The sequence below is a fragment of the Rhinatrema bivittatum genome, chromosome 7, assembly GCF_901001135.1.
Source record: "Rhinatrema bivittatum chromosome 7, aRhiBiv1.1, whole genome shotgun sequence".
NCBI classification, from domain to species: Eukaryota; Metazoa; Chordata; class Amphibia; order Gymnophiona; family Rhinatrematidae; genus Rhinatrema; species Rhinatrema bivittatum.
The window spans coordinates 259,423,327-259,567,505 of record NC_042621.1 but is presented as its reverse complement, the minus strand read 5'-3'; the positions used below and the strand labels follow the sequence as shown (position 1 = coordinate 259,567,505).

The following is a 144,179-nucleotide window of genomic DNA, read 5'->3' as shown; positions in this document are numbered from 1 at the left end:
TTCATTTGTAACTACTTGTGGGGAGTTCTCTATTTTATAAACTACCCTCCCCCATCTATGTGCCTAGTCTGGTTATTGCTGTGATAGACCTTCTTCCATTGACCATGCACCAGGACTTCCTCTGAATTCTGCAGTCATGGGCTCTGAATCCAGCTGCTAGTTGATAATATCCTTGAGCAATGACCATGATTCCCTCACTTATCACTTGAACGCTGTGAATGCTGCCTCTGCAGCATCTCCAGTCCAAGTCAACCCAGTGAGTCGATGACCCTATTTAAAGATGGAACTGGGGACCTTCCACATGGCACAGCACTGCCACTGAGCAAGCAGGCCAGATCAAAGTAGCAAAGTTTTATGTTTGCTTCAAGCTACAGCTGCATGAAAAAGAACAGGAACTGAAAAAGAACAGTCTGTCTGTGTTAGTATTCATAATCAACTCTTTCTACCTGGTATGAAGCAGCAATCTACACTTCAATGAAGTGTAGTGAGGAGGAAGCATCTTGCTTCTTACAGTAGAAGTCAAATGAGTCGTGAAAGCATAGCAACTTGAGAAATAATGTGCACCAAATTCATTGCAAATGACAACAACCGAGTTGTTTCTTTATGTAGTGAATCAGAAGCAGATGCATAAAGATTCACCAGCCTGCACTCCATGGGTAATAAGACAGATGAGAAGGACTGAATGTGTTGAATGCTGCAATGTGGAAAAAGTACAATTCCTTTTGGTGTAAGTTCCACAGACCTCAACCAAACTCAAAATCTGACAATATTTTTTGGATTGATTTTTATTGGTGGGAATGTAAAAAAAAAAAAAAAAAGGTTTTTCCAATGTCATTAATGTTTGCCACAGAGTATTGTGTGATGTGCTTTGCTTGTCCCAACTGAGCTATCAGTGTAAGAATCCTAAGCAAATGAAGGCCCTTTCCTGACCTCATGAATATCGTTGTCACCTTATGCACAAGTGCTCTGCTCCAAACTCTTCCTGTCACCAAGCGTCATTAAAATGTTAATTATTAATTATCACTAAAAGCAGTTTTGCTGCATTGCCATTCTTGATCGTCCTATCTCGCTTTTTCCCCTTTCTTTCTGTAACCAGATCTCCTCTCTTGCATCACATGCCTCCTAGTCCTCTTCATTTGATTTGCCTCTCTACCTAATGCAAGGACTAAACTCAGAGAGAGAAAGAGAGAGAGAGGATGAGAGATAAGTGTCTTTGAGCTCTACTGACAGCACAGTAGGCCTCCCTAATATGCCATAGACACAGGCTGTGTCTTCTGAAGTTATGAGAGGGCTTGAAAAATGACTCCTTGAGTGCTGAAGATCATACACCTCAAGTAGATCTAATGGAACACAAAAGCAGTGTAGACGTCAAACTTTAATTGGTCCCAGAGCACCTTCCAGAGTACATGGCTTCGTTGATTTTAAATGTTAGCCATTTATATAAATACTGCTTGTGTGCAAAAAAGGGGACTGACTAGGAAAAAGAGCTAATAAACTGAAAAACAACTTAAAAACTGAAGTAGAGGGACAGACAGTTGACCTCCTTTTAGCTATTTATTTTATTTATTTATTTAAATTCTTTTAATATACCGATGCTCAAGACCAGGTCTTATCGTACCGGTTTACAATGAACTAGGGGGGAAAAACCAGTTAACAATGGAAGCAAGAAATTACATTATAACAGGGAATGTGGAACTTGGTTGTTAGAGAAAAGGATAGGTTAAACAATTTCTAACTGGAGAACAAAGCAAATAATCAGAAACGTAAGTGCTTACATGGTAAGCATTATATACAAAATTAGAATCCACTTGTGGATGCAGGAGGTTTAGTCAAAATGAAGTTGGCTAGAACAATTCTGACTTTCATGGCCCTTGGGAACTAGGATATAAGAAATGCCAAGCCGGATCAGAGCAGTGGTCCATCAAGCCCAGTGTCTTGTCTCCAACACTGGCCAGTCTCAAATAGGAAAATCTGTTTCCTGTTGCTTTCCACAACAATTTAAAGCTGGAGAAACCAAAATCCATCTGGCTAGTAATTGTTTATGGATCTGTCCTCCAGAAACTTCTCCAAACCTTTTTTGAACTCAGTTAAACTAACAACCAACTTTTCTGACAGCAAGTTCCAAGGATTAATTATGTGCTGACTGAAAAAAAATGCTTTCTTAAATAAATTAGTTTTTAATTTGCTTCCTTTTTGTTTCAGGCAGTGTCCCCTGGTCCTAGTAATATTTGATAGTGTAAAAAACTGTTCCTTATTAACTTGTTCTGTACTGCTCAAACTGGGAGATGCATCAAGCCGCAGTAGGGATCTAACATGCATTTAACAGTGTAGTTTGCGCGATATATGCTGTTCATTGCACGATATGGTACTATTGCGATGATATTGTGCGAAAAATGCAATATCTTGCATAACCCTGCCCAAATTTCCTCTCCTATTACAAAGAGCTGCTTTAAATGCCATTTGCATGCATGAATTTTGCAAATCCATGCAAAGCAGCTCATGAATAGGCAATCTATTATTAACGAATTAACCCGGGTCCCAAGACTCACACGTTAGACATAAAGGGCAATGCAAATTCTTTTTAAAAAGCCAGTAAAAATTGAAGAAAGGTGTGTGAGGGTCAAAGTTGATGTTCTCCTCGACCCAGGACTGCTGAGGCGGTCCCAACATGCCAAATAGATGTTAGCAATTCACATGGAAAAATGCCAAATAGAAGTTAGCAATTCACATGATACTGGCCCCCAACTCTGTCAAAATTCAATAAAGGTATCCCCTACCCCTTTCATTACTAAAATGTCCTCAAGGGTCCCCCCTTCCTCCCCTCCCAATGATAACAAAAATAATCATTGGAGTATAGGGTCCCCTAAACCTCCCCCTCTGCTCGATCCCCCAAATTTTAGAAAACCTCATTGGGGTCTAGTGGATTACCCAACCACTGAATTCCCTTCCCATACCCCCTAACCTCCCAAATGAAAAAAAACCATCCAGTGTTGGGGCCCAGTGTGTACCCTAGCCCTGGGACAGTTGGTAATAATTTTCAAAATGGTACCTAACTCTCCTTACCCCAGTCACATGGAAGTCTCTGGACCAAGGATGCTGGGCTTCTATTTCATGGAGGTCACAGGGCTAGCATCCTTGGTGCAGAGACTTCCACAGTGATTTGGTAGTTTCTTGAACAAGGAATGCTAGGTCTCGTTTCATGGATATCGCTGGCCCAGCATCCTTGGTCTAGAGCAGGGGTTCCCAACCTTTTTAGGAATGTGGACTCCTTTTCAACCTCTAAAATATTCGCAGATGCCCACATTTCCTTTTTATTTTTAATTTACCTGCAGTTATGTGCCATATATAGAAAAGTGATTAATGTAATCTATATAAATAAAAATGTAAATGTTTGTTTGTTCAAATCTTAAATCTCCGAAAGTTCTTCACCGATTGCTTTGAAATTTTGACACAACGTTGCATTCGATTTCGCGCATGTTTTTATATACCTATATTATATAGCTGTCACACCTGTGACAGGTAAAAACATGATTTTTTGCAAAAACAGCGCCATCTGTTGGACATAAAAGCAACATACGCTATCTCTGACCAACGGACCGCAAATGCGCAGTAGAGAGCTGCTCTACAGCGCATGTGAGGACCATAGAGCTCTGCACTACGTGCCGGGTATCACAGAGAGGAGGAGGAAAGGGCAGACGAGTCGCCGCTCCGGGATACGGTTCAGCCCATTCCTCCACCGCTGGGGAAGGGGGGAGGGAGTATGGACTCCCGGACAGTTACACACAGGAGGAGGAAAGGGTAAAAGAGTCGCCGAGCCAGTCCGTCCACCGCCGGGGAAGGGGGGGAGGGAGTTGTGATGGCCGGAGCAGAGCTAATGCGCATTGTGAAATTAAACCAGACTGAGCCACGGCAACGCGTGGCTGGGTACAGCTAGTAGAGAAATAATTATATGCACACCAGGCTCATTCATAATATATAAAACATATTAAATGATGCTTACTGATATAAAAAGAATACGTATGATTGCAAAGCATAGCCGTAACTGTGCAAGAATGTACTTATATTCCATAACTTATGTAGTGTAACTACAGGAAGCCACACAGCTGGATCTGGAGGAACTGGGGGGAATGGACTGGGGGAGGGAAAGAGAGAAAGACTGGCAAAATGGGAGAGAAAGACCATCAGGTAGAGATAGACTGCTAGAGGGAGAGAGAGATAGATTGATTGATGGAGATGGTCTGGTGGAGGGAAAGCAAGAGATTGACCAGGATGGACTGGTGGAGAGAGAGATAAACTGGCAAGAAAGAGATTGGTAGAGGGGATGAGAGTGAGGGACTGGTAGGGATGGACTGGTGGAAGGAAAGATATTGGTAAAGTGAGAGGCAGATTCATAGAAATTTACTGAGAGTGAAAGGCAAACTTGGTGGAAATGGACGGTGGAGGGATAGAGAAACAAACTGGTGGGGATGGACTGGTGGAGGAGTTAGAAGGAGGTGGTGGAAGGACAAAGAGAGAGGGACTGATGGATGGGAAGAGAGAGAAAGATTGGAGGGGATGGACTGAGAGGAAGAGAGACTGATGGGGATGGACTGGTGAAGGGAAGAGAAAGAGAGAATGGTGGGGATGGACGGTGGAGGAGAAGAGAGAGAGAGAGAGACTTCTAGGACAGATTGGTGAAGGGTGAGAGGCGGTTTGAGAGGAGAGGATCATCTTGCTGGTGGCTGAAGAGGATCAGTAAATATTGCTTTGGGAAACTTTAGAACTTAAAACGTTTAGGGAAGAGGTAATGTGTCCGTTGGTTCCCGACGCCCTCCTCCTGCACTCCTTACCTTATTGGCGCCTCCCTCTTCACCCTTGGGAGGACTAGCTGCTGCGACCCGCCGAGTTCCTGCAAACCTAAGGGCACACGCGCAGCGTGGCCCCAACGGAAGTACCAGCAATGGCGCAAACTTTGGGGGTGTCCCCCGAAGATGATGTCACCTGCAACTGAGATAAAAGGATTCGGCAATTGCTAACATGGCGAGTTAGCAAAGGTTTACCTACGGATGGTTTTGCGACCTAAGCTACTCTGCATCCAACTTACCAGAGGTATGCGCTCCTCGGGGGCCTTGCTCTCTCTCTTATTTTACAGGTTACTGACGGAACCGGTACTCGCTCCTCGAGGGCCCTTATTCCTGGACTGCCTGCTGTTACTTCTGCTTCACTACTTGCTACATCTGTGAGTCTTCACCATCTCCCCCTCAGAGCCTTCCCTGGAACCAGGTACTCGCTCCTCGAGGGCCTATACCTCCCAGCTCTTGGGCTTCCTGAGACCTTTGCATGAGTGTTACCATCGGGTTCGGTACTTGTACTCTGCATGCCTGCCTACTCACTATATCTTCAGGTTCTCTACAGCTCCGCTTCCAGGGATCGCTGTTCCAGTATCTGAGGGACGACGGTCCTGCCGGGCACATCAACTCACTACTGCCACCTCTGGTGGTTCAACTTCCAGTCTAATAAAGAACTATTTGTGTTTGTCTCATACTCCAGCCTAGCCGATGGTTCCTCTCAGGATCTCCTCCTGGGGGCGCTGTCATCTGCCATCGGCCCAGGGATTCACCAATTCTACTAAGTGTTTATTCCTTACACTATGAGCGGTATCATTCAGACTGCCACTCTGTGGGAGCCAACCCACTACAGACCATTAGCTCTGCCTACGAAGTATTATATATTGCTAGCTCCTCCCCTTGGAGGAGCAGCATTGAACAGATTGCTAACTCCAGTGAATCCAGCTTAAAAGTATGGGAAGCCATTAACTCCAGTGAAACCGGCTTAAAATTTCAGATGTCATTACCCCTTGGGATCCGGCACAACTCTGCACCTCGCAGGCCATACCGGGCCTGGTCCAGTCCAAGGCTCTCGTGCTAAACTTTCAAAAGGGAAACTTTGATAAAATGAGAAAAATTGTTAGAAAAAAACTGAAAGGAGCAGCTACAAAAGTAAAAAATGTCCAAGAGGTGTGGTCATTGTTAAAAAATACCATTCTAGAAGCACAGTCCAGATGTATTCCACACATCAAGAAAGGTGGAAAGAAGGCAAAACAATTACCGGCATGGTTAAAAGGGGAGGTGAAAGAAGCTATTTTAGCCAAAAGATCTTCATTCAAAAATTGGAAGAAGGATCCAACAGAAGAAAATAGGATAAAGCATAAACATTGGCAAGTTAAATGTAAGACATTGATAAGACAGGCTAAGAGAGAATTTGAAAAGAAGTTGGCTGTAGAGGCAAAAACTCACAGTAAAAGCTTTTTAAAATATATCCGAAGCAGAAAGCCTGTGAGGGAGTCAGTTGAACCGTTAGATGATCGAGGGGTTAAAGGGGCACTTAGAGAAGATAAGGCCATCGCGGAAAGATTAAATGATTTCTTTGCTTCGGTGTTTACTGAAGAGGATGTTGGGGAGGTACCCGTAATGGAGAAGGTTTTCATGGGTAATGATTCAGATGGACTGAATCAAATCACGGTGAACCTAGAAGATGTGGTAGGCCTGATTGACAAACTGAAGAGTAGTAAATCACCTGGACCGGATGGTATACACCCCAGAGTTCTGAAGGAACTAAAAAATGAAATTTCAGACCTATTAGTAAAAATTTGTAACTTATCATTAAAATCATCCATTGTACCTGAAGCCTGGAGGATAGCAAATGTAACCCCAATATTTAAAAAGGGCTCCAGGGGCGATCCGGGAAACTACAGACCGGTTAGCCTGACTTCAGTGCCAGGAAAAATAGTGGAAAGTGTTCTAAACATCAAAATCACAGAACATATAGAAAGACATGGTTTAATGGAACAAAGTCAGCATGGCTTTACCCAGGGCAAGTCTTGCCTCACAAATCTGCTTCACTTTTTTGAAGGAGTTAATAAACATGTGGATAAAGGTGAACCGGTAGATATAGTATACTTGGATTTTCAGAAGGCGTTTGACAAAGTTCCTCATGAGAGGCTTCTAGGAAAAGTAAAAAGTCATGGGATAGGTGGCGATGTCCTTTCGTGGATTGCAAACTGGCTAAAAGACAGGAAACAGAGAGTAGGATTAAATGGGCAATTTTCTCAGTGGAAGGGAGTGGACAGTAGAGTGCCTCAGGGATCTGTATTGGGACCCTTACTGTTCAATATATTTATAAATGATCTGGAAAGAAATACGATGAGTGAGATAATCAAATTTGCAGATGACACAAAATTGTTCAGAGTAGTTAAATCACAAGCAGATTGTGATAAATTGCAGGAAGACCTTGTGAGACTGGAAAATTGGGCATCCAAATGGCAGATGAAATTTAATGTGGATAAGTGCAAGGTGATGCATATAGGGAAAAATAACCCATGCTATAATTACACAATGTTGGGTTCCATATTAGGTGCTACAACCCAAGAAAGAGATCTAGGTGTCATAGTGGACAACACATTGAAATCGTCGGTGCAGTGTGCTGCGGCAGTCAAAAAAGAAAACAGAATGTTGGGAATTATTAGAAAAGGAATGATGATTAAAACGGAAAATGTCATAATGCCTCTGTATCGCTCCATGGTGAGACCGCACCTTGAATACTGTGTACAATTCTGGTCGCCGCATCTCAAAAAAGATATAATTGCGATGGAGAAGGTACAGAGAAGGGCTACCAAAATGATAAAGGGAATGGAACAACTCCCCTATGAGGAAAGACTAAAGAGGTTAGGACTTTTCAGCTTGGAGAAGAGACGACTGAGGGGGGATATGATAGAGGTGTTTAAAATCATGAGAGGTCTAGAACGGGTAGATGTGAATCAGTTATTTACTCTTTCGGATAGTAGAAAGACTAGGGGGCACTCCATGAAGTTAGCATGGGGCACATTTAAAACTAATCGGAGAAAGTTCTTTTTTACTCAACGCACAATTAAACTCTGGAATTTGTTGCCAGAGAATGTAGTTCGTGCAGTTAGTATAGCTGTGTTTAAAAAAGGATTAGATAAGTTCTTGGAGGAGAAGTCCATTACCTGCTATTAAGTTCACTTAGAGAATAGCCACTGCCATTAGCAATGGTTACATGGAATAGACTTAGTTTTTGGGTACTTGCCAGGTTCTTGTGGCCTGGATTGGCCACTGTTGGAAACAGGATGCTGGGCTTGATGGACCCTTGGTCTGACCCAGTATGGCATTTTCTTATGTTCTTATGTTCTTATCTCAGAGCCGCAAGAAACCTTGGGGAGACTTACTGCAGCATTTCATGGATCCGGCACAACTCTCTGCCTTGCAGGCTATACCGGGCCTGGCTCAATGCCTTTCAGAATAGCAAGAAACGTTGGAGAAACTTACTGCAGCTTTTCACCAACTTCATACACAGAAAGCACAAAGCACAGCTTCTATACAAGAAGGCCAGTTACCAGAGGTAACTTTCAAGTCAGCTGTTCCACTAGCGGCGCCTGTTCGATTCTCCGGAGAACTCCAGAAGTCTCAAGGCTTCTTGAACCAGTGCAGCCTGCATTTCACTCTACAACCTGCATTGTTTCCCACAGGCCCCTCTAAGACCAGCTACATTCTGTCTTACTTGGATGGGAAAGCTTTCTCATGGGCTTCTACCTTGTGGGAACGCAAGGACCCTATCTTGCAGGACATAGAAGGATTTACGGACTTGTTTAAATCCGTTTTTGATGACCCTGCTCATACATCTGTTGCCAGGTTTGCTTTAGTGGACTTGAAGCAAGACAACAGATCCCTGGCTGAATTTGCCATAGAATTTAAGACTCTTGCAGCGGAACTTCGCTGGGACCCCAGATGTTTGAAGACACTCTTTTGCAGAGGCCTGGACACCTGCGTGAAGGACGAGCTGGCTGCCCGTCAGACACCTGACTCGCTGGAAGAATTAATAGCGTTAGCCACTTGGATTGACTGTCGGCTCCAATTCAAGGTGAAGGAACTCTCTCCTAGGGTGTTAACCGGGTGGAAACAGGCCAGTACCCCTGCACCTTGGATTGGTCCAGCAATTCCTGCTGTTGATATTGAGGAACTGATGCAACTTGGTCATGATCATTTGACCTCAAAGGAGAAAAGATTTCAGAAGAAACGCAGCCCAGCCATGATGTCTCTATCTGCCTCATTTGTCCGGGTAACGGACGGGACTCAAGCTCGGCGGGAAAACTGTTCTTGGGCCTTACCGCATCCTCTTCTCCGCTCTCTCTCCCAGTCTCCCTGACCTATGGACCAGTCACGGTTCAAACTCCTGCCCTTGTGGACTCAGGGGCAGGAGGTAACTTCATTACTAGACGTTTAGTGGAATACTTGAGGATTCCTCTCATCAAATTAAAAGATCCACTACTGTTGTCTTCCATTCATGGAGAGCCTGTTGCGGTTCTGGCCGCGAACACCGCGGCCAGGCCCTTACCTCTGGGTTCCTGGACCTGCTCCCGCTTCCAGAGGCCTGGTTTGCGGCCTGGTTGGCGGCGTCCCCGCTGGGGCTGCGCCGCTGTGAGCCCTCCCATGGATGCCCGGCTCCTAGGCGCGCGAGCGCCACTTGGACGCTTTTCTAGGCCGTTTCCCACCAGTGGTGACTCCGCCCAACTTCTGACATCAGACGGCGTGGCCTTGATAAGCTGGCCGTGGCTATCCAGTCTTTGCCTTGCAACGGGTTAGCCTCCTGGTTACCTGTTGCGCTGTGCCCCGGAGTGACTCGCTTTGCTTCGTTGCTCCGTTCGTGCTTGGTTCCTGCCTGCCTACCTGCTACAGTACCTGCTTGTTTCCTGCCTGCCTGCTACAGTACCTGCTACTGTTCTTGCCTGGTTCCAGTACCCGAGTCCTACTACAGTTCCTGCCTGGTTCCAGTACCCGAATCCTGCTACAGTTCCTGCCTGGTTCCAGTACCCGCGTCTTGCTACAGTTCTTGGGTTCCAGAACCCGAACCCAGTTACAGTATTGCTACTGTCCTAGTCTGGTTCTAGTTACCTGTCCTGATCCACAACCCGCCTAAGTCCCAGCTGTCGGGCCCCTACGGGCTCCTCCCGGGGGGGGCTTCGGCTTCCAAGGGTAAAGCCACCTAAGTCCCAGCGGTTGGGCTTCTATGGGTTCCTCCTGGGGGAGTAGCAGCTTCCAGGGTGAAGAGCATCTACGTCCTGCCTGAACATCTGCCTCCCGACCTGCTATTCACTAGAGACATTGACCATCTTTCCCAGTCTCCAGCAGGTCGGCCCAAGGGTCCACTAAACAGAGACTCCCATAACAGATTGCAAGGCCATGGACTCAGCGGATGCACCTGCTCCCTCAGATCTGCCCGGGATAGCCCGGCGGATGCTACAGCACCAGAGCTGCATAGATACTTTGGCAGCCACGGTGGAATGGCTATCCTCGCGCCTGGAGTCCTTGCCTTCCGCTGGCGGGGCCCCTGAGGGTCACAGCTCCTCTAAGACTCAGCTACCGGCACCCTCTCATTACGCTGGTGATTTAAGGACCTGCCGCGGCTTCTTGAACCAATGTTTTGTATGATTCTCCTTGTTGCCTCAGCAGTTCCCCTCGGATGCAGTGAAAGTGGCATATATCCTGTCCCTGCTTGATGGGAAAGCCTTAATTTGGGCTTCTCCCTTCTGGGAAAACAATGATTCTTTGCTAACGAACTTACAACTGTTCATCACGAACTTTCGCTAGGCCTTTGATGAGCCTGCCCAAGTAGCCACGGCTACGTCTGACCTGCTGCAGCTTCGTCAGGGGGGCTCGCTCCTTGGCAGATTATGCAATGGAGTTTCAGACTTTAGCTCAAGAAGTAGGTTGGCAAGATGGTAGGCTTTAGGCCATCTTCCTGGAAGGCCTTTCCGGACGCATAAAGGATGAAATTGCTGCTCGAGATCTGCCGGAGGACCTCAACGCCTTGATCGAGATGGCTGCCCACGTTGACCGCCGCCTACAACAACGGGCCAAGGAGCAACGCTCCTCTCACCATAGTCCAGCTCGTGGGTCGAGACCTGTACCCTCGCCCAAGAGTTCTCATCCTGATGCTCCCACCTGCGAACCTATGCAGCTGGGACGGGCCACACTCTCTGCTGAAGAAAGGCAACATCGGCTTCGCTGAAGTTGTGCTTGTATTGTGGCCAGAAGGGCCACTTTTTGGCACGCTGCCAGAAGCGTGCGGAAAACGCCAAAGCCTAGGAGATTGGGAGGAGCTTCTCTTAAGCTGTGTTACTGCTCCTCAATGTACTGTCCCTGTTACCTTGGAATATCCCAGAGGCTCCTTTGAGACGATGACGTTCCTGGATTCTGGAGCCAGAGGTAATTTTATCCTGCAGGACTTAGTCTCCCAGATGTATAGTCCAAATTACTTAGGCTCTTAAATGGTGTCAGACGCTGTGGAGAAAAATAAGAATAAAGACATCATAGAAAAGCGTTGATTATCATTGCAAAATGTTGAGGTGAGAATTTTCTTTTCTTTTCATAAATATTTTAAGAGCCTAAGTAAGTTGGACTATACATTTGTTAAAGTACAAAAAGAAAAAAGTAAAAAATTAGTCACATTTTTACATAGGAGCTGAGCTGAATACATATACGCTCACGTTGAACATGTGAGAATATATGAAGTTGGCTGTTTCCCCTGAAGAAGGAGTATTCTCCAAAACGCTGCAGTGTCGGAAGTTTAAGACAGCATTAAGAAGGGGAAGGAGTACAATAAATAAATCATACATTCATCATCGGAACAAGCATACAGCTTTCAAACCAACGCGGAGTCAAGTTCATCAGGACTCACATACAGCTACAGCTGCAACCATCAGATAAGAGCACTTTCACCAAAAGAACTCATTTGCATAAAATGTAGTTTTGCATAAACAAAAAAATCACCTAGTTTTCAAGTGACTGACGATTATAATTTCCAGCACATAGAAGCTCACGCTCATGGAACAGCAGATAAGATATACTGGACCCAGCGCTGTACGATGGTCGCTTGAACACAGGCTTTCAATAGTCCACTTCAAATATTGCAAGTAAGAAATATTTTTGTAATTTTTACATTAGTCTCCAGCATCCCCAGCAGCGTTGTCCTCAGGTGGAATATCCACTGCCTGTGTGCCCTTCTGGGAACGGCTTGAGCCAGGTCAACCTGCTCCTCTTGGGCACTCCTCTCTTCTTCAGCAAGCTACTGCCTTCTCTCAGCCAGTAGCCTCTCTCTTCTGCCATGCTGTAAGGTTTCTGCAAAATGTACCGGAGCATCAGAAAAAAAGTGCACGTAATCCACGATTACACCAGAGCTGCACAGAGACCCAACCTCACAAATGCCAGCAAGGGAGTAAAATGGCCACCAGTCATGTGCTTTAACGTTTACTCCTGTCCTGACCCAGGCGCTAAAAAACCTGTGCAGACAGCCGCTAACTGTTTCCATGCTAGCACAGCTCTGTACATTGCCCATAAATAGCTAAAAGCCTCCTTTACATGTAATTTGCATGGGTCCGCACTAAACCAGCTGCAGGTTTTTGCGTGGGTTCTTGTAGTAGTTTTTCTGGTGTTAAACACTTTACTAGAGAGAGGACCGGGCTACTACCTTTTGAGGTGGTCTTACACTGGTCCCCGGCTTATTGACGCCCTAACACAAATAATTTTCCACACATTAGAAGTTTTTTTGCCATTTTCACACTTATATGGTTACTGTTCCTTTTGTTGTTATTGATATCAGTTTGAGAACAGTAATCTGCAAGATTAATTTTCTCCTTGTTGTAAACACTTTACAACATTCAGGAATAAGATTAGCGTGGGAAAAATTGTTCAAAAATAAGTGCAAAACCTGACGGATGGTTTAACGTGGCTTATTACATCAGCCCCATGATCTCTGTTGGAAGTCTATTCCAGGTGTCCACCATTCTTCCAATGAAAAAGTGTTTTGTACATTCCATTTGGATTTTCCTTGCTTCAGCTTTATATATATTATAAGTTAGAGTACTTTTATAGTCTGCTTTCCTGAACAAAGTTTGGCACAAACTAGTTTACAGCACAAATTAATACAATAGACATGGTATATTCTGATATATTTCTTGCATTATGTATTTAATATATTATTTAAAGTACATACAAGCAATTAAAAACATAATATATTATTAATCTAATGGCAAAATTCAACTCACCCTACTCTCACTAGGGAAGCCAAACTGCTAAACAAGAAGTAATAAACATCCTACCCATGTAACTTAATAATAATTAAGACCTCGTCCCTAAAACTTAACGAAATCTCCCCAATCTCATGGTTGCTTCAGAAGGAGCTCCCTTACAGATGACTCCCCTTAAGTTTGCCCCTTCGGGAGCAACTGCCTGAGTGGAACCCACCCGCTCTGTGCTCTGCCTCTTCAAGATGGTCTGCAGTGATTTCAGTGGGACGTTCGGGGCCTCAGTGCCATCAGCACCCCAGCAGCAAGAGAGCAAAGAAACAGGAACCTCAAGGGGAGGCAGGTGGAAGAAACATCCCCCAGACAGCTCTGGCAGGTCTCAATGAGGCACAATCTGATATGAACTGTTCGTTCTATGGAAAATGCTTCCTTTTGGCACTTTAATGAAAATAGCTAGATATTTGAATGTTTTCTATTGTATCTCCTATTTCTCTTCTTCTAGGGAGCACCTCTTTCAGTCCCTCTGTGTAATAATACAATTAGAAAATTAAAGCACTTATCGCTTCTGGTAATTTATGGCAGAATATGGTCATTCATAACCATTCAAGTATTATTTGTAAAAAAACAGAATCATGTTTTGACCATATGATTATATATAAGGCAAGTAGAAGGCTGATTGAGCCAGTAGTGCCTAGCTGTGATGGTCATAAGGGATTATCATGATATACAGTGACTGGAGGTACTATCAATACATTTGATATTGTTGGTGCAGATGTCTTCATGCATGGCCACTGCAGCTTCTGCCCCGCCGGTGCTCCTGAGGAATGGAAAGTTATGTTAGACATTGGGAGCAGGACTACCACGGCAGCACAGGACCCCCCCAAAGATCCAGTTGCCACCGTTCCCCCGGTTGGCCCTATTAAGGGATGGTGGTAGGACAAAATTTAAACTAACTTATAACATGTTTTTACAATCATAGGGGGTAGCGAGGGTTTCTACAAAAATAGCGCTCATATGAACTGCTCTGCAATTCTTTTCCTGTTTGTTTACCTATCCTGTCCTTTACAAAAAGAGTATATCCTGGTATAGTCACCTGATTTTCACTGAAACATGATTTAGTTCTTGTAGACACAACAATGTCCCCTTCCACCATTTTGGTTTCCAGGAAAATGCATTTGTAGGAAAGACTACACATGACTACGAGGTAGCTCTCTCTCTCTTATTTCCTATCTGTTCCTTCCTAGAAATTGCATCAGTTCTCCAGTTATCACTTGACCAATTCCCTTTCTCTTCCTCATTCTCAGCCTTCAGGTTTCCATTCAGTATTTTAAATATCTTCCGGTATATTACTGTTTCAGCTTATCCAACTGCTAGTAGAGCTCTCACTACATGTCACTACATTAAAAAAAAAAATGGTTCCAGATGCTAAGTTGATTGTTAAGCTTGTTGCATGTACTGCTCCGTTTAATATCTTTTTGTAAAGCCTGTTGCTGAATTATTGTTTGCTGTAAACCGAGGTGATGTCCTGTACGTGCCACGGTATATAAAAATCTCTAAATAAATAAATACATAAATAAATAAAATCTAATTCCCATAACTTCATTATGGTTTTTACATGTCAAGAAAAAACTGAAGACTTGGCTCTTCACAAGAGCTTTTACTTAAAAGTCTTTATTACCTAATACTATAGTATAGTTCTTATGTTTGGATGTTATGCCTTCTCGAGGTTCTCTTTAATCCTTATTATTTATTCCATGTTCAATGTAATCATTCATTTTTGTTTGCTATAATTTCCAGTTGTTGGTTCTCTGTAAACCGAAGCGATATGTTCTAGTACATGATCTTCGGTATATAAAAGCCTTTAAATAAATAAATAAATAAATGTCCTGCTTTCCTACAGGCTTTTGTCATCATACCCTGATAAGTCTAATTTAAAGGCCTCCTCTCACACCTGGATCTTATCTTTCCTTCTCCCTCACTCTCCACAGGTGTATCCCATCCAGTCTAAAAACTCACCTTTTTGAGACTGCTTTCAACTCCTATTAACTTCTTTAGCAGACGCATTCCTAGTTGCTTAAAAGATTTAGGACAAAGGCACATGGGTCTGGGATTCATCATGTCTTCCCTAGAGATTTTGATAATCAAATTAAAAGATCACAATCAGCCTCCCCCACCCTGAGAATAATTCTGTAAAAACACAGGACACTAGTGTTACTGAGATCCTGCTGGTATTATGGGGACACCAACCACATAGGAAGAACCAAGGAATTGCACTGTACAGTTGATTCTTACACAATCAGTGATGTGCTACCAGTTCCTTATCAAGGGGCTCTCACCAGCAGTCACGGCCACGTTGGCTGATTTGTTGATATCCCCAAGGTGGGGGAATGCAGGGGTCAGGAACAGGCAGGTCAGGCTTGAGGCCTTCTGCCTGACTAGACACGTTTTCTTCAGGATGGGCCCTCTGGTGCTGGTAGCTGGCAAGTCTTTTGGTGGGTGATGCACAGGATCAGTATTGGAGTTTTAAGGCCTGGTATAATATTTTCAGTGTTGCCTTTTCTTAGGTAAGATGGTTACTGTTTGAGTGCTAAAAGTTGGTGCTGCTCTGGTTTGCTGTTTATGTAATTTCTGTTCAGAAAGAGAACTTATCTTTTCCTTGTCACATGTGTGACACACTGCTCATTATTATAATGAGCAGTGTGTCACACATGTGTCACAATGGGAAAAAGGTTGAGAACCACTGATATAATGAACCCTGAAGGGAGGGTCACACATATAACACACAATAACGTAACACTGATAATTACATTCCAGTCATGGGATTCTATGCGGATTGTGAAACCTTTTGCTTGATCAGCATACAAATTATCTAAAATTATTGTACATGAGCTTGTGAAATCACAGAGGTCCCTTCTTCAGATGTCACATCAGAGACATTATTCTCATCTGAAGAAAGGACCTCGGAGGTCTTGACTGCTCATGCATATCCTTTTTGGATAATACTTACATTGATTCAATATATGTCATCACAACATACAGAGAATCCAATTTGCTCTAGGAGTCATACAGCTACTAGATCGCTATGTTACATATTCCAGTCACTAAACTGAAAATACTTTGTTACTGGGGCTTTTGAAAACCGACACTCCTACTGAGCGCACATTGCAACAAGTGCCCAATGCAATAAACTCCTTTGAGCACCAGAAACGCACAGTTCACCCTCAGCATGCCCTTTTTTATGCTTCTCTGATTTCACTCTCATTTAAATACTGAGGAATATGGATGAGCGCGCGTTAGGAGAGCTTGAGTCTTATTGCATCGGCCTGTCAGCGCCTCTCTAACATCTTGGCATAGTTGGTGAAAGCCAATAGGAAGTGGAGGTGATGAGCGGTATACACTAGTGGTGACAAACTATGAGTAGAGCTGGTATAGCGCTAGAAAATCACGGATCCTTGTGGTAAGTAAATCAAAAAATGAAGACTTAAACCCCCTTTCGTGGGGTTTCTCTAGTTAGAAAGGGACAGACGCAAGTCCCAGTAGCTCCCGCCCCTGCCAGGTCTGGTTACAAAGGCACTGGCCAGCTCTGCAATTGGCACCTTGTTCTTATATGGCCGAAGGCTTTACAGCTGTAAAACAAAATAGAAACATAGAACCATGATGGCAAACCATATGGCTTAGCTCATTGTCCCATCGAAACCAACTGCTCAGCTCTACAATCTCTACAAATCCTTCAACAACAACATAGCACCAGTCACAAAGCCAGCCAGTGCCATTATATGACCAGACATGGGAGGAGCAGGAAGAGCTGGAACTCCTTCCTGCCCATTTTTATCCAGGAGACACCGCTCCCCCCCCCCCTCCCCACACAGAAGGCATTGAGGAGGGGATTATTTTGGTTTTTCTGGTTTGTTTTTTTCCAATGTAATGTGTATTTTGGTTCAGCAAGCAAACCGAACAAAAATAAACAAACATTAAACAAAACAAAACCTGAAACGAGAAAAGCAAAATGAAAAAAAAAATGTCCTGTGTACATACCCCTAAAACATGGAATGCTCTATCTTCCTTCTCTGCTTCCTCTCTCATGATCACAAACTAACTCTTCATCCTGGACATTATGATCTCCATGTATAATCTGTCAACAAAACCTTCATCTTCCCTCATGTTCCTCAGTCTGGCTACCTTCTCCTACAGCTCTCTTACCTGCTCCTTGACAGATGTTACCATCTTGCACCTCTCAAAGTGAATATTGTCCATAGGCTGACCCCGATTGGCTGGAATGTATGTGACTCATTCCAGATCAGAACGGGGAGGAAGCAGCCTCCGTTGGATGACCAGCTTCATCATGGATCCCAGATGTGCAGGCAGGATAGGGCTAAAGTTTTAAGAGCAGAAAGACATGAACCCGGAGGGAGATTCCTGAATTTATAGTATACCGTTTTGCTCACAAAAAAAGAACATAGGTTTGAAGAAACCATCCAGGTGAGCAAAATGTTTCTCAAGGTACGAACATTCACATGCCCATTCTTTTGTTCACCCCTACCTGCCTCACAGAAGAGCACAACAAATCTGAGTGTTTATTTCCAAAAGGAATTCCATAAATGTTTTTCATTTATTTATTCTCTATGTCTATGGTGTTTAAATCTAGCAAATGAGAAAAATTAAAAATAATGGCACAAAAGAGGGCAAAGAATGGAGGGCAACTTCTTGAAAGGGATAACATACCAGTGCAGCTTGCTCTATTTCACCTCCTACCCAATATATGTGGAACTCATTAGGGTATTAAGTCTGACTCATACAAATACAAACTATACCCTAAAAAAAATAATCAAACAATTTACAGAGGGGATTGACAAAAAGCTCCGTTAATTGTACCGCTAGAAAGCGACCAAATGCCTAATAAAGTCACATTAAAGGATTTCCACTAGAAGAATATAATTTCTGGACAAGGATAAACACATTGTCCACTGAAGCCCTTCAAATACTTCCACTCTGGAGAACTTCCATTTTCACAACTGATTTCAATGTGCAGTGTAGTTCAATGGAGAAAGAAATGTGCAATAATAAATTTAAGAGTTTCGCTATTTCAGTGGTTTTCTTGTACTACATTTTATTAGTGTTTTCAGCTGATGGCACCTGGAATGTATAAGTTCAGTGGAAGTTCAGCAGTGCAGCACTTTACTTACTTTCAGGCCGATGCAATACCGCGCGCTCAGGCTAGCGCGCAGGTTAACCCGTGGTTGGATGCGCATCCATAACCCCTTATGCAATAAGGGGATCGGTGCGTCCAAACTAGGGCATAGCTAATTGCACTCCTCACATGTAAATGCCATGTTGATGAGGCTACTAGCAGTTACCTCCCCCTCCCCATGTAAAAAACAACCGTGCACCCGACACACACATTTTAACCCTCAAAAATTAACGCCAGCCCCGGAGCTCGCAATAAGACTTGAGGAGCCCCAAAAGTTCCTCTGACTTAATATCGTAGAAATAAATGTCTTGACAGCGGTGAGGTTAGGAAAACGGATGCTCGATTTACGAGCGTTCATTTTCCTAACCCATGGCTGTGCACGAGTTAGGAAAACGCATGCTCATAAAATTGAATGCCGTTTTCCTCACCCATGCAGAGCCACTTCTCCTGGGTGCCTGATGCCGAGGAGGCACTAGGCACGCACAGTTTCCCCTAGTGCCTCTTTTTTAACACAGCTCATTAGCCTACTGCATCACGCACCTGGTAGAGGAAAATGGGCACTCCATTATGAGCGCCTGTTTTTTCCGTGTGGATATTGCATCGGCCTGTTTATGCTCTCCATTGTGTGTAAGATGTACAGCAAATGCTTTCCAAAGAATACTGAAACATTATAGGGAGATGTATTTTGCCATGAATGAGGTTTTTTCCCCCCCGTGCCTTCCAACCACACAGGTCTGCATGCTTGTCTTTTGTACGCTTACCAAATTGTGCACTAAAATCCCCAGAGACTAGAAAACAGAGTTTGCAAACTCTGGTCCTTGAATGCAAAAACAGAGTTCATGCTATCCTTAAAACAATGTCCATCAGATGGATTATTTGCACATTCATTTACTTATTTGCATTACCGTGCACTAGGCTGCCAAGCAGAGCATTTATGATGACGACACCTCAGGGCCGGATCCTGCCATCCCCTTTTTCCAAGTTTCGGAAGCTGGGATGAATCAAAAGTATATTTTCAGCCTTTAATTCATTAGGCCCCTGCTGTCTCCTGTCCCAAAGAAGGCGCCTTCATGATGCATGACGGGATGTAAAGCAGTGATGATGCCAAGCAATGGCCCTCAGGTCACTTTGCTTGTGCAGCTGCCACCTGAGCCCAGTGGGAAGATAAGGAACCGCTGCACTGCCAAGCTTTCGGCAAGATCAGCCCCGCAGCGTGGGGCAGGTAGCCCAGCCCACTCCCTCTCCCTCTCATGTCTCCTCCTTGGTTTTACTGCCTTACAGCTTGTGGTCCAAAAGTTTGTTGCATCCCTTTAAAAGATTAGGATGCAGGGCTGGTAAAGATTGGCAATTTGAGGCATTGATTCTTTAGGATGAGAACTTATTTCTTTCTTTGCTCTATTATCTTCTCTTGGGTCCTTAATCCTAAATTTACTTTCTTTTAACTCCTTCTATGCTTTATTTCTTTTGTTTTCCACTATATGAAAATGAAAGCCATGCACCTTTTATTATGATAATGCCCACTGTTTTTATAATTCTGCTTCCCTGAGCCCCCTCTTCAGCTCTGTATAGAAAGCTGGCAAAAATAGTGCAGTTTTGGGTGACAATCTAAACCCTTGCTCATAATCAGGCCGATAAGGTTTTCGACGCGCTAGCTTTACCCCTTATTCAGTAAGGGGTAATAGTGCGTCGAAAACACGTGTCCAACCTCCCCCCCACCCCGAAACTAATAGCGCCCGCAACATGCAAATGCATGTTGATGGGCCTATTAGTTATTCCCGTGCGCAATTCACTAAGTAAAATGTGCAGCCAAGCCGCACATTTTACTTTTAGAAATTAGCGCCTACCCAAAGGTAGGCGTTAATTTCTGCCGGCACCGGGAAAGTGCACAGAAAAGCATTAAAACTGCTTTTCTGTGCACCCTCCAACTTAATATCATGGCGATATTAAGTCAGAGGTCCCAAAAGTTAAAAAAATTAAAAAAAATTTTTTTTTGAAAAATCGGCCGGTGGCTTATGGGTTGAAAACCTGGACGCTCAATTTTGCCGGTGTCTGGTTTCCAAACCCGTGGCTGTCAGAGGGTTTGAGAACCTACGCCAACAAAATTGAACGTTGGTTGTCAAACTCGCTGACAGCCGCCGCTCCTGTCCAAAAAGAGGCGCTAGGGACGCGCTAGTATCCCTAGCGCCTCTTTTTACCGCGGGCCCTCATTTGAATAATTTTATATACTGAATCGTGCGCACAGGAGAGTGGCCTGTGCGTGTGCCAGCTCTCCCGCGAATTTTACTGTATCAGCCTGAATGGGAGAACATTTGAAACTGTATACATTAGTACAAAGTCCAAGGGTACAGACTTGGGGGCTGATGCAGGAGAGGGCACCGTATTTCTCAAAATCCACTTTGGAAGTAGATTGGGCTTTAAGCACACACATTTTTCTTGCTTTAAGTCGGAATCAGACTTTGCAAAATCTTTTGGTTTTGAATGTATTAAACTTACACATGAATGTCTACACTTCAAAATATATGCAAAATCAAAGTTAATGAGCTGCTGTAAGACGGACTATGTAGTATACTGTATAGTATGTCCTTGTAAACTCCTTTATGTAGGAATGACACAGTGGAGTTTTCGAGTCCGAATGACAGAACACAAATCTCCCTTGAAAACACGGAAGGTAGAAGCCCCTCTAGTTGAACACTTTTTGCAATTTGATCGTCAGATTAAAGATTGTAAGTGGACAATTTTGGAGAAGGTGTTGCCTCATTGGCGTGGTGGAGGTAGAGCTACCCGTCTCTTTCAACAGGAGCAAAAATGGATTTTTAAGCTTCCTACTGTGGTCCCTCGTGGACTCAACTAAGAAATTGAATGGATGGCGTTTCGCTGAAAGGGTTTGTTTTTTCAAATGTTCTTTAAGCGATTTGATTCATGAGTTCTTTGGACTTAGTTTTCTTTCAGGTACGCCTGTGAATGCCTCTTTAACATCCTTGCGAATGGAGTTGTCACGTTTACGTCAATACGTCAGTTCTCTGTCAGGCAATCTCTGGCAGCTCTTTAAATTTTCTCTGATGGAGCATTGAAGCTACGTTATTACGTAACGTCATCATGCAACAAATTAAAAAACTGGCTCTTTAACTCTGTGAAAACGCCGAGATTGTGACTGGTAAAAATGCCTTTTTGAAGAAATAAGCAGCCGTGTCAACTCATGTAAGTTGCTTTCCCATTACATTTTTTTGTTCTACATTTATTGAGACATTGAAACATGCGTTTATTGTTTTACAGAAAAATAATTACGGGACTGAAAAGAAAAGAGAAATCTGTGGATTCTGAAACATACTGACTCCAACCCCTGAAGCAGCAGCTTTGCAAAACATGCTACCGTGTTGGGCATGAATTCATTTTTTTGATTAAGGGAAGTTGTGCACTTTTAAAAATTTTTTTGTGTGAATTGCTTTAAAAAAATCCTTCAAAAAATTGGACCAATGATTAAAACCGTACCCCTTTGAGCTATTGATGGAGCACATTGAATGCTCTAAAAGATATCAACAGTTAGGGTTTATAGCATGGTCCCATAGAAAAATATTCACTTATGTGTTATTTTTGATGAATGCGTGTTTATTGTAGTATTAATTGCATCAATAGCATGGGATCTTCTTAGTGTTTGGATTATTGCCAGGTTCTTGTGGCCTGGATTGGCCTCTGTTGGAAACAGGATGCTGGGCTTGATGGACCCTTGGTCTGACCCAGCATGGCAATTTCTTATGTTCCTAACTCTACCATCAGAGATCCACTATGTTTGTCCCATGCTTTTTTAAATTTGTATACAATCCTTGTCTCCACCACTGCCATTCCATGCATCTGCCACCCTTTCTGTAAAGAGATACAATCTTAGATTACTCCTCAGTCTACCCCCTTGTACCCTTATTCCATCACCCTTTGTTCCAGAATCTCCTTTCTATTGAAAGAGACCTACATCCTGTGCATTGATACATCTAAGGTATATCTCTATCATATATTCCCTATCTTACCTTTCCTCTAGGGCAGTGGTTCTCAACCTTTCTAATGCCGTGACCCCGCAATACAGTTCCTCATGTTGCGGTGACCCCTCGCCCCGCCCTCGCCCCGTGAGGGTGGGGTGAGGGCGGGGCTTTGGTCATATGGGGGTGGGGTTATGGATGGGGTTGGATTTTAGTGCACACTTATCATTTAATTATGACATTTATAATGTAAATGTAACTCAACTCACCATAGGTTCTCACATGCATGGCACACTGACCCATGATCGTCACGGGGCTAGATGTAAAAGTACAGTTTGTACCCAAAAAGCACGAAGGAAGGCGATCTATAATAGCCGTCAGGATGAAAGAAAAGAAATAGATGCCTGTAGTCTTAAAACAATCCTTTATTGCAGTGGAGACACAAAGGTAGCCCGACTCTGGCCGAGTTTTGCCGTTTCAAAACGGCTGCCTCAGGGGCTTACAATAATCTTCTTGAATTCATTAGTTATATATCGACTAAGAATATAATGTGATCATATAAAGAGCTGTATGATCTCTTATGTTGCGTCTTGAAGCATTCGCGATAGCAGAACTCCACTTTGCCTTTGCTAGTGGAGTTCTGCTATCGCGAATGCTTCAAGACGCAACATAAGAGATCATACAGCTCTTTATATGATCACATTATATTCTTAGTCGATATATAACTAATGAATTCAAGAAGATTATTGTAAGCCCCTGAGGCAGCCGTTTTGAAACGGCGAAACTCGGCCAGAGTCGGGCTACCCTTGTGTCTCCACTGCAATAAAGGATTGTTTTAAGACTACAGGCATCTATTTCTTTTCTTTCATCCCAAAGTACAGTTTGTATCCACAGGAACCCCCCTGACCCACAATAATGGATGTAAAGCAGAATTATGACATTCCCCATACAACTCACCCTACAAAAAAGATATTCTGGTTCTAGTGACATCTCAGTAACAGCAACTCAAACTCCTTCTATTTCCAGGCTCAATAGCCCTACTTATGAAAAGACAGCAGTTTACCACCAATGCATGTCCTCTGAGAAAACACAACAAATAAGACCGATACAAACGCTTACATGCTAGCAAAATATCTCATCTCGGTAACAGACACAGAACCGACCTAACATACTCCCAGGATCTGTAGTAATGCACATAAACTAATCCGCACACAGTTACACCTGTATTATGGAATACACTCAAACAGGAGCAACCCTATCTATGAAAAGGCAACACTACAAATATTAAATCAGGTCCTAAAAACCAATACACCTCTTATTAGGAAAACAGAACTAGCAAGCAGCTATAGATCCCCACACAGAAATAATTGTAAAACTATACTAATAAGCAGAATAAATGTTTCAAAACAGCTATGAACATCCAACAATTAAAAACGCATAAAAACTATTAAACATTCTCCAAACACCAATAAAATATTTCAAAAAAGCAGACATCACACAATTAAAATGGCAGTCAAGAAAAATAAACTTAAAAAGCCACCTTTACTTACCCCCTCCAGCAGCTCTCCTACTCCCCTTCCCTGCAGGCCGTGGCACTCACCAGAAGCAGCAGTAGAAGCTAAGCTCTATACTTATGGTCCTCTTCCTTAGTGCCCATGTCTCTCACACACACACACCATACCAGTCATGCCCCCATGACCAGTTTCTGTCTCTCACACACCAATCATCTCCCAAACAGTCTTTGGCACACACACACCAGTCACCTTCCTGAACAGTTTCTCTCATGCCATACACACACACACACACACACACACACAGGCTTCCCACTCCCGTGTTCTACTTACATATACGGGCTTCTCACTCTCATAATCACTTTCTCACACACACACACACCAGTCACCTTCCTGAACAGTTTCTCTCATGCCATACACACACACACACACACACACACACACACAGGCTTCCCACTCCCGTGTTCTACTTACATATATGGGCTTCTCACTCTCATTATCACTTTCTCTGTCTCTCTCTCTCTCTCACACACACACACTCACTCACTCACCAGTCTCTCACTCCCATGCTTGTTCTCTCCACATGCACAGGCTTCTCATTCCCATAATCACTTTCTCTCTGTTACACACACACCAGTCTCTCTCATTTCCATGCTCACTCTCCTCGTGCACAGGCTTCTCATTCCCTGAATCACATTCTCTCACATTCACACACACACACACACACCAGTCTTTTTCTCTCACACACACCATCACCTTACCAAGCAGTCTCTCTCTCTCATGCATGCACACTCACCCTGGTTTCTCACTCCCATGCTTTCTTTCACCCCCACAACACCAGGCTTCTTACGCCCATGCTTTCTCACATACCCAGACTTCTCCCTTCCATGCTTTTTCTCTCTCTCACACACACACACATCAGTCACCTCCCTGACTAATGTCTCACACTCTCACACACACATCAGTCATCTCCCTGAGCAATCACTTTCATTGTCTCTCACATACACACACACACATCAGCTCTCTGACCAGTCAATCACACACAGGCTGGCTGGCTGCTTCTCTCTCTTTCTCTCACTCACTTCCTCTTCTCCCCCGAGCACAAATGGGAGCTGCAGCAGCCTCGCTGGCCAAGAAAGAAGAATCCCATCGGCCGCGGGAGGCTCGTGCTGCTCTCTCCTTTCTCCATTACCGGCTGCTTCAACTGCTCGGGGGCCGATGCTGCAGCCGCCGCTGCTACTTTTTCACGCGCACCACGATTCACTTCCTGTTCCGGGTCACGGGAGGGGGGGGGGGCAGGCGCAGGAAGAAGAAAAGGCCCAGCCGCGGGTGCAGAGCTTCTTCTAGCGCCACTGCCGTTCCCGCTGGGCTTGAACGTGCTGACAGCCCGGCGGCAACGGCAGCGGGAGAGACTGGGAGCGCGCGACCCCTGCGTTTTGGGCGTTCGACCCCCGCCGGGGTCGCGACCCATAGGTTGAGAACCGCTGCTCTAGGGTATACTTTTAGATCTTTAAGTCTGTCCCCATATGCTTTACAATGAAGATCACTGACCATTTTGACAGACTACATTCATGATCTTTTGAAGCTGTGGTCCCTAGAACTGTACACAGTATTCCAAATGAGGTCTCACCAGGAACATACAGGGGAAATATCACCTCCTTTTTTTTCTGCCGATCATGCCTCTCCACATGCACTCAATCATCTTTCAGGTTTTTGCCATTGCCTTATCCATCTGTTTAGCCTTCTTGAGATCATCAGATACAATCACCCCCAGATCCCTCTCTTTTTTCATGCATAGAAGAATTTTATCCCCTATACTGTACTGCTTCCTTGGGGGTGAATTTTAAAAGCGTTGCTCAAGTTTAAAGGCCCATATATGCGAGTATATGGGCTGCGGGTGAGCAGCATGTATTTTAAAAGCCACAGATTATGCATGTATATGTGCGTGTGCAAGGAAAAAAAAGCAAAGAGGTGGAATTGGGGCATGTCATGGGTATTCAGGTTGGGGCCAAAACTGATGCACGTAAATCCGAATTTTAAATCCAGCGGCCACAGCACACAGCAGGCTGTAAGCTGCGCATTTTTACTTCTGCTTTTGATGAGGCGTAAGTCTGCATAAATCTCTATTTAGGCCTAAAACAACTGGGGAAGAGGTCTGGTTCAACTAGGGGAGGGAGGGCAGGATGAACTTGAGACTGACTGAGCAAATTTGTGGACTAATTGGTAAAAATGGGAATGTCCTTCACGCAAGCATATTTTAAAATCCACTTACAGACAAAGTCCCAAGGAAGATATGCGAAATACGTTTGCTTGAGTAACCGCTTAAAGTTAGGGACATACACGTACTCAGTAGGCGTATTTTATATCATACGCATGCAACTGCGAGGACAATTTAAAATTCAAGTGGGTGTGCGCTTGCGCGTCCAGATGTATGTGTGTGGGTACCTGCACTCTCATTTAAAGTTACCATCTTGGGTTTTTGCAGCCCAAATACATAACTCTCTACTTTTTTGGCATTAAATTTAGCTGCCAGACTCTAGACCAATCCTCAAGATTCACTAGAACACGTCTGATGTTTTCCACACCATCCTGGCTGATTTTGGTATCGTCTACAAAAAGACAAACCTTTCTTGATAATACTTTTGCAATATCACTTACGAAAACGTTAGGCTTAGACCAGTGGTCCTCAATCCAGTCCTCGGGACACACCCAGCCAGTTGGGTTTTCAAGATATCCACGCTGAATGCGCATGAGATAGATTTGTGTACAATGGAGACAGTGCATGCAAATCTATCTCATGCATATTCATTGTGGATGCCCTGAAAACCCGACTGTCTAGGTGTGTCCCAAGGACTAGGTTGAGAACTCAGCCAGCCTTTCATATGCACACTATTTTCTTATCCAGCCCAGAACAAGCCTCAGGAAATAGGTATGGATACAGAAAACAATGTTGTGTTTTTTTTCGGGGGGGGGGGGGGGGGGTGTTTCAATTTATGTTTATTTCAGCCCATTATTTTTCAAATGGAGTAAAACTCAAAGGAAAAATGTAAAAACCTGGAAAACAGAAAAGGAAATAACAAAAGGAAACAGAGCTTGGGTTCTCCCATTCCCCTCCCCCTCTCAGTATAGCTTACCCCATCTATGGAGTTCTATTTGTTCCAATGGGGCAGGGGGTGATCCCCACTCGCTTCTGCCCCACTGGGTCCTGATTTAAAAATGGCCAGCACCATTTTGGTTTAGTCATATGCTGTGCGGCCCTACAGCACACGGTCACCGTACAAACTGAGGCTGACCTCAGGGCCCCGAGATTCGTGCCAGCAGGACACCCTGCAGGCCCATACATCAAAATGGTGCCGACCTCAGGATCCACAGGCCTATTTTGAAAACAGGACTCAGCAGGGAAGGAGCGACTCAGGATTGCAATGCCCCATTTGGACTACCAGAGATGGGGTAACTAACCTACGTTTGGGGTGGGGGACCAGAGAAATTCCATAGTATACTTCTGCATGCTGAGTGGGGAGAGAGTGGCAGCAGCAGCAGCATGAAAAGCCCTAAAAACTTCTCTGGGCTTTTCTTGTCATCTCATTTCATTCTCTAATAAAATGAAACAAGGTTTGAAAATGGCTGCATGATCCTACCCAGAAACCCTCCTCTCAATCTGACTAAAAGTGCAAGCAGCATAGAAACCCTGCAAGTGCTTTTAGCCAGACTCAGTAAGGGTAAGTTTCAGGCAGCCGAGTTTACGCAGGTAATTGACTTTAAAAACTGTCCTCCCTACAGGCAGATCATAGAATAAGATATGATAAAACCAGGGAGAAGAGTGCAGAGTTCCTGAACCTATTACAGGCTGTGTTATTTTTCCTTGATTTTAGCAAGATTCATTTTCTGTCATTTTAAATCACTAAACCCTCATGAGCCCCGCCGCCTCCCAGGACTCCCTCCTGCATACGCAATAAGCTAGAAGAATGTATTGGGGGAAATCTCCCAGTTCATGAGGTTGCATAACAAGCCGTGCAAGGCTTGTTTCAGACGTTTTAGCTTGGCGGAAATCTCCCCGTGCAAAGGAGATTTAAGGGTTGGAAAATGCCCTTTGTAGGATGGAGGCCCGGCGCGACCGGGCATGCGTACCGTGCATGCCATTTGCATTGGAGAGGCGGCAGCAGGAAAGGCTGCGGGCCACCGGCAGCCAAAGAAGGAGAGAGGTGCAAGCCGCCAGTGCTCAAGCCACCAGCAGCCTTTGGAGAGGCCCATGTCTGTTTGCGCGTGCACACAGAGCTTTCACTCTCCCTCCCCCAATCAGGAAGGCCCTCGAGAGAAAGACAGCGGGGAGGGGGAGGGAGCAGGAGAAGAACGCTCTGCACAATGGCTTGCCTAGGGCGACTGAGCCTTTTGCATCGGCCCTGGAAGTGAGGGGGGAGAGGGCAGCACCGAAATTGCTTGCATGGGGCAGCACAATCGCTAGCACCGGCCCTGCTAGGACGTGACTATTTCGGGTACAGAAACCCTATCCATGCAGGGGACGTTTGTTGGGTCAAAGGATTTGAATCAAATTGTGGTAAGAAGAGTGAGCCAAAGGCAGTTACAAAACTGAAGATAGGAAGCTTACAGATGAGACTGCATGGAAGCGTAGAGGTGAAAGGGAATGAAAAGTCACGCTTGCTTTTTCCTCTCTTAGCTGTTCCCATAACCCAGCAGAGTCTCCTCTGCTGAAATATTTATCAGCTCAGAGAGGATCCAGCTGATTAATCAGTTTAAATCAGTGTATATCAAAGTGTTACAGTTACTTCACAACTAAATGATTGCCATCAGATACTGTCTAAATTATCTCTCCGGCCCCAGTTACCAAAGAAAGAAGCAATGTCATTCCTACTCATCATTAATCCCTTACTTAAGCTAAATTTACTCTCTCTCTCTTTTTCAAGAAAAGGTTAGAGTCAGTGGTGCTTCAAAAGGTTTAAAACCCAGGGATAGTAAGCTAATTCTTTGTTAGGCCAGGAAAGGTCACGCTAATGGTCTCCCTCAGGTCAAGGTCAAAAGGCTGTGTGTGGATGAGAACCAAAATAGCCATCCTGAATCCACTGATTCCTTGCAGTATGTATTTCCCACTGAGACATGCTATCATCCTTTTTATCTCATAGATCATACCACTCCTATAATTTTTACCTAAGAAGCTCTCTGAAACAATGGTGACTTCTCCTAAGTAGGGAAGATAAAACAGAAAGCTTGGAGGAACCAGGTGCATATCAGAGCTCATTACAAATATGTCACGCAGCATTCTTGGCTAGGAATGTATCTTCGTCCCCCTTTGTTTCATAGAAAAGATTTTGCTGTTGATTATAATGCAGGTAACATCACGAGTCAATGCTAGCGAAAGAACAATATACGAGGCAGTGTTGCTTCTGCCATGTAAGAAAGCAGGGAATAGTGCAGCTTCAACAAGTAAAGGTGTTAGAGGCAAGATGCTTCCTACAGATAGAGATGTAGAGATTTTAATTATGCAAATCAAATTAATAAAGTCATATATATTGGGGTGAACTTTTCCCCACACAGGGAAAAGTGCAAGGAACAAATAGGCCGATACAGTACAGTGTGCTCCGACGGAGCGCACTGTTAACCTGCCCTTGGACGCGCGTTTTCCCTTACCCCTTATTCAGTAAGGGACGGAAAACGCGCGTCCAACCCGCGGCACCTAATAGTGCCCTCAACATGCAAATGCATGTTGATGGCCCTTTTAGGTATGCCCCCGCGATACAGAAAGTAAAGGGGTAGATTTTAAAAATTTGTGCGATCATGTACTTTTGTTCGCGCACCAGGCGCGAACAAAAGTATGCTGGATTTTATAAGATGCGCGCGTATCTTATAAAATCCGGGGTTGGCGCGCGCAAGGGGGTGCACATTTGTGCAACCTGCGCGCGCCGAGCCTAGCGCGCGCTGCCTGTTCCCTCCGAGGCCGCTCCGATTTCGGAGCGGCCTCGGAGGGAACTTTCCTTTGCCCTCCCTTCCCCTACCTAACCCACCCCCCCTTACCTTTGTTGGCAGATTTACGCTTGCTAAAAGCAGACAAATCTGCGCGCGCCAGCGGGCTGCTGGCACGCCATCACCCGACCCAGGGGCTGGTCCAGAGGCCTCGACCACACCCCCGGGCTGGCGCCACGTCCCCGGGCCTGCCCCCGAAACGCCGCGTCACGCCCCCGAAATGCCGCGTTGTTTCGGGAATGCCCCCGACACGCCCCTTTTACGAAGCCCCGGGACGCGCATCCCAGGGCTCTGCGCGCGTCGGCAGCCTATGCAAAATAGGCGCGTCGGCGTGCATAAATCCGGCCGGATTTACGCGCGCAGGGCATTTAAAATCCGCCCCAAAATGTGCAGCCAAGCCGCACATTTTACTTTAAGAAATTAGCGCCTACCCAAAGGTAGGCGCTAGTTTCTGCTGGTACCGGGAAAGTGCACAGAAAAGCAGTAAAAACTGCTTTTCTGTGCACCCTCCAACTTAATATCATGGCGATATTAAGTCGGAGGTCCCGAAGAGTAAAAAAAGTCAAAAAAGAAAAAAAAAATTTTAAATGGGCCGGCGGCTGTCGGGCCGAAAACCGGACGATCAATTTTGCTGGCGTCCGGTTTCCGAGCCCGTGGCTGTCAGCGGTCTCGAGAACCGACGCCGGTAAAATTGAGTGTGGGCTGTCAAACTCACTGACAGCCGCCGCTCCGGGTCAAAAGGAGGCGCTAGGGACGCACTAGTGTCCCTAGCGCCTCCTTTTGCCCGTTTCTACCGCACCACCTAATTTAAATACAGAATCGCGTGCACAGGCGAGTGGCCTGTGCGCGCGCTGGGAGAGCAGGCGTTCATCCGCTCTCCTGCGGACTTTACTGAATCGGCCCGAAGGTTTCCTCTGCAGGTAAAGGAGCAAGAAAAATGAGGCTTCTGAAAGCAACCAGATCCCCTTGAGAAAATGAAAGGAAATACAATGTCTTGAAGGAAACATCCAGCTAGACTTTACTTAAAGCCAAGTATGATACCAAGGAACACTTCTGAGGTCCGTAGAAATGCTGAATCGATTCTTTACCTTTGAACATGTCTAATCTAAACTCACTGAAAAAGTTCCGTCTTCCTCGGGACAATCCATATAAGCTGACTAGCTTTCAGTGGGATTTTTCTGGTGGTCATGCATTCTGAAAGTTCTTCCTCTAATGCCTTTCCAACAGCTATTGCAAATATTAATATCTTTAATATCTCTCTATTCCCAGGAGCCCCTCAGATTCTGCACTTGGATAGTTTAGTATCTCAGTAAGCAAGAAGAAACAGTTCTACAGTGAAACCGAAATAAAAAACATCAATAAGAAAGTAAAACTGGTAAACAAGCCGTCCCTTCTGAGGGCGCACCATTACTCACTATACCCCTGAGATACAGCACATGCCACATGTACATATTCACCTAAGCAGCAGGAGGCAATGCTTGGCTTGCAAGGAGACAGTTTATTATTTTTAAAGATGTTGATCCTTTTAGTGCCTGGAGTAAGGAAATATATATTTTTTTTAACTGGTAAAACTGTGTTAGAATGAACAATAGGAGCCCAGAAACTGCAAACGCCAGAGGGCCAATATGTCCTGCCCCTTTCTCTGATGCAATGCCCCCTTGTTTTTTCTTGATCATGGCCCTTCTTACAGCTGATAGTGGTTGCCGTTGCAGCTTTCCTCTCCCGCCCCTTGCCAATCAGTCAGTGGCCTTGATGGTGAAGAATACTCTGTATCCCAGAGGAAAGGGTTAATCTGATTATCAGAAGAAAGGTGCCTCACTCTATTAAGTGTTGGGAAACTGGAATTAAACAGCTCTGTAGATTTTGTGCTGAGACTATGGACGCTATATCACATTAGCAGAATATCTGATTGTAAGTTCTCAGCATTTTTCTGTGATAAGTAGATAGATAACACAGTATACCATTAATATTTATAAACAGGTATCAAATACATTAACCGGTGTAACACAGAATTGAAACATGTGACTTAAGTCCTCAGTTGCAGTTACAAAAATCTCCATATCTTTTTCTTGTCTTTCCTATCGTAGAGAGCATAAAGGATCTCTACTAAGAGGATTAATCCATTTTACCAGGGGGCAGAAGTAGCTTATTGTGGGTTTTAGCCCACGTGGCAGCCTGAGATGGTGAATTTTCAGAGTACATAAACCCCTTCTACCATCTTAGGGTGAGGACTTTGTAGTTATCCCTTGTGCTCCTCTTTTGTTCAGATTTCTAAGGATGAGGTCTGGGCATGAAAAAGGAGAAAGGATGCCTTTGCCTAATTTTAATATGCCTTTTTGCGAAACCTCTGTTTTCCAGAGAGAGAAGTTCTCTAGTTTTGGTTTTCCTTTTACTTAAGGTTTTATTTTTCTAACCTATCTGAGTACCCTAGGGCTCACGGGCTCAGAGTATGCCATTTAGGAGGAGAGGTGTATCTCAGCCAGGCAGCATGGTTGGGATATCATTAGTCCTGGTGGAAGAATGAATCTGGGTTCGTTCTTGGGGAGAAGGAGGTGGTGAAGAGGATTTGTGGCACGCATTCGGTGTTAACAATGTCTATATCATCAAGATGTTGAAGAGAATATGGAGGTACCCTCCTGGTTCTGACAAGCAGGCCAATACAGAACGGTGTGCTTGGCCGAGCGCACCGTTAGCCCCCGTTTGGCCGTGCATTTTTGACGCGCTATTATTACCCCTTATACAGTAAGGAAAACGCACGGCCAACTCCCCCCCCCCCCCCCGAAACTAATAGCGCTCATCACATGCAAATGCATGTTGATGAGCCTATTAGGTAGTCACCTGCAATACAGAAAGAAAAATGTGTGGCTAAGGAGTTAATTTCAGACGGCACCGGGCAAGTGTACAGAAAAGCTGAAAAACTGCTTTTCTTGTACACCCTCCGACTTAATATCATAGCGATATTAAGTCGGAGGCCCCAAAAATTAAAAAATTAAAAAATCTTCTTAAAAAAAAAAAATTTGCCCGCGGGTTGGAAAACGGACGCTCAACTTTGCCGGCACCCGTTTTCTGAACCAGTGGCTGTCAGCAGGTTCGACAACCGACACTGGTAAAATTAAGCATCAGCTGTCAGACCCACTGACAGCCGCCGCTTCCACCAATAAGGAGGCGCTAGGGACGTGCTAGTGTCCCTAGCGCCTCCTTATTAGCGCGGGCCCTAATTTAAATACCGAGTCGCATGTCCAGGAGAGGTGCCTGGGCACGCGTTGGGAGAGCGGGCGCTCGCCTTGGAGTGCTGGCTCTCCCGCGGAGTTTACTGTATTGGCCTGAAGGAAAGTAAGGAGAATATGACTAAGGTATTTTTATGTGAGCCAGAGCCCTCAACCCTGAACGCCATAACAGCCGGCTTCATTCGCACGGCACAGATGCTGCTATCCTCGCCCTGGCCCTGCTCTTCTTAGGATGTGTGCACGCAGGCCATCCAGACTTAAAGGGCCCTATGAGGGAAGCTATAAGAAGCTCCCTCAAAGCACCTTAAAGGACTGGCCACAGATATCCGGTCCTCCTTAAAGACCAACACCGCAAGGGATTCTGGTCCAGGGAAGTTCCCTTTAGCCTGGATTAAGGTGGCAGAGCCAATGGAGTTTAGAGGGGCCCAGGAAGCAGAAAGAAAGCTACCGTATTCAAGGACCTCCTATGTTTAAAGGACTGTGCAATACCTGAGCGGTATTGTTTATTGTGACTCCTGAAGTGAAGGTGCATTACCGTATTTGTTTTTGAGTTCGTTTCACTGTAAATAAAGTGCGATTAAGAAACAGCCAGAGTCTGCCTCCTGTTTCTTCTGGCTGTTATCAAGTCGCCTACTGCTCGAGCTACCACAGGCCCGCGGTAGGAAACAGGCTGCAGCGCTCTTGGATGACATCATAGGCTTCAGCCCTTAAAAGGGGCTTTCGGACATCCAGCCCTCACCTCAGCAATGGGTCGCCTGCATTCCCTGCACTGCATATTGCCAATGTTCCTGTTCCTTCTTTCTTGTTCCTTCCTTGCCTCATCTTCCAGCCCAGCCTCATCCTGTCTTCCAGCCCAGCCCCGTTTTGTCACCCAGCCTCGTCCAGCCTGTCTTCCATGTTCCTGTCCTCAGTGTCTCCTCGGCTTGCTGCTACATTCTTAACCTCTTGCCTGGACCTGCCCACGTCAGCTTGCTGCCTGAATGTGATCACTAGCCTGGACCCAACTACTCTTGCTCACTGCCTGCCCTGACCTTGGCTCTCCTCTGACTTCCGTAAGCCTGCTGTCTACCTTGTCTCTGAACTCTAGGCCACCACTGCTGCCGTAGGGACCCTCCTAAGTTCTGCCGGCCACCAGAACCCAAGGGCCCTCCTCCTGTGGAGGAGGCAGCTGGTAAAGGTGAAGCTCCAGACTGTCCCGCTAGAGGGGTGCGTTCACCAGCTGTTGGCATTGGCCTCAGGGACTCGCCCTCGTGGCTGCGTCAACTACGCCGCAGCACTAAGGGCTCATACACCCTGTATCCATTACAGGTATGAACAATGGGACTTTACTTCAGTACACTTAAATTGGGAAAAGATTATACTAGCCACCAAATTCTGGAAGGAAGCTCCAAAACTGCCCCATTAAATGGAATGATCAGGAATAAGAAACATCCATTGGCATCAGTCACAGAATAAATTAAATTGGAAGATTAAAGTCATAGATTTATTAGAACTAAAGCAGTAAAATGGACTGTAAATAACATAACAATATTTTATCAAATTTCCATCTTTAATTAAATTGGAAACTATCAAATGCTGTATGCAAGAGTCTTTAGTGTTGAATTGACTACTGAACAATGTTCATGGTCTTGAAGTAATCTCACCCCCAACAGGAAATCATGGACTTTCAGTGAGACTTAACATCATGAAGAGAAAATTACACACTTAATTTCTTTTTCATGTGGACTGTGATGTAACACTAACCCATGGGTTACACACTTTTGGCACCTAAACAGGGACCCTGTGGCATTGTGAAGAGAATGTATTTCAAGATGTTTATGACCAGTTTCACTGTGTTTGGAAATGAAATTGCAATGATTTGTGAACTGTGTCACTTTTTAAAGCTGGTCACCGTTTCCGCCACAGGGATGCCACTGAAGTTACAACGTGCAAAATTGACCGAGAAGACACTCTTATTGTGCTTGGCATGTTGTCATCATGAAGCATCAGCACTTGCAGTCCAATGCATGTTGAAAATATGGGGTGTTGCATCATCACATTTTCCATGTTGGTGACATGGATCATGTAGTACGGAAAGCATGACGAGCAGAGTACAGTGCACACTGAGGGAGGAAGAAGGCTGAGTCATGCCATGTTGCTATGTGCTGACTAGAAAAAGACTTTTTATCACTGAAACTGGACTCTCCTGCAGATCACTTCACTAATGCAATCCCTGTGGTGACCGCTGACTGAGACTGATTGCAGTTGTGCTGCTCCGGGATGGGAGGTACCAAAGGTTGTTGGGTCCTAAAGCTAGCATTACAAACTTCCTACTGTGGACTGCCTAAGGTATGGCAAACCAACCCGATAACCTGTCTATGTATTGTGTTAAAGACTTAGTGTGGCTTGGCGTAGATGACACTTCCTCTTATATAAGCTATGAGTGCTGGAAATGCCACATGCGCCAATGATGGTTCCTATTATGTTACATTGCAAAGCATGCCAAAGCAAATTATTTGTCAAGAAAATGCCAGAGGAATTATTGCCACTTAGTCCTTTTACCTCATTGTTGGGACATGCTGCGTCATCCATTGATGTAACTCCTGCCTGTGAGTATTTCCCTGCAAAAGTCTTTGATAATAATCGAGCAAGGAGAGCCTTCACAGTAAATACAAGGGTGAACCATCCAGCCCAAAGGATATAGAAGGAGTTGCAGTTGTTGCAGACAAGAAATGGCATAATGTTGTTTAGTGCCAATAGTAGAATCCTACATAAGTGTTTCCAAGCACCCATGAACCAATAATTTCCCTCATAAGGGAACCAAGAGACCGATATCGAGACTGGTTCCAGTGTTTCTTATTAATGAACCATTCACCCAGAAACCAAGTACGGTATATTTGGGCCTAGACCTGATCCTCAGGGAGAAGTGAGATAATCATCCGCCCCACCGATGGGCTTAGGTACCACCTTATTACCAGAACCTGGTAGCATGCACCAATCACCAACACCACCGTTTTTGTCATGATCCTTTAGAAAGAGCTCTGGTTTATTGTGCAAAGTATATGAGTGAGAGATGGAGAAACTGATCTTGTCCAGAGCTTTCAGTAATGGATTGAAGCACTACAAAAAATGGGACCAGGTTTCTGTATCCTTGGAGTCTATTATGAACCTTAGCAACTGAGTCCTTGATAGAATCCCCTGTTAGTGGCACCTGCTCTTGAAAATTTCCAGGACTATCTAATCCTTATGAAAGAACCAGATTATGAACCATCATCATCTGGGTTCAGTGAGGAGAGCCCTAGTATGTCAAGAAGCTCCATAGGTGGATTTTCCCCTTATAGAAGGAGGGGAAAGACCAGCCCAGGTATGAGAATCTCCAGTAAGCAGTTGAGTGAGATGGCTTCTCTGCCTGAAATGTATCTGTCTACCATTTCTCTGCCAGAATCATGGAAAAAAGGCCATTGTGTTAGCCCAAACCTTTAGCAAAGGTTGTATATCCAAAGCAGACCATATCATCATCAAGAAGGTCTGCCAAATGTTCAAGGCACAGTATCCCTATGTGCCATTAAATATTAGGGACTTCACTGACATGAGGGATGAATAGCTACGTAATCGTATACAGGAGCAGTTAATTAAAAATCTTGCATATGCAGCGCACAGCAGAAGCCATCCTATGTTCCATTCTATGTCCAAAATTGTGGACTACAGGTTTAAAGAAATGAAGGTGGACAGGAATATCCACAAACATTATGTAATGTATGTGTTGTCCAGTGCAGGTCGGCGATATGTACATGAGAAGAAGATCTTGCCAGATGGTACTACTGTGAGATAACTGCACTCTGAACATTTTGTGGCTTACTAGAACCATTTATCCTACCTTTCTAAAGAACTGGACTGTTATTAGAAATTGTGTCAAGAACTGTTACAGCCTTGTTTCAGAATTTTGACTGGACTGTTTTCTCTTTGTATGTGTTCTGCACTTTATGTCTGTTACGGTACCGGGCCGTGCCCCAGTCCCTCCACTCACCTCGGGGCCGGCCCGGCCCGCTGTTGCTCTGTCCCAGCCGGCAGACTCAACAAGGCCTCTCCCGTGGCTCTCCCTCTTCGAGGGAGACGCCGCCGATCCATCGCGGCTGGCCCTGCCCCCTAGGCGCGCACGCGTGCAGGGGCTGCAGATTTAAATGGGCCAGCGCAGGAAGACATAGGACAGCCTCCCAGATGACGTCAGACGCTGCAGAGGTATATAAACCCTGAAGCCAAGCTTCTCCTTGAGAGCTACTAGTTGCTATCTTCGTCTTCTGGCTTTTGACCCCGGCTTCTGACCTCGGCTTGGACTACTGGCTTCTGATTCCGGCTTCTGACTACTGGTTTCTGACCTCGGCACGTCCACAGCTTCCGATTTCTGGCTTCACTCCACTGGTTCCTGACTCCGGCTCTTCTCCAGGAGGTCCTCCTAAGTCCAAGCAGCTCGGGTCCTCACGAGCTCCTATCGGGGGACCTTGGGCTTCCAGTGGTGAAGATTCCTTCGTTCTCCTGCTCTGTGCCGCCTCCCGGCTTCGACACCCACAGTGGTCCTCCACATGGTGAGTCTTCATCTGTCTCAGCCGGCTCAAGGGTCCACGAATCTAACAATGTCCCAAAATGAGGAGGCCTATTCCAGAGTACCCTATTCCAAGTTTTGGTCCATGAGAAAGTAGGAACATCTTGCAATTTCATGTGGACTGTGCATTTTAACATGGATGTAAATTTTGCTAACCTTATGACCAGTTGCTGTGAAGCTTTGGTCATGCACTATATCAGTGATTTATGGCAGTTATTACCATTTTGATAGACATTTTCTATACACCTGGTCTATAGAGTTTTGAGATACTATTGGTCTATTTTAAGGAATTTTGATTATTAAGTGAACTTTAAATTCTGTTATGCTTTCTTTGATGGATATGTCATGGTTTGACATATGATAATGTTTGAAAAAAGTATTAAAAACCTTGTGATAAAAATTAATAAAATGTTTGAAAAATGATTTCTGACCTAACCACTGTTTAATGATTATTTCTTCTATTAACTCATTTGTCTATTTCAGGTATAGGAACCTATCTGGATGGTGACTGTGGAATTATAAACTTATTTTTTCTTCTACTAACTAATTTCATATTTGTAGGAGACTAAGGAACTTAGAGATTGAAGGTTGTAGTTCAGTTTTAAAGCTATAAATCTAGAAGTTTGGTCTCTGCTGGAAACAGGATGCTGGGCTTGATGGACCCTTGGTCTGACCCAGCATGGCAATTTCTTATGTTCTTAAGTGGCGTAATGTTGTTTAGTGCCAATAGTAGAATCCTACATAAGAACTGGATGTCTAAGCTTAAAGACACATTGTTTTAAATAAAAAAATAAAATATATACTATTTATATTCCACCAATCCACAGATCTTGGTGGATAACAACAAAACATGAATAGACAGAAATCCAGTAACACAGCCTACTCATCATAATGACAATAAAAATTACTTAAACACAGAACCAAATCTCATACATGGCATACAAAACTAAAATCACTCACACTGACACAAAAAATAAAAAATAAAATAAGAATAAAAGACAGAGAGAGACTTCCGGTGATGCAGTGAACCAAGCAGATGTGCTGTGCTGAGGCCTCGAGTGCTACCCCCTTTCTCTGTCTGTAACTCAGATTTTTTTTTTTTCACACTGCCACTGGGAACTATCGCTCTATAATGAAGCAGGAGCTACATTACTACATTCTGTGGCTTCTTATGTCCACGAGAATACAAAGAAGGAAAAACGGAAATGTAAGCCGGAGGTTCTGGAGCAAGACATGGCGGTGGTTGCACCTTCCGACCAGGCTGGATGGGACGCGATGGCTATTATTCATGAGGACTCTGCAGGAGTTATCACGGCCGTGGAAGGCAAGTTGGATAAATTGAACGCCCCCATTATAGCCATGGATGATAAACTGTCTGACTTTGCCAAATGCTTCACTGACACTGAAGTGGGCATGCATGATACCGCTGTTAAGGTGCAAACACTGGATTGGCAAGTTGAGGGCCTCGAGTGGGTGATTCAGGCGGCGCAAGTGAACATTGATAACTTAGAAAACCATTGTCGCCATAACAATTTGAAGCTTTTGGGCATTTCAAAAAATATACCCGAATCCTAGCTGATGGGCTTAATGCATACCTGGCTCTTGAAAGACCTCAAGCTAGCTGAAAATTCCCCTGTGATCCGCTTTGAGCGGGCCCACAGAATCGGCACTTATGGCGATTTATCTGTTAAACCTCGCCCTATAATGATTAGTGTGCTTGACTATGCCAATAAGCAAAAAATCTTAGCTTCTTTTCGTGTGATAAAGGAAGTGAAGCATGAGGGCAGTCAAGTTCTGATCTTTAATGACTATTCTGCCAGGGTGGTGGTGAAACCGTGAAATGGCACCATTTTGTGGCTATCTGATCAAGAAGAAGATTTGATTTGCTTTATCTTTCCTCCTACACTGCATTTTTTGTGGGAAGGCCAGCCTCAGAAATTTGAATCAGCTGAAGCTGCCAAGCGATTTTTAGATGCCAAGGACCCTGTGTGGTTGGACATGTAGCAGGGGTGGCATATTATGGAGGACTTTGCGGTGACACAAGATCTGACTTCTTTTTTGTCGACCCTTTTGCTGCAATACTGTTTGGACGATGGCCACGGAACCTTTTTCTGAAAGCCCTTGTTGCTCTCTAATTATGGATGCAGAGATGTCTTTGTTTCCTTTTTGGGGATGTTTATGACCTTTTCATGCTTGTCTCTGCAAAGCTTGCTGTTCCTGCGATCTTTGGAGTGAGCTTGGCCTGCAGACTTCAGCAGACCCTCTGACTGACTTATTGTCTATTGATTAAAGAGCGTTGCATTTTAATGCGCTGTTTTCTAAATGTCTCTAATAGCTTAGTACTATTGTCCTTTGTTTCTTTGATGAAGGGATGTTGATCAGTACTATGGATGTTTGTTTGTTATGTATGACTGGTTGGTATGTGATTGTTTATGGGGGTGGCACCTGAATGCATCGGTATGTGTGGTGAATGTTTGGCATAGTTGACTGAAGTGTAGGTGTGAGCCTCATGAAAGAGGATGATATTAATTGTTTTACAGTTGAGTCCTGTTTGGGGACTGGGGGTGTGGATTCCAAGAGTACTGGGGGGTTGGTGGGGGGGAGGTGTCTGGGGTGTTTCAGCTAGGGGTGTGCATTCGTTTTGAACTTAAATGGAAAACGCAACTTATTTTTTTTTTTTAACTTAAAAAAGTGATGAGGCGTAAACGATCGGATTTCCAACTTATTCAACATAGCTATGTTGAATACGTTGGAAATCGCGATTGTTGATCTAAATACAAATTTAAACCCCTCACCCTCCTTAATCCCTCCCCCCAAGACTTACCAAAACTCCCCAAGCTGGCCAAAAGTTCCGTGAGGGTCTGGGAGCGGACGCGTGGGGAATCACGTGACGTCCGCGTCACTCCGACGTGACGCCGACGTCACGTGGTCCATCGCGGTTCCGCTCCCGGAACCCTCGTTGGGCCCAAAAGGCACTTTTGGCCAGCTTGGGGGGGCCTCCTGACCCCCCCAAGCTGGCCAAAAGTGCCTTTTGGGCCCAACGAGGGTTCCGGGAGCGGACCCGCGGGGAATCACGTGACGCCGCGTCACTCCGACGTGGCGCCGACGTCATGTGATTCCCCTCGGGTCCGCTCTCGGAACCCTCGTTGGGCCCAAAAGGAACTTTTGGCCAGCTTGGGGGGGGCCTCCTGACCCCCCCAAGCTGGCCAAAAGTGCCTTTTGGGCCCAACGAGGGTCCGGGAGCGGACCCGAGGGGAATCACGTGACGCCGCGTCACTCCGACGTGACGCCGACCTCACGTGCTCCTTGCAAAGGAGTTCAGAAATGGCGTCCTGACCCCGCTGGACCACCAGGGAGTTTTGGTAAGTCTGGGGGGGGGGGGGGGGGAATTAAGGCGGGTGAGGGGTTTCAATTTTTATTTGCACATATGGACATAGACTCAACTTATGGAATTCTCCATATGTCCATATTGACCGCAAATGACCCCCCCTTTCGACTTATGGACTTATGAACTTAAACTTTTGGTCTGCACATCCCTAGTTTCAGCTGACTGGGGAATGCAAATTCTACTGGAGGAAAGGAGGGAGTGTTTAAGCTGGGGAACACTTCTCCTCCAAATATTTTGAGTTTTCTGGAGAAGGTGGCATTGATGTTTATCTTCTGGCTAATATCATAATATCTTGGAATATTGCAGGTATTGGGTCTCCTATTAAATGGAAAAAAATTCCTTCCCATATTGCGCCAAATGCACATCTCTATAGCTTTAATGCAGGAAACTCATCTGTCCCCTGAGGAACACAGTAAATTAAAGAGAGAATGGGTTGGTGCTGTTATGACTTGTAAGAGTGTGAACCCAGGGCCGAGGTGAGAGGTGTCTCCGCCCACAGGGAGGAGCCCTATGAGCCTCACCGCTGGTAGGCGCGGTCTCAGTGGTGTCAGATACAGCTGTGGAATAGAGTCTTTATTAAGAGAAGAGAAGATAAGGGGAATGGAACAGCTTCCCTACGAGGAAAGACTAAAGAGGTTAGGACTTTTCAGCTTGGAGAAGAGACGACTGAGGGGGGATATGAAAGAGGTGTTTAAAATCATGAGAGGTCTAGAACGGGTAGATGTGAATCGGTTATTTACTCTTTCGGATAGTAGAAAGACTAGGGGGCACTCCATGAAGTTAGCATGGGGCACATTTAAAACTAATCGGAGAAAGTTCTTTTTTACTCAACGCACAATTAAACTCTGGAATTTGTTACCAGGCGATGTGGTCAGTGCAGTTAGTATAGCTGTGTTTAAAAAAGGATTGGATAAGTTCTTGGAGGAGAAGTCCATTACCTGCTATTAAGTTCACTTAGGGGCGGATTTTAAGAGCCCTGCTCGCCGGTGAGCCTATTTTACATAGGCCTACCGGCGCGCGCAGAGCCCCGGGACTCGCGTAAGTCCTGGGGTTTTCTGAGGGGGGCGTGTTGGGGGCGTGCCGGGGGCGGGCTCGAACCGCGCGGCGTTTTTGGGGCGTGTCGGGAGCGTTCTGGGGGCGGGCTCGGGGGTGTGGCTATGTCCCGGGGCGGTCCGGGGGCGTGACCGCGCCCTCCGGACCCGCCCCCAGGTCGCGTCTCGGCGTGCTAGCGGCCCGCTGGTGCACGGGGATTTACGTCTCCCTCCGGGAGGCGTAAATCCCCCGACAAAGGTAAGGAGGGGGTTTAGACAGGGCCGGGCGGGTGGGTTAGGTAGGGGAAGGGAGGGGAAGGTGAGGGGAGGGCAAAAGAAAGTTCCCTCCGAGGCCACTCCGATTTCGGAGCGGCCTCGGAGGGAACGGGGGTAGGCTGCGCGGCTCGGCGCGCGCCGGCTATACGGAATTGATAGCCTTGTGTGCGCCGATCCAGGATTTTAGCGGCTACGCGCGTATCTACTAAAATCCCGCGTACTTTTGCTTGCGCCTGATGCGCCAGCAAAAGTACGCCAAATCGCGCGGTTTGAAAATCTACCCCTTAGAGAATAGCCACTGCCATTAGCAACAGTAACATGGAATAGACTTAGTTTTTGGGTACTTGCCAGGTTCTTATGACCTGGATTGGCCACTGTTGGAAACAGGATGCTGGGCTTGATGGACCCTTGGACTGACCCAGTATGGCATTTTCTTATGTTCTTATGTTCTTAGAGAAAGGCACAGCCCGCGGAGCAAGAGGTGCAGTAAAAGTCTAGCTCTGAGCAGAGGGGTAATCCCAAGGGTGATACCTCAGATGTGAACTTCCGGTAGTGGCCCACAGAGCGAGGTACGACAGGAAGTCTCGCAGTAGTATAGAAATACCTCAGACGTGCAGATCCGGTAGTGGCCCGCAGAGCAGGGTACTGCAGGAAGTCTCACAGTAGTGTAGAAATACCTCAGACGTGCAGATCCGGTAGTGGCCCGTGGAGCAGGGTACGCCGGAGAGGTGTCTCAGTGGTGGTAATGTGATGGTAGTCCGAGGTGCAGGAACCCTGATGAGGGTCCTGTAGCGGTGGTGCAGAAATGACCTGCAGCGCAGGGTATACCAGAGTGATTCTTCCTGGGATGATGCAGTACTGGCCCGAGGCATGGAGTACACCGAAGAGGATCCCACAATGAGGCCTGGTATAGTTGAAGTCCGAAGTAGTAAGGTACTCACAGGAGGTAGTTCCAGGAGAGGTCCCGAGGAGCAGGACAGATAGAAGTCCAAGGCAGAAAGGCCCTCTGAGGGGGGTGAAAGAGGAGGAGGACATAACTTGCAGCACAGCCTTTCCGGGGGTAGGAGCGATTCCCGCCCCGACGGGGCTCAGCTGTTTTACATTTCCTGTTTTGGAGGGACTGGAAGGAGACCTTAAAACCAGCCCTATTGCAGTCTTTCACTCGGGGTGAAAGAGGAGGAGGACATACCTTGTAGCACAGCCTTTCCGGGGGTAGGAGCAATTCCCACCCCGACAGGCTCAGCTGGTCTACATTTCCTGTTTTGGCGGGATCGGAAGGAGACCTTAAAACCGGCCCTATTGCTGTCTTTCACTCGGGGTGAAAGAGGAGGAGGACATACCTTGCAGCACATCCTTTCCGGGGGTAGGAGCGATTCCCGCCCCAAAGGGGCTCAGCTGTTCTACATTTCCTGTTTTGGAGGGACCGGAAGGAGACCTTAAAACCAGCCCTATTGTGGCGCGCAGTCGCCGCCGGCGCAGCACCGAAGCCGCGCGCTCCAAAGGGGCGCACAGCTTTGCCTGGCTTCGCCTGGATTCGTATGGAATTGTGTGGATATTCCTGAAGAGAACTTTTGCCGCTTTTACTTACAGTGAATTGGGACCTTGATGGGACTGCTAATATTTACAGAGCCTCAGGTAGGCATTAATTTTCCTGTTTTTCTCCTCTGAAATCCCCATCAGAGAAGATTATTATTAATATTGTTTGCAACGCCGCTACAATTTGCCTCCTCAATATTTGAGCTCATTGAATATATTTACCTCATAAAAAATGCCTCATACCAAGAGGAAGGCAAAGTTAAAACCTTCCTCAGGTATTACAGTTACCGAGATGAGCCAGAGGAGTGTAATTGAGTGGTTGGAATCCCCCCAGATTACCCCTGTAGAGGAGACCACTGTGGAAGTGCAAGGGGAGTGGATTGCACCCCACCTGGTCGAAGAGATCTAATTGAGTCCAGGGGCGCCGGTAACACCTTCTCCACCTGGTATAACTGGGGTTCCCCCAGGAAAAGGAGATGTGACCATTACAAATGATGGTGCTACCATTCTGAAACAAATGCAAGTTCTGCACCCTGCAGCCAAAATGTTAAAGATGAACAGGAGGGAGGAGAAGACAGATAACTGGAAAAGACCAGCTGCTGAATTTTGAAGAAATTGAGCTGAGAAGACAGAAAGCTCAGCTAGCGGACTTTAATACAAGTCTAGATGTTTAATACAAGTCTAGATGTTTTTTGCTATTAAGATTTTTTCAACTGTACCTTAATTTTTGAGCTCTTTCATCTTTTGTATTTATACTGTATTCACACTTCATTTACTCTATCCCTTTTATATTTATTTTCTATATAATATTTATTACTATATTACTATGTTTAATTGGTTATCTATTCTATTTGTTCCATCACTATTGTTCTATTGTTACCTGTTTTATTGTTCAATTGTTCTATGTAAAGCCCCCTACTCTTTTGGGCATTTAAAAGTTGTATGTAAACCGGATTGATTTGTAGTTCCTACAAGAACTTCGGTCTATAAAAATTAAAAATAAATAAATAAATAAATAAATAGATGAACCAGGTGTATCTCAAGAAGCCTCAAATGCTCTGGATCAGAGAATAGAAAAAGTTTTAATATCTAATGAGCTTAATAAGGAAATTTCCTTTGAAATATCTGGATCTGAAGATTCTGCTAGCTCATCTTTCTTTCCTAAAGAAGAAAGCACACCTAAAGTAGAAAACCCGAGACTGGTTATGCAAAAAGATACTGCTATAAGTGCTAAATCTAAAGTTTTAACATCTGTGATAATAGAGCCACCAAATATTACACTTGAAACTTTGTGGAATTATATTGCCAAGTTAGATACTTCAATTACGAATTTGACAATGGCAGTGATGGAAGCAAATAATTCTTTGAAAAGTAATTCAGAAAAAATAGAAAACCAGCAGAAGGAAATTTGTAATATAGAAAAACGTATTATAAAGATTGAAAAAATTCAAAATAATCAGGTTAAAGTTGAGGAGGAGTTCCATAAAAAATTTGAAAATTTGGAAAACTCTCTGCGGGCTTTGAATTTAAGAGTAATTAACTTTCCAACTATTAAGCAGATTAATCCTGTTGATCTATTTTAATCATATATTGCACAGATTTTAAAGGTTCCTGAACAAGGTATGCCTGTAATTGAAAGAGCATTTTATATAGGGAAAAAGAAGGAACAAGAACAAGATCCAAATCAGCTTGAGGCTAAAGATGGTAAAGAACAAAATGTCCCTCAAGAAAATGTAATCAATATATCAGATTTACTTCAAAGATCCCAAGAGGAAATTGAGGTAAAATATAGGAGTACTTTGCTGGTAAAGTTTGCTTTCATCACTGATAAAGAAAATGTATTAAGATTTTTCTTCCGTTACAGATTTAAAACATTTTTCGGGCAGAGAATTTGGGTATATTCTGACTTAGTCAGGAATACCCAGCTCTGTAAGAGAAAATTCTTAGCCCTTAAGAAAGTAGTTATGGAAAAGGGAGGTTATTTTTTATTAAAATATCTTTGTAATTGTTCTGTTAAGCTTGAAGGGAAGGATTATTTATTCTCAGACCCCGTACATCTTGAGAGTCTTCTTCAGAATATTGTAACTCCGGCTAATAAGTAGGTACTAAGGGGATTTTATTGCATGTATACCTAAAGAAAATATGATCAATGTTTACCCGCTCAAAATAATCTTCTCTTATTTTCTGTTAGATTGTATCTGAGCATGAGTAATATAATGGTTTTGTTTTCTTTATAAGTAATACTTTTGAACTTATGAGTTAATTACTATTTATCATGCTTAGCAATTGCTGTTCGGTAAGTTTATGTTTGCCCTTTAATAAAAATTCAATAAATAAAAAAAAAAAAAGAAGAAAGGCCCTCCGAGGAGCGGATAGCCAGAGACGAGGAAGGGCCCCCGAGGAGCAGGTACCCAGAGTGTCTCACACCAAGTGTAAAGTCTGGAACCGGAAGTCCAAGGATGGAGCGGAATTCAGCAACGAGGAAACTCCTTGCTAACTCGTCAAACCGAAGGGCCAGCCAGCTTAAGTACAACAGATGGATGATGTCATCCAGAGGGGGACGCCCTTAGGCTCCCGCCATGACGAGTACAAAGGTGGCCCGTGCGCGACTAAGTAATTCATGAAACAAGATGGTGGTAGGCAGCACCCACGCCATCCTGGGAACACCAGGCTGGTCAGCAGTGGTTGGCGGAGACTTCCATTCATCCAAGAGATGACAAGGCAGCAAAGAAAGAGGTGAGCATTAGTGGTCGCAGCTGTCTGCAACCGACGGGCGTAACAGGTGCTTGTTTTACTGCATCCGCTCCTTTTTCTAGAAAAGCATGCATTGCCATTCTCATTCTTAAAACCTTGACCTTTATGACACAAAAGTTATTGGTGGATGAGGATGGCAGATATGTAATTTGGGTGGGCCAGATTTTGGGAGAAACCTTAGGATTATGTTCAGTTTCTGCACTAAATGTCTATAACCATACATTTTTTTCTACGCTGACAGGCCTTTTGATGGAAGTTGGAGACATCCCTCTGATTGTGGATGGTGACATCAACTGTGTTGCAGACCCTATGGTAGATACTAGGGATGTGAATCGTTTTTGAACGATTAAAATTATCGTCAGATAATTTTAAAATCGTCCTAAATCGTTAGCGTGCACAATACAATACAAATGCCCCCGATTTATCTTCATAAATCGTTAAATAGGGCACGGGAATTATTTGGGGGAGGGCAGGAAAACTGGCAAACCAAAACAACCCCTAAACCCACCCCGACCCTTTAAAACCAATTCCTTACCCTCCCCCACCCTCCCGAACCCCCCCAAAATGTTAAATTACCTGGTGGTCCAGTGGGGGGGGGGGGGGGTCCGGCGTGATTTCCCGCTCTCGGGCCATCGGCGCCATTTTGGCTGCGACTAATTAAAATGGCGTCGATGGCCTGATAAAAAAAAAAAACCCACCCGACCCTTTAAATCGACACCCCCCCCTCCCGACCCCTCCCCCAAAACCTTTTAAAATTACCTGGTGGTCCAGGGGGGCCTCGGGGAGCGATTTCCCGTTCCCAGGCATCAGCTGCGCTAAAAAAAAAATGGCGCCGATGCCCCTTTACCCTTACCATGTAACAGGGTATCCGTGCCATTAGCCGGCCCCTGTCACATGGTAGGAGCACTGGATGGCCGGCGCCATCTTTAAAGATGGCGCCGGCCATCTTTACTCATCAGCCCCTATTATAGAGTATAGTATAATAGGGGCTGATGAATAAAGATGGCGCCGGCCATCAGCCCCTATTATACTATACTCTATAATAGTGGTTGATGAGTAAAGATGGCCGGCGCCATCTTTAAAGTAGTAGCAAGCAGATAGTCACTAAGCCTATCTTGATCAGCTTTGATATTGAAAAGGTATTTTACCACTTATGTTAATCATTTCTTTTTACAGTATTGGCCAAATATGGTTTCCCTGATGAGTTTTTAGATATGCTGCACATTTTGTTTAAAGCTCCGATGGCTGCAGTTATGGCCAATGCAGTGTTGTCAGACTATTTTTCTCTGGAACGGGATACTAGGCAAGGGTGACCCCTCTCTCTTTTTGTCTATTTTGTGCATTGAAACTTTAGCCCATCGTTTGTACAGGATCCCTCCATTAAAGGTATTATATGTGGCGAGCAGGAGGTGAAACTGGCGTTGTTTGTTAATGATCTATTAGTGGCATTGAAGGACCCCCTAAATTCATTATCATGGCTGATGTTTTTGTTGCACAATTTCACTGGAGTTTTGAGTCTGAAAATCAATATGGATAAATCCTTAGTGTTAGACTTGTCCGGTGACTTACATCATACTTGGCAAGGGGAATTTCCTTTGGGTTGGGCAGCGGACGAGATTATGTACATGGGGCTGGGGATCCCTAGGGATCTCTCTAGAATTTATCAACTAAATATTAATCCTTGATGGACAATACAAGGTGTTTGTTAGATAGTTGGCGCTTCTCCCATTGTCCTAGTATGGCAGAATTCAATTGGTTAAAATGACCATTTTACCAAAGTGGCTGTATGTATTGCAAACGTTGCCGATTTGGCTCCTGAAAAAGGATGTCATGTTGTGGAATAATCTAATTTCTCTATTTATTTGGAATAGGAAGTAGCCGCGCATGAAACTGGTGAGTTTACAGCTTGGACTTTGGGATGGTGGCCTCAAACTGCCGAACTTGTGAGTTTATAATGCGGCTTGCCTTCTCTGGGTGGACTGGGACTGGCTTGGGGAGCAGAACACCGTCAAAAATACTTTGTTAGAAAGGGTGTTAGTGAAACCTTTAGGGGTGTCCTATCTTTTACATGGAGGAGAGGGGTATTGCCCCATGGGTTAAGGCTTGATCCGCTGTTTTCATCTGTTCTCCAAATATGGAAATGGGTGAGGGCTTAATGTGGGCTCTCCTCTACAGTGTTGATTTTTTTGCTATTTCAGGGGAATGGCAACTTTCTGCCAGGAATGGATCATATTTTCTGAAAATGGGAGGCAGCTGTTATTAAAAATATTGGCTAATTGTTAATGGCGTCTTGACAGGGGGTTAATAACTTTTCAATCTTTAAAAGACACATTTGGCTTGGAGAATAAAGATTTTTTTTTTTGGTATATTTCTTTATTGGGATAATGAAAGATATAGCGTACATACTGAAGAAACATGTACATTAGAACTACAACCATTGAGTTACCAAAGCATAGTAATGACACAATCAAGCCATGGAGTCGTAACATAGCTTATCATAGCTGAACAAAACATGACAGTACATAACACAACATATCATAATCGGTCAAGGTATGTCATAGAATACTTCCACTTGTATCTCAGCTACTGTGAAAGTAAAACCATTTGGTTAATATGTTTTCTGGTACAAATCCAGTGAGAGGTACATATCCCATTATTACTTTTGATGATAACTATAAACAACATCAACAATCAATCCCTTCTGCCCATCCTCCCCTCTCCCACCCCCTCCCCACCCCTAACTAGCCCTTTTCCTGGTGCATGTACTGTTCTTAGATTCTAACTTGGTATCGTGTCATATTGTTTATATGTCCAATCCCTTTGTCTTAAGTGTGCCAACTTATGAGGGACGAGAAAACGCTTATCTCTTATATTACTACTTTTTGGGTTCTGAGGTAGGCATATCATCATAACCTAGGGCAGTGATGGCCAACCTTTTGAGCTCAGTGTGTCAAAATTCATTAAAAAAAAACGAGCATAACTCGGGTGGTGTGTCACTTCTAGAAAAATTCATAATTTTGTGATATTTGTAGCTCTAATCAATAACAAAAAGTTATAATTTTAATATGTACTGTATTTATTAATAAAGCAAAAAAAATAATTCTTTATCTTACCTGCTTAGTGACTTTTTTGTTGCTGAATTTCATTGGCTAAATCTTCAATTGAAGGTTGGTATTTCGTACACTTCAAGTCCAAGAAAGCGTTACAAACTTCATCTGTCAGTCAGTTTCTTTTATTGGCTCCCATTCATTTTCACACCACTCCCACCCCATCCCCCAGGCATGCACACATTCATTCTCACACACACAGACCCCCAGGCAGGCACCCATGCATTCACACACATACACCCCCAGGCAGAGTCCCATTCATACACATGCACACATTAAAGGCAGACCCCCCTCTCTTTTGCCAGCAATCTCGGAACCTCTCTCATTCCTCTGCTGCCACTGTCACTGCTGCCACATGGCTATTGGGGAGGTGCCGATTGCTGCTACTGACACTGAAGCCCATTCTGCTGACTCCTCTGTGCAGGCCCCGTGGGCTTCCACTTTCTCCATGCTGATCTCGTACATTGTGAGATCCGTAGAGAAAGTGCTATTCTTGCACATTCCCAAAGATTACATGTGCCGATCACTAAAAAGCAATTTTTTTTTTTTTTTTTGCCTTTGCTGTCTGATCTTAGTTTTCTAATTGGTTGGTCACAGGCTTTTTTTTTTCCACCTTCCCTTTCTTATTTTTTTGCCAATTCCTTTTATATTGTCTTTTTTTCTGTTTCTTTTCTCTCCATCTTCTTCCCTCAAACACACAGTCAGGTTCTTATTCTCACATGCATTTCTCTTTCTCACACACACACAGGCTCTCACTGGCACATGCTCTCTCTCATACAATCATTCATACACACAGGCTCTCACTGGCACATGCTCTCTCTCATACAATCATTCATACACCCAGGCTCTCACTGGCACATGCTCTCTCTCATACAATCATTCATACACACAGGCTCTCACTGGCACATGCTCTCTCTCATACAATCATTCATACACACAGGCTCTCACTGGCACATGCTCTCTCTCTCTCTCACAAGCACACAGAGGCTCTCACATGCTGTCTCTGCAAACATTCAGGTCTTCACTCCCACACACAGTCTCTCAGCTCATCTCAAACACGCACACATGCACACTCTACAGACCCTCAGCCTCTCTCTCACCTCTGGGCCTCCTCTTTGCGGGTCGCCGCAGGATGGGCTCTGCAGCGGCCCTGATCTTCTCAGGCCGCGGCGGCCCTGCTACCGGGCCTCTTCCTCTTCTCGGGCCGCTGCGACTTGGAATTCACGGTGGCCCGTAAATGCAAATGCTGCTCCTCTTCTGCAGCGCTGATGCTTCACATCCTTCCTGCCCACGCGGCTCCGGCAATGTTTACTTCCGGGGACGCACAGGCAGGAAGGAGGAGGAGCATCAGCGCGTTTAAACGCGATCTTTGTCTTGAGCCTCATCGCTGTGCCGCATGAGCCTCCCTGCGCCAGGGGGCATTGGTGGAGGGGTCCGGAGGGTAGGGGGATACTAAAAAAACAAATTTTAAAGGGTCGGCGCAGCTGAAAAAGAAAAGGCTCGGCGCAGCCAATAAAAAAAAAAAATCACGATAGTCCTTGAAATGCTGCACATGTCAGCAAAAACGTCTCGGCGTGTCACCTCTGACACGCGTGTCATAGATTAGCCATCACTGGTCTAGAGCATGGACGGAAGCAGGAACAAGGTACTCCGAAGACCAGGAACAGGATTCAAGACTCAGGATTCAAGACGTCGGAACTTATTCAGGAACGGACTTTGGCATTAAAAGCAAGGGCCCTCCGGAGGCTTGCGCTGCAGACATGAAGACTAGCCTTGTGCCACGAAGCGCCCTACACAGCCCCCCATGGGTTGGTCATGGACCACAACGGTGGCACGCCAGGAAAGGTGGACAAGCAGGAAACCTGGAAGTAGGACAAAAAGCCAGAGACAGGAACATCAGGATCAGGACTGGAACATCAGGAACATGGAACACTGGAACAACAGGACCGTCAGGAACATGTATCATCAGGACATGAAACAGGTGACAAAGGAGCTCCGATGAGGAACAAGACCAGGAACATCAGACGAAGGAGACCAGGAACATCAGACAAAGAGCCATCTAAACACAAGACGACCACAGCGGACCTTGACCAGAGTAAGCAGCATCAACTACCACAGAAATGTGATGCAAAGGCCCCGAGGAGAACAACCTGAGCTCTTTTATAGGGCTGGACAAGGTACAGAATAATGAAGTCATCTGTTGGGGCCACGGGGCTTTTCACGCCGCTTGCCCTTTAAAAGAAATACAGAGGCGTGCGCCCACACCTATGCAGGGCCTAGGAGGTAGAGGACGTCAGCATTGGTGACGTCCCTGCCGCATGAAGGAGGCAGTCGGTGGCGGCACTAGGGCCGCGAAGATGGACAGTGGAGTCAGGGCATCCGGGCCGCATAGAGCGGCCAACAGCAGTGGCTTCCTAGCCGCATGAAGAGGCGGAGTTTATGGCAGCAGCACGCCCTCCACGAAGCGGCATGCCGGCGCGAAGAAGCTGAAGAGCACGACAGTGACCTCTCCTGCCGTGTACAGAGGCATCGGGCCACACGGGAGCGGCAGTGGCAGTCCGGGACGGCCTAGGCCGCAAGAAGAAGATGTCCTGCAGCATCGGGCCGGAGATGGTCAGGCGCCTGTTGGCGCGAGGTGAGAGGCTGCTCATGGGATGGGCTCCGCGAGCAGCATCGTAACACCAATCTTCGAGAAACGCAATTTAAGGTGGTCCACAGAATTTATTTTTCCCCGTCCCAATCATTTAAGGCAGCCTGTTTGAAATGTGGAGTGGTAGAGGGTACAGTTTGTCATTGCTTTTGGTCTTGTGCGAACATTAAAAGCTTTTGGGTTATGGAAAAATTGTCTGTGTTACTAAGAAAAATTGTAGGAGACAAAAAGTCTTCCTTCAGGTTTGGAAGCTATATCCGGATTCTCTGTCTTGCAGGATTCTCAATACTCTTTTGGTATTGTTAATACTCTTTTGGTAACTTAAAGTGTTAGCCGATTTTGGGAATGTTGGAGGGAGGTTGGGGACAGGGTTTGTTTTTTTTCTAAGAAGTCACGGGGGTAGAACTGCTCTTCTACATTGTGATTTGTGCGGGCTTATTTGTTTTGAATACTGTATTTGTCTTCTGAAAGCAATAAGCACATTTAAAAAATAAATAAATACCTGCCAGACATTGGGAGGCACTGATGCCTATCCTACATATCACTGGGAAAAAAATGTAAGGAGGAAATGCCATTGATAAAAAATATGCTTTAAGGATTTTCCTTAAGCAGAGCAGATCCTGCTCTGTCCTAATTTAACTATTTATTTATTCATTTCAAAAAAATAACACAAGAATACACTTGTGACAGAAAAATCATTGAGACTCAGAATACACAAAAAGAAAGAAAGGAATATATAGGCATTCTCAACTATTATACAAAATCCAAAGTTATATTAAATTAAAGGCAAAATCAGGGGGACAAAAGATCAAAGGAGCGGTCAAAAGGAAAATAAGACAAAGGAAACATGCACAGACTAAATAGGCATAAAAAAAAAAAAAAGCTGATCAAAAAGATAGAATTTAGATGAGTAAAAATATATTTGCAAGGATAACAAAGAATGAAATTGGCTCCAAGGGATATAACCTCTTGACGCATCCTAAGAAATTTTTTTCCTTCTTTCCTGCATAACAAACCTAATTTCTGAAAATATCCATACACACTGACCAAAAAAATAATGATCTTCTTTGGCAAAAGAACATTTTCAAAACAAGATCATGTTCTTTGATAAAACAAAGGAAACTACCAACGTCCCATGATTAGAAATCAAAGGATCAGCCGAAAATTCTAAGAACTCTGTTAAATTCAAACTTGGCTGGTGAGTAGAGACATTCGAGTCCACTTTTGTGCTCTTCAGAAAATAAAGCTTAGTGATAGTAGGCATGAAGTCAGATGGAATCTCAAGGACTTCAGAAACATAGGTCTTGAAAGTGTCCAAAGGAGAGAACAGGTCACTCAATGGGAAATTCAAAACTCTAAGGTTTACATAGCAAAGGGAATTCTCAATGTTTTCTAGCTTCCTAGAATGTATCAATTCAGATTGAATTAAATTTGCCCGAACATTTTGGCAAGCAGAAATTTGATTGCCCGTATCAGCTATCTTTTCTCCTGGTTGGGCAAGAAACATTTCAATATCTTGAAATCGATTATAAATATCAGAAGTGACACCAACCAAGGAGGAAATAGATTTCTCTAAAGTCATCAAAGCTGACCAAACTGAGTCTACAGTCACCACAGCAGGCTTATCTGGCATAGGAAAAACAATAGGATTCCTCAAACCTTGTCTGATAGGAGGCGATGGAAGTCCTCCAAATTCCTCCGCTGCCCGCAGCGGTGTCAAGGCCTGAATCCGCAAGATTGCTGCCGTCTCCGCAGCAAGCCTAGATTTTCTAAGCACTGCCGGATGTACTGCAGGTCTAGCCAACGCGTCCTCAGATGAAGGACTTATACATGCGAGAAAAGCCTCCCCAGAGGTCACCAATCTGTACTGCTTTTCTGTACACCCTCTGACTTAATATCATGGTGATATTAAGTTGGAGGTCCCAAAAGTAAAAAATAATTAAAATTTTAAAATCGGCTCGCGGGTTGAAATCCGGACGCTCAATTTTGCCGGCGTCCGGTCTCCGAACCCGTGGCTGTCAGCGAGTCTGAGAACCGACACCAGCAAAATTGAGTGTTGGCTGTCAAACCCGCTGACAGCCGCCGCTCCTGTCAAAAAGGAGGCGCTAGGGACGCGCTAGTGTCCCTAGCGCCTCCTTTTACCGCAGGCCCTAATTAGCATAATTTTATTTACTGTATCGTGCGCACAGGAGAGCGGGCACTTGCTCTCCCGTGTTTCTTTCTGTATCGGCCTGCAAGTTAAGAGAAGGCAGTAGCTGGGACCCTTCTCCAGGGGTTTCAGGGGAAAAGAGGAGAGAGTTGACAGAGATACTCCAATAGTGTCTCAGGGAGTTTGTGGAAAATGATTGGAATTTGGATCTAAGAGTAAAAGCATGTGAGAAAAAAGAAACTATGAAGGGATCAGTTGGGATCAGAAAAGAGAAACCTGTACCCAGGAATTGGATCAAGGAAGAGCGCTCGATGTCATCTAATTGGATTTCAGCAAGGCTTTTGATATGGTCCCGCACAGGAGACTGGTGAATAAAATAAGATGCTTAGGAGTGAGTGCCGAGGTGGTGACCTGGATTGCAAACTGGTTGACGGACAGAAAACAATGTGTGATGGTAAATGGAACTTACTCTGAAGAGAGAGCGGTGTACCGCAGGGATCGGTGTTGGGACCGGTCCTGTTCAATATCTTTGTGAGCGACATTGCGGACGGGATAGAAGGTAAGGTTTGTCTTTTTGTGGATGACACTAATATCTGCAACAGAGTGGACACGCCGGAAGGAGTGGAGAGAATGAGACGGGATTTAAGGAAGCTGGAAGAATGGTCGAAGATATGGCAGCTGAGATTCAATGCCAAGAAGTGTAGAGTCATGCACATGGGGTGTGGAAATCCGAAAGAACGGTATTCGATGGGGGGAGTAGGGCTGATATGTACGGAGCAGGAGAGAGACCTTGGGGTGATAGTCTCTAATGATCTGAAGTCGGCAAAACAATGTGACAAGGCGATAGCTAAAGTCAGAAGAATGCTGGGCTGCATAGAGAGAGGAATATCGAGTAAGAAAAGGGAAGTGATAATCCCCTTGTACAGGTCCTTGGTGAGGCCTCACATGGAGTACTGTGTTCAGTTCTGGAGACCGTATCTCCGAAGGGACAGAGACAGGATGGAGGTGGTCCAGAGAAGGGCGACCAAAAAGGTGGAAGGTCTTCATAGAATGACTTATGAGGAGAGACTGAAGAATCTAAATATGTACACCCTGGAGGAAAGGAGGAGCAGGGGTGATATGATTCAAACTTTCAGATACTTGAAAGGTTTTAATGATCCAAAGACAATGACAAACCTTTGGATCAGCAGAACCAGGGGTCACGATTTAAAACTCCAGGGAGGAAGACTCAGAACCAATGTCAGGAAGTATTTCTTCACGGAGAGGGTGGTGGATGCCTGGAATGCCCTTCCGGAGGAAGTGGTGAAGACCAAAACTGTGAAGGATTTCAAAGGGGCGTGGGATAAACACTGTGGATCCATAAAGTCTAGAGGATGTGAATGAAGAGAAGAGGCAAGGGGTGGCTTGCTTGCGGGAATGACGGCTACTACCTGGAGATTAATATCCTTATTCAATAAACATACACACTTAATGCAACTCCAATAGTGCTCTATGCTTCAACGGCAAGAGGAAATGTGGAAAAAAGGATTTGCATCCACAAAAAAGCAGGGGAGTAGCTTGCTTGTTACGGTGGTTACTACCCCAAATCAAATAAGCCTGATACTTCACTTTCAAAGCACATCCAGCATAGCTCTCTCCTTCAACGGCAGGGAAAATGAAGAAAAGATGATTTATATTCAGCATCAACCAACAAGGAATGAATTACATAGTCTCGGTAAACAAATAAGCATGGGAGTAGCTGGCTTGTTACGGCGGTTACTACCCCAAATCAAATAAGCCTGATACTTCACTTTCAATGCACGTCCAGCATAGCTCTCTCCTTCAACGGCAGGGTAAATGAAGAAAAGATGATTTATATTCAGCATCAACCAACAAGGAATGAATTACATAGTCTGGGTAAACAAATAAGCATGGGAGTAGCTGGCTTGTTACGGCGGTTACTACCCCAAATCAAATAAGCCTGATACTTCACTTTCAATGCACGTCCAGCATGGCTCTCTGCTTCAACGGCAGAGAAGAACGAAGAAAAGATGATTTATATCAGAATCAACCAACAGGGAGTGAGTTGCATGGTCTGGGTAGGCAGATGAGCATGGGTGTAGCTTGCTTGTTACGGTGGCTACTACCCCGAATCAATTAAGCATGATACTTGACTTGGAATAAGTATCCAGCGCAGCTCACTGCTTCAGCAACAGAGGGAATTAAGTAAAGAGGATTTTTATTCAGACAACCAACAATGGCTGAATTGCACATGCAGGGTAAACAAACGGGAGTAGCTTGCTTATTGCGGCGGTTGCTGCCCCAAACCAATTGGCTGGATGCTTCGCTTGGATGCAGCTCCAGCACTGCTGTCTGCATCGATGGTGGGGGTGGAAGGGAATTGGAACCAAAAAGTTACCAATAAGGGCCCTGACCTCAGCGGTCAGAGTAACAGATTATGAAAACAAATGGGTGTGGGGGATTGCTGGGCAGACTGGATGGGCCGTTTGGTCTTCTTCTGCCGTCACTTCTATGTTTCTATGTTTCTATGTAAGTTGAATCTTAGAAACAGGGTTGAAAGCTTCCTGTTGCCTCTTTCAACAAGGGGAAGTTAGTAGCTTGAAGCCATCTGAGAGATAAAGTGAGTACCTTGAGATCTGTTGTGTTTAAAACGAGAATATGGACAGTGTGGACTAGTACAGGCTGAAGGGTGGTGTATAAAGACTGTAAAAGAAGTCGAGAGAGAAGGCTGAGAGAAAAGTCTTACTGGATTTGCTGTGAAGTTGAAAGTTATACGCCTCTACATTAACTGAAGATACCTGGAGCACAAGTTTTGATGTGGACAGTGGCTTTTTGGAAATGCATGCGTGTCAGTGTGTGTGTGTGTGTGTCCTGCACCTAGTCTGGCCTTGCAGTTTAGCTGCCCCAGGCCCACGACCCAACACAGATTCATTTCCTCACTTTGGGAGAGTTACCACAGGCTCCCAAAGGCTGAGAAGGTGACCCCCAAAGGCTGAGAAGGTGACCCCCAATGGACATACACGAGAGTGTTTTGAGAAGCATGTGTGCGACCACAGGAATGGGGGAGAAGAGGGAAGGGTGGCCTTAGGCAGGGGATCTTTGCTTAATTTATGTTTGGAGGGGGAGGGGAGAGGGAATGTTTTTGGGATGTAGGCCGGCTGCAACATTCTCTACATATTTTGGAGGGCATGGGGAGAGAGGGACAGGGCTGGCATTGGTTTAACAGGGGTGAGGGGGTAGGGATTGCTTCTCAAGAGGCATTTGGAAGCTTTCATTTTTTCCCTGCAAGCACTGCTTAACCGACGATATTATTTGCACACATTCCTGGATAACTTAGAAACCTAATCGCTGCTATTCAAACATGGTTGCTTAGGTTTCAGAGTTATCCAGGTAGGTTTCCTCGGATAAATTTATTCAGGATGTTAATCCTGCTGAATATCCCTGATAATGTTTCTGGCTAAATTTAGCCAGATAAGTAATCCATTTCAGGTTTGTTTTTTTTTGTTTTTTTTTTATTTTGCCCTCAAAATCCAGCAATATAGAAATGAACATCAAACAGTGTTGAATAAAAAGGTTTTTAAAGAACATCTAAAAGGACACAAGATCTGTTGATAAGAGAATAGTGTACATTAACTTATCCCACTAATTTGCACGCACAAAAGGAAATAAGCAATTTAGGGCCATAGCTGAGGTAAAGGCTTTGGGTGGTAGAATCATCAGATAATTGCCCTCCTATGACCACATCAAGTGAGATGGCATCTATGGCTCAACCGCTCAGCCAAACAGATAGGGTCTATATCAAGCTGGGCATTAAAAACCAAGGTTATAGTTTAAAATTTAATATGCTGAGTAATCAGTAACCAGTGAAGAGCAGTTAGATTGGGCAACACGTTTCCTGAATTGGGCCTGGATGAATGATCTGGCTGCAGCGATTTAAATTATCTGCAAACGTCCCATACTTTTTTTGCTGGTAAAGACAAGCGTGGATGTTATAGTAATCAATGCATGACAACACACTAGTGTACATGTTACGAGCGCGCGCAGGCGCGGTCGTCTCGGGCGGGTGGTGAGCCCTTGGGCCACGGCAGGACCCCAGGAGGAGCCCAGGGCCACACCGTGGGAGGTGAGCTGAGCAGACATGGTGAGCCAGGCAGGCAGGAACAGAAACAGGGAGTCCGGCCCTCAGCCGGACCTGCATGCCCATGGTAGCCAACACGGGGAAGTTGACTAGTGAACAGTCCTCCGACTGTTCCCGGCCCTTTCGGACCCGCCACAGGGAACGGCAATGGGCAGCAGGCCGGACAGAGGCAAGGGCAGACAGAGTCCTTAAACTGAAGACATCAGACGGGGCAGAAGCAGGCTGAAGCAAGACGGAGACATCAGGGCAAGGGCTGAAGCGAGACACAGGAAAGGTCCAGGCGAGCAGGAACTCCGATGCTGGGATACTCACATCCAAAGCCCCCTCAGCTGGCAGAAGCTCAAGAGCCCGTGGGACAAATCCCTCCTGTTGGCCACTCCAGGGCCCAACAGGACAGAAGGCTCAGGAACCAGGTCAAGGTAGAGACAGGAAGACATCCAGGCAAGGGCTGAAGCAGACACTGGAGACAAGGCTGGACGGGAACATTGCACTGTCCATCAGGGCGCCCTACTCAGCCCACCCGTGGGACTGAGTCACGGACCACCCTGTCCCAGACGCGCCCTACACAGCCCTGGGAGGCTGGTCGCGGACCACGCTGAGAAGGAGGGCGCGGGGAAGACCCAGGCAAACAGGACTCCAATGCTGGGAAACTCACATCCGAAGCCCTTACGGCTGGCAGGCACAGGAACAAACATCTAGGCAGGGTCAGAGACAGGCATCAAGGCAGAGACACTGGACATCAGGAACATCAAGCAGAGACAGGACAAGGCGCCATCAAACATGGAGGACCTGGATCAGCTAGGTTACAGGCAACTGTAATGCTCAGATCCAAGGCAAAGACACAGTAAACAGAAAGTCCTTAAATACTGGAGGTAGAAGGCAACACCCTGGGAGGAGCTTGCCAGGACCGCCCACCGCTGGTCCTATAACTAGGGTAGAGAGCTGCGGGCCAGCCCCTAGGGAAGGGCGTCGCCCAACAGGAAGTCCAAACACTGAGGCTGCAAGCCACCGGCATGCCTCAGGAGCAGCTAGGCCTCTCAGGCCCTGGAGCAAGTCCTGGATGATGCGCAGGTGAGGCCCTGGCTTCAGAGCGGCCTCTGGAGGAAGGTAAGAGACCTCCTGCAGCGCAGCAGCAGGGGGGATCGCAACAGTACAAGACTCGCACAAAAAAAAAATGGCCAAATAACGTGGGCTTGATCCCTCCAAGGATCCATGGAGTCGTCTACCAGAGCCGTAGGCATTATCAGACTTGCATAAGCAGGAATACTGCGATGATTGCTTGCTGATGTCAGATGTGAGTCTAACACCCTCTTTTCCTCTAATTTTTAAAATGTTTTCTTTTGATTCAGTCCAAAGTCTCCCCTCCTTCTAAATGTATGCTATATGTCCAGTATGTGAGGAGAGTGAGGCCTCTTGAGGTTGGCGAGTGAGTGAGTGAGGGTTTAGTCAGTAGCTGCCTGGCTGATGAGCTCTGAGCCTCTCAGTCATGGAATAGAAAGTATTCCATAAAGCACTGATTACATTATCGAACACCTGTTTGTATATAAAGTAATGTCAGAGGAATCCAGACGTACATGTGATTGTTGTAGCTGCATTTCTCATGGTTGTTGTTAAACTGCCTGCTCTGTCTGACAAAAGAATCATTCCAACTCTAGGGTGACCAGAATAACAGTGAGTAGCCATGAACAGATGGGACCATACGAGGTTTTTTTTGTCTACCTCAGATGCTGAGTTTAAATTGTGTGTGCCTTTATTGAATAAACACATGAATCACTGGAAAAACTACCAGCATGGGACTTCAATATATGTGAGAGAAGCATCAATGTGCTGAGTTGCTGCTTCCCCAGGGTTCAACAAAATAATTTTGAATGCCTGGGCTTGAACCAGCTAATAATATCAAGTGAGTCCCAACAGGCTATATGGTGGCCAAGCTTTCAAGATCCTGACATAAGGCCAACATATAGTAAGGCAGAGCCCAATGTATGAATACTTATGTGGTCATGCTCCTTAGGATGGAATTGTACCAGGCAGGTGTAATAGTCTATGACAGGGGTGGCCAACTCCGGTGTACAGGAGCCACAAACAGATCTGGTTTTCAGGATATCTGCAAGGAATATGTATGAGATAGATTTGCATGCACTGCCTACATTATATGCAAATCTATCTCATGCATACATGGTCAATGTGTTCTTCTGTGTTTTGTTGTAAAGGAAGAGTAAGTCTTGTAAAATATGCTATGACCTTCTGTTTGTGTTTATGTAAGAGATAATGGTCAATCCTTCTTGACCTGGCTGTTAACTCCATTCCTGAATCCATCTGCTGACTCAGGAGAACACTACAATTGTGTCCATTGGTCTACAAGAGCTGTTATTCAGTGTACAATCAACCCTCTGAAAATCTATTTTCACTGTCTGGAGGACAATAACAATAGTGATTTTTTTGTCCCTGTGTACTGCCACCGGATGCACATATTTCTGTGCTGTGCACAATGCTTGTATAACATGTGTCTGTCATCATCAGCCTCAGCCAGAGGCAAGAGCTCTCAAGGCTGAGGTGTGGGATCTGTAAGAGGAGATGGAATCTTTGGGCAATGTGGCAGCATCTGAAGGAAAACAGATTTTGAGTCCTAGAAGGTAGGTGAGAAGAAGTGTCAACTAGATTTGGTGTTGATAGCAAGCAGGGGTGGGTTGGTGTGTGTGTGTGTGTACCCACATTGTAGCTGTGCATCCTGTAATGTGCCTGTCCTCTATTATTGTTTGGTTCAGGTCATGGAGCACTGAAGAAGTTATTACTGCTATGGTGCTTATAGCATATACGGGAGATCTTGTGCAGTAAAGATTAAACTATAGCTATAGTTTAAAGAGTTGTATTTGGATTTTCAGAAAGTGTTCCACAAAGGTCCCACATGAGAGGCTTCTAAGAAAACTAAAAAGTCATGGGATAGGAGGCGATGTCCTTATGTGGATTGCAAGCTGGTTAAAAGATAGTAAACAAAGAGTATAGTTTTAAATGGACAATTTTCTCAGTGGAAAGGAAAAAAAGTGGAGAGCCTCAGGGAATATATTTATAAATGATCTGGTTGATATTTGGAGATTTTTGGCGATACAAAGTTTGGATTTTTGTTTGTGGACAGGGTATATGATTATTACTAGTGTGATAGCTCTGTAAATTGTAGCGCATGTCAACAAATTTATATGATACCTGTCAAGGAAAATATAATTTTGCTTATAGTTTTTCATAGGTTCATCAGACCAGTTTTGTCAAATATGTTGGATACCCACTTTACTTTTTTCATGCAGCCATAAATGCCCATACATACAGATATAGGAAGAAGGTAGCACATATGTACAAATGCAGTATTTATTTCCACAGCAAAATCTTTTTTCTTTCATCCCTATCTTTATTTATTAAAATTTATATCCCACCTCCCAGTCAAGAGGACTGCCCAAATCATTGTATATAGCACACCTCCAAGGCACAATATAACATCAGAAGTACACACATTTAAAGTATAGTGGGAAGGAATTAAAAAAACCCCAAAAAAACCACCCAATAGAAAAAAAAAGAAAGCCCTCAGATAAACTAAGCACAACATTCAGTCTACAGCTGGCTTTTCAACTTCAAAACTAGAAAGGAAAGTAGTTTAACTGAAATACACTTCCCATCTCTCCATTTCTTCTTTAATAGAGCTTGAGGTGAGGTTCAAGAATGCACACCCCTGAACCTCACTGTAAGATGGAATGACCCAGGGAATTTCTAAATTTGGAATGGAGGTTCCCCAGTAAATAAAGAACAACTTTTGGTTGAATTTTGTGACTGCTGTCTTTCTGCTAAATGACGGTATTAAGACCAGGCTGGTTTCCCATTAATAGTTACAGGAAGTTTTGCTTAGTTAAGAATTAAAATTTGGAGTGATACTATGCTGTGGAAGATTGTTGGGTGTAAACTTGGTGTGAACTTTTAGATGTACAAATTTACAAAGCAGAATAACAACAATATTACAACCCCTGTGCAAGCTTTTAAGTCAGTTGGAGCCGAACCGGCTTCATTTACAAAAACTTGAAGTGTAGTTTAAGAACATAAGAATATGCCATACTGGGTCAGACCAAGGGTCCATCAAGCCCAGCATCCTGTTTCCAACAGTGGCCAATCCAGGCCATAAGAACCTGGCAAGTACCCCAAAAACTAAGTCTATTCCATGCTACTGATGCTAGTAATAGCAGTGGCATATTTATGTATTTATTCGTTTGTTTTTATATACCGGTGTTCGATTTACACATCACATCGGTTTACATGTAGCTTGGTGGTGCAAGAGGAAAGGTATTTCCTTTTGCCGGGTACAAAATACAGTAAAGATAAGAAATATAAGGTCGTAGTGGTAACATGAGTAACAAGCAGTGCTAGTATTGGCATAGTCCAATGACTCAGGTTTATTAAGCATACCAAAAACAGAACAAAGAAAGCCCAGGCCAATCATTGATATTTAGTTTCATAAGTAGTGCTATGTGCACAGAAATATTTTCTGTAAATATAATGTTGGATTAAGCAGGATTTTTAAATGTTTCAGGTTCACTTTATATATTTATTCCATTTATATTCCTCTTTCTGTCTCTATTACAGTGTAATTCATAGAATTAGTTTACAAAGAACATAAGATATGCCATACTGAGTCAGACCAAGAGTCCATCAAGCCAAGTGTTCTGTTTCCAACAGTGGCCAATCTAAGTCGCAAGTACCAAAGGATGGCGTTAATTTCTGCCGGCACCGGGAAAGTGTACAGAAAAGCAGAAAAAACTGCTTTTCTGTACATCCTCCGACTTAATATCATAGCGATATTAAGTCAGAGACCCCAAAATTAAAAAAAAAATCAAAAATTTAAAAAAAAAAATTTAAATCAGCCAGCGGCCCGCAGGTCAGAAGACGGACGCTCAATTATGCCGGTGTCCATTTTCCGAACCCGTGGCTGTCAGCGGGTTTGAGAATCGACACCGGTAAAATTGAGCGTTGGCTGTCAAACCTGCTGACAGCCGCTGCTCCTGTCAAAAAGGAGGTGCTAGGGACGTGCTAGTATCCCTAACGCCTCCTTTTACCGCGGGCCCTCATTTGCATACTCGATCGCGCGCCCAGGAGAGTAGCCTGGGCGCGCGTTGGGAGAGTGGGCGCTTGCCTTGGAGCGCCGGCTCTCCCGCAAATTTTACTGTATCGGCCCGTGAGAGAGTAAATAACCGATTTACATTAATTTGTTCAAGTCCTTTCATGATTTTATAGAGCTCTATCATATCCCCCCTCAGTCGTCTCTTCTCCAAACTGAACAGCCCTAACTTCTTTAGCCTTTCCTCATAGGGTAGCCGTTCTATGCCCCTTATTTTGCTCTCCCTTCTCTGCACTTTCTCCAGTGCAACTATATCTTTTTTGAGATGCGGTAACCAGAATTGTACACAGTATTCAAGATGCGGTCTCACCATGGAGCAATACAGAGGCATTATGACATCCATCCTTTTATTTGCCATTTCCTTCCTAATAATTCTAACATTCTGTTTGTATTTTTGGTCACTACAGCACACTGAGCAGATGTATTCAATGGTAGGCCCAGTGCAGCGAGAATATGTCCAAAACAGGTCGGGACTTCAGAAATTAGGAAGGGGAGAAGAGTGGTTAGGACAATTGTTAATTGTAAACCGGCATGATGCGATTCCCATCGCGAATGCCGGTATAGAAAAACTCTAAATAAATAAACAAACAAATAAATAAATAAATAAATGTGATTCAGGATCAGTCCTGGGATATGAGCTTGAACATGCCTAGGTCTCTCTGCATGACTTTGAGCAAGTCACCCTATCTACTTGTGTCTTTGGAAACCAACTGAAAATATGATGGATATGAGTGGTCAGCTAAGTGTTTACAATAACAGAGACCCTTTTACTTTATCTTTCTAGATTATTTCCAATCTCCAAGTTTCTTCTGAGGATTCAGGGTGGGTGCACACCAGGAAAATGATGATAGCTGGGTTCTGTTTGGCTAACTATCAAGATTCCCTTACAAAATAGAACAAAGGGATTGAGATTATGCTTTGCTAGTGCTTGGAACTGGGACAGAAAAAGTGCTTGCCCGTCTATAAACCAACAATTGGTACTGCAACCCAAGGGATTTATGCAAATAATTTCAAATTTCTTGGACATTTCATGTTACAATGCAGTGTTGCATCACAAGTAGCTGAAGAAACGCTGGAGGAGTATCATCACCATCAAAGATAACACCTTGGTATGTATTTGTTAAAGAATTCTTGTATACCGTTATTCTAAGAACATAAGAAATTGCCATGCTGGGTCAGACCAAGGGTCCATCAAGCCCAGCATCCAGTTTCCAACAGAGGCCAAAACCAGGCCACAAGAACCTGGCAATTATCCAAACACTAAGAAGATCCCATGCTACTGATGCAATTAATAGCAGTGGCTATTCCCTAAGTAAAATTGATTAATAGCCATTAATGGACTTCTCCTCCAAGAACTTATCCAAACCTTTTTTGAACCCAGCTACACTAACTGCACTAACCACATCCTCTGGCAACAAATTCCAGAGCTTTATTGTGCGTTGAGTGAAAAATAATTTTCTCCGATTAGTCTTAAATGTGCTACTTGCTAACTTCATGGAATGCCCCCTAGTCCTTCTATTATTCGAAAGTGAAAATAACTGAGTCACATCTACTCGGTTCAAGACCTCTCATGATCTTAAAGACCTCTATCATATCCCCCAGGGGGATATGATAGAGGTCTTTAAGATCTTGTATTCTGAAGTAACGAGTAGCATTCTTCTCAGAATTCCATTGTTCTCTTACATTGGACAGGGAGATTTCCTTCACCAGACCTAGCTGAAGAAGAACAGATCGGCACATGAAATAGTTCCTAGCCTTTTATTAATTGTGCCATGGAATATGAGCAAAATATTACTGGGGTATCAGGAAGTTCTTTATCAGATCCCAGACTCTGTCCTGTTAGACTGCAGCCTAGAAATCATATAACCAATTTGACTTTCCCATTCCACAAATCAAAAATGAAAGGGGCACAGATACATGTATGCAAAATTACAAATTCTGAGTTTCAAGGGCTGTAATTCTAGGGATGAGTAAGGTTACGAGACTCTATGAGGACTCAGATACAGTAACAGCTCTGCTGAGAAGAGTTAAGTGATCTTGAAGACCTATGAGGTGATGAGTGCTCATACTAGGAATTGCAAGGTCTGAGTGATTTTCTGAGCTTGAAAGGAACTTCAACAGCTGCTGAAAACATTTTTTAAAGAGCTACAGTATAAGCCAAAGGAGTGGTGCATTAAGTGAAGGGAAAAATAGATAAAGGAAGAAAAAAAAGTAAATCTAGAAACTATTATTCTAGCATGGGAGAAAGCACATAAGAAACTGACAGATTTACAATTTTGTTGTTAGATCTGTCACCCTTTCCGCAGGTGATAGCTTCAGTGCTGATTCAGAAGCAGAAGGCTCAGGTGATCCAAGGCTCTGCAAGAAAATTGAGAAAAAAAAAAAACAGGATTGTTTTTTTGTTCTACTAATTTTACCTTTGAGCTTAGTGCTTCATAACAAAAGTATTATCATTCATATCCCGACCTGTCACTCACTGACATCTCTAATCCATTGTAAACTGGGACAAAGAAAACTGGGGGATCAGTCAACCTTGAAAACAAAATGATTGCTTAATTTCACCAAACTGGGCAACTGCAAAGCGAAAAGGCGCAAACAAAAGAAGCAAAGTATTCCTCAATGTAATCCTCATAGTAAGGGAATACACAAGAGGTTAGAGGGGGGAGAGCAAGGGGAAGACTGGGTATGTTGATAAGCTGGCTGCAGTTAGTCGGATTTATAAATCTGATCTCCTTTACCACGATTTATCTTTAATAGGTTCTACTCACAAGTGCTGATGACTCTCTTGCAGTCATAAATCATTTTCTAATTTATAATATGAATAATTGATTTTACCTCTGTGCCCACAACAATAAATCTCTCTATCACATGGGCATAAAAAAAATCATAATAATAAAACAGATCAGGATGTTCAACCATCGATTAACTGTGAGGATGTCCAGTTTCCTATTAATTCATGTTTCAACCACTACAGGCGGAAGACCAATCCAGCTAGCAGAAAATTAGACTTTTTTTTTTCCCTCTCGGGCACCTCACTCATAAACAAGTCTGAGCAGAAAATACATAAGGATCAGAGTCATATTCTGGATTGTTCTCTAGACACAAAATGTTCTACCTGTGGAATCCAGTCAGCATTGGTCTAGTCTAGGGGTAGACATTTGATTTCTGATTGTCAATTCCACGATATTTGCTATTTTTTGAGAAATGCCATGGGATTTTGTCTTTTCAACAATAAATTCCCTGGTTAGTGAACCGTTTGCGTTGTCTGACTTCAGTATTCTGTACATAAAAAAAAAGGTCTCATGTGTACTTTCTGTAAGGTGCCCCGCACATTAACACTTGGTTTTAGCATTTAAAATGAGAAAAGTATAAATGCAAGGCCATGAAAACCTACAGCCTGGATTGTGAAGTGTTTCTTCTGTTCCGGGATAAAAATCTTGATAAATCAGAGCGACATAGTAATAGTAGATGACAGCAGAAAATGACCACTCAGTGCATCCTAATCGGTTATCCCTGTGCGCACATTGCCAAGGATATATCGCAGCAGCCAGCCAAAGAGCATGATCACTTGTATGATATCACTCCTTAGCCAGGTCAGCCTCCATCACTAAAACAGTAACAGACTTCAAGAAGGCAAAAGGGTAAGCACAGATCTTTGGTTGCAAGAAATGTGAAGTGAGAGCAGAAACATGACTTAGGAATACCAGAGGCCATGGGGGTTAACTGGATCGGTACCAGCAGGCTATATAAGGATGGTGCAAGGATATTTGGTAGCAGAGCCAGCGCTTCCATTAGGCAGACTTAGATGATCGTCTATAGCTCAGTGATTCTGGGGGGGGGGAGCACCAGGGGCTTTGTTGTGCATGAGTGCACAGGGCTCTGCCACGGTGACTATCGGCCAGGTCCCCAAATTTTAAGTAGCGCAGAACAGCCCTCTGCTTCCCCTTCTCCTTCCAGCACTGCACTGCACTGAATTTTTATATCCCTCATAAAGGAACTTGAAGTAGCTCACAATAACAATACATCAACAGCATGAAAAAATACATCAGTTTAAATACAAAAAACAGTCAAATACAGTCAGGCAGAATAATGCAGGGAACGAGAGAGGGGCAGATGAGCCTGGAGCAGATAGAGCCTAGAGCAGAGCCAAGGAAAAGCCACTCTGCTCCTTAATTCAGTCAGGGCTGCTGCAAGAGTGTTTGACCCTGTAGCTGAATTCTCAGTCATTCCCCCCCAACTTACTATTGGTGGCAGCACCAGCACAGCATTCTCTTCTTATGGTGGCAGTGGCTCCAGCACAGCACTCCATCCATAGGCATTATTGGCTCTGGCACCACACTCCTCTGGGCTCCTGCTCCTGGGATTTTGCCATCCCCAATACCGGGAGTGTTGTGATCTTCCTGCACGCAGTGCCCTATGCCTGATACCGGGAGTGTTGTGATCTTCCTGTACACAGTGCCCTATCCCAGTTACCGGGGGTGTTGTGATCTTCCTGCACACATCCCAGTATCAGGGATAGGGCACTGTGTGCAGGAAGATCACAACACTCCCGGTATCAGGGATAGGGCACTGTGTGCAGGAAGATCACAACACTCCCGGTAACTGGGATAGGGCACTGTGTACAGGAAGATCACAACACTCCCGGTATCAGGCATAGGGCACTGCGTGCAGGAAGATCACAACACTCACTGTATCAGGGATAGGGCACTGCATGCAGGAAGATCACAACACCCCCGGTAATCAGGATAGGGCACTGTGTGCAGGAAGATCACAACACTCACTGTATCAGGGATAGGGCACAAGTTCTAGTCACATTGACTGATCAGTGATCACATTACTTTTTTTGTCAAGCTACCAACCGTTTCCACCTATCCCCCATATATTAAACCATCACCTCAGTGGGAACCTTGGTAACATCAATAAATAAGAGGGCAGCCAGCCAATTGGAATACATATTCATTCCTAACTGACTTAACTGACCTTAACTTGACCTGAAAAGTGTCAAATTGTATCATTACTTCCGTTAGTGCGCACTAACAAAAAAACCCGATTTTTCACGATAAATCGGTGGAATTCCTATTGTATCGAGTCCCTTACCGATTAATGACGATTTTAAAATTATCGGACGATAATTTAAATAGTTAAAAAACGATTCACATCCCTACTAGACACCCTATATCCAGGGCATTGAAAATACACTGGTGGACCGACTCTGCAGAGTCCTGCAGTATCACAACTGATCCCTAGATCAGTTGTGATACTGGACAACCTGTTCCTCTGTTGGGAAACTTTGGTGGTCAACCTGTTTTTATCAGAGGACAACTGGAAGATCAGGCAGTTATTTTTCATAAGACTGAACAAATGCATATTAGTGTCCGATACATTCTTACTAAACTGGAACATTGGTCTGCTCTATGCATACCCTCCAATTCCACTCACTTTCAGGAGTGTGAAGAAGATTCTACAGAACAGGACAAAAGTTATTCTTATAGTTCTGGTTGGGCCACATCAAGTTTGGTATACTTACTTCCTCCATCTGTTGATTTGCCCCCGATCCAGCTCAGAGTGTCACTGACTCTCATCACCCAGGAGAATGGAAAACTCTGACACCCAAATCTTCCATTTGGCCTTCTCAGTGTGGATTATGAGCACACAGTAGTATCCTCCTCCTGTGGAAGACATTCTAATCTCAACTAGATAACATTCCACCGGGAAGGTTTCAAGTGAAAAAGGTTCTCTACATGGCATCAGACCAATCCTCAGGGGCCCTTCTCCTGTGTTCCAAGAGACATTTTTCAATTTCTCTTCTTCTTCCTCTTATCAGGCCTTCAGTCAAGGTACATTTCAATGGCATTGCAGCTTATCATCAGCAGGTTGAAAAGATCTCCTATCTCTTGCCACCCATTAGTGTTAAGGTTCATGAAGGGACTGTGGCAAATAAACCTCCAACCAGTAAACCCCAAGTACCATGACACCTTAGTGCAGTCATGGCTCAACTCATGAAACTTCCCTTTCAATCTCTCGAATCGGGGGGGGGGGGGGGGGGGGGGGGCCTGGTTTCTTACCTAGAAGGCCTTGTTCCATCACTTCAGCATGAAGAGCAAACATATTACAGGTTGGGTCTCTTATTCACTATGGGCCGGATTTTAAAAGGGTTACGTGTGCCAGGCCTAAAGCCCTGGAACACTTGTAAGTCCCGGGGCTTGCAAAAAGGGCTGAAGTAAGTTTTGGAACAAAACTAAGGAAAAAAAAAAAGGTAGGGGGGAAAGGCTTAACTTCCAAAACAAAGGTACAGGGGGGTTTTCTTTAGGGCTGGGGGGTGGGACAGGGAGGGGAAGGTGGGGGGGGGGGGGAACGGGGAAAGCCAGTGGGGCTCCCCGAGGGCTCGGCGCGCGCAATTTGCACTAGTGCACCGACCCCTGATCTTATAACATGCGTGCGGCTGTGCTGTGTTACAAAATCGCCGGGTTGCGTGCACAAATGTACGTCCACGCATATGTTTTAAAATCTCCCCTTAATTGTTTTGTGTGAACTCTATTTAATCAAAGAAAACAGAATAGAAGTATTCCCTATCTAATCTCTTATGATTTCCTCTTTATTTCCTCTTTTCTTCTTCGGAGAATTGTAAACAGAAAATATAATTTTCCAAAACACACATGTAGTAGCTGTATATTATCACTCACAATTACTTATCCTAGAGAAATGTATATTTTTCTCTTTATAAGATTAGTGTTAACTATTCACTTGTATTCACAAATTTCTCTCTTATTAGGAAAAGAATACAAGGGCTTTGCACTGGAGATCAATTTTTATTTCTCCAGGCAGTTTTATAAATGTACTTATATTCCTCAGGACTCATAACATCATATCTCTGTTCTATAATTTCAGGAACCAATATCTAAATTAACTAAATTCCATAAAAGCGGTTCAAAGTTAAGTACGTAATACAATGCCTTATTGCAGCGATTGCGAACTCCAGTCCTCAAGAGCCTCAAACAGACCAGGTTTTCAGGATATCTACCATGAATATGCATGAGAAAGATTTGCATGCACTGCCTCCATTGTATGCATATTCATGGTGGATATCCTGAAAAAACTGGCCTTTTGTGGCACTCGAGGACTGGAGTTCACTATCACTGCCTTAGTGTATATTCTGTGCCTCAGCATGCTTCAGCACTGCAAAACTGAACATTCTGTTCAGTGTACCAGTACCTCTTTTTGGATATTCGCTGAACTCAACTCTGGTAAACTTTCTTTCTCAGTCAGGTTCCTTAAATTTTGTTTAAATTCTGTCTCAAAACCTTTATCAAACAGAATCTCTCTTTTATACATCTAAAAATGAGTGGAGAAATTTATACTTACTTGATAAGTTGATAAACCTTTCCTGCTACATCAGTCCAAAATGATTGGGTTATGTTCCCCTTCCCGCAGATGGAGACAGGTCACATGACTTTTTTCTGTGACATCATCTCATTCCTAGTAAATAAAGTTATAACTTTCCAGAGAACGGGCTGCAGTGGTACAACAGTTTGATGGTGACAGGGTACCATCCAGAAAGATTGTTAATGCTTCAGCTTCCTTATTAGAGCATTTTTGCCAGTGAATGCTGACATTTTCAATACAACTACTGTACATGATCAAATCTGGCATTATTTTGTCACAATACATTACATTCTGTACCATGTTAGAATGGAATAGTTCTGTGTGTGAATGCCACATGTGATTGTTTGAAAGCCATGTGCAATTACCTTGCACTAATAGCTAATGTCAACAAATGTGAGAAAAAAGATTTATTTTAAAGAGAGTCAACCTTGACTAGAATGTTTGGCAAATCCTCTAACTAAAAAATAAAATAAACACAAGATGCTGAAACCTGCCTCTGGTATTTTTTATCTGTATATTTTTCACTTGTTTGCAAACTATGAACCCTTATTAAAACATAAGAAATTGCCATACTGGGTCAGACCAAGGGTCCATCAAGCCCAGCATCCTGTTTCCAATAGTGGCCAATCCAGGTTACAAGTACCTGGCAAGTACCCATATATTAAGTACATCCCATGCTACTAATGCCAGTAATAGAAGTGACTATTCCTTAAGTCAGCTTGATTAATAGCCGTTAATGGACTTCTCCTCCAAGAATTTATCCAAACCTTTTTTAAAACCCAGCTACACTAACTGCACTAACCACATCCTCTGGCAACAAATTCCAAAGCTTAATTGTGCGTTGAGTAACATTTATTGTCAATTAACACAGAATTAGCCAGAGGGGGGCCATGCTGAAGGAAGAAAATGAAGAACAAAGATAAGGTGATAGTTTTCGTGTAACATTTCTGCGTGGCACTAATCTGCACAGAGTATGAATTAGAACCGTAACCTGCGCGGAGCAGCAATTACAACTCTAAACACCTTGCTCGGCACACCTGCTGGACCTTTCAAGGCCAATGTTCAGTTGGCTGTTTAGTGGATAAGTTATCCGGCTAAAGATAGCCAGATAACTTGTCCAGTATATTCAGCGCAATAAAGATCCCGCTGATATATACTTGTTCAAAGTTATATAGCTACACATAGCCGGATAACTTTAAACCTAACCAGCCATTGGTTGAATATGGCCGTTTAGACATAAAATTATCTGGCCTTATGAAGCCGGATAACTTGCTACTTACCCGGATATCTTTAGAGATATCCGGGTAAGAAGTGCACCTTCCAAAAAAAGACACGGGCCTCCCAGCATTCTCCCTACCTAAAACTCTTTACAATTTGCCTCCCCCCCTACAGCAACCCTCCTGCCCCCACCCCACGATGACACCCTCCCACCAACCTGTTATCTTTAAACAGGTGCCCATCGTCCTTCCAGGACCCGTACTTTTGGCTTTGAATATGGACCCCTTCTTGTCTTTACCTGCCATCATGTACTTTGTTACTACCTTACTATATGATGGAGAGAGAGGGATGGAAGGTTAAGAGGGTTTAAGAAAAAGGGATAGATAGCTGGATGCTGAGTGAGAGACAGGCATGGGAAGGCTTGGATGGAGGAACAAGATGGGATTCAGAAGGGTGAGAGATAAAAATGTATGAGATGCAAAAGAATGAGGTGTGAAGTGCTGATGGATGGAGGAAAGGGAGAGAGATATAATGAAAAGTGATAGGTAAGATAAACAAAGTCAACTGGAGAGACAGGGAGAGCTGAAAAAAAGAAGAATCATAGAAGGAAAAGTAAAATGGAAAAAAAAAACAAGGAAAGGAATCTGAAGGAGCCAGAAGATGAAAGGGGAGGCAAAAGAACAGTATGATGTGAGGAAAAAAGGCAAAGGTACAAATGTTTGGGTTTTTTTTAGTTTCAATTTAAATATCTCATTATGTGATTGGAAGTTTTTAACAAAGCCCTTTAAATATGGACCTCTTCGTTTCTGCATTTTAGCGCATGTTAAAACCATTCAGTGCACGCTAATGAAATGACATTTTGTTGTTTTTTTTGTATCATTTTGGTCAGGAAATGACACAAAACAAATGTCACTGTTTTATATGATGTTATAAATGACTGCACATCACTAGAGAAATCTGAGGCAGCAGTATGCCATTTTTAAAGCAGTCCATTCAAGCTTTATTCCCAACAGACATAATTATTGTATCTCCAGTGCCGACCTTAGCATTTTTGCAAACCTAGATGAAAGTTGCATTTTGATGCCCCTTCCCCCCTGCACCCCATTTAAAAATCTTCAGGCAAAGCATGTACGTTCACCTTGTATTTTCCAAACTTTGGTACTGAATTCTTTATTGTCATTGTCCAAACGTGTTCCCTTTGTGCTTATTAGACATTGCTCAAATGTGTTCAGTTTTGATATAGATTTCTGGAGTTACCTGAGTAACTTTGTAAAATATTTTATTTAAAAGCCAGGTAACTATTTATACAAATATCCCTTAGAAATATTATTTCAGCACTTGAGCGTTTATCTTTCTAAGCGTACTGTTGTAATTTGGCAGCCCCTAGAGCTTGGGTCCCTGGTACGATTGCACCCTTGTTATTCACATCTATTCAGGCCTGGCTGTGGAGACTCATAGGGCACACTTGACCCACAGAACAATTCCTTAGCTGTACAGGAGTCACATATACTGCCTACAGCAAATACGCTGCATGTGTTCTGTCTATGAATACCAGAGATTGGGAGAACATTTTGCTGCAAAAAAACAGTTTTTTGCTTTCACAAAATAATTTGTGCAAAAAAATTAACTTTTTTTTGGAGTTTTGGGTGCATGAGTGTGATTGGGGGGGACATCTGATATGTGTCAGTTTCATTCTCCTTCAGCCTGTTCATTTATAGTTCTGAAATATGAGGACCAGCACTTACCTAGAATCTTTGCTATTTGGCAGATTAACTCCCTCCTACCTCTTTCCTTTATACCTTTCCATTAGGCAAATGAAATGTAACCAATTTTCATTGAGCATTCATATCCAACACTCTCTTCCCTCTCCTAAGGAACTATGTTTTCATCATTTATGCACAAAACATTGCTTGAGGAAGGGCCTGGGTATTTCTGAAAGTGGCATCTTTAAAAAGATATCAGCTCTACCAGCTACTTTTCTTGTTTGTCTTTTAACTAATTTTATGCATGCTGTATCTGTGTTAAAATGTGTGGGAATGATATGACTATAGGAACTATGGACTAAAACTTATGTTTAAAAAAGTAGACACAGAACTTGGAGGCTCTAGCTTCACATGCTCATCATCAAAATGACTGGCAAAGTTCCCATTTAAATGGGCAGGTTAAGCCTTTTGCTATTTGGGCATCCAATTATCTTTCTCTTTGGACAAAATATATGATTTAAATATCTTGCCCCTATTAAAATATCTCAAGAATAAACTATTGGAAGGGAAAGACTTGCCCCTGTCAGTAACTGGCCACATAAATCTCTTTAAGATGATTCTTTGGCCCCCAGTGGCTCTATGTTCTTCAGACCATTCCGATCCTGCTTCAGAAAAGAGACATAAAATTAATTTATGCCATGCTTTCAAGATTCCTTTGGCGGGGGAAAGGAGCAGGCATATCAATGGCCCAACTGGTGGGACCCTGGCGTAGTGGTGGCTTGATGGTCCCCAATCTAGAGGGATATAATATGGCCTGGATGCTACGCCAGGTGAAGGCTTGGCTATTTAACTCACAGTATTTCACACCGCTAGATATGGAAAGGGAGCTGATGAATCATGTTCTGCATGCAAGGACGACTGTATGCCCTCTGCTCTTCATTGGAAGTTTCTCTTGACTTTATTACGCAAGGCTTGGGTATTTCTTTGTTCTAGATTGGGGCAATATCCTCATGTATCTGGGTTCTTGCCTATTCGGGGGAATTTGGACTTTTCTCCAGGTCTTCAGTCCGCACATTTCTCCCAATGGTAGCAAAGGGGTGTGACCACCTCTTTCTCAGGTAGTTGATCCTGAAGGAATCATGTGTTCCTATCAAGATCTGTCCTCTCATTTTGATCTCTCCCCCAAATCTTTTTTCGCTTATCTCCAATTGCGTCATTATGTCAGCTCTCTGCAAAAATCACATTTGCGGGATGTTTTACTGACCGTATGAAAGAATTTTTTCAGCTGGATATCCTGAGGCGAATGGGAATCTTATGGATCCGTAAATCTCTGCTTACTGTTACAGTGAAGATCTCCTGTGATGATCTGTTAGCTCAGTGGAGGGCTGACATACTATCTTTGGCAGATGTCTCTCTCTTATCTGCCATCAAAAGAATTCCTGAGTTAACAGAGGATTCAAGCCTACTGGAGATACAATTTAAGCTCCCTTGTAGGGCATACTTATCTCTGACTTGGTTATATAGATGGGGTTATTTACACTCTGTAGTAAATGCCAAATAGATAGGGGTTCCCTGGGTCATTGTTTTTGGGATTGTGCACATATTCAAGCTTTTTGTAGATACTTGTCTCTCTTGGTGGGTGAATCTGTGGTGCTTACACCTGAGGATGCCCCTTTTGATGCCACTTCCTCTTTTCAGGTGTGAGAACGGGACAAATGCATTCTTCGGAAGGCTAGTCTAATTGCAAAAAAGGCCATCCTGTTACACTGGCGGGATTCTGCCTCCCCCACCCCCCTCCCCTAGCTTTTGGCTATGGCGAAATAAGTTGCATGCTCTTATGCAAATAGAGAATCAACACACGCTCATTTAAAAGGAAAAAGGCCTTTATTAACATTTGGGGTGTGTACTTACAATGTCTGTTTGAACATGCTTTGCTTTTGGACTTAGCCATAGAAGGGGTCCTGCATTTTTCCCTAATGTCTGCATATCAGTACCCTGAATCGTAAAAATGAGGTCCCAGCATTGGCTGGTATCTGAATCCAATTCCCCTTCCCACCCTCACACCCCCATACACATTGTCCAAGCAGAAAGCAATGCTGCAGTTGTGTCAAAATCATGTAAGCTAATTGGTTAAGGGTAGTAATCTCTTTGCAAGACGGTAAGATGCTCAGTGTGGCAGTTACTACCCTTAATAGAAAGCATGGGGACTACTACCCCTAACCAATAAGCCTTGATGCTTTTGATGCAACTGCAACATTGCTCTCACGTCGATGTCTGAATCCAATTCCCCTTTTTCTCTTGACAACAACTGAGTGCTCCAACTTTTATAGTCTGGGGTACTGATAAGCATGGGGGTAACTTGCATGGAGTGGCAGTCACTACCCTTAATAGAAGGCATAGGGATTACTACCCTTAACTAATAAGCCTTGATGCTTTTGACACAACTGCAATATCATTCACTGCTTAATGGCAAGGGGGGAAAAGGGGGAATTGAATTCAGACAACAACCAACACGGACCTTGACTTTTACACTCTGGGGTACTGATATGCAAACATAAGGGCAAAAGCACCGGACTGCTTCTATGGCCAAGTTCAAAAAGCAAAGCTCGTCAAACAGCATTGTCTGAATTTTCAAGAAGGGTTTGACAGTTGCTTGATTTTGATTGTAAATATTATTACTCTTATCATAAGGATTGGGGATAACTGCACAGAGTGGCAGTTACTACCCTTAACAGAAACATGGGGGTAATCTGCACGAATAGCAGTTACTACCTTAAGAAGCTTGCTGGGCAGACTGAATGGACTATTTGGTCCTTTTCTGCCATCATTACTATGTATGTTACAGAAGACCATTGGGCAAAATACCATAATATAATTTGATGTTGCTTAACAGACTTGGCGAGAAAGACTCTCTATATAGAGTCAATGTGACATGCTATATATATACACTTTCAACTCGGGGCGGGGGTGGGGGTGGGTTGGGGAGTGTTTTTACAAACACAGTCAGAGGAATTAACTGCAAATTAGCTATGACTGATTAATTTCTATCATTTGAAACAATGAAAGGTACCAACAAGAGGAGTTTCATAACTAATTTGCAGTTAATTCCTCTGTGTATGTAAAAACAGTCCCAAACCCACCCCATAAAACAAGGTTGTGGGAATTTTGGAGCTGAAGTAGCTATCGGCAGAGGTTTAACGGAGTAAACTTAACAAGGGTCTACTGGATGTGCCTTGAATCAGATATAGAGTGCTCTGTATAAGTGGCACTTATATACGAACCGTAAACTGGATACGAAGGTGACGCAATGACAATAGGGGGGATTGGCAGGGGGAAGGGGGAGGCTTGCTGGGATTAAGGAGAGGAGGGGGGGGGGTAGGCTGGGTTATGGGAAGGCTTGTTGAAAAAGCCAGGTCTTGAGTCTTTTCCTAAATGTCAACAGGTAGGGTTCCTGTCTGAGATCTGGAGGAATGGCATTCCAGATGGCTGGTCCCCGCTGTCGAGAAGGCCTTTTCTCTAGTGGATATACGATGGGTGGATTTGGTTGTGGGGGCGTGCAGGGTTCCTTTGTAGGCTACTCTGATAGGTCTTGTAGAGGTGTGGAGTCTAAACGGGATCTGAAGGTTGAGAGGGAGCTGATTGTGATTGGATTTGTGGATGATGGTGAGGAACTTGTGTAGGATTCTAAAACTTATTGGGAGCCAGTGCAGGTTCCTGAGGATGGGTGTGATGTGATCTCCACGGTTGGTGTTTGTCAAGATTCTGGCAGCCGCGTTCTGGAGCATCTGAAGTGGTTTGGTGGTGGAGGCGGGGAGACCCAATAGGAGGGCATTACAGTAGTCTATCTTGGCAAAAAGAGTGGCTTGGAGGACTGTCCTGAAGTCATGGAAATGGAGGAGAGGTTTAAGTCATTTTAGAACTTGTAATTTGTAGAAGCAGTCCTTGGATGTGTGATTGAAGTGTTTCTTTAAGTTCAGACGGTTGTCAAGGGGTTAGAGAATTGATACAAAACAGTAGATTCAAGTAGTTTAGTCAGAAATGACAAGGAAGAAATGGGTCTATTATTTGACAGATTTCATGGGTTCAGACTGGCCCTCTGTTGAGTATATGAGTTTTAATGTGATGTACATTGCCTTGGGCAACACTTTTTTTTGTTGATAGCGTGATAAAGAAATGTAAAAAAAAAAAAAAATGACAGAGATAAAGACCAATTGGCCCTGCCTTTCCCCAAACCCTCAGACTTCATAGCTCATGCAGTAGCTTCTAGAAAGGGCATAAGTCCAGGGTTGCAACCAGGACAGGTGTGCATGTATGCCCTGGATTTACCCTAGAATGGAAGAGATGCCCCTTTTTTGTAAGTGTTCTTGTATGTGCTGCCTCCCTTATGCTTTAGCTTTTACTCCTTTCCTTAGCTGTGAATGTGTCCCTTGTCTAATTTCCTTTTTTTTTTCTCTCTCAGCCAACTATGGCGTGCTGCTTCTCTGCCTCTGTAAGCAGGAGGGAGTCTTGGTCCCCCCTCAATAGTCCCTTCGCCCCCGATTAGAGGCATCTAAGACCTGGGGCCTTCCCCTCTCCACCAGGAAGGCATCAACAAAGAAAGAAATGTTAAATGTTTCTTTTAAAAAATATTCTAATCTTTTTTTTTTTTTTTTTATAAAAGAGCCTCAGGTCAGCCAACGTCATTTTTGGATTTCAGTACTTGACAGCAGGAGCAACTAGGGGTTGCTCATGTCTGACTGGGGACCCAGGGGCTCCAGTAGGTAAGAAGGATTCAGTGAGAGATGGGTAGAAGCAATTATAGGTGCATGTGTTTCGTGTTTTAAAAAAAGAAAGGAAAAATGAGCTATATCCATCTCCACAGTTCAGGTCTCTAAAGATAATAAAGCCTGAGACCTGAAAAGATTTTAATGTGCAGCATTAAAATATAATGGAGAAATCAGTGGACATCTGTGACTGGGTCACCCCAGAGGCCCAGCATTAGGGCAAGGAGGTAACAGCATTAGCTATATTTGTGCCACCGCTGAGTCTTCGAATACCTCATATCTGAAAGGTCATCTCGGGTTTTACGTGTCATATTTTATCTTCCATATACTGATTTAATTGCTTCTTAATGATTTCCCGCTGGGAGGTTAATTTTCAAAGTGAGTTATGAGGGCAAAAAGCGTTAACCTGCATTATTAATCAGCTGTCTGAAAATTGCCTTCTTGAGTGTAGCTCCAAGTTTGCGCATTGTAGAATAACTTGTACCTTTCCTGGAGGGGTGTTTAGGTCGGTGAAGGAAATGTATGTGTGCACATTGCATTTTCAACTCTATGTGCACAGTTTTCCAGGAAAGATCCATCTGCAGAAGAAGGCGTCAGTGTCCATGCCTACTTTTGTACCCACAGCTTGTTTCAAAGCAAAAGAACATATGTACTTTTGTTTTGAGGATCAGTGCAAAGCCCACAGGCAAAAGGTACCTGTGGACTTTGTCTCAGTGTGAACAGTTTGAAAGTTACTCCATAATGGCCCTATTTTTAATGGCCCGTGTGTGCAAAACACAGGGGTTATGCGCGTGGCTGGGCCTTGCACGCGCACGTTATAAAATCATGCGTCCATGTGTGCTCACCAGGTAGCGCACACACGTGGACGTGCTCGCGTTCTTTTTTTAAATCTACCCCTAAATGTATAAAAGGAACTGAGATTCTAGGGAATGGTGAATAAAACGGAAAATGTCATAATGCCTCTGTATCGCTCCATGGTGAGACCGCACCTTGAATACTGTGTACAATTCTGGTCGCCGCATCTCAAAAAAGATATAATTGCGATGGTGAAGGTACAGAGAAGGGCTACCAAAATGATAAGGGGAATGGAACAGCTCCCCTATGAGGAAAGATTAATGAGGTTAGGACTTTTCAGCTTGGAGAAGAGACGACTGAGGGGGGATATGATAGAGGTGTTTAAAATCCTGAGAGGTCTAGAACGGGTAGATGTGAATCGGTTATTTACTCTTTCAGATAATAGAAAGACTAGGGGGCACTCCATGAAGTTAGCATGGGGCACATTTAAAACTAATCGGAGAAAGTTCTTTTTTACTCAACGCACAATTAAACTCTGGAATTTGTTGCCAGAGGATGTGGTTAGTGCAGTTAGTACAGCTGTGTTTAAAAAAGGATTGGATAAGTTCTTGGAGGAGAAGTCCATTACCTGCTATTAAGTTCACTTAGAGAATAGCCACTGCCATTAGCAATGGTAACATGGAATAGTCTTAGTTTTTGGGTACTTGCCAGGTTCTTATGGCCTGGATTGGCCACTGTTGGAAACAGGATGCTGGGCTTGATGGACCTTGGTCTGACCCAGTATGGCATTTTCTTATGTTCTTATGCCTGCTCCGCTGATGGGCGAACAACAGTTTGTCCATCCAGTAGCAATGCTGCAGAGAGAGAGAGAAAGCCTGCTGTCTAATGTCCTTCAACAGCTGCAGAAGGAAGGGTCTGGATTGGTAAAGAAGTTCAGTCAGACTATATAGATTATCTCTTGAACTGCCTAACCACACCAATACTGTTGCTAAAGCTGCCGCTCCCTACTGCTTCTTCCACCACAAATTTTAATGTACCTATTGCAACCGTCTGGCACCACTGACAATGCTGATATTCCACACCCTCTCTGCTCCTGCTGCTACTATTCCTGCACTAGTTGATTGCAATAACGCTGCTGGTCTCGAGGAATTGCTGACTTTGCCTTCATCCTCCAACAGCAAAAAAACATTCTCCTAACATCAAGCACTAGTTAAAACCTCAGATATGAAGATTGTGGGGGGGTGCCAGTCGGAAAGGAAAAGATCCTCTTAAGTTCCCAGGAAAGCAGTGGAGGTTTTTTTTTTTTTATGGACACCTTTTTGCACCCTCACAAAGACAAAGAGTAAAGAAAAAATGGAGGGGAAGGGAGTGACACTGGAAAAGCTGGAAGTATTTATTTATTTATTTATTTATTTATTTAAAGGCTATTAATTGCTCTTTCCGATTAAGAATCTCTCAAAACGATGTACAATCAATATCATAAGACACATCAGCTAAAACAAAACTAAAACAGAACATAATAAAAATCTGCACACAATTAAAATACTTAAAAGAATTAAAATGCTGAGAGTGTATCTGCTGTGTACCTCACCTAACAACCTAGCTTAACCCCTTTAATATATTTTATTTACTGCCACTGCTCAACCTGTTATAGCCCCTTCCATACGCTTTAATTACTGCTGCTGCTCATCAGTCACGTTTTCAGCCCTCTTTGAAGTTTCAAAAGATCTCGTTCTTCTCTTAGCCCTCCAGGAAGCTTATTCCACAACTTTGGAATTGCTGTAGTAACCCATGAACTTATTAAATGAGCAAGACAATATTTTTCTCAATGAAAAACTTGACTTTCTCATGAGTCTGCTTTTAACATCTTCCTGTGACCAGTGCAAGATGCTTATAATGGCTCAACATCACAAAAAAAAAAATTGCCTAATGAAATTAAATAATAATACAAATGTAAGGAGGGGTCCAAAATTAGCCCTTTACTAATGTAGTATCGGTGTTTCATTAGACACTGACTGTGAATGATGTCATTGTATGAATGACAGAGTAGGATGTTAGAGCAGGGTGGTGCCAACATGAGTACAGTGTTCCTCAGATGTTCCTCTCTCAAAAGCGAGGAGCTTATTTGGGGTCTCTCCCTCCAAGGGGAGAGGCTGTGTTTGGTGGAAGGGTGCCTCTCTCAACAGAGAGGCACTAAAGGAGTATCCTGTCCTAGGAAGGTGACTGGGACCCAAGGTCAGAGCACCCAGGCCTCTAGAATTAGAGAGGCCCTACAGGTTTGGATTCTTTCATTTGAAATCAACACTACCAGGGGCATAGCTACGAGGGGGCCTCGGGGGCCTGTACCCCCTCACATGTGACTCAGACCTCCTCCTCTAGCTGTAAGATCATGTTACATCTGAGTCAGCCCTTAAAGGTGCGGCAGTTAGAGGACCTGGAGGCACTAGAATCATGATCCCTGCACTTTTTAAAAAGGCTAACTTAAACAGGAAAACCAACAACACTGCTCTTGAGGTCATCTAAATCTTTCTGTTTACTTTTAGCAGATAAATTTCCCCACCCCTCTCAGCATTTTAGAAGTCCAGGAATGCCTGGCTGGTTGGAAGTCTGTATACATATTATAATTGCTCCATAGCAGCCTGAGAGATTAACACTTGCATAAAGTAGCTGCCATAAGTAAAGAGGGACAGCAAGAGAGATGGCCAAGGCAAGGAGAGGGAAAAAACAGATTGTTGCCAGCAATTAAAAGGTTTTGTTGCCAATGCCATAAGGACCCACATAAAATAAGGTAAGGATTGGGAATGGGGTAAGTGACTAGCACAGTGCCCCCTATGTTAATCTTGCAGCCCTCAAAAATTAAATTCTGGTTATGCCCCTGAACGCTACAGTTACCAATGTGTATTAAGTAGGGCAAAGTTTCTCCAAACCTGTGCTGTGGATACCTAAAGTCAGAAATTCACAATGAAATAGGCAGGAGAAAATGTGCATACATTGGAGACACAGTATACACAAATTACCTCATACTTATTCGTTGTAGATATCTTGAAAACATAAGCGACAGATGAGTTTCCCAGGTCAGGTTTGGGAAGCTCTGTGGTAGGGGTCAAAAAGACAGGATTTCCCTAAAGCAGGGGTAGACAACTTTGGTCCTCAAGGGCCCCTAATCTGTTGGGTTTTCAGGATATCCCTAATGAATATGCATGCGATAAATAGGCAGGCACACACTGCCTCAATTGTATGCAGATTTATTTCATACACATTCTTAAGAGCAAAGGTTCTCAGTCCAGTCCTTGCGACGCACCTAGCTACTTATGTTTTCAGGATATCCACACTGCATATGCCTGAGATGGATTTGCATATAATAGTTAGGGACCCTTGATGACTCAAATTGCCCACCTCTATCCCAAAGCCTACCTTCCAGAAACTGGGTCACGTGAAAGCTTTGTAAATTTAAAACAGAATTAAGGTGTCACAATAAGGAAAACTGATACACACAATCAAAAGAAAAATACGGTTGTTCTCAATCAATGATTTACTGGTGTAAGTACCAGATTCATACTAGGTACTACTAGCACTGCTTACCTTCGTTGCCTTTTCAGGTAATCATCAGTCATAGAACATTCCTATCGCATGATTTTTTCAATATGCAAATAAAACACTTATCTGAGCACTCTTCAGTATCCTATTATGAGTCTTAGAAAGTCATCACAAGTGTCACACACACACCCCCCAAGTTCCAATGTAATATTTGGACACCTGCAACAGAACTGGGATGCAGATGAACTTGGGGTGCATTCTACTTGTAGTACCTAATATGAAGGACTTTTAGCTTTATAAACTTATCACTGCCTGTGAGTTTTCCTCCTATGCCTTTAAAAAGAGAACCTAATCACCTCACCATTTGCATAACTCTAGACTTTGCCAAATCTAAAATAATGATATAACCATTAAGTAGAATTGTAGAATGGCATCACCAATGCAAATACACCATATAGGTAGAGTATATAGATATCTCTCCACCAGAGAGGACACAGGGGAGACCTGGGACTCGGCAACACAGTAACATAAGGTTAAGCAGCATAGGATTACTTTGGCAACAATGACTGAAAAATATAAGAAATACATATCAGTAGCAACACTGACAGTCAAAGGAATGAGGAGAATAAAGAGAGAAAGCAGAGTTGCTTACCTGTAACAGGTGTTCTCCTAGGGCAGCAGGATGTTAGTCCTCACACATAGGTGACATCATCAGATGGAGCCTGGCATGGAAAACTGTTGTCAACGTTTCTAGAAACTTTGGCTGGGCACACTGAGCAGGCCCAGCATGCCACTGTCCACGCGTGGTCCCCCTTCAGTCTTATAATATAGAATTCACGAAAAATAAAACAACAAACATAGGAAACCCAAGTCCACGGGGTGGCAGGTGGGCTTTGTGAGGACTAATATCCTGCTGTCCTAGGAAAACACCTGTTACAGGTAAGCAATTCTGCTTTCTCCTAGGACAAGCAGGATGGTAGTCCTCACACATGGGTGAATATGTAGCTACAGGCTGCTCCCAACCATAAGATAGCCTGCACTTAACAGGTGCCAAAGTGCACAACAACCTGTGCTGCTATAACACTGGGAGACAACCTGAACCTGAACAAGGGGCCTTAGGCAGGGAGAAGTTGGGTTTCAGAGCTGAAAAATATTGCGGAGGACCGACTGGCTGAAATTGCTGTCACGTCGGCCGTCCTTGTCCAGACAGTAACATGAAGCAAATCTGTTTTAGTCAAAAGAGACAAAGAGTTGTATGGACTGTCTATGGCCCAGCGTACGATCCAAGTGAAAAGCTAGGGCCCTCTTGCAATCCAGGGTGTGCAGAGTCCACTCTCCCTGATGCGAATGTGGCTTTGGAAAAAAGGTGGGTAGGATGATTGACTGATTGAGATGGAATCCCATCACCATCTTCAGCAGGAACTTAGAAAGCATGTGCAGAACCACCTTATCATCAAAGAATTTTCTATAAGGTGGGTACAATACCAAAGCCTGAAGTTCACTGACCCTGTGCGCTGAGGTGATCGCAACTAGGAAGATGACCTTCCAGGATAGATACCTCAGGACACAAGACCACAGGGGCTCAAAAAGGGCCCTAATGAGGTGAGCTAAGACCACATTGAGTTCCCAGGAGACCGCCAGAGGCCGGATTGAAGGCTTGAGTTGAAGCAGACCTCGCATGAAGAGCCTCATGAGAGGCTGCGTTGAGATGGGCGAGACTTCCACCCCTTGGTGATAAGCCCCAATAGCATTGAGGTGGACCCTCACAGACTTGGTCTTCAAATCACCTTCAGCAAGTTGCATCAGGTAGTCCAGAAGCTTCGAGGTGGAAAAGGAGAATGGATCCAACCCTTGTCCTTCACATCAAACCGAGAACCTCTTGCTTGTAAGACTTCCGAGTGGAAGGCTCTCTGGACTGCAACGAGACACCTCTTCCGAGAGGCCCAGGGTCTGCAAAGTCATCCTTTTACCATCCATGCCGTGAGTGATAAGGCACGAAGGTTAGGATGACATAGCCTGCCCTGATCCTGAGTGATCAGGTCTGGCGGCAAACAGTTTATCCATTTTGTTGAGCCGTGTGCGACGGCCCTTGGAAGTCATCTGGGCACAGAAGGTGCACCCCCGAATGTCGTGCGACGCCCCCAGGTACAATATACAGACCTCATGGGGGTTTGTGATGGACCTAGTCTGGGGGCACTGGAGGCATTGGCAAAAATCAGACGGCACCATGGGAAAAAGAATCCAACACGAGGTCGATAACTGGTGGCCACCGAGAAGCGGCACCATTGGGAATCGTCCGTGAACAACATAAATAATTACCATGACGCCTAATACTAACCCCAGATAGAAGAAGGACCAGGCACGACCAGAAAAAATGGGAACAAAACAGTTTTCCACAAAAAGAGCACTCGCTGCACCATCGTGATATGAAAGCTTGGCGGAAAAAGAGAGGACTGAAGGGGGACCCCATGTAGACATGTGGATAGTGGCATATGGGGCATGCTCAGTATGCCACCCAAAGTTTCTAGAAAAGTTGACAAAGGTTTTCTGTGCCGGGCTCCATCAGATAATGTCACCCATGTGTGAGGACCATCATCCTGCTTTTCCTAGGTGAAATAGTTATGTCCACGTTAAGCAAAATGAAATACAAAAACAATTCAGTTTTATTTTATGTCTTTCCTGTCTCAAAATGCTTTTCAGCCCCCTTAAAACTAGAGTAAAACAGTACAAAGGAGGACAGGAGACAGAGTGGGCTTGTGCAAGACTAAGAGGTGGATTTTCAAAGGGTTATGCACATAATATACATGCGTATCCCTTTAAAAACCCTCCTGCGCATGCCAAGCCTATTTTGCATAGACTCGGTGGCACGCGCAAGCCCCGGGACGCGCGTATGGCCCAGGGCTTTGAAAAAGGGGCGGGAATGGGGGCGGGGTTGTGGGCGGGGTGCAGGTCCGGGGGCGGGACCGAGGCCTCCGGCACAGTGGCTGTGCCAGGGGATTGGTGCGCTGGCAGCCAGCTGGTGCACGCAAGATACGCCTACCAGAGGCAGGCGTAAATACTTGAAATAAGGTAGGGGGGATTTAGGTAGGGCTGGGGGGGTGGGTTAGATGGGGAAGGGAGGGGAAGGTGGGGGGGGGGAGCGGAAGAAAAGTTCCCTCTGAAGCCGCTCCGATTTCGGAGGGAAAGAGGAAAGCCATTGGGGCTCCCCTAGGGCTTGGCATGCACAAATGTACCCCGCAAGAGCTTCTTTACAAATCTACCCCTAAGTGAATAACAGGCGACCTGATTAGAGTTATGGCAAAGAAAAAGGCATTTGTGGAGGGGGTGGAAAAGAGAGAGAGGTTGTTTCAGATATTTACAGACAGAAGAAAAGGTTTTCTCCACCACCAAGGGCAAGCTGATCATTCTGTTCAATCCACGGTAGAGTGTTTGCTGGTTTTCTTTATCTGCTGCTGTTATATCTGTTTCTACTTTATTTATTAATATGTATTAATTAAAATGTCTTATATTTCACCTATAGTGGCTCCCAACCATTCTATGTGGAAAACAAATCTCAGATAAATATGCTTTACGTACTTAGGGACTACTAAATAACACTGCATTAATACTGCATGAAGGCTGCAAATATGTGGAAAGGTTGAACTGAAGAGATACAATCGACCACTGTTTTAGCACGATTTTGACTCGAGGATGGGAGACAGAGAGTAGCTCCTGAAAGCTAGTCAAGGAATATTTTCAGTTTGTCCTATAAAAAGGTATCACCTTATATACTTTTTTGCATTTAGTTGTTAACCTTTATTACCACTGCAAATCATCATCCTATGAACTTTGTTCCTGCTGGAATTTCCTATTAGGGAAGATGAAGGTAACAGAGAGATCTTGCTATACAGGTTTACTGTAGATGCATTAGCTGACTTTGTGATGGTCCATAACTGGAACAGGAAGGGAACAGCAGGTCCAGACTGAGCTGAGATGCTAGGATTCCAGGGCCATTTTGTCATGAATTATTTCTCCTGCCTGTCCAAAAAATTCACGGTCCATCAATTTGCCACAAGCCAGTCCAATTCTCATTCTCATATCTAGTTAGTAGAGATGTGAATCGTTTTCCATATCGTCTTAACGATAGAAATCGTGTGGCAGGGCAAGAAAATCGTGTTAGGCACGATTTTTTAGTTAAAAAATCGTTAAAAATCTTCCTGCACACTAATCGTTTTTTCCGATTAGTGTGCAGGAAGATCCGATTAGTGTGCAGGAAGATCACAACACCCCTGGTATTAGGGATAGGGCACTGTGTGCAGGAAGATCACAACACCCCTGGTATCAGGGATAGGGCACTGTGTGCAGGAAGATCACAATACCCCGGAGGAGTGAGGGTCAGGCAGCTCCCCCCTGTCTGTGAAGCCAGCCTCTCACTAGTAATGCAGGGAGGGAGCTGTTTCAGACTTCACCATCCTCCCCCCCCTCCCCCACACACCATTCACTAGCTGGGACATGGGGGAAGTCAGGAGTGAGGGTCAGGCAGCTCCCCCCTGTCTGTGAAGCCAGCCTCTCACTAGTAATGCAGGGAGGGAGCTGTCTCAGACTTCACCATCCTCCCCCCCCCCCCTCACCCACACACCATTCACTAGCTGGGACATGGGGGAAGTCAGGAGTGAGGGTCAGGCAGCTCCCCCCTGTCTGTGAAGCCAGCCTCTCACTAGTAATGCAGGGAGGGAGCTGTCTCAGACTTCACCATCCTCCCCCCCCCCCTCACCCACACACCATTCACTAGCTGGGACATGGGGGAAGTCAGGAGTGAGGGTCAGGCAGCTCCCCCCTGTCTGTGAAGCCAGCCTCTCACTAGTAATGCAGGGAGGGAGCTGTCTCAGACTTCACCATCCTCCCTCCCCCCCTCACCCACACACCATTCACTAGCTGGGACATGGGGGAAGTCAGGAGTGAGGGTCAGGCAGCTCCCCCCTGTCTGTGAAGCCAGCCTCTCACTAGTAATGCAGGGAGGGAGCTGTCTCAGACTTCACCATCCTCCCCCCCTCACCCACACACCATTCACTAGCTGGGACATGGGGAAAGTCAGGAGTGAGGGTCAGGCAGCTCCCCCCTGTCTGTGAAGCCAGCCTCTCACTAGTAATGCAGGGAGGGAGCTGTCTCAGACTTCACCATCCTCCCCCCCCCCCCCCTCACCCACACACCATTCACTAGCTGGGACATGGGGGAAGTCAGGAGTGAGGGTCAGGCAGCTCCCCCCTGTCTGTGAAGCCAGCCTCTCACTAGTAATGCAGGGAGGGAGCTGTCTCAGACTTCACCATCCTCCCCCCCCCCCCCTCACCCACACACCATTCACTAGCTGGGACATGGGGGAAGTCAGGAGTGAGGGTCAGGCAGCTCCCCCCTGTCTGTGAAGCCAGCCTCTCACTAGTAATGCAGGGAGGGAGCTGTCTCAGACTGGTATCAGGGATAGGGCACTGAGTGCAGGAAGATCACAACACCCCTGGTATCAGGAATAGGGCACAGGTTCTAGTCATATTGACTTATCACATTACTTTTTTTGTCAACTACCAACAGTTTTCATTTCCCATCCCCCCAACCATCACCTCAGTTGGAACCTTGGTAACATCAATAGATACGAGGGCAGCCAGCCAATAGGAATACATATTCATTCCTAACTGACCTTTACTGACCTGGATAGAGTCAATAATTTGTATCATTTTCTGTTAGTGTTCCTGAGTTTCCATTTCCATTTCCCATCCCCCCAACCATCACCTCAGTGGGAACCTGGTTAACATCAATAGATAAGAGGGCAGCCAGCCAATAGGAACACATATTCATTCCTAACTGACCTTTACTGACCTGGAAAGTGTCAATTTGTATCATTTTCAGTTAGTGCGCACTAACTCGAGTTAGTGCGCACTAACTCGGAGTTAGTGCGCACTAACTCGAGTTAGTGCGCACTAACTCGGAGTTAGTGCGCACTAACTCGGAGTTAGTGCGCACTAACTCGGAGTTAGTGCGCACTAACTCCCGTTAGTGCGCACTAACACGATTTAACGATTTTTAACGATAAATCGTTAGAATTTCTATTGTATCGTGTTCTATAACGATTTAAGACGATATTAAAATTATCGGACGATAATTTTAATCGTTAAAAAACGATTCACATCCCTACTAGTTAGTAGCCAAAATTTCAATTCACCCAAGACCGTTTTTCACATGCACACATACATATTTGCAATATAGTTTTTTGCTCTGCCTTATTTAGTCTTTTACATTCTTCATTTATTCATATGCTTTGTTCTAGAGATGGTGGTATATTCCAAGATATAAATAATGAAATAAGAAAGTGCTAATCAGAGATTATAGTAGCAGATTATAAAGTAGAACTGAAGCCAGGCCTGGTGCGACTGGGTGTCACACCATGCATTTGCATGGAGCGGCATTTCCATTGGGGCAGCGGCAGCAGGAGAGGACATGGGACCGCAGGTGAAGCTCAAACCGCCAGCGGCTGAAAATGAAAAAAGCCCGGGAAGAAGAGAGGTGGGTTGAGAAAATGCTGTGGCAGTTTCCTCTGTTTGCCATGCGTGTGTGCTCACAGCTTTCCAGCTCCGCCCACCCCTCTCAATCCCAAGAAAGCCGGCGGGTCGGAAGGAAAGACAAGCTTGCGGCGCAGTGGTGCACCACAGCCCGATCTTAAGGCAGAAGGAGGCCGACCGGCCTGTGGTGGAGCTCATCCCACCATGGCCCGAAGTGAAGAAGAGGATGGATGTGGCTGCGCCAGGAGCCCGGAAAAAGGAGACCGTGTGTGCACACGTGTGTGTGTGCGCACGTGTGTGTGTGCGTGTGTCTGTGTATGTCTGTGTTAGAGCTTGTGTTCATGTGTATGTGTCTGAGAACTTGAGGGTCTGTGTCAGAGCTTGTGTTCATGAGTATGTGTCTGTGTGCATGTGTATGTGTGTATCTGTGAGAGCCTCTGTGTCACATATCGGCTCTCATAGGCATGCACACACCAACACACACACAATGTGTCTGTGAGAGAGAGAGAGTGAGTGTGTGTGAGAGCTTAGGCATTTTTAATCCTTAGTTTTAATTTTTGGGTGTAATTTGATGTTTGTGCTGTTTTGAATATTTTATTGGGTTTTTTGGGAAATATTAGAATATTCTAATTATTGGATTTTTTTATTCAGCAGATGTTTTGAAATATTTTATCAGTGTTTGGGAATTGGATATTCTGTTTAACTGGTTTGAAAAATGTATTATTTTTATGACTATAATTTTACTATTATGATTGATGATTTCTTGATTTTATTGTTTAATGTTTTAGGAAGAATGGTACTGTTTCTATTTTTCCATTGTTGCTCTGCTTATTGAGGCTGGCTTGTTGTAGGTTCCAGTTCGGTTCTTTTCTGCATGCTTCTATTTATACTTTCTGGTCTCTTTAGTCTGTATTTGGTCAGGGTCTGTCTGTGATTTTCATGTGTGACTGAGATAAGTTATTCTGCTATCATATAATTTATCTGTAGGGATCTATAGCAGTCTGATTTGTTCTGTTTTCCTAATATTGGTGTATTGGTTTTATAGGTCTTGGTGTAATATGTGTAGTGTTGCTTTTCATAGATAAAGTTGTTACTGTTTGAGTGCTGGCAATTAGGGTTGTTTTGGTATGGGAGGTTTACTAATTTGTAATGGTAATTTCATTTATTCATGGCTTTCAGAAGGCCAAGCCCACAGCCAGCACACATTACAAAAAGCCCTATTCCATAGGAACTCCAAGTGTCTTTTTTGCAGTATTTTCTGCTTCACACCACAGTAGTGCATGTAAATATAATATGCATGTTGTGATATTTTTGCCTCAGAAGACTGAATATTGAATGTGCTTTTTTCATGTAAAATCTATTATAAATCCATAATTGAATTGTGTGTGTGTATGTTTGTGCAAGGCTGTAAGTTTTACCTAGAGTACCTACTACCCTTCCTTTGACTATTGTGTTCCGTGTGGGGGAGGGCATCAGATTTTAAAAATAAGATTGTTGGAAGAAACTGAGCTTTTTTTGATGGGCCCGGGACAGAGTCTGAATGAATTGGGAGTGTGTGTGTGTGTGTGTGGGGAGGGGGGGGGGGGGGGGGGCGGGTGAGGCACCGGCCCTGACTGAAGAACAGATCTGAATTCTGAAACCGAGGCTTTAAAAAAGGAAAACAGTCTTGAGCACAAATATGTGTGATCTGGCAGATTACAATCTCACATGACACAGAAAAAAATAAACCTAAATGTAACTGTGCTAAATCCAAATATGTATCAATAAAAATCCAACAGTGGGAAAAAAGCACACTTTGACTTTTGTGATTTAGACACCGTCATAGAAAATGGCTTCTATGATCTACATGCATTGATGAAGCATGATTATAAATAATGATTTTGTGTTGATTGTTTGCCTGCATTAATGCCCCTGAAGAAGATTTAAAACGAAACACGAATCGTGTCAGACTAAACACTGGCATTGCAGAGCAAAAGAAAAGGACTTGTTTCTTCACAAAACGAGCATTGCAGAGTCAAAGAAAAGGAATTGTTTCATCATAAAATAAGTGTTATCTATATCAATGCATTGACTTTATCAAAAGTTTAAAAAAAAAAATCTTTTTCACACCATGTATAAGCAAACAAAAAAAAAGGGAGAAATGGTGACTGGTGAGACCTATGTTTATACTTAGAGCTTGGTCAGTGCTAAGTGGTTTATATTAGGTCTCTTGACCAATTAACCATAGTTAATTGAGTTCTTATATGCTCAAATATTTCTATGACTGTCTCTAAATCCCATAAGGACACAGTGTGGGTTTTGTCCCTCTATGGGACTGCATTGTGCTGTACCGCCTGTGAGACCAAAGTGATGACCTGTATGATCAGATTGTGCTTCTATAACCTCACACTGTTGTACCTCTATGATTTTGGGCCTCCGTAACACTCTAGTGGTAGGTCTCCACGACTTCTAGTGTTGTACCTCTGAGGCGCTGCAAATTCTGTGCCTCTGCAAAAATGTTTCGAACCAGTCTTCTAGATGTAGCTATGAAGGCAGGGGCACATTCGGGACCAGGATTCAATCCACCCATAGTCCCACTATATTCTGCTGTGCACTCTCCAAAATGGGGGAAGACAGACCACCTCCCTGCCCCCAAGGCGTGATGTGAGACTATTCCTGTGGGTATAAATTCAAACTATATGCTTGAATGGACTCTTGCTGCCAAGAAACAGGTTGGACACAAAGGTGATGTTCCAAAAATAAAATGTTGTTGTCCAGCTTGTAGAATGGGGAAACTAATTGGGATAAGGTACATTTTCTTCTTGTCACATCCGTAATCAGAGCAATAACCAAGTCCAACTGATCTGTGTCTGTGGTCCCTTGATCTTTTCCATGGTCCCCTGTTTTCCCTTGGATGGAATATACAGTAGGCTGCCTGGCTTGCATAGGATCTGGGTCTGCTGCCTAATCCTTCCTTCTCCCAAACTCTCCTCTCCTGTTCTCCTGGCTGAGACTCTGCTGCTGGGGTTCCAGGTTCCTCCTCTCTCCTTCCAGCTCTGGTGGATGCTAATTGGTGTCCAATCCTTTTCTTCACAGTTATTTTAGATGGCACAGGGATCTTTCGGGCAGGAAGAGTAGATACAAATCCTTCCTCCTAACGAAACTCACATCCTGTATATTCAAAGCACACCAAAATCACCGAGACCACGGTCAGTAGCCATGAGATGCCGACCGGCAAATTCATCGCTTTTCCTCCTATACTTCCCAGCATAGGAGGTTGATCCAATGCTGAAAAAGAAAAAGGAGAAGTACAAGAATCAGACTTTGTTTAGATGCCCAAAAATAAAAAATAAAAATGCCCCACTGAAACTAGTGTTGGGGTTCGCTGAAATCAGTTGCTTAAAGCCAACAGCTGTAAGGAAAAGCTTTTTATTTAAATGCTATAGAATACATATTAAATAATAAGGTACTTGATGGAGAGGCAGAATGCCAAGCGAGGCACCCGCATAAACCCCCTCTTCAATGATTTTACTGATAAGAGCATTATATAGAATTTACAGTTGTATATTTCCAACCCCTAAATTAGGTACATAATTGTTAAAATGTCTTTGATTGGCTTTCTATTATAAAAAAAATAATAATCTGAATGGCTGTATGGTAATTTGCTCTCATTCTCCAAATTCATTAATTGTTGTCTCATATGCAAATGTTTTTTTTGGTGTCAGCAGCCTTGTGTCAATTCTAAGAATGTTTTTTATAACTTTAGATGGAATGTCAGCTGGCCTTTTCCTTGTTCTAGATATGTTTCTATGACCCTATGGTCCAGTTCTGTCTCGATTTTTATCTCGCTTATAGCGACTAGAAAAACATATACAAAGTTGGAACACAATGTCATGTTACAACATTATACTTGTTAAAGGCTGCCTATGATCAAAAATCAAAAGCTTAGGAGAGCAGGAACAATGACTTCTTGGGTGATATGTCAAAAAGTGTTTCACTGAGATTAAGAGCCTATAAGCACCCACATCACTAGGGGTCATCTGCTAACATGCAGGTAGGAAACTACCACTGCAGCAACCAACAGTGGGGGTGCTGTGGCAAGATGGTACATTCTTCTGCCCTATAATGCTTGGTACTAACCATAGGCCAAAATCCTAGTAGGGCTCTACACTTAATACATTGACATTGAAGCCTTGCAGGGTTATACCTCTGACTTCATGATGGCATACCTCATACTGTGACTTAGCAATATTGTATCTCTGTGACACCCCTCAATGTTATTATGCCTCTGTAGAACCATAATACTGTCTTCTGTAACGCTGTATTGCTATAACTCAAGACTGTGATTGTTCAATGCCTGCATCTCCATAGCTCTCGAATAACCCTACCATGCTGAGGATGAGTCTGCTAGAATGGGAGATGAGTTTCTTGCCATTCTTAATACAGAGACTGGTAAACCTGAACTAATCTGAAATAGAAAACAAAGAGTGACACATTTGTTTTGAGATTAATAGGGCACTCTGGCAGAAGCCCAGGTAACTATTGATCCATCTACCTTTAGATATTGGTGTTTCTGCAAAGGAGACACTGTAGGCCAGCCATGTTACAGGAACCAATCACATGGTGGGAGATAATTTAGCACCTCTAACAAAATGAACAACCAGGGAAGCAAAATGTTCCTCAAGCAGAAGCACAAATTTTCCAAGCGGAGATTAGAAAATAAATTACCAGTGCAAGTCCCGCTCAGTAAATGGATTTCTTCTACTGGTTTCCATGACACAAATCCTTAGTGAATGAATATGGTAATTTCTAACTCGGTGATGCTCTGTATGGGCACACATGAGATCAAGGTTATGAGCAGATTAATCACCTCATTAGAATTTGGGGATATCACCAGCAGATAAATCAATCAAGACAGGATCTGTAGAAGAGGGTGGCCACTTAACACCAGACTAGAAGGAACAGATAAGTTAGTCCTGGCTTTTAAATTCCTATTTCAAAGATTGTCAATATTTTAAAAATTCTCTTTGAATGCTTTAAGCAGGAATTGAAAAGCTGGGACTGACTTGCCTGCCACTTAAGATCTGGAGCCATGAAACAGGACCATCCTGGCTGGGGAATCAGGGCAACTGCTTCGACCTCAGAGGTTTGGGCAGACCCACACCAGATACAGACAATGCCATCAAATGCAACACAAAAGCGAAGGTGTAATTAATTAGCTGGTATCATGCGTCAGTCTTCCCGGAGTCTTCAGGCCTGGGTTGAAGAAGAGGCGGCATCTGATCCAGTGTGATGACATCCTGTGCCCTACATTGCCCTCCACACTACCTGGAGTCCTCAGGCCCGTACTGACCCTCCACGAGCACTTGAGGAGGGGGAAGTGCCAGAAGGCACAAGGAACATAAAAACAGTCAAACAGGTGCATAGGAGGTTTGGGAGGGAAAGAGAGAGGAAGTGCTTGCTAGGGTCTTGGGGAGAGGGGAGGAAAGGGGAGACTGCTGACTGGAGTCTTGAGGGCGATTGAAGGGGGAGAGTGCTGACTGGGGTCTGGTGTTAAGTCTGGGAAGGGAAAGGGAATAATTGTGGTAGTCATGGAGGGGGTGGGCATCAGAGTGAATGAGTTAGGATGGAGATAGAGAGTTTGCACATCCCTCCCCTGCCACTCTAGTCTTGTGCGAATAGTTAGAGACAGAGCAGGGGATGCTGCTAGTTTGGGGCGGCTAGATGAAGAAGATGACAGAGAGATAGTAAGGGATACCAGTAATCACCTGGCCAGGACAGTGCTTCCCCACTCTTCAGACTCAGGTGGCTCCACCTCCCATTAAATTGCAAGGAAGTCCCACACACCCTAGGGTCGGCCCTGTCAAGTGGTCCCTCTAAATTTAGACGAAAGCTCTTGATCTTGTGTAAAATTGTGTCTTTTTGGTCACATCCACAAGACTCTCCAGTAGATATCCTCCTCTTACAGCTAATCCTACAGGAGGCTGAAGTAAAATACAGCACCCTGACAGTTTGCCAATTTTGCAAGTTCACCCCCCCCCCCCCTCCCCACACACACACACAGACTTTCAGGCCCTTGGCCAATTCTGCAGAAACCTAAGACAGGCCACAAAAGGGTCATAGGAGAGTGTTCTATGAGAAGGAGATAAAACATAGGCATCAAATCACCCCACCTCCCATACCCTCTAACTCTAAATTTTCACTTGTGTCTGGAGAGTACAGGAATATTTTCCCTTTTATAGTGGATCATATTTCTATTTCCAAAGCCAGTCTGGTTCAATAGGAAACTAAAAACCCAGCCTGGAATTGGATCAAGTGAAAATCGTTATCCTGTTCAGTACAGTGCATCGTGCTGGCAGCTGGTTTGAGCATCCGCAAAGCCCTGAACATGTGGCATCTCTTCCATTAATTTTCTGGCATTTCAGATTAACTTAAAATAAAATTAAAAAAAAAACAAACAAACCACATTGCAAGGAACGCAAATAAGTGGCATAGCCGAAAGAACAAAACCAATGTTAAAATTAGGCTAAGAGAACACCAAGCCAGCTTTATTAAAAAATGTGGCGTGCAAACGGATTGTGCCTGAGACCAGTTTTGATGTAGAAATAATGGAGAACAGGGTCCAGAAGGGAGGGCTGCCTGGGCTTATTTATTTATGCTTGAGGAAGAAAGTGATCAACTTCGAGGGCGCTTTTTTTTTTTTCTTTCCTCGACTAAAGAAAAAGCATTTTTTATTCTGCGCCTCTGTCCGGCCCTCCGTCGATCCCATCACTCGACGGCACCTGAGCGCATATCCAGCCTTCCCTGAAATCTGCAGCCACTGAGGCGGAACAGGCAAGAGTTACAATCTGAAGTCAGTCGGCAGCTGATCTGCTGCCACTCTCACCCCCGCCGGCCCCTCCGCTGTGCCTTCAGGCGTTTCATTCTTCCATCAGAATCTGTTAAAGATGTTGTGATGAGTGCATGAGCAACACGGTGACATCCCTCCAGTTACGAGACATCAAAATCCGAAGCGAGCCCAACTGGGGAAGCGTTTTATAGCTTCCTGTTAGCAGGAAGCGCGGGTTTTAGGGTTCTCATAACGTCAGGGCTCCTTGCTGGGTGTCCGGCACCCATCTGTCTGCTGAACCCCTGCAGGGAGCGAGCCCTGATGCGCCGAGGGCGACCTTCTGTCGTTCAGAGCTTTGATGGACTGCTTGGGAAATTCATCTGAGCGTGCCAAAGAGGTCTATGCGGGCACCTACCTGCTTTCCAGCAGTTACCCGCCTTTTTAAAGGAAGGCGCTGGGTCGCTCATTTGGTGTCTCAGTATTGTCTTGATATGATGATGATGGAGGTCTGCATAAGGATTTTAGGGACAGAATATATTTATTGGAATGGCTGTTTTACTTTGTGATGTCCTCTGACTCATTCTCTAGTGAGAGTAGGGACTGGAATAGTCTGCAGTTTAGGGATTTTTATTGTATTGTATTTTATTTGAATCACTCGGACTCTCATCTTTGAGAAAAAGGTGGGACAGTACCTAAGTGTAAAATGGGATCTAATATTGTGTGAAGACTCCTTTAAACAGCTGCCTGGGTATGGCACATTCAAAATTCTAAAGATTGCTACAAGCCTACAAATAAGCTACAGGCAAGATGGCTGTTGCCAAAGCAGATACCATGAATATGCAACTTGGAAAATTCTGGAAGAAAGCAAGCAGCAAAAGTGTGTTCAGGATTCAGCATTGAATAGTCTGCAGTGAGCTGTCAGCTTGAACTCAGACAGCTTGAACTATGCCAGGGGTGGCCAACTCCTGTCCTCCAGAGCCACAAACAGGCTAGGTTTTCAGGATACTTACAATGAATATGCATGAGATAGATTTGCTCAAATGGAGGCAGTGCATGCAAATCTATCTCATGCATATTCATTGTGAATTAATTGTGGCTCTCAATAACTAGAGTTGGCCACCACTAAACTGTGAGGCTTTAAAACAGGGCATCCCAAACTAGTCGATAGGGTTTTCAGGATATCTACAATGAATATGAATGAGATAAATATGCAAGTAATAGAGACTCTATATATGCAAATTTATCATGTATATTCATTATAGATATTCTGAAAATCTGACTAGCTATGGAGTCCTCAGGACAGTTTTGGGAAGTCCTGGGGGGTGGGGGGGTGGGGTGGGAGGGAGATTTTATTCAGATTGTCAAGGCTCAGGAGACATAAGCGAAAACTTTGGGTGCCCTGGCTTCACCTGACAGAATCTCCCCGCAGGCTGAACCTACTGCTTGCCACCTGCACTGAATAGGTATGAGCAGCAGGACCGTCGCAGCTAGGTCAGATAGAAGGCAAGATTCTCCCACCTTCACTCCTTCCCTAGCAGCAGGTAGACATAGCACGGCAGAGGAGAGAGCCACTCCACCCTCTGCCCCAACCCCTCTCATACCCTACATGCACTGCCTGTAGCCATGGGGAGAGAAGGAGAGGGGGGCTGGTGTGGACACAGTACCAGCTTTCTGTGTTGCTGAGCTTCAGACTTTGCTGCTGGAAGAGGGTATCCGAGCAGGAGGGAACCACCCTGGAGCAACAGGCAGGTGAGCTGTGAGTAATGTGTGGGAAGGGAAAGGAGGTGAATGTTTTGGGAGGGGGGAGCAGGTGGCACAAGAAGGGATGAATGCTGAGGAGAGGTGAGACAGAGCAGAATGCCGGAGGGGGCACAAGGAGGGGTTGAATCCTGGGGGGAAACGTGAGCACTGAGTGAATATTTTGGGGGAGGTGAATGATATTGTGTTTGCAGACATGTAGCTTGCATTAAAAAACTTAAAGAAAATGTATGAAAAGGGAAAGTCTGAAAGGGGGGAGTGGGAAGAGAGAAAGTCCATGCAACCTACCAGCTTCTAATTACACTAGTTTCAGGGTAAGCAGAACTCAAAAGTTCCGAGTTATGTCAGTCACACCTTGCTCATCCTTCTAGCTCACTTCTAGGCCCAGTCATTAAACTTTTTAGGTTTCTGTAGACTGGAAAACAAAAGCAAATGGCCACCATCACAGAAAGGGGCTGTCATCCCCACCTAATGGGATCAGAAGTGGGCAGTATGTGGGCATTATCAAATGCTGCCCTACTCACTCACACTGTCGCAGGCTGTCCTGTTATCGCTACAGGCTGCTACTGTAAAAATAAACTTGGTAGTTCTAACTAGGGGTAAAGCCCTGAGATCAAGAGATCTGCAAAACTAAAGGATAATCTGGGACCTTGCAGGGACACCTTCGTTCCCCCCCCCCCCCCCCAAAAAAAAAAAGGTATAATAAAATAAAGTAGTGTCTTGTTTTCATGTAACACCTTTTGATATTAAATTACTGGAAATTGCTAGGATCAATCAGCTTACTCGGTTGTGTTATGAACACATCCCAAAATTGCTTCTGTACTGTGAATGAGAAAGTAATATTCAGTGGGGGTGCGATTGTGCTCTGCTTCCTGGACGGGGCCGGTGGAACCACTAGGCAAACTAAGCCTGGGCCTAGGGTGCCGACCATTAGGTGGCACGAGCCATGTGGGCCGCAAGTGGCAGCGCCAAAGAGGAGTGGAGATTCGGCAATCTCCACTCCTCTTTGCTGCCACAGCGCTGCCGCTCATGGACCCACAGGGCTCGTGCCCCCTAATGGGGGTGGCGGCGCAATGAGGGGGGAGAGCAAGGCAGAAGGTGCCTAGGGTGCCTAATCTCCTTGCACTGGCCCTGTTCCTGGACCCTCTTTAACAGCTGTGACTGTTGGTGAAATGAGAAATTACTACTTACCTGATAATTTCTTTTTCCTTAAACCAGATAGATGAATTCAGGACCAGTGGGTTATGCACCCCTATCAGCAGATGGAGACGGAGCAAACTGACATCACAGTATATATATACTCCTGCAGCGACATCAGCCTGCCAATATTCTCTTCAAAAGCCAACTGTGGACAAACTAGCAAAAACTTGATTAATAACAGATAACCATTCCAGCACTCAGCCAACAGGAAACACTGAGTTCAGACAAAGAATGTATTAACACTAGTCTAGGGGCTGGATTAACACCAGTAACCCCTGGAACACATAACCACACAGGAGAACCATAGCACAATCATTCGGCAGCCAAGGGCGGGAAGCTGAATTCATCTGTTTGGTTTAAGGAAAAGGAAATTATCAGGTAAGTAGTAATTTCTCATTTCCTAGCACCTAGGCAGATGAATTCAGGACCAGTGGGATGTACCCAAGCTACTCCTGAATAGGGCAGGAGGCTGCCCGCGGTCCTGTCAAAACCACACGTTCCAAGGCTGCATCCTCCCAGGCCTGCACATCCAGATGACAATACCTGGAAAAGGTGTTTACAGAGGACCACATCCCAGCTCGGCAAATATCAATGGGAAACAACAATCTAACTTCCGCACTTGACACTGCCTGAGCCCTAGTGGAATGAGCCCTAAACCGAGTAGGCAATGGCTTTTCAGCATCCACATATGCAGCTGTGACTACCTCCTTAATCCAGCAGGCTATTGTAGCCCGTGAAGTCAGCTCAACCTGTTTACCTCCACCTTGAAGGACAAATAGGTGACCCATCTTTCAGAAAGGTTTAGCAAACCTCAGATACCTCACGACATATCTCTTGACATCCAAGAGTTGCAACAGGCGATATTCCTCCACATCTCTTTCTCTATCCAGAGACAGCAAGGAAATGGTCTGAGTCAAGTGAAAATCTGAGAACACTTTTGGCAAAAAAGAAGGAACAGTATTGCCCCTGGAGTCACCCGAAGGAACAGCTCCCGACAAGACAAGACCAGCAACTCGGAAATTCAATGTGCAGAAAATATTGCCACCAGAAATACTATATTCAAGGTCAGTAACCTCAAGGAAAGACTGTGCATTGGTCGAAACATAGGGCCAGCCAAGAATTCAAAAACCAAATTAAGGCTCCATAAGGGTACCAGTAACCACAAGGGAAGATGAAGATGTTTCACTCCTCTCAAGAATCGGGCCACATCTGGATGAGTCGATAAGGATTTACCATTCACTTGACCCCTGAAACAGGCAAGAGCCACTACCTGTACCTTCAAGGAATTAAGGGCCAACCCTTTATTCAGTCCATCCTGCAAAAAGTCCAAAATGAGTGGGATCTTAACTGAACAAGGAAGCACTCCTCGATCTTCACACCAAATCTCAAATACTCGCCAAACCCATATATAAGCTAAAGAAGTGGAGAACTTGCTTGCTCGTAGTAAGGTGGCAATCACCACAGTAGAATATTCACGGTTCAGCAAGCGAGCCCTCTCAAGGGTCATACTGTAAGACAAAACTGAGAGTCGGATCTTCATGAAGAACAGGTCCCTGCCGCAACAGATTCCTGTGCACCGGAAACCAGAGGGGGAATCTACCAGGAGTCATTGCAGACTCACATACCATGGTCTCCTGGGCCAATCTGGTGCCACCATCCCTCTGTGACCCTCAACCCTTCAAACTATTCTGCCCAAAATGGACCATGGGGGAAAGTCATACAGCAGCTTGTCTTCCAGCCAGTCCTGCATGACAGCTTCGATACCGAAGGACTTCGGGTCTCTCCTGCGACTGAAGAATCGAGGAACCTTCGCATTGTGAGAAGTCACCAGCAGGTCTAGAAATGGAAGGCCCCAGTGATCCTCTAATAGTTGAAATGGCTCGTCTGACAATATCCATTCTCCTGGGTCCAGACTCTCCCTGCTGAGAAAGTCTGCTCTTACATTGTCTTTTTCTGCAAGGTGTGAGGCCGAGATCTCCTGAAGATGCAATTTTGCCATTCCATAAGTTGGTCTATCTCCTGCGACACTTGCTGGCTCTTGGATCCTCCCTGCTGACTGATGTAAGCCACCATCGATGCATTGTTCGACATTAATTGGACTGCTTGACCCTGCAACCTGCTGCTGAACTGCAAGCATACTAACTGGACTGCCCGGGCTTCCAGCCAATTGATGTTCCATAGAGACTTCCACAATCCAGCGCCCTTGGGCTCTTAGTTCCTGACAGTGAGCTCCCCAACCCTGGAGACTCACATCTGTCGTGAGTACTAACTAGTCTGGCGATTTTAGGGAAACTCCTTTTCTTAGATGATCCGCTTGGAACCACTACTGGAGATGAGAGCAGAATTCCATCGGCAGATGGAGCTAAATTGAATAGCTCTGAGACTGTGGGCTCCAATGAGGCAGCAGGGAGCGCTGAAGAGGACACATAAGCACTCTTGTCCATGGCACCACTTCCAGGGTTGCCATCAAACTAAGTACCTGCAGATAGGACCACACTGTCAGGCATATAGTGTTCATCAGCAGATGCACCTGCACCATCAACTTCTGAATACGAGCTTCCGAAAAGAAGTTGGCCATAGAGGCAAAAACTCACAATGTACTTGAAGCTGTATATTCCTCTGAATAGTTGAGCAGCGGAAGGACAAGAGGTCCATGTTGCAGGATACCCAAGGTGCAGGAGCGGAAAGGCCTTGAGAAGCGAGTGTCCAGACTTCCTTCTGGTAGGGTTTCAGGAAGAGAGAAAGACAAGAACCCGAGGAGCGGGTGTCCAAGTAGGTAGTGCGGTAAGTCCCAGGAGAGTGTAGAAGCGGAAGAGCCCCCAAGGAGCGGGTACTCGATCTTCTACCAGGCAACAAATACCCCGATGGGTAGAGAGCGATGTTCCAAGTGGGCAGCTTAGAAGCGGTCAGAGAAGCAGGACCGTAATCCTTGCTAACTCAAGGCACTATTGGATTCTCGGAGTCTAAGTACCCAGAGGTACAGACATCATGCGGTGGGGCCACCCCCGAGGTTCCTGGCATGACGTAGTCAAAAGCATGGGTGGCGTGCACGCGCGCACCCTAGGAGACCTCAGGGAGAACATGGCGAATGCAATTGCCCATGCTGGTCCGGGGATGCCAGGGAGCTCAGCAAACTGCAGCAGAGGCAACCATCTTTCCCAAAGGTGCTGACAACAGGAGAAAAGAGGTAAAGCAGAGAGGTCACAGCCGTCTGCAACCGACAGACATAATACCAGAGACTTGGCCCAAATCAGCCAGACATCCAAATATGGGTGTACCAGGATCCCATCCTTTCTCAACTCTGCTGTCACCATCACCATAACCTTGGAAAAAGTTCTGGGAGCAATGGCTAGACCAAAAGGCAGCACCCAAATCTGATAATGGCACCCCAACACCACAAAATGCAGAAACGGTGCTCCAATCAGATGGGAATATGGAGATATGCCTCGGAAAGTTCCAGGGAGGTCAGAAATTCCTCCGATTGCACTGCCATTATCAGCGAACACAATGTTTCCAGGTGAAAATGAGTCACCCGCAAATGATAGTTGACTACTTTGAGATCCAGGATGGGACGAAAGGAGCCCTCCTTCTTGGGCACAATGAAATAAATGGAATATCGACCTGTATTTTCTTGAGGTGTGGGCACTGGGATTACAGCCCTCAGATTAAGGAGCCTTGACAATGTACACTCCATTGCCTACTTCTTCTGCGGGGAGTGGCAGGGAGACGCCATGAACACGTCCTGAGGAATACTGCGAAAATCCAGCATATAGTCCTCTTGTATCACCTCCAGGACTCACTGATCCGATGTGATTTCAACCCATCTCTGATAAAAGAGAGAGAGGTGCCTCCAATTTCCTGTTCCTGGGAGTGGGTCGTCAAACCTTCATTGGGAGGCTCGGGAGGTTCCAGTACTTGAGCCTGCATCCCGCCTGGGCTGTCTGGGATAAAAGGACTGAGATGTACCGAAAGGTAGAGTCCTCTCAAAGGTCACTCCTCTGTAGGGTCGAGAAAGCTTGGAACACCTGTTATAACCCCTCATGCCAAAGGGGAGCGGCGTTAGCTTCTTATCTTCTGGCAACTGAGGAACCGGGGATTTGCCCCACTTCTGGCCAGTTTCTCCAACTCGCTCCCAAGCAAGAGCGAGCCTTTATAGGGCAATTTCATAAGATTAGCCTTGGAGGTTGCATTGGCCAAGCAGTTTCTCAGTGATGACCGACACCTAGCCGCTATTACCAAAGCAACCCCTCTGGCTGAGATGCGGACCAAATCGCAGCAGGCATCTGCTAAAAGGGCAGCAGCTGGCTCCATAACTGCCCTGAAATTCTCTTATAGAGTCATTGACCTCCTGAGAGAGACGTAAACAAGAGCAAGCCACCAGTGAACAACAAGAAGCTATCTGCAAGGTCATTGCCACTGCTTCAAATGCTTGTTTAAGGATGGCTTCAAGCCTCCTATCATGCACAACCTTCAAGGCTGCTCCTTCCTCCACGGGGATAGTCATCTGCTTAGAGATGGCACAAACAAGCGCATCCACTTTCGGAAAAAGCACTCTCTCACTACTGGACCCAATGAGTACATGCCTTCCAAAGTCTGACTCCCTTTGAACCTCTGGGGCGTCCCACTCAAGATCAATCAATTCTTGAATGGCCTCCATAACAGGGGAAAAAACAAGAGGCTTTATGCAAAAGAAAACAAAATGGGATTTTTCTTTGGCTCAGACATGGAATCTACCCCAGGTTCTCCCAGCATCTTTAATGTCTGCAAAATCAGAGTCGGTAGCTCATCTCTATGAAAGAACCGCAACATAGTCCTATATGGTTCCAGTCCTGGAAGAATTTCCCCATCCTCCAGAGAGTCAGGATCGGCTTCATCATCAGTACCATCCGGATTCCTATCAGGAGGACCTGCTGCCAGTCTAGGTGTACTTCAGCGCTTAACAATAGTACCGGACGAGTGAGAGGCCACCGCCTGTGATTCTAACCTGACAGGATTGGCCGGGGCTGAGGACTGTGCTTGAAGAAAGGATTGTAATCCTTGAAAAAATTCTAGCCAAGGAAAGGCAGAAGGATCCATGCCAAAACCAGAAGGCAGCTGTGCTGCGCCCACTGAGCTACTGTCCCCGCTGACGAACCAGTTAAGGGAGTTCCAAGGTCAGGCGCCCCTTCTGACATGTCCTTACCCAGTCCATTATCAGGCTGGGAAGAATCAGGCTTAGTAAATTCAGAGGAAGATAATTCTCCCTGAGCCTCTAAGCAGTGCTGGCACAAGTTAGAGGGCACTCCAGGCTGAGATGCCAGAATATGACAGGTAGCACAGAGGGAAAGGCGCTTAGGTTTCATAGCCACAGGTGCCATTAGTCCATCAGTATGCTTAACAGGCGACTGAAGATGTGCATCCAGCTGAATTCACACTGCAAAATTTAGGGGCACAAAATTTAGGGGTCCCAAGGCTAAGTGTTACAAAACTTGGCGCATTTTCACCGCACCAATCTTAAGCGTGCAACCAATGCGTCCCAGACTGTGCGCACAGGCAGCATGCCCAAAAGAAACTGGGCACACAACTTGGACGCACAGCCATATGCACTTGCACACACTGATGGTCCTGAAGAGGGCAGCCTAACATGCAGAAAAATGCATGCGAAAATGCCGCCGTGGCCTACCACGCAGCACACAGAAAAGAAAGCCTAACAGCAGGGCCTAGCCCACCTGGGCTGCTCAACCCACCAGGCTACCCAAGTCCCTTAACCTCCCATGGGATCGGGAATGAACATCAGATGGCGTGCCGAGCACAGAGACTGGAGGAAAGGGAAGGCCTACAAACAACCCTTCTGCTCTGGCTTTCTCTTTTTTTTTTTTAAGCTTACCTGAGCTTGCCTTTCCTGGCTGAGTACAGAGATGGTCTCCAGTAGCGGCTTCCTGCACTCGCTGCCTTTCAGCTGTTTTAATCAACTAAGTCCACGCCGGCTGAGAAAACCAGCTACCGGACCAAGGCACTCATCTGAGGGACTAAGGAAATCACTTCAGGAATTCTCATCTGGGGGAGGGACCATTTGGTATCACCGCAGGAGAGCAGGGCGAATTAAATCTCCTATTACTTCTTCTCTAAAATTTGAAGCAATCCTCAGTAGGGAAATGCACATCCACTATCTGCTGGAGACAGAGAATACTGGCAGGCTGATGTCACTGCAGGATTATATATACTGTGACGTCAGTTTGCTCCATTTCCTACTCCTGGGGGAATTCTGCGCTACTGCGGAATGCAGAATTTACGCAGAATTCCTCCTTCCCACAGATTTCCTCCCTCACCTTGCAGATTTCCTCCCTCGTCGCATTTCCCGCAGATTTCCACCGTCGTCGTGCAGATTTCCTCCCTCACCAGAAGACAATTCAAAACCGGAAGCGCACGGATAGCGGCCATCGCGAGAGTAGGGGCATCGCAGCATGGCAGAAAATAGCAGAGAAGACCCTGGCATGTCGTGAATGGAGCACGTCCCACGACACGCACTCTGTTCGCAGCGAAGATGAAGGCCCGGTGCACCATTCGTGGCGAAAAGGGAAGGCCCCCGTGTGCTGCGAACGGCGCGCCCGGGCCTTCATCTTCGCCGCAAATGGAGCGCGTCCCGCCGCATGCCGATGAGAGAGAATGTGTGTGTGAGAGAGGGGAGGATGACAGAGAGCATGGTTGGTAAGGGGGGGTTGGGAGGGTGACAGAGTGCAGGAGGGTGTGAGAGAGAGAGCATGGGAGGTAAGAGAGGGTGGGTGGGGGGGATGCTTGAGTGTGGGTTTCAGAGAGAGGGAGCCTATATGAGGGGAAGGGGATGCCGGTGAGAGAGAATGTGTGTGTGAGAGAGGAGAGGGGGGTGTGGGGGAGGGTGAGAGACAGTTTGGTTGGTAAAAGGTGGAGTGGGGGGGGAGGATACTTGTGGGTTTCAGAGAGGGAGCCTATATGAGGAGATTGTGAAGGAGTGTGTATGTGTGTGAGAGATTGGGAGCTCGTGTGTATGAAAAAGGAATCGTGTGTATGTGAGGGTGCTAGCCTGTGTGAAGGGATTGTGTATGTATGAGGGTGTGTGTATATTTATTAGAGAGAGGGAGGGACAGAGGGAGCCTGTGTGAGGGGCAGTACTGAGAACAGGGTCAAAGTCTGGGACTGGCAATAGAGTGGAAGGGGTTGGGCCTAGAGGTGAAGGGGAGAGATACTGGCAGGTGGAGGAGTTGGGGCCTGAGAGGGCAAACTGGCCAAGGGAGTAAGGAGAGCGAGTGGAAGGGACACTCTTACAGTGAATTTCTAGGGAAATTCTGCTCAAAATATTTAAAATTCTGCAACTTTAAGTAACAGCTTTTTTCTGTAATAATTTAAAATGTAATTACTTAAAGACTCATGTAAATTGTGTTATTTTGACCAATATAAAGTTTGCAGAATTTTCAGTTTTTGTGCTCAGAATTCCCCCAGGAGTAATCTCCATCTGCTGGTGGAGGTGCATAACCCACTGGTCATGAATTCATCTGTCTGGGTGCTAGAAAAGTGAAAGTTCCTTTTGACAGATCTCTACTGGTGCTGAACTCTTAAACTGTTTACTGGGACCAGTTAAGCAGGACTTCCCTATCTACGATGTCTAGTGTTTAGCGTGTTGTAGCAGTTCCGGATAACCATCCAAAGGAATCTACAGTGAGGGGAAGCTTACCAGCCTTCCCACAACTCCACCTTTCTGTCATGTAAGTTGAGTAAATGGGGAAACCCAGATTATCATGTGATATGGGTATACCTAGTATGATGGCTAGAGCAAGTGACTGGCCTGGAGCCTAAGGACTCACTAGACTACCAGGAGGGGGTAGGGGAGGAGCTAAGATGGGTTGGGGGTGGTTGCCATCTACTGTTGGGAAGGAGCCAGTATTTGGATCTGGGGGGTACGTATTTGGATAGGAGAGTGGGGCATCATGGCACTCTGGTGGCAGTGGGGGGGGGGGGGGGGGGGAATCTTCTAAGACACCCGTGGGTGACTTTCACACATTTGGGGGGGGGGGGGGGTGTCGGGTTATTTTGGGCCATTGTGGCCCTTCAAGAAATGGCAGCCCTGGGTGAAGGGGGCCACCATCCTCAACTTTTAATTTTCGCGCTGTATTTTTTTCCACCGGGGAAAGTACCACATGGTTTCCAATGCTGCGGTATCCAGTACTGCAGCTTTCGGAACCCCCATGATGTACAGCGTTTCCTCTCATGGGAAAAATACCACGGGTTAGTAAATGACTCCCTTAGATTGTAAGCTCTCTGAGATAGGAAAAGACCACTTGAGCTACCAATGAAAAAAAGGCATGAGCTAAAAATAAATATTTAAAATTGACTTGTAATAAATAGGTAAAACAAAAAAAAAATTGGTTACAGCTATTTAAAGTCACTTAATCCACACCCCCCTCCCAAATACTACATTATGCACTTTAAGATCAAATCTGATCAGCTTTAAAGAATAAGCTACTCTTTTTCAGTTCTCAGAGGCCAGTCACGCATAGCAACAGTTGTCAGAGTGCAGATGTGCAGGCTGCGTCTCTTCCAGTTGTCGTCGGAGAATCAGGGAACCACAGGAGAGCTTGCTAGCCAAATGTCATTTTCCTGACATAAAACTTACTTTGTGCCAAACACAATACATTATCTATTCTAGTGACCACCGTCACATCAATGAATGTCTAATTGCTAATATTACAGAACATTTCTATAGGGCTAATAGATATATGTAGCACTGCACTGATACATATAGTTCCTACTCAATGGAGCGTATAATCTAGTTGAGACACACAGGCAAATAATTTTTAGTAATCACATAAGTAGTACAGCAAAGCATGTTTAATGTGAGAGTGCTAAGACCAGGAAGAGTTAGGGATTTGGATTTCAAATCTATCTCAAATTGGTGGGTGGACCTTTAATCAGGACTTACACATGGCCAGAGAAGGGAGCAAGATGCACCAACTCGGGAGGCTCGCTCCAGGCAAAAAGTGTAGAGTCTGGAGTTAGCCATAGAGGAGGACATAGATAGGAGCAGCTTGCATGATGAATGGAGGTCATGAGAAAGGATAGAGAGAGAGAGATAAGAAAGGAGACATAACGTGGAGCTGCAGAGTGAGTGCACTTGTGAGAAGTAGTTTGAAATGAATGCCTCTCTGTTGTGTGTGCGCACTCTCTTCAAACCGTCTATATCTATTCTCTATCCGACCTTAGGTGTCTCTCTGATCAGGAATAGTTATAAACTTAATTCCTGAACATATTTATATATCCACGCCAAGGATTAGGATTTATTCTAGTTCGTGGTTTTGGGGAGTACTTGATATTTAGTGTTGAATATGTGGATGTCAGTATCTAAGTTCTAACTCTACCCAGCAGCACAACACATCTGCTGCTTCTGTTTGATGCACACAAAAATTCCAGGGCTCTTTTATACATTCTCCCTTGAGTGGTTATTTAGAGTGCAATTTGCAAAACTGTGGAGGCAGATGCAAAGTCCTTGGGCATGTTTACCCACGGATTTTGCACCAGTTCTCAAAGGGAAAGTAGACAACAAACTTTCCGTTTGAGACCTGCACAAGGGAAAAGTATCTGCAGAGATATGCACCTACTTTATCTGGCCAAACAACATGCATCATTTTTGAAAATACAAGCATATGCATGTTGTTGCCTAATCCCCCCGCCCTCCCCAAGGAACACTCTGTGAAAATGTGGGTAAAAGTATGTGAATTGTGAGTACTTTACCCAAATACAGGGTGGGCAGTGGCAAGGTTAAGCATAATGGGCTGCAAGGGCTGTTTTTCAGAAAAGGCACAGAGATTTAAATCTCCTGGTGCCTCTTGAAATTATTACAGCTCATTGCCCTGCACTTACAACTGATCTTTAGTATTGTTGTTTTAACTTTTGTTCTGTTTTAAAAAAATTGAGAAATTACTTACCTGATAATTTTGTTTTCCTTAGTACAGACAGATGGACTCAGGACCAGTGGGATTATGCTCCTCTGCCAGTAGAAGGTGACAGAGCAAGCTGACATCACAGTATATATAACCCTGCAGTGATACCAGCCTGCCAGTATTCTCTTCAAAAGCAACTGTGGACAGACTAGCAAAAGCTTGATAAAAAACATGATGCTGGCTCTTGGTTCCTCCCTGGCGATTGATATAGGCCACCATCGACGCGTTGTCTGACATTATGCGAAACGCTTGATCCTGCAGCCTGTAGCTAAACTGCAAGCATGCCAGCTGTACCATCTGGGCCTCCAGGTGATTGATGTTCCAGCGGGACTCTTCAGCATTCCAACATCCCTGGGCCATTAACTCCTGATAGTGAGCCCCCAACCATGGAGACTCGCGTCCGTCATGAGTACCAACCAGGTCAGAGAGGACAAGAGAACTACCTTTCTAAGATGATCTTCCTGTATCCACCACTCGAGGTGGGAGCAGAATTCCATTGGCAAGCGGAGCCAACTGCATAGTCCTGAGATTAAGGGTTCCAACGAGATAGCAGAGAGCACTGAAGAGGACGCATATGCACTCTTGCCCAGGGTACCACTTCCAGGGTAGCCGCTATCAAGCTGAGCACCTGTAGATAGGACCTCACTGTCGGGCATATGGTGTTCATCAACCGACACACTTGACACATCAATTTCTGGATCCGAACTTCTGATAGAAAAACTCTGTCCTATCCAGTGCAGAACTAGACCCCCAGATACTCAGACGACTGGGATGGCTGAAGATTGCTCTTGGACAGGTTCACCACCCAACCAAGCTCCTGCAATAAGGAGATCACCTTGTGTGTCACCAGGAATTAGTCAGTCATCTAAATACTGGTGCACAAGGATTCCTTCTTTTCATAAGGCCATCACTACTACCACCAAAACCTTGGAAAATGTTCTGGGAGTGGTAGCTAGACCAAAAGGCAGCACCTGAAACTGATAATGGCACCCCAACATGCAAAACGTAGAAAGCATTGGTGTTCCAATCGGATGGGAATATGAAGGTAAGCCTCTGACAGAATCAAGAAAATCAGAAATTCCTCTGACTGCACTGGCAATATCACAGAGCATAAGGTTTACATGCAAACATCAGTAACTTTCAAGTGACGGTTGACCCTCTTGAGATCCAGGATGGGACGAAAGGAGCTCTCCTTCTTGGGCACAAGAAAATAAATGGAATATTGCCCCATACTTTCTTGAGACATGGGCACTGGAACCACAGCCCTTAGTCTGAGGAGCCTTTGAAGCTTGAACTCCCTTGCCTGCTTCTTCTGCAGGAAGTGACAAGGGGACACCATGAACACATCCCAAGGAATACTGCGAAATTCCAGCGCATACCCTTCTCGTATCACCTCCAGGACCCACTGGTCTGACGTGATCGTGACTCACCTCCGATAAAAGAGAGAGAGACGTGGCCTTATTTCCTGTTCTGGAAGGTGGGTCAGCAAACCTTCAGTGGGCAGCTCGAGAGGATCCACCACCGAAGCCCACACCACTCTTGGGCTGTCAGGGACGAAAGGACTGTTTCAAGTTCTGGGAAATCAGGACTGGCAGCTCATCTCTATGAAAGAACTGCAACATGGTTCGATATGGTTCCAGCCCTGGAAGAATTTTCCCATCTTCCAGGGAATCAGGATCAACCTCATCATCAGTGCCATCCAGATTACTGTCAGGAACACCTGCAGGGAACAGAGGCGAGCCCTGGCGCTTAAGCATAGGACTGGAAGAGGGAGGAGCCACCAGCTGAATGGGGGAAGCAGAGGACTGTGCCTGAAGAAAGGCTTCTAAACCTTGAAAAAATTCCATCCAAGAAAAAGCAGCCAGGTCTAGACCAAGCCCAAAAGGAAATGGAGCTGGTCCCACAGAACTGCCCTCGCCAACGGAGGAGCCTGTCAAGGGAGAACCAAGATCTAGTGTCCCCCCAGCCAAAGCCGTGACAACTTATCATCCGAATGGGAAGAGCCAGGCTTAGCAAAATCCGAGGAAAACAACTCTCCCTGAGCGTCTGAGCAGCGCTGACACAGGTTAGAAGCCAGTTCAGGCTGAGAAGCCCTAATATGACAGGCAACACAAATAGGAAGACGCTTAGGCTTCTTGCTTACTGGTGCATTCTCAGTGGTAAGTGTGCGTCTGAATGGGTCGTGCTCAAAAAAGAAATATGTCCAAAAAATAAGCACTGAGAAGAAGGTGCGGCAAGGAGCATACACAACCTGCACGCCAGTTTGTGCATGTAAAAAACGCATTAAGAAAACCTAGCACACAACATGGTGTGCACAGTGTGTCGGCTCTGTGCACACCAACAGCCTATAGAGCGCAGGAGCACATGCACAAGAGCGTACGAAAATGGCTGCCGCAGCCTACCTGTTGCGCCCCTCGGTCGCAGAAGACTGCGAACCTTGTTGCTCACCTCTCTTTCCCCTGTGTCTGCCTCGCAGGGACAAGTAGCAACCTCCACTAGTGAACGCCGACCTCTGCGGCGTCTTCCGAGCAGCGTGGGCGTGGCTGACCGCCATTTTCCAGCAGGTATTACCTAGGGCGCGCGCGTGCGCCTCCTAAGTACACATCATTGCGGGAACCTCGGGGGCGTGCCCTCCCGATGACGTCAGATGCCTACAGTACTTAAACCACTCGGCCCTTGGCTAAGACGAGTTAGCAAGGTCTTCCTACCTACCTAATTCTGCTCATCTTGGACTTCCTATCTCCGCAGTTTAGAAGCTTGCGTCTCCTGCCTAACCACCTTCGTGGAGCTGCTGGATCTCTCTGTGAATACTTCTCCTTTTACTGCTATGCTTGCTGGATTCTACGGCGGTGTACCCCGCTCGCCGGGACACTACCGCCTCTCTACAGCCAAGCCTCTCCTCGCCCTGCACAGCTGTTCCTGCCTCATCTCGCTACAGCTTCCTCAGGCTATTCCTCTGCTTCTACCATCACAGACTCCAGACTATCGGAGCTACACTCTGAGGACCTTCCATCGCCTGTGGGAACTCCTGGCATATCCACTCTACGGCAATGACCAGATACCATCTACAACAGCACCATTGGGGTATTCCTTCTCCTGCACAAGAACTGTGTTTTCTCTTTAACCCCCGCTTTGTGGGCTTACCTTTTCTCCATAATAAAAACACTCCACCAGGGTGTGCTGTGTACTTGGACTGAGCCTGCCTATGGTGAGGCCCACGGGGCTCCTCCCTGTGGGTGGAGTCAACCCTCACCTCGGCCAAAGGGTTCACAACTATCCAGCTCATAACACTACCATGCAGCATGCAAGAACAAAGCCTATGCACGGGGCTTAGCCCACCGGGGGCCACTCAACTCACCCAGCTGCCCAGGTCCCCCACCCCAATGGAAGCGGGAATGACCGTCAGTATGGCATGCCAAAAATGGAGACTGGATGAAATCCTGAAACCCCTCTAACTGTCTCTGATTCAGGTTAAACAACTTTCTTTTCTTTTTTTTGTAAACTTTACCTGAGCTCAGCGCTTACCGGCTGAGTATATAGACTGTCTCCGGCTGCGAGGGGAGAGGGCATCTGCTGTCACTGCTGAGCTCGGTCTCCTGCACCCACTGCCTTTCAGCTGAACTAGCAGCTAAGTCCATGCCGGGAACCCCAGCTACCGGACCAAGGTACCCCGCTGAGGGACCACGGCAATCACCTCAGGAATTCTTAACGGGGGGAGGGAACTTTAGGTATCACCGCAGGAGAGCAGGGCTTTCATTTCCTGAATTTAGAATTTCAAATTTCTTCTTCCAAAAAGCTCAAAGCAATCTCCATAGGGAGATACACACCCACCATCTGCTGGAGACGGAGAATACTGGCATGCTGGGGTCACTGCAGTGTTATGTATACTGTGATGTCAGCTTGTTCCGTCTCTATCTGCTTACAGGGCAGCATAAACCTGAGTTCATCTGTCTACACACTTGGAAAAAAGACTTTAGCCATTCATGATTTGATTCTAGGCCTGATGTTGTCATGACTGTAGAAACTTGGTTTTTAGAGACCGAGGGACCTGTTCTGGTTGAACTCTGTCCCTCCAGCTATATTGTAGAATATCTACCAAAACCTGGAAAGCAAGTAGAGGGACTGTAAGTAGTATTAACCATTTCTGCTAGCAATGTAATTGTTGAATCCAGGAGCTATTAAATACATCGCATTAACAAGAATATGATTGACTGTACAAGCGATAAGCCCCTGAGGCAGCCGTTATAAACGGCGAAACTCGGCCAGAGTCGGGCTATAGTTCTTTTACGTCTCCACTTCAATAAAGGGGGCTATATTGTTCTTTTACGTCTCCACTTCAATAAAGGATTTGAAAAAGACCAAAGGCATCTATTTTCTTGTATTTCCTAACGGCTTTCGTAGATCGCCTACCTTTGTGTTTTTTGGGACCTTCCCTTTATTGGATAGGAGAGCCCGCCAGAAGCTTCGCAAATCTGCATACCATGGCCTCCTGGACCAAGCTAGTGCCACCAGAAGCACCATCCCCATGTGACTCTCGATTCTCCGAATCATTCTGCCCAACATGGGCCATGGGGGAAAGGCATATAGAAGCTTGCCTTCCAGCCACTCCTGCATGAGGGCATTGATGCCCAAGGACTTTAGATCTCTCCTGCGAATGAAGAAGCGAGAAACTTTCGCATTATGAGATGTTGCCAGCAAGTTTAGAAAAGGGAGGCCCCAGCTGTTACGAGCGCGCGCGGTCGTCTCCAGCGGGTGGTGAGCCCTTGGGCCACGGCAGGACTCAAGGAGGAGCCCAAAGCCACACCGTGGGAGGTGAGCTGAGCAGGCATGGGGAGCCAGGCAGGAACAAAAGCAGGGAGTCCGACCCTCAGCCGGACCTGCACGCCCATGGTAGCCAACACTGGGAAGTTGACTGATGAACGGTCCTCCGACTGTTCCTGGCCCTTTCGGACCTGCCGCTGGGAACGGCAATGGGCAGCAGGCCGGACAGAGGCGAGGGCAGACAGAGTCCTTACACTGAAGACATCGTAGACAAGGCAGGTGCAGACATCGAAGAGGAGGGCTGGAAGGAGACACGGGCACTGTCCCTGAGGGCGCCCTACTCAGCCCACCCATGGGACTGAGTCGCGGACCACCCCGTCCCATACGCGCCCTACACAGCCCAGGAAGGCTGGTCGCGGACCACGTTGGGAACAGGAGAGCGCAGGGAAGATCCAGGCGAGCAGGAACTCCGATGCCGGGAGCAATGACATCCAAAGCCCCTTCGGCTGGCAGGCAGGGAAGCTCCAGCGCGCAGGGAAGAATCCCACCTGTTGGCCACTCCAGGGCCCAACAGGCCAGAAGGCTCAGGAGCCAGACAAGACGTAGGGCAGAACAAGCGGAACTGGATCAGGACATCAGGAACACATCAAGGCAGACGTCAGTAACATCAGGAAGCAGACATCCGGACTGAGACAGGACAAGGCACCATCAACACAGGCAAGACCACGGATGACCTGGATCGAGGAGAGGTACAGGCAACTGTAGAGCCCGATCCGAAGGCCAGTTGCAAGTGACAAGAAAGTCTTTATATACTGGAGGTTGTAGGCAACTCCCTGGGAGGAGTTTGCCAGGACCGCCCCTCGCTGGCCCTATAAGTGGGGTAGAGAGCTGCGGGCCGGCCCCTAGGAGAAGGGCGTCGCCAAACAGGAAGTCCAAACGCCTGCATGCAAGCCACAGGCAGGCCACAGGAACAGCTAGGCCTCCCCGGCCCTGGAGCAAGTCCCGGATGGTGCACAGGAGAGGCCCTGGCTTCGAAGCGGCCTCCGGGAGGAAGGTAAGATACCTCCTGTAGCGCAGCAACAGGGGGAATCGCAACACCAGCGGACCACTATAAGCTGGAATGCCTTGTTTGACAATTCCCATTCTCCTGGATCCAGACTCTGTCTGCAGAGAAAGTCCACTCTTACATTGTCTTTTCCTGCAGTGTGTGAGGCTGAGGTCTCCTGAAGATATACTTCCACCCATTCCATGAGTTGGGCTATTTCCTGCAACACTTCCTGGCTCTTGGTTCCTCCCTGGCGATTGATGTAAGCCACTGTCATTGCATTGTCTGACATTATCCACACTGAATTGCAAGCATGGCAACTGAACAGCACAGGCTTCTAGCCGATTGATGCTTCAGAGAGACTTTTCTGTACTCCAGCACCCCTGCACTGTCAACTCCTGATAGTGAGCCCCCCAACCCTGGAGGCTCGCATCCGTTGTGAGTACTAGCCAGTCCGGTGTTCATAGGGAAACTCTCTTCCTTAGATCTGCTTGCAATCCCCACTGTGGTTGGATGCTGATCTCTACCTGTAAGTGAAACCATATCAAATAGTCCTGAGACTGTGGATTCCAAAGAGCAAGAAGTGTGTGCTAAAGAGGACACATATGCGCCCTTGCCCACAGAACCACATCTAGGGTGGCTGCCATCAACCTAAGCACCTGTAGATAAGACCACATCGTCGAGCATATTGTTTCCGTCAATAGTTGCTCTTGCGCCATCAGCTTCTGAATGCGGATAGCCGACAAGAACCTCCTGCCTTGCTTCATGCTGAAATGAACACCAAGATACTTCAGTGTCAGGGATAGATGTAGATTGCTCTTGGCCAAGTTCACCATCCAACCTAGTTCCTGTAGCAAGATCACCTTGTGTGAGACCTGAAGGCTCTTCTTCATATGCTTGGCTCGAATCAGCCAGTCGTCTATGTATGGGTGGACCAGAATGCCATACTCTCTCAACACTGCTGCTACCACCACCATGACTTTGGAAAAAGTTCTCGGCAAGGTGGCCAAACTGAAGGGCAGTGCTCGAAACTGACAATGTTGCCCCGCAACAGCGAAACGCAAAAACTGTTGATGCTTCAGCCGGATGGGAATATGTAGGTACACCTTTGACAAATCCAGAGATGTAAGAAACTCCCCCGATTGTACTGCCATTATCACTGAGCGTAAGGTTTCCATGCGGAAATGAGTTACCCACAAATGACGGTTGACTCCCTTGAGATCTAGGATGCGACAAAAAGAACCCTCCTTTTTGGGCACAACGAAATAAATGGAATATAGGCCCATGTTTTCTTGTGACATGGGCACTGGGACTACAGCCTGCAGGCTGAGTCATCTTGACAATGTACACTCCACTGCCTGCCTCTTCTGCAGAGAACTGCAGGGAGATACCATAAAAATGCTCAACTGGAACAGAGAAACTCTGGAGCATAACGATCTCTTATCACCTCCATAACCCATGGTCTGACATGATCTTGACCCCCCCCCACCCATCTCCTGTTCCCGGGGGTGGGTCAGCACATCTTCATTGAGAGGTTCAGGCGGTACCGCCACTCAAGCCTGTACCCCATCTGGGCAGTCTGGGACAAAAAGACTGAGACCTACCCAAAGGTCTAGCCTTCTGAGATGCTGCTCCTCTATAGGGTCGAAAGCATTTGACCCCTCATGCTGAAGGAGCGCGGCACCTGCCTCTTTTCCTCTGATAACTGAGGAACCTCGAACGCACTCCACTTACTGGCCATTTTTTCCAGCTCACTCCTTTAAAGGCAATTTAGTAAGATTAGACTTTGAAATCGTATCTGACAACCAATTCCTAAGCCATAACTGATGCCTGGCTGCTATTACCGAAGCCACCCCTCTGGTAGCAGTGCGGACCAGGTCGCAGCACACATCTGCCAAAAAAGCAGCTGCCGGTTCCATCACTATCCTGGAATTCACACCAGATTCATCGACCTCTTAAGAGAGAAATAAACAAGAGTGAGCCACCAGGGAGCAACAAGAGGCTATCTGCAAAATCATTGCCATTGCCTCAAAGACCTACTTAAGGATAGCCCCAATTCTTCTATCTTGCACATCCTTCAATGCCACTCCCCCTTCTATAAGGATGGTTGTCCCTTGGTGACGGCACACACAAGTGCATCTGTTTTTGCAGCTGGATCCAGGGGGTACAGCCCTTCCAAGGCTTGGTCCCCTTTCAAATTAGCTATTCTTGAATAGCCTTCATAATGGGGAAAAAACATGAAGCTTTATGCAACAAAATTAAAATGGGTTTTCTCTTTGGCTCAGACATGGAATCAGCAACCAGCACCCCCAGCATCTTCAATGTCTGGGAAATCAGAGCCGGCAACTCATCTCTACGAAAGAAACACAACATTGTTCTATATGGCTCCCATCCCAGAGGAATTTCCCCATCCTCCAGGGAGTAAGGATTGGCTTCATCATCCGTGCCATCTAGGTCCCTATTAGCGTGACCCGCAGCAGGTCTAGACATATTCCAACGTTTACCCGCAGCACCAGGCATGCAGGAATCCACAGCCTGTGATCCTAAACTCTTAGGATTGGCCAGGGCTGTTGACTACGTCTAAAGAAAGGACTGCAGCCCTTGAAAAAATTCCACCCAAGAAAATGCAGATGGATCCATACCAAAACTAGGGGGTCCTGTGCCCACTTGAATTAATTTCCCCTGCTGACGAATCAGTTAGGGCAGCCTCAAAACCAGGCAAAACCTCTGGCAGTTCCCCCTCCTTTTCCATTCCCGCATCATGCTGGGAAGGACTGGGCTTAGCAAAATCAGTCGGAGACAATTCTTCCTGAGCTTCCAAGCAGTGCTGACACAAGTTAGAGGAGATGCCAGGCTGCGATGCCCGAATAAGGCAAGCAGCACAAAGCACACCTGAGCGTCCACTTAAGCGCATACCTGGGTATGCAAGCACGAACCATCAGACACTGATTCAGGGCAGCCTTGTGCACAGAAAAGCACGCAAATGTCATAGCAGCCTACCATGTGGCGACCAAGCAAAGTCTGACAACAGGGTCTAGCCTAAAAGGCCGCTTAACCTGACAAGCTGCCATGACTCCCCAAGCTCCCCCGGAGACGGGAATGGATGTTGGATTGATGCGCCGAGCTCGGAGACTAGCAGGGGGATGGAATCTCTAAAGTTAACTTCCCTTTTTCTTTTTTCTAATACTCTTGAGCTCAGCCCTTCCTGGTCAAGTACAGAGTTGGTCTCCAGCTGTGGGGAGAGAGGGCAAAGCACCACCGTGCTTAGCTTCCTACACCTGCTAGCCTTTCAGCTGTTTGTCTCTCTACAGCTAAGGCCACACTGGAAAACCAGCTATCTGCAGATATCACCTCAGGAAAACTCGACTAAGGGAACATAAGGTATTACCACAGGAGAGCGGGGTAAATTAACTTCTTTCTTTTTTTCTCCTTCTACAAATCTTTTTTTTTTTTTTTTTTTTTTTTTAAAGCAATCCCCAGTAGGGATATGCATGTCTACCGTCTGCTGGAGCCGGAGAATACTGGCGGGCTGATGTCAGTGCAGGGTTATATACACTGTGACATCAACTTTGCTCTGTCTCATCTGCTGGTAGAGGTGCATAACCCACTGGTGTGGATTAACTTGTCTGAATGCTAAGAAAGTACAATTGTCAGGCTAATTTCCTCAGCAGGAAGAAGCTGGACCCAGGAGAGTGGGAGCTGAGTTCAGAGGCTTTTCAATTGATAGTGGACCACTGGGAGCTCCTGGTGGCAGACCTAATGGTAAAAAGAGTGAATGCCAAGGTCAAGGTGTTCTTCACTCGACGGGTAAAGCCAGGTTCCTGTGGCACATATGCTCTCCTATGTCTGTGGCCTCAGGGCAGTTCACTATATGTCTTCCCACAGTGGCCTCTGGTGGGCAGGGCCATATAGATGATAAAGTGCCACTTGTCCATCGTAGTACTAGTAGCTCCAAACTGGCCAGTGAGGTCTTGGTATGCAGTTATGTAGACTACTGCTAGGTCCTCCACTACTTCTGCCCAAAAGGTAGGAACTTCTTTGGCAAGGCCTGATCCTAATGGGGATGCCAGAAACTCTCTCGCTTATGGCCTGGCCCTTGAAAGGGCATGATAGCGCAGCAGAGGTTACTCCTTGGCTGTAATCGCAACCATGTTAATATGTATGTGATATTTTGTATGGCCCTGGCCAGATTCCCTCCCCTATTACAATAAGCTGCTTTGCTTGCATGAATAATGCAAAGCAGCTCATTACTAGGCTATTCTATGTTAATAATTTATCGCTGCCAACTAAGAAAGAGGTCAGCCATGATAAATTAACACCTCCTTGGATTTTCTTAAATCTAACCTTGGAGTCCCGGGACCCTAACGTGGGTCCTGAGGCTCCTGTGTTAAATTTAAGGGTCCATGCAAAATAAAAAATTGGCAAACAAAAAAGTTGAGTGCAGGTCAGGGCTGACCTCCAGCTCAACTCAAGACCACCACTCAAGCCAGCCCCAACACCCCAAAGTGTAAACAACAGATGTAAGTCCATGCATGGTGACTGCACCCCCAACCCCCCGACCCTGTCCTCAATAAAAAGTGACCCCCACTCCCCTTTCTAATGGATGGTCAGTGGGTCTCTCCTCAACTTTTTTTGCTTGGTCAGTTTGTTTTCCTTTATATTGTTGCCTCTCTGTCTCAGCAGCCAGCACAACAGAACTTTTCAGTGCTACCCAAAAACAAAAAAAAGTCAAAGAAAATTGTTGACAAAATTTTCTTCAGAAGTGCTCAAGTATGACACTGGCCTCCCCATCCTACCCCAATAGTTGACTCAAATCATTAGGGGTATAGTGTCCCCCATCCACCGAATGTAAAAAAAAATAAATCATTGGTCAGGGGCAAGGGCATGTTTTCAAAATGGCGCTGACTGGGTTCCAGGCTAGTGAGCGTCCTGGGCCTCATCACAAGAGTGGCTTCCATTTTTGAAGGTTTGGGGGGAGGCCTGGGTTCCCACTAACTACCAATGCTTTTTTTTTATATTAAGGGGATGGGGAGGAGGGCACTATTCCCACAATGATTTGGGATGAGGGCCAGTGTCATGTTTGAGAACTTTGAAATGGGGAGGTAGGGGGCCTGTGTCATGCTTGAACACTTTGGAAAGGGGGATGGAGGGACACTAGAGGACAAGGTTGGGGGGCTGATGCCACATGAGGATCTTTGGGGTGTTGGTGCTGCCTCCAGTGGCGGCCCCAGATTGAGCTGGGGTCAATCCTGACCCCCGGCTCAACCCACTCAACTTCTTCCTTTTTCGTGGCATTTTTCTACTGTCGGTCCTATAAGGTGATGGCGGTGAATTGAGGTTGAGGTCGCCATCACATCTAAAGGGCTACTAGATGCATAGTTTTGTTCCATGGTGTGTTGCAAAGTTTTTTTGGGGAAGGGGCCTACTATTAAGGTGACACCCCCCCCTCCCCCGATAGGGGGAACTTTTCCGTGAAAAAACATCGCGACTTAGTGCCTCTAGTCATAAGTTTGTACCAGAGATTTGTCTAAGGTCACAAGAAGCGGCAGTGTGATTTGAATCCTAGTTTCCCTGGTTTGTAGCCCGCTGCTCTAACCATTAGGCTACTCCTCCACTTAAGTACATGAATGCCTTTAGGAAGATGGACAAGCTATTTGTGTTGTTTGGCAGTCATTGAGGAAAGAAGCAGCACTCAAGGCTACTTTAGCCAGATGGATCAAGGAGACGATAGCTTCAGCATACATGCTCACAGGCGCACAAGCCGTGACAGATCTGAGTGCTCACAATTTATTTACTAATTTTTTACTATACAGATATTCAAGACAAGTCTTATCGTACCGGTTTACATCAAACAAGGGAAAAAACCATCTAGACATGCAGAGCAAAAAGTTACATATAACAGGGGTGAGGAACTCAGATCGGATGAGAGCATGAGCAGCATTTTGGGCTGAGGCATCCTCAATCTTGCCAGAGGAAATCTGCAAGGCGGCTAAATGGTCCTCGCCATCTTCAGAAGATCCTTCAAGAATTTTCCTGTGGTCAGTGCTTTGGCAGTGAGCTACTGGGATAGGACCATAACCAAACCTTCCTTATAAGCCTAGAAATGATGTCCATCAGATATGAGGGAGGGAAATCCCATGCATGATGACTGGTCTAATAGGACTCAAGGAAAGAAAATTATTAGGTAAGCATAATTTAACCATCGTGTGTTATTGCTTGAAAGACTGGGTAACCTGGGGATAAGTAGCATAAGGGCCAGGTAGTTTGTTTCTTTTCTGTCTCTCACAATCATGGTCACCATTATGTGGTGTCCTACAAGAATCTCCTTTATTACTCATTTTTTTAAATTTTTTTGCAGCTGCTGAGTGCTACTATTAGAAATTTAATAGTGATAACTATAGCTATGCAGATCATGATCAGATTTTTTATCCAATGACCACCGAAGAATATTTATCAGAATTTGAATGCAACTTTCTCAGTAATTGGCAACTGGATGCAAGCCAGTTGGCTAAAACTTAATCCAGATAAAACTAAACTGCTGTTGGTGGGCAAAACAGAGATGCCTGCCACAAATTCTTGCTTATTGCTGGGCAATGCTAAGGCAACACCATGTCAGAAGATTTGCAATGAGGGGATCATCCTAGATTCTACTGAATCAATGGTAGACCAGGTCAACGCAGTATTCAAGAAGGCATATGTTAACTTGTGGTTGGTCAGACAACTGCTTCAATTTGATGTCAGATCTCTGATGGAAGTTGCGAGTTTTTCCCATCTTGACTATTGCAACTTAGTTTATCTGGGTCTTCTTATGAAACTGCTGGCTCAGTTGCAACTACTGGAAAATACTGTCACTAAGATTATTACTGGCCATAAGAGATAGGATCGAGCTAAACCACTTTTGGTTGCCTTGCATTTGCTACCAATTAACTTGAGTGTGTACTTCAAAAAACTCTTTCCATTATGTTTAATGGAGGGATATGTTCCAGACTACTTAAGTCAGTCATATTGCTGTTTGTAACTTCTGGGGGACTCAATGTATTTTCACAATACCTAGGAGGCAAAAGTGTAATTTAGGACAATTTGTCTGATTCTTGTAGTAAGTACTATTATTTAAGTGACAGAATTTTCGCAGAGTATTGTTTCAGTTGGTATTTGCTATTTTATTGTTATTTCACAGGCTTAGATCTTAAGCCAAGGTTACCAATTCTTAAGAACTCTGGTTCCAGGCTAGGCCTTGAAAGTCACTGGGAAGGGTGGGGATTGTTAGGGTATTGTGTAGCATATATATATTTTTAGCCTGGGTTATTGTGGGTTTTTATGGGATTATGATTATTGTAGCTGAATTTAGACGGATTTCATCTTGTTGTGTGGATTGACCTATCAGATTTTTTTTCATGTTCAGTCAAGATTGCTTCTTTGTGATATATCATATTGCTGTTGTAATTTGCCTTGAACTTGGATGGTCTGTGTAAAAATGGAATAGAAATGCATATTTAAATTAAAAAGCCCTTTTTTACTCAGGTAAATAGCTTTTGAAAACTTCCCTCCCAGAGACTGTCAAATGAGAAGTATCCACTGATTGTTAGCTAGAATTGATCATTTTTTTTCTAAAGATGACCTCACCAGAGGAGCTAAACCAGGGACCAGAAACTTTTTTTTTGAAGTGGGATGCAAAGATTTAAGTTGGGAGTGGTCCTTGAGTACCATAAACTGGTTGGCACGCTGATGCGCCAGATTTCTTTTACACAATTCTTTAATATTAGTTTTACTGATATTAATTTTTAGTTAAAATATTCAAGTTTTATAAAAATATAATTGAAATTGATATCTCTCTCTCCCTGCCCCCACTTTGCAGATACACCCCCTATTAGGAAAACAGATCAGGCCAGGCTGCTATAGATCCCTTCACAGGAACTACACACTAGCTAGCAGAATACCTCACCTCAGTCACACACGCAGAACCTTACTAAATACTATTTGAAAAAAGCAGACATCAGATAAATGATTAAAACTTCTAAGGCTTAAAAAATACCTGTTCTCCATATCTGGGAACGTTTGATTTCCAGTCTCCTTGAGATTGTCAGAAATTAGTTGGAGTGGAGAAGGGTGCATACAAAACTTTTTTTTCTCTCTCTTGCTTCCAACTGTAATCACATACAAATGCACTCTCTTTCTCGCCCACATGCAATCACTCACACGTGCTCCCTCTCCCCCACATGCTCTCTCCCACATGCAATCTCCCCAACACACGCTGTCTCCCACATGCAATCACACACACACACACACGTGCTCACTCCCCCCACATGCAAATCACGTACACACATGCTCTCTCCCATATGCAATCATACACATGCTCTCTCCCCAACATGTAGTCCCATATCTACTCTCCCCCAGATTGAATCACGTATACTCATGCTTTCTCCCACATGCAATCACATACGTGCTCTCTCCCACTCTCATATGTAATCACATATATGAATGCTGTCTCCCTCTCCCACATGCAATCACACACATGCGCTCTCTCTCCCCCACATAGCAACATAGTAATGATGACAGAAAAGGACCAAATGGCCTATCTAGTCTGTCCAGCAAGCCTCTTATGATAGCATCTGCCGCACCGTGCAGGATACCCCCATGTTTCTCTCAAGAATAGTAACTGCCGCTTCATGCAGTTACCTCCAAGAGTTATGATAAGATTTTAAGTATTACACTCAATCAAAACCGAGCAACTGTCAAACCCATAAATTTATTGCTAGAAACATTTTTACTGGGTGAGGAGCCTTCTTGATAATTCAGAAAATGCTGCTCGACATTCTTTGCTTTGGGACTTGGCCATAGAAACCATCCTGAGCTTTTCCCCTTCAGACTGTAAACATCAGGGCTATGCTGGTTGTTGTCTGCATCCAGTTCCCCTCCCCCCCACTGTCAAAACAGGGAGTGATGTTTGCAATTGCATCAAGGCTATTGATTGAGGGTAGTAGTGCCCATGCCTTCTGTTAAGGGCAGTAACAGCCACCGAGCAGGTTACTCCCATGCACCCTTTTCTTCATTTCTGTCCTCTAGCCTTTAGGGATCCACACTGTTTATCCCATGACCCTTTGAATTCGTTGACTGTTTTCTTCTTCTCCACCTCCTCCGGAAGGACATTCCAGGCATCCACTACCCTCTCTGTGAAGAAATATTTCCTGACATTGGCTCTGATTCACACCCCCCCCCAGTTTCATTACATGACCCCTAGTTCTTCTGCTTCCTTTACGACAGAAAAGGTTTGAAGTTTGTACATCATTAAAACCTTTCAGGTATCTGAGGCTTGTATCACATCTCCCCACACCTCCTCTCTTTCAAGGTGTACATATTTAGATCCTTCAGCCTCTCCTCATAAGTCTTCTGATACAGACCCCACACCATTTTGGACACTCTTCTCTGGACTGCTTCTTTTCTATCTCTATCATTTTTGAGATATGGTCTCCAGAACTGAACTCAGTGCTCCAGGTGAGGCCTAACTAAGGTTCTGAACAAAGGCATTATCACCTCCATTTTCTTGCTGGTTATTCCTCTCTTTATGCAGCCCAGCATTATTCTGGCTTTAGTTATTGCCTTGTCACATTGCTTCGCCGTCTTCAGACTGACAGATACTATTACCGCAAATTTCTCTCTTGGTCTGTTCAGTCTCACCCACGGTCTTTCCCATATGCAACAACACACACACTTGTGCATTCTCTCTCCCCCACATGCAGTCACATGTTTGGTCTCTCTCCCACCCACATACAAATCACACATCCACACACCGGCTCTCACTCAGGCTGATTCACCCACAGGCACTCTCCCCTCCAGCCACAGGCACTCTCCAGCCACAGGCTCTCCAGCCACAGGCTCACATATAGAATTTCAGGGATGGGATCTGCAGGTGGCTGCTAGATCCTCCCTCTCTCTCTCTTAGGCCACCACGGGACGGGCTCCATGGCAGCCTGTCGGGCCTCTTAGTCTTCAGCAGTTGGTAGGATGAGGTCAATTGGGGGTCATCGGCTCTTCCATCTCTCTTCTGCTGCATGGTGGCCTGCTGTGTCATGGGGTGGGTGGTAGCAGGATTTTCATTTAACCAAATGTCATCTCCTGTTGCTGTGGGATTGATCTCACAATAAGAGCTGCGAGGCTGACTCATGTGGCAGGAGATGACATTTGGCTAAACGTGACACCTGCTGCTAGGGTAGGAGGGCAGTAAGGAAAGGGTATTGCCAACCAGTGCGATGCCTATGTGGCTTGGGGCTGCCCTCTCCCATCAGTTGTGGCGGCGGCTGGAATGTCTGCTCAACTGCTTTTCAGTGCCATGCCATCATTACTGTGCCACTAAAAATGACCTTGTATGTCACAGTTTGCTAACCCCTGGCCTAAACCATCAATCAAACTCATTCTCAGATTACCTCTGGCTCAAAATAATATAACTAATATCAGTTTTGGTCAATTTCCAGCTAGGCACGTTTCTCAGAACAATAAAGAAATAAAATCAAACTTACTGTATTTTCGTGCATCTACTCCTAGGGGAATTCTGTGCAAAAAAATTTAGAATTCTGCACACAAAGACTGAAATTTCTGCAAAATTCTGCAAACTTTATATTGGTCAAAATAACACAATTTACAATGCAGTCTTTAAGTAATTACATTTTAAATTATTACAGAAAAAAGTTTTATGAAGGCAGCATCTCAATGTGAGCTTAGAAACAGGTGCTTCAGCACTGTCTAGCCTCAATAAAATGTCACATGTGACCTCGCTCTCGAAGGTCCCTAAACGTCTCTTTCCATTGACCCCCTCATTTATCGCCGTCCGAGCTTTTATTGCACAATCGGGAGCTTTCAAAGCTTTTCCATTCAACAGCAACTTACATTTCCATACTTCGCTGGATCTGTGCAGGGGTCCTTTTTTGATATAGCTGCCTTGAATCTGCCCGTCCGAATTTCTTAAGTTTCCCAATTAGAGTTTAATTAAACTGCCCTTTTTTATATGTAGCACCATGCTGCGTGCTACCTATTCTATCCATTTCCTTTCCGTTATTTTAATCTCCGGTTTAAAATAAAAACAACAACAATGTAAAACTAGGCAGGAGCCCTTATGCCTCCTCCGCTTCCTGTAGCTTCCCATGCTGTAAGGGCCCCTAGCTCCTATGATCTGGGTCTTTAGCTCCCTGCCTGTGGGTACATGCAGATACAGGACAGGGCAGACAGCCAATGGGACGAGAGGAGAGCCTGCTGGGAGGGCTTGGACATCAGGGAATATCAGGAGGACGCATACGGAGAGAGAGACCTGCCACTGTGAGTGTTGTCATTAAAGTTGCTGTAGTGTTAATTAATTGTACATTTAGAGATAAGAGAGGAACTGTAAATATTAAAGACAGGCGAGCCTGAAGCTCTATAGGAAGGTGGTTGGGACTCTTTAGAGGAGAGGTTTCCCACACCTAGAGAAGGAAACCCGTGCTGAGGAGGGACTCTAAAGTGAAGAGACTGGGAAGCCGTCAGTAACAGGACCAGGAGAGACAGGTAGGGCCTGAACACCGCCATAAGTCAGCCAGTGTGCTGAGAAGCAGCCACTGTTTGGACTGAGCAAGCATCCCTAGGGCTGCTGCAGTAGTGCAGCACAAAGAACTAAAACACTTTTTTCATGGGGAATAGTGAGACCAAGAAACAGTGAGTAAGCAGACTCTGCCCGCCACACTACTGTTAAACTGTGTATACAAAATAAAATGTGTTGGATGCTTCCTGCATGAATCCTCCTTTGTTACATGCTGCTTTTGAACCCATCACCTCGGGCAGAAAGGGAAGAAGAAACCCACACCTATAACAACAAAATAAAAACAATTAGGAGCCACTTTAGCTCCATTTTTCCTCTTTTCAGGACCCGTGTCTCTTGTTCCACTTCCAGGTTTGCAGGAATAAATTTTATTTTACCTGTTTTCCCTCCCCTACCTCTGTTTTTCTTCTGAATGCTGCCCCAGCTCTTCCTCTCCCCAGAAGTAGCTGCCATCTCTCTTCTGTCCTTTCTGACTTCTTTGCAACAGCTGCTGTTGCTAAATCTTCTCATAGCAACAGATTTAAAGGAGCCATGTACCCTCAATCTTCTGTGACTCGTTTTATTGCAGGTATATGCCTCCTTTAACAAATCTTCTAGCTTGGTTCTCAGTCTCTTCCAATTTCTGGTGCATTTTGCCACTGTCTGACTTTTTTTTTTCTCTTTAAAAGAACCTGCCATTTAATTCCTTCAGCCTGTTGGCTCACATATTCATAGTAGAGTTTTACCTTCTCTTCCTATTCAGTGGACCATTGCAGAATGAAGAGGTTGTGAGGGGTGTAGACAGGTGGAGGGTCCCACTCCCCAAATGTAGTGGTTGACCCTGTATAGCCCTCCAGGGGCATGGACCAGTTTGTGAGAATTCCCCAGGAACAGGGCAACAGCAACCCAGGCTGACCTCAAAAGTCCATTGCAGTAAAACAGCTCAAGTTTTCAGAATAGTGAAGTGTTGCTGAGTAACATTTCACCTTCCATAATCTTATTTGGTCATATCGAAGGTTTTTTGATATTTTATAGTTTCATATAAGAAATAATTCACATACCTAGCTTTAGGAATAGGCAACATACTCCTAGACACATGCCTAGAGCATCAAATTCTGAAGGCACCCAAAAACTGGTACCCCACCCCCAACACTGCTCTCTGATTTCTGAAGGGAAAGTTCCTGCCCCTGGTCCTATCCTGTGAGTACATAATCTTAAAACAAGCCTTGATTATCCATATATATTATCAGCTGGGTATCTTTGAGCACACTTTGTGAAGAAAAACAATTTCCAGTCTTGAATTAAGTGTGCAGTCCCCTTCAATATTTATTTATTTAAAAATATTTCTATATTGCCTAGTTGGTGGATTCAAGGCAAAAACATTCATAAAGGTTAAAAGATTACAACTGTAGGACATCAAACAGAATAAAGGTATAATATATAAAAAAAATCATAAAATACATAACTTGAGAACAATTAAATGTCTGACTGGAATGCCAGCTTGAAGAGGTAGGTTTTTAATAGTTATTTGAAACTTTTGTGCAAGAAGTGGACCTTAAATGTTTGGAAAGTGATTTCCACAGAGCTGTGCTGGCAACAGTAAAAACACTCTCTGGTTGTATCCAGGCGTGCTTGCTTCAGAAATGGCATGATTAACTGCCTAGATTGTTTGATCGTAATGTTCTAGATGGTACAGAAACTTTCAAAAAAGCACTAATCTAGGGTTGTTCTGGGCTTTCAAGCAATTTGTGGATGATAGTGACAACTTTATTTTGCACACACCAACTGATTGGAAGCTAATGTAAATTATGCAAAGCAGGTACATAATATGTTGCCTCTTATTAGACCTAGTAAGGTTCGGGCAGCAGTGTTTTGCGCAATTTGCAAAGGTGTGGCTGCTGGGATGCCAAGGTACAATGCAATACAATAATCAAAACCAGTAAATAAAAGAGCTTAGATTACTGATCTGTGATTTAAAAAACACCATTGATAGTGAATTAACATATGCATGCATCTAAAGGGAGGAATCAATGATGAGACAGATTTTTGACTTGAGAGGCTAGAAGAATTTGATGGCCATTGACCATAAAATAAGACTTATTAAGTGAGGGAACACTTTCTAGTATCTTGATTTCAAGGTTTTTGGGGTTTGTTTGTTTTTTAGAATTAGGATGAGTTTATTGATATGTAAAACTAAAGATCAACAAACAACTTGTACACAATACTTTCTTATTGAACAGTACATTTATGACTATCTCTTGAGAGAGCTGTTGTCTCTATCAGGTCAGTTCAAAATGAGCTAGGAATGATGATGTTGTCCGAATCTTATTTCATTCAATTTCTTTGCATGCCCTAGTCACAAAATATAGCTCAGAGTGAGTTACAAAGCCCACAGCAGCCAAATGCATGGTTTCTACAAGTAAAATGCAGCATTGCTCTCTGCTTTGATGGCAGTGGGGAAAAACGGGGAATTGGATTCAGATGACAACCAATGCTGGGCCCTGACTCTTATGATCCAGGGTCTTGAAATGCAGACATTAGGGAAAAAGTGCAGAACTGCTTCTTCGGCCTAGTCCAAAAGTAAAGCACGTTTAAGCAGCAGCATTTAATGAATTATCAGAAAGGCTGTTTACACTGTAAAAATGTTGCTAGCAGTAATTTTGTTATGGGTTTGACAGTTGCTTAGTTTGGTTTGTTAATATTATTACCCTTAACATAAGGCTTGGGGGTAACTTGCATGGAGTGGCTGTAGCTACCATAAGAAGCTTGATGGGCAGATTGGATGGACCATTTGGTCTTTTCTGCCATTATTACTAAGTTACTATGTTGTGCTATAAGGCTGGTATGGTTGTGTTTATTTTCAAAGTTGTAGTGTTAAAAGATTGCAGATGGGGGGTAATTTGTTTACAGAAGGGTGAGAAAGGGCATGGAGTGTGAGGAGAGGATTGACTCCCAGGTGTTTTGATGGTATGACAGCAAGGAGACAATTGAAATAGGTATAGTGTTCCAAAATTAGTCTTTACTGAAAAATAGTGCAAATTGACAAATGTGGCAATTTACAATCTTTAGCATGATCAATCCAAAAATAGGTAAAGAGATGGCACTGGGGTTATTGATCCTTGTCGGTGCAATGTCCTGTGATCCTCTCACTCCTTTGGTGTTTAATGACTCCTGTGAACAGATGCTAGGTTCCCAACTCCCAAGGGCCCTTGTTATTACCTGAATCTCCATAAGAACGTAAGGCTTGCCATACTGGGTCAGGTCAAGAGTCCATCAAGCCCTGTATCCTGTTTCCAACAGTGGCGAAGCCAGGTCACAAGTACCTGGCAGGATTCCAAGAGGTAGATAGATTCCAAGCTGCTTATCCCAAGAATAAGCAGTGGATTTCTATAACTCTCTCTTAATAATTAATGGAATTTTCATAGCTCCCCTCAGCCATCTCTTCTCCAAGCTGAAGAGTTCTAACCTCTTTAGACTTTCTTCATAGGGGAATTTTTCCATTCCCTTTATCATCTTGGTCGCCCTTCTCTGTACCTTTTCTAATTCTTTTATAACTTTCTTGAGATGTGGTGACCAGCACTGAACACAATACTCAAGATGAGGTCGCACCATGGAGCAATACAGAGGCAGTATGGTATTCTCTGTTTTATTCTCCATTCCTTTCTTAATAATTTCTAGCATTCTATTTGCTTTCTTGGCTGCTGCTGCACACTGAGCAGAAGATTTCAATGTATTTTCAACTATGACAGCTAAATCCTTTTCTTGAGTGGTGACTCGTAATGTGGACCTTGCATTTTGTAGCTCTAATTGGGGTTACTCTTCCCTAAGTGCATCACTTTGCACGTGTCCACATTAAATTTCATTCCCAGTCTCTCAGTTTTGCAGTGTCCTCTTGCAATTTCTCACAATCCTCTTGTGATTTTATAGCTTTGAATAATTTTGATCATTGGTAAATTTGGTCACCTCACTTGTTGTTCCCATTTCCAGGTCATTTATAAATTATTAAAAAGCAGTAGTCCCAGAACAGATCCCTGGGCCACCCCACTATTCACCCTTTTTCAATTGGGAAAATTTACTATTTAGCCCTACTCTCTGATTTCTGTGTTTTAGCCAGTTGGCAATAAGACACTGCCACCTATCCCATGACTTTCTAATTTCCCAAGAAGTCTCTCTTTAGGGATTTTGTCAGATGCTTTCTGAAAATCCAGATACACTACATCAATTGGCTCATTTTTATCCACGTGTATTTACAACCTCAAAATAATGTAGCAAATTTGAGAGGCAATCTTTCACTTAGCTAAATCCATGTTGGCTTTGTCCCATTAAACTATGCTTATCTATATGTTCAGCAGTTTTGTTCTTTATGATAGTTTCTACCATTTTGCCTGGCACAAACGTCAGATTCACTGGTCTGTAATTTCCTGGATCATGCCTTGATTCCTTTAAAAAAAATAAAATAAAAAAATTGGCGTTACATTGGCAATCCTCCAGTCTTCAGGTACTATAGATAATGTTATTAATTGTTTACAAATTTCCAATAGCAGGTCCACGATTTCATTTCTCAGTTCTATCAGCATTCTGGAATGTATACCATCTGGTCCAGGTGATTTGCTACTCTTTTGTTTGTCAATTTGCCCTAGTACTTCTTCCAGGTTCACTGAGATTTGTTTCAGTTCCTCTGACTCGTCAGCTTTGAATATTATTTCTGGCATGGGTATCTCTGCACAGCAGAAGTGCGGAGTAAACAGCACACACATGAAAGTCAATGCAGAAAGGAGAATGTGTGGCTAACAAAATGAATAAAGGCACTGTTCAATACATGAATACGACAGTTTTATTTAATTTTAAACAACAAAGGAGATTTTTAGATAACGTTACTTCTTGAACAAGGGACCCTGACATGGACGTGTTTAGCACCTGAGCTGCATCAGGGGGACCATTGATGTCTTATCGTGTTCAGTCAGTGAACTGAAGCTTCATATATATATAATTCAGGAAGCACTGCAGTATATAAACACATGGGCAGTGAAGCCCATGCAGATATCAGCGATTGAACGGAGTGTCAAATCAGGACGTGTATCCAGTCAGTGAATTAAGATTCCATATATAGTTCGGGAAGCATTGCAGTGTTGAAAGTAGACGGACAGCAGAGCCTGTGCAATTATCGGCAATCGAGCAGGGTATAAAATCAGAACATGTTGTAAACCTTTTAACTTTAGAATGTGCTTTCTGCTGCTGGTAAGGAACTATTTCCATTGGAGTACTGTTCTTTCAAACATAAGCGAGGATAGCGAGGACCGTCGTATGCCGATGAAAGGGACTTAAGGATTAAAAGAAAACCTTTTGCTGTAAACAACAACGCAAAAATCTTGAATCGGTGATGTCTGGGTCCCTTGTTCAAGAAGTGAATTGTTATCTTAAAATCTCCTTTGTTGTTTATAATAAAATAAAACTGTTGTATTCATGTATTGAACAGTACTTTTATTAATTTTGTTAGCCACCCATTCTCCTTTCTGCATGGGTATCTCTCTTACATCTTCTTCAGTGAATGCTGAAGCAAAGAATTCATTTAATCTCTCTGCTATGGCTTTTGTCATCCATAAGTGCTCCTTTTACCCCTTGATCATCTAATAGTCCAACTGACTCCCTCGCAGGCTTTTTACCTTGAATGTGCCTGAAAAAGTTTTTATTATGAGTTTTTGCTTCCACGGCAAGCTTCTTTCAAATTCTCTCTTTGACTTCCTTATCAGTGCTTTGCATCTGACTTGCCAGTGCTTATGTTGTTTCCTGTTTTCTTCATTCGGCTCTTTTCCATTTCTTGAAAACTGTTCTTTTAGATGATATATCCTCTCTCACCTCACCTTTTAACCATGCTGGTGGTCGTTTAGCCTTCTTTCCACCTTTTCTAATGCGTAGAATGCATTTGTTCTGGGCTTTCAAGATGGTATTTTTAAATAATGTCCATGCCTGAGCTAAACTCATAACTTTTGCAGTTGTTTCTTTCAGTTTTTTCCTGACCATTTTCCTCATTTTATCATAGTCACCTTTTTGAAACTTTTAAATGCTGTTGTAGTAGATTTCATTTTAGTGTTCTCTTCAGTTAAGTCAAATTTGATAATATTGTGATCACTATTGCCAAGTGGCTCCAACACTGTTAACCTCGCACATCAAATCCTGTATTTCACTAAATTCTAGGTCTAAAATAGTTTCCCCTCTAGTTGGTTCTTGTACCAACTGCTCCATGCAGCAGTCATTTATTTCATCTAAGAACTTTACTTCTCTAGAATGTCAATACTGGGGTAAGTGAAATCACCCATTATTACTGTGCTGCTGATTTTGTTAGCTTCCCTAATTTTGTTTTAGAATTTCATTGTCTGTTTGTTCATTCTGGCTAGGTGGACGGTAATATATCCCCGTTACTATATTATTCCCTTTTTCCAGGCTCTGCTGGAATTTTTATCCATAAAAATTCAACATTGCATTTTGTTTCCTACAGAGCTTTTATCCTGTTTATATCTCTTTACTATATCTACTATATCCAATTATATCTACCTCGGCATTCAGTACTATACACTCTAACTCTCCCATCATATTTTTTGAGACTTCTAGCATTTGTATTTAGAGAATTCAAAGTATGTTTCTTGTTTATATTAACAATCTGCTCATCAGTTGACACAGGAATTTGGAATTTTTCTGCACTTTACTTAAAGGCACCTGGTCCCCTTTGGCATTTATTGCAACCTCTCTACTGGGATGCCCTATTTTTTCTGTTCTCTTAATATCCTTCAAAGATACATCATTCCAAACCATGAGTGACTGTCTGCTTTCCTCCATCAGCTAGTTTAAAAGCTGCATGCTCCAATGCATGAATCTCTTGCACACTTTTCTCCTTATCCTTCCGGGATTCCACTGGATTCCAGGATCAGAATTCAAAATGAGCAGCTCCCTCTTTCTCTCCTCTTCTCCTTTCATACTGATGTTTGCCCTCAGACATCTGCCACACACTTCTCACTGTTTCTGTACAGATTTTCAATCGCAGTGAACTTGGATTAGGATCTCTTTGTTGCCATATAAAGGTAGGGCCAGGGTAAAAGGTTTGCTCCCTCAGAGAGGGGATACTTGCCATCCCACTGCTGGAACCCAACAGGAGCAGTTACACTATAGACTATAGGGCAAACAAAGACCACACCAGCCAAAAGCGTGGAATCCATATATATATATAATATGCTTAGGCTGGATATTTTTGTCTGTTGGTGGGCCAGTGGCTGGAGGGGTGCCTATGCACACCTCACCAGCCTTCAGCTGCCATGCAACCTTCAGGTTCTGCGTATAACTAGTGCGGTGCGCATGTACACCCTACCAGCCACTAACCAACACATTTATAAAAAATAAAAAAAAACTGGGTACTAGTTCAGTCCTTGCCTTCCCACCCATTAAAACTACTACAGCAAAGGCCTAGCTGGTCCCTCAGGACCTCACCCAAACCCTTACCTTTTGTGGATTCAGGTCTTCTGGGACTGCCCCTGCACTTCAAAATGGTTGCCAGTCAACATGAGGCCAGAACCATTATGTAGTGCAGCAGTACTGCAGCTTCGATATGGTAAGGGCCAGAGGGGAGGTTGGGGAGGCCTTTGTTTAAACGGGTTTGGTGAGTGGGGAAAAGGTTACTTTAATTTACTTTTTCTGAGGGGTTTTTTTTTTAAATTTTTTTTTCATTTCAACTAATGGGAGAAAGCTGAGTGTATGCTGGGGAGGGCGGACAGACTATGCTGGGGCTGGGCTTGTGAGGAGGGAAGGAGTAGTGGGGTTGGCCAGAGAAGGGGAATCAGAGTGTGACCGGGTTGATCTTGGAGAATAGGTCAGCGTGTGCTGGGGTTCGGGGGGGTGGGGGGGGCAGAGTTTGCAGGGAGTGGACCGGTGAGGGGAGAAGGAAATGGTAGGGTTAGGCCAGTGAGGGGGGGGGGGGTGTCAGAGAGTATTGGGGGTCGAGCAGGGGAGGAGAAAGAAGAAGGGCAGAGTGTGCGGGGGTCTGGCTGGGAAGCGGAGCGGAGTGTGCTTGGGCTGGGTCAGGGAAATGAGTGCTGGGGTCAGTCAGGTGAGGTGGGTCAGGGTTTGTTGGGTCTAGGCAGATGAGGGGAAAGGATCAGAGTGTGCAGGGGAAGGGCTGAGGAGGTTGGAAGGGAGTGCTGGGTTTGGACTGGGGAGGCCTAGTGTGAATAGAGGCCTCCAGTGAGTTTTAGCTAGTCTTCAAGTGAAATGCTTGGGTTACAAGGGTGGCATGCTGGGGTTTGTTGCTAAAAGACGGGAAGGGAAAATGTATTTTGTAAAAGGGTGAGAAAGCTGGGGCCAGGGCAGAGGAGTATCCTCTAGGGCTTAAGGTGTTTTAATAATGGAACACAAAGGAGAATCTTGATACAGGTATGGTGTTCCAAAATTTGTCTTTACTGGAAAATAGTGTAAGTTGCCAAAAGTGGCAATTTACAATCTTGGTTAGGAGCAGTTTCATATAACTAAGTATCAGAAGCACCACAATAGGGAGCTGTCTGTGTGGCTCTTTGTACCCACTTCAGAGCAAACAAAGCCCAAACCAGCCAATGCATGGAATCTACAATTAAAATGCTTGGGTTACAAGAGTGGTATGGCGTTGGTTGTTTTCAAAGTTGTAATCTCTCTATAAAAGGATTGTGTTGGTCGGTCAGTCATGTCAATCACACAGGGACAAGCAGGCACAGGCACACAAGCTTGCGCATGTGCAACCTCACACAGACTCCCACATGCACACGTTGATATAGGCCAGATTACCCAAAGAACGCCGGGCATTTTCGCTAGCGGACTATAAAGCAAACAGGGACAAAGACAGATTTTTACCCCTTCTCAAATTCCACACGCTCACAGAAGAAACTTCCTCTCTTCTCTCTTCCCCCCCCAATTCCTTTTACACAGAGAGATATAGACTTGCTTCCTCTCCATCCCCTTTCTCCTGAGGCTGCTCTAACCCAAACCCCAGGACTGTACCACTGTGGTCACTCCTAGAGGGGAGTGCCATAGCAAATGGTTTAGCCCAACACACTGACATCCACAATATGTTCTCTGCTTTGAGAAACATAGACCTAATGAAGGGACCATAGGCTCCCTTTACATTTAAAGGGGCATGAAGCCTTGAGTTCCTCCTCCCCAAATCCCTCATGATAAACAAGCTCCTGGGGCCCCAGTCCTCGCCCTCCCCAATAGGTGTTCATTTGTAAGCCCTGCCTCTTGTTCATAAACACCACCACCCAAAATGCAAAACTCGCACTCCCATGCTGCTGGCCCCAAAGACCCCTTGTATATGCAGGGCAAAAGGGGGCCTTGGGTCAGCTGCCACTATTTTGAATGATGGTGCTGGCAGGGCAGGAGTGACTGGGGATTGCTCCTGCCCCATTGTCAACCCAAGGGCACTTGCAGATAGAGGGGAATCAGGAAAGGGGAGGGGGCTGGTAGTGCCTGTTGCTTGTGTGTTAATTTTTGCATTGGGTTGGGGCAGGGTTTACAATAGACACTTATTGATTGGAGTAGGGGGGGCCTGCAGGGGTTTGTTTATTGGAAGGGGTGATGGAACTTGGGGTTTCATGAATGTTACGGTTCACCAAGTGGCTGTCTGAGAATATTGGCAGAAATATTTATTGTGAGCTGTGTTAATTCATTTGCATATTAATGAGCTGCTTTCCATGCATCTGCATGCAACAACATTCATTTTTTGGCATACTTTGCACCTGATATTTCATGTGAAATTGGTAATGCAAGAACATGCGTTACTGATAATGCGCATAAAGTGCTCATTTTGTTGATTTTGGCACTCAACGCAATGGATTTTTAACCTATAGTTACTAATTAAAATGGTACTCTACCGCCCCTTGTGGGGTTGTTAATGTTTTGTATTGTTCTATCTGAGCATATTCCGGTTTCAGTTGAGATACTCTTTGGAACACATTAAAACAGGCAAAATGTTTATTTCTAGCATACAGCTTTAGAGGACCCAACTCCCTGGAGAGCATTTGTAAGCTCCAGAGAGGACTACACCAGCAAATTTAATTGAACACCTGTTACTGAGGCATGGTACAAGCCATCTTTTTGTGACTGTTGTGGGGTTGAATTAGTAAGATCTCAAATTAAATGAGCAATATGCCTGATGTAAATTATTAAATTGCATCAGATGGAAGTAACATCTTTTGATACACTGGCAGTTTGGGGATTTGATTTGAGCTGTGAACAACTATATCCTATCTAGAATCTTTGCTTGACTTGTTAAATGTGTACACAAAAATAAATGAGATGGTTGGACTCAGCTGGAGTGAATCTCATGTTTTATTTTGGAGTGAAATGAGAGCATAGAGAGCAGAGGAACCTTTGAGGAAGGTACATCCAAGGCCTACTCCATGAGAGATCCTGCCAGTTTCTATAAGAGAGGATGTAGTACAGGTTACAAAATTGGTGCTTGGAACGTGGAGCTTTTGAGTGTGAATTGAATTCTGGAGTGCTTTATGCATTAATAACTTTTGGTGCAAATGTGGTGTGTTCAAATATAAGATGGCCACAGAGTCGGTCATCATTGAAATTTTGGTAAAAGAATAAGTTTTACAGAGTCTGCGTAGGCTGGAAGAACTTTCTCCTGAACTGTTATGTCCTCTGTACATGAAGAGTGAGTTGGGTGGCACCAATGCGTGTATACCATGTCATCACATATACATGGGGTAGGGTATTGTCCATATCAACTAAGGAGTTTGACCAGTGTGGAGCGTGTGTTGCAAGAACTTTGTAGAGTGATGGAAAAGAGAAAAGACAGGGAGCACTGCTTTCTTGGGAAAACTCTTGCTGAGCCTTGAATGAGGGGTTGTGGTGCAGCTGGGATGTCAGTTCTGCACAACTCCTAGCAGATCAGTGGTGCTGGACATCGTGTGCTACAAGTGCTGTGCCCCGCATTTCTGACTTGTGGCAGACTATCCAGCAGGTATGAGGCATTTCGGCAGAGAGGGAGAATCGTGGGTTGGATCGCCTCCCCTGATATCATCTGTGGGGTCCAAACCTCGGCAGAACCTGCAGTGGAAGGAGGCAGGGAAGGAGATGGAGGTTTGGGAGGACTGCAAATAATTCTCAGCGAAGGGAAGATGGCTGATAAACCACTGGAAGAGGACGGGGAAGACTGGCCTTCTGCCACCGCCAGTGTAGATAAGCTGAATCTCTCAGGAGAAAAGAAAATGACCTCCCCAGCAGCATGGGAGATGGCGAGTGGAGTGTACCGAATTATGCAGGAGGCCCTGAGTCGAGTGGAGGCTGAGTTGCTTGAGACCATGATTTCGCTGCTGGAGATTGTCATCCGTAGAAACCTGTTTGCTGTGGATTTAACTGAAGGCTCACACTAGCCAGGAACACCTCAGCAAAATTTATTGGAAAAGCTGAAGAGTCAATGGAATAACTTACAGTTCTAGAGGCTTGTCTTCCAGTTATGCTATTGGGCCTTGTGAAAGAGAGAGGAACAGATTCTGATGTGATACTGGAGTCAGAGCAAACTACCTCGGATTAGTGTGTCAGGGTCTGGGCTGTAGATCATCATTGAGTTGCAGCTTCATCCTTCAGTTTTAATATGTGGGATGCTTGTGTGCCTGAAGGAAGAGTTCCCTGTAGGGAGGATGAAGAATCTAGGTTAAATTCTCGAAGCTACAGGGAAGTGTGCACTGGAGGTCATGGCATGTTATGATCCTCCAGAGGAAGAAAAAATTCAGGCGGCTTCTGTCACACAAGTTGTGGTTGATTATTCTCATTATTAGGGACCCGTAGAAGATCTGTGGCTGGAACTAGGAAAACTTTACACCTACAGTATGGTGCATCTCAGTAGGGCAGAGAGAAAAGTCAGAAAGACAAAAGTTTAGCCAACATGACTCCATTTTCGCACTTGAAAATTCACATGTCTCCAGGTGATAACCAAAATAAATTTAATGGGGGAGATGGTCGACATCCAACAATCGCTGTACTCTCACCCTTCCCACACTCTCTAGCTGATCGCCTTTTTTTAACCTCCTCCCCTCCAGTTGTTGTCTCCCTAGCCTATCCTATCACCCACTCCAGCCCTTTTTGAATCCTTCAGCTAATACCCTCTCACTCCAAAGTCCTTCCATTAACCCTTCAACTGACCCTTTCACCTCATCCCCATTCTCTCCTCACCTCCTCTCGAATTCCCCCTCCTTTCATCTCCTACTCAATCTTCTGTCACTCCCTCTTCCCCACCCACCACAGGCAAAGCCTCCACTGCAGTCTGAGGCATTGATTTATTTGTTACATTTATAACCTGCAGCATCCAAACTTGTAGATTTGTGTGGTGGACATAATTAGCGTTCATAGTTTTTCACATAAAAATCTAGACAATTTAAAAAAAAATGTCCAAACTGAAAACTACAACTAAAAACTCCAGCTGAAGGTTTTGAGGGGCCATTTGGGGTCCCGACTCACAGCCCTGTGGTAAGACTTTTAGGGCTATACATATCCTTGGGTCCCAAAGTGGGTCATGGACATGATTTATTTTTTATTTATTTGAAACTTTTATATACCGGTATTAGTATGCAAACATCATACCGGTTAACATTGTAACTGAAAGACTGAAAATACAAATAACAGGGCGGGGACGAGGAGGGAGTAAATACATAGTGCAGGAAGAGTAGAAGGAGAGAAGAGATAAACTTTGAACGGTACCAGGTAACATAATTACTGGGACTATATACAATATTTACAAGAGGCTATAAACAATATACAGTTAAGTGTCACTTATGTGGGGAGAGTTCGTGAGGATGAATTAAGAGGAATTGAGATGAATGGATCCACCAGAAGGTTGTGGGGAAAAAGTGCAAGAAGATTCTAAACTGGCTCATTTGAAAAAAGAAGCACTGCTACTCCAGCAAGTGGTTGGTGAAATCAAGAAGTCTTGGCATGTGGGGAGATAAGTAAGGATCCAATGAGTAATGTTTTGTTTTTCCAGATGGAAATGAAAAATATACCATAGTCCTCCACGGAAAGCTGGGAGATGGGTCAGTTTTGGAGAAGTCATATCCTAACCATTATTCGTAATCATCTGCTTCAGAGACACTGTTACCAGAACAGCAATAGGAACTGCTGCTGAGATTCGCTTATATTTTGGTTTGAGTAAGATTGAGGATTATGTGCAACAGAGAGGCCTGATGGAGTTCCAGGATGAAGCCAGCCTCCCCAGTTGGACCTAGGTCTGTAAAATGAATATGGCCTGTGTTTGCTTCCTTAATAGAAACAGTTGCTATGTATGGTGAAGGGACTGATTCCTTGAAGTTGGACTGGGATTCTGCAAGAACTACTCTTGGAGCTGTGAGGAATTGTATTGACTGGTCCTGTTATATCATCTGTATTGTAGTCTCACTTATTAGTGCCTGATAGTTAGTTATTATACAGGCAATGTTATTGTTTGCCTCATTGGGTGAACAACTAGTTAATTAATTTATTTAAAAAGATAAAAATGAGTCCAAACTATTTGATTATTTTGTGTACCTAACTTCTGTTCTTCATAGAATGAAGGATATACCAGATGCTGCTGCAAAGGAATTTTCCTGCTCATTTTCCTGCTAAAATAATAACTACCTTAAAGATCTGTACAGTAGCAATAATTCCATTCCAGGAGTGCACACCTTTTATAATTGTGACCAAGATTGCCTATGAAAAAGATTTAATTATTAGTGTATCCTCCTGGAGATTATTTTAGGATTTACAGATGTAGTTTCACCTTAATTGATGTGTCCTGATGAGCTCACCTTAAGGTACCACTTCTTGTTTAAAAATTCCTCCATGGCTAGTTCTTTCACAGTGTCTGTGCTTATATGTATCACAGCCAAGTTGAAAGACTAAACTATTTCCATCATTGTTGTCTTGCGAATCTAATTTGGTGCATTGTCATTTATTGTTATGGAACCACTTACATGTGGACCTGGATATTCCTAGGGTTGGTTGAATGCCATCTCAATTGGTATTTTCTAACAAAGAGAATAGTAATCAAGTGGTATTGAGGCCATGATTGTGTTTTAACAATAATGCTGTGTGAATGTTTGTGATAATTCCCCATTAATCTAGATGTTAGCCTGTGGATTAGTATAAATGGTCTTGAGAAATGATATAAAAGGACCATGGAATCCATAATGACTCGGGGTTTGAAAAAGAAAAATCCAGTTCACCCTGTCAAAAGCCTTTTTGGCGTCAAAACTGACCAGCAGGGAATCCAGTTTCATTTTATGGGAAAAGGCTATGGAAGCTAGAATGCGGCGAACATTGGTAACTGCCTGTCTGCCCCTGACAAACCCCAATTGTGAAGGGAATATTAGTTTGGTAAGGAACGAGGCTAGGCGATCCGCCATTACCTTTGCTAGCAACTTCAGGTCATAGTTTATGAGTGAAATGGGTCTTTAGGAACCCGGCAGCTCAGGATTGCGACCCGGTTTGGTCAATAACACTAAAGTTGCCGGTTTGCGACTTTTTCTAAAATAAAAACAGATTTACCATAACAATGATGCTGTGATGTGTATGTTAGATGATGGATGATTGGATCATATAATGTTATGCTATTTTAATTCAGTTACAGCTAAATGTTTTGAGTGGTCTGTCATCAATTTATTTAGCTGTTAAATGTATATACCTGTCAGGGATGTCGACCTATGGGGGGGGGGGGGGGGAAGGAGGGGTAGAACTCCTGTTCCCACTCCCACTAAAAAGCAAGTTTGCTTACCATAAACAGTGCTTTCCATAGATGATAGGATGAATTAGCCATGAAATGTGGGTGACATCATCTGACGGCACTGAGTGGACTTGTCTCTCCTAGCTAGTAGAGCTTTTAGCTCTGCTTAGCATGTGTGGGAATTCCTGCACAGAAGTTGCATGTGAGCCTCCTCAGTTGATATCAGAGCTACTCCTAAACAGATAGTTGACTGTCCAGGGAAGTGGGTGGGTATTTAGCATGGTTAATTCGTCCTATCTACGGAAAACACTATTTACGATAAGCAAGCTTGCTTTTTCCATCAATAAGCAAGCTGAATTAGCCATGATATATAGGGAGAGCCACGCTGAGGGCTGCAGTGGAGTACTTACTGAGTAAGCTATCCAGACTTCACTGTGGCGAGAAGACTGCTGTGAAAACATGTTGAGCAAAATTGCTTGTCCAAATTTACTGTCAGTTCTCTAGAGATTAAGACAGTAATGAAGCACAAAGATGTGAACTGTTGACCAAATTGCAGCTTTGCAGACACCTTCAAGAGGTATTTTTCAGAGATGTGCAATGGAAGAGGCCATATCTCTAAACCTGATGAGTTTTGACAGTCTGTAGGCCTGCTGATGTATAGCAGTGCTTAGTGCAGTCTGCAATTCAGTTAGACAATGTCTGCTTGGCAACTGCTACGCCAAGTCTGTTAGGATTGTAAGATATGAAGAGCTGTGAAGACTGGCGATGCAGCTATGATCTTTTCTTATAATAAGCTAAGGCCCTTTTACAATCCAAGGTGTGAAAGGTTTTCTCGCCTTCATGTGCATGTGGCCTCAGAAAGAAGGTAGGCAATACCATGGACTGATTGATTATAGAAAACTGATGTGACTTTTGGAGAAATTCAAGGTGAGTGCAAAGCACCACCCTATTGTGGAAGGATTGCATATATGATGGGTAGTGAATGAGAGCTTGGAACTCTCTAACTTACTGGCTGAAGTTACTGCGACAAAAAAGCCCTCCTTTTCTTGTCAAAAATTTAAGATTCTAATGTTTCAAAAGGAGACTTCATCAATTGAGAAAGCACAAAGTTCAGTTCCCTTGATATCAGAGGTTTCTGTCACACGTGTTTAACATGCCATAATCCTTTCATCAATCTGGACACCAATGGATGAGTTGAAATGGGTTTATTGTTGACTAAAACCGCTATGGTGCTGAGATGTACCCTTATAGAAGATGTAGCAAGACCTGATTGTGAGAAGAAGAGTAAGTAGGTTAGCAATTGCCTGGGTTCACATGAAAATGGGTACAGTGCATTTCAGTAACATAACAGAGAAAATCATTTCCTCTTCAAGCCATAGACTCTTCTAATTGATGTTCTCCCAGCCAAAACAGTTGTCTTCAGTTTTTCTGGATAAAGAGAGATTGGCGATTAATGAGCATTCAACATCCAAGCCATCAAGTTGAGGGATGAAAGGTTTGGAAGAAATAGAGTTCCTTTGTCTTGAGTTAACAAAGCAGGGGCTGTCCCCAGGTGAGTACAAGATATGCAGACCACATCTGTTTGGGCCACACTGGAGCTATGAGGATCAGCTGAGCTCGATCTTATAGCACCTTGTGCACTGTTCTGGTGATCAGAGGTATCAGTGGGAAAGCATAAATGAGACCTATGCTCCAATCGAGCAAGAAAGCATCCTGAGCTAACCAAAAGTTGCTGGGCTGAATGGAGCAAACTTTTTCTGTAGCTGCTTGTTCTCTTCAACACAAATAGGTTGATTGTTAGAAGACCCCCCAAAAGCTGAATAGTGTGACTGTGGATTGTTGCAAAGATCACTTGTGTGAGCTGAAAACTCTGCTGAGACGAACTGCCAGTGTGTTGGAGATTCCCACAAGGTAAGTGGCCTGTAAGACAGCTTGATTTCTGGTTGCGCAATCTTTATCGCTTCCTGGCAAAGACTCCATGATCCTGAGCTTCCTTGCTTGTTGATACAAAACATGGTGACTTGCTTGCTTATTTGAATTAAAATGCTCTTTCCTTAGAGAACATGTGTGAAAGTCATGAGAGCCAGCTAATTGCTCTGATTTCCAGCAGATTGATTTGAAAATGGCTTTCTTCAAGGGACTTAAGTCTCTTGGGTTTGATAAGATCCCAAGTGGGCATCTCATACTTTTGTGGAAGCATCTGTTACTAAGTTACTTGATGGAGGAGAACTTGAAGAGGAGCCCCCTCTTGAAATACATGGAGGGGGGGGGGGGGCGCAGCCACCAGTGTAATTCCTGTTTCATTTCTCTTGCAACTTGTGGTTGTCAAGGGCTGAGTTACTTAGTCCCATTGACATCTTAGACCCCACTTCAGATGACTGATATGGAGGTGGGTTAATGGAACTACATGTATGGATGGTGCCATATGACCTAAAACCACTAGAATCATTCTGACTGTCGAGCGCTGTGAGGTCAGTAGCTTGTGAATGAGTGATCTCATAATGTTTGCTCATTCTGATGGTAGAAAAGTTCTCTCATACAGTGAATCTATCCATGCTTGATAAACTTTGTCTGAGTTGGTTCCAGATTCGACTTCTCCAAATTCACCATAAAACGCAATCTCTCTGCAGAATGTGAATTGTCTTGCACAGGGAGAGGATCACTCCCTCCTGGGAGCTGGCTGGGATAAGCCAGTTGTCCAAGTACAGAAAGACTTGGACTCCCTGGTGCTGCAGTTCTGCTACTACAGCTAGGCACTCGGC

The 144,179-nt window shown here is 44.7% G+C and overlaps 1 long non-coding RNA gene across 1 annotated transcript; it reads right to left on the bottom strand.

Moving 5' to 3' along the window:
- Window positions 1-65,622: 65,622 nt before the first annotated feature.
- On the bottom strand, window positions 65,623-127,184 carry LOC115095858. Its single transcript, XR_003857894.1, has 3 exons — window positions 127,115-127,184; window positions 92,032-92,901; window positions 65,623-66,066 (listed from the first exon to the last, which is right to left on the bottom strand). It is a non-coding gene; the product is annotated as an uncharacterized LOC115095858 (long non-coding RNA).
- Window positions 127,185-144,179: the final 16,995 nt, after the last annotated feature.